This window comes from Apium graveolens, unplaced genomic scaffold (assembly GCF_009905375.1).
Source record: "Apium graveolens cultivar Ventura unplaced genomic scaffold, ASM990537v1 ctg4827, whole genome shotgun sequence".
Lineage (NCBI taxonomy): Eukaryota > Viridiplantae > Streptophyta > Magnoliopsida > Apiales > Apiaceae > Apium > Apium graveolens.
This window is the reverse complement of record NW_027418706.1, coordinates 62950-205594: the sequence shown is the minus strand read 5'-3', so window position 1 is coordinate 205594 and position 142645 is coordinate 62950. Positions and strand designations below refer to the sequence as shown.

Genomic DNA, 142645 nt, shown 5'->3' with positions numbered 1-142645 from the left:
CTGGAGCAAAATTGAGGCGGTGGCCCTTTTTACTATTCTTTTCAATATTGTCCCATATGGATTTATGAAATTGCATTCGCTCCATTCTGGTGTCGTCCGGGAGTGAATCGGGGCTGAATGAATGGAACTCGTTTTTTTCCGTCATAATTCTCGTATGGGTTAGTACACGAGGTCTGAGCAAAAATTGAGGCGCCATTTTTTTGTCGATTTCTTTTCCTATTTGTCCTATGGATTTATGACATTGCATTCGCGTCATTCGGGGTCGTCCGGGAGTGAATCGGGCTAATGAAGGAACTCGTTTCCTAATAATTTCTCGTAGGGGTAGTGTACACAGGTCTGGAGCAACATTGAGGCGGCCCATTTTTTTGATATCTTTTCATAATTTGTCCGTATTGATTTTTGTAATTGCATTCGCGTCCATTCGGGTATTCCGAGAGTGGATCGGGGCTGAAACGAATGGAACTCGGTTTTCGAATAATCCTCGTAGGGGGTAGACAGAGGTCTGAGCAAAAATTGAGGCGGCCCGTTTTTTTCGATTTCTTTTCATAATTTGTCCCTATGGATTTATGAAATTGCATTCGCGTCCATTCGGGGTCGTCCGGGAGTGAATCGGAGCTGAAACGAATGGAACTCGGTTTCCGAATAATCCTCGTAGGGGGTAGTACACGAGGTCTGGAGCAAAAATTGAGGCGGCCCGTTTTTTCGATTTCTTTCATAATTTGTCCCTATGGATTTATGAAATTGCATTCGCGTCCATTCGGGGTCGTCCGGGAGTGAATCGGAGCTGAAACGAATGGAACTCGGTTTCCGAATAATCCTCGTAGGGGGTAGTACACGAGGTCTGGAGCAAAAATTGAGGCGGCCCGTTTTTTCGATTTCTTTTCATAATTTGTCCCTATGGATTTATGAAATTGCATTCGCGTCCATTCGGGGTCGTCCGGGAGTGAATCGGAGCTGAAACGAATGGAACTCGGTTTCCGAATAATCCTCGTAGGGGGTAGTACACGAGGTCTGGAGCAAAAATTGAGGCGGCCCGTTTTTTCGATTTCTTTTCATAATTTGTCCCTATGGATTTATGAAATTGCATTCGCGTCCATTCGGGGTCGTCCGGGAGTGAATCGGAGCTGAAACGAATGGAACTCGGTTTCCGAATAATCCTCGTAGGGGGTAGTACACGAGGTCTGGAGCAAAAATTGAGGCGGCCCGTTTTTTCGATTTCTTTTCATAATTTGTCCCTATGGATTTATGAAATTGCATTCGCGTCCATTCGGGGTCGTCCGGGAGTGAATCGGAGCTGAAACGAATGGAACTCGGTTTCCGAATAATCCTCGTAGGGGGTAGTACACGAGGTCTGGAGCAAAAATTGAGGCGGCCCGTTTTTTCGATTTCTTTTCATAATTTGTCCCTATGGATTTATGAAATTGCATTCGCGTCCATTCGGGGTCGTCCGGGAGTGAATCGGAGCTGAAACGAATGGAACTCGGTTTCCGAATAATCCTCGTAGGGGGTAGTACACGAGGTCTGGAGCAAAAATTGAGGCGGCCCGTTTTTTCGATTTCTTTTCATAATTTGTCCCTATGGATTTATGAAATTGCATTCGCGTCCATTCGGGGTCGTCCGGGAGTGAATCGGAGCTGAAACGAATGGAACTCGGTTTCCGAATAATCCTCGTAGGGGGTAGTACACGAGGTCTGGAGCAAAAATTGAGGCGGCCCGTTTTTTCGATTTCTTTTCATAATTTGTCCCTATGGATTTATGAAATTGCATTCGCGTCCATTCGGGGTCGTCCGGGAGTGAATCGGAGCTGAAACGAATGGAACTCGGTTTCCGAATAATCCTCGTAGGGGGTAGTACACGAGGTCTGGAGCAAAAATTGAGGCGGCCCGTTTTTTCGATTTCTTTTCATAATTTGTCCCTATGGATTTATGAAATTGCATTCGCGTCCATTCGGGGTCGTCCGGGAGTGAATCGGAGCTGAAACGAATGGAACTCGGTTTCCGAATAATCCTCGTAGGGGGTAGTACACGAGGTCTGGAGCAAAAATTGAGGCGGCCCGTTTTTTCGATTTCTTTTCATAATTTGTCCCTATGGATTTATGAAATTGCATTCGCGTCCATTCGGGGTCGTCCGGGAGTGAATCGGAGCTGAAACGAATGGAACTCGGTTTCCGAATAATCCTCGTAGGGGGTAGTACACGAGGTCTGGAGCAAAAATTGAGGCGGCCCGTTTTTTCGATTTCTTTTCATAATTTGTCCCTATGGATTTATGAAATTGCATTCGCGTCCATTCGGGGTCGTCCGGGAGTGAATCGGAGCTGAAACGAATGGAACTCGGTTTCCGAATAATCCTCGTAGGGGGTAGTACACGAGGTCTGGAGCAAAAATTGAGGCGGCCCGTTTTTTCGATTTCTTTTCATAATTTGTCCCTATGGATTTATGAAATTGCATTCGCGTCCATTCGGGGTCGTCCGGGAGTGAATCGGAGCTGAAACGAATGGAACTCGGTTTCCGAATAATCCTCGTAGGGGGTAGTACACGAGGTCTGGAGCAAAAATTGAGGCGGCCCGTTTTTTCGATTTCTTTCATAATTTGTCCCTATGGATTTATGAAATTGCATTCGCGTCCATTCGGGGTCGTCCGGGAGTGAATCGGAGCTGAAACGAATGGAACTCGGTTTCCGAATAATCCTCGTAGGGGGTAGTACACGAGGTCTGGAGCAAAAATTGAGGCGGCCCGTTTTTTCGATTTCTTTTCATAATTTGTCCCTATGGATTTATGAAATTGCATTCGCGTCCATTCGGGGTCGTCCGGGAGTGAATCGGAGCTGAAACGAATGGAACTCGGTTTCCGAATAATCCTCGTAGGGGGTAGTACACGAGGTCTGGAGCAAAAATTGAGGCGGCCCGTTTTTTCGATTTCTTTTCATAATTTGTCCCTATGGATTTATGAAATTGCATTCGCGTCCATTCGGGGTCGTCCGGGAGTGAATCGGAGCTGAAACGAATGGAACTCGGTTTCCGAATAATCCTCGTAGGGGGTAGTACACGAGGTCTGGAGCAAAAATTGAGGCGGCCCGTTTTTTCGATTTCTTTTCATAATTTGTCCCTATGGATTTATGAAATTGCATTCGCGTCCATTCGGGGTCGTCCGGGAGTGAATCGGAGCTGAAACGAATGGAACTCGGTTTCCGAATAATCCTCGTAGGGGGTAGTACACGAGGTCTGGAGCAAAAATTGAGGCGGCCCGTTTTTTCGATTTCTTTTCATAATTTGTCCCTATGGATTTATGAAATTGCATTCGCGTCCATTCGGGGTCGTCCGGGAGTGAATCGGAGCTGAAACGAATGGAACTCGGTTTCCGAATAATCCTCGTAGGGGGTAGTACACGAGGTCTGGAGCAAAAATTGAGGCGGCCCGTTTTTTCGATTTCTTTTCATAATTTGTCCCTATGGATTTATGAAATTGCATTCGCGTCCATTCGGGGTCGTCCGGGAGTGAATCGGAGCTGAAACGAATGGAACTCGGTTTCCGAATAATCCTCGTAGGGGGTAGTACACGAGGTCTGGAGCAAAAATTGAGGCGGCCCGTTTTTTCGATTTCTTTTCATAATTTGTCCCTATGGATTTATGAAATTGCATTCGCGTCCATTCGGGGTCGTCCGGGAGTGAATCGGAGCTGAAACGAATGGAACTCGGTTTCCGAATAATCCTCGTAGGGGGTAGTACACGAGGTCTGGAGCAAAAATTGAGGCGGCCCGTTTTTTCGATTTCTTTTCATAATTTGTCCCTATGGATTTATGAAATTGCATTCGCGTCCATTCGGGGTCGTCCGGGAGTGAATCGGAGCTGAAACGAATGGAACTCGGTTTCCGAATAATCCTCGTAGGGGGTAGTACACGAGGTCTGGAGCAAAAATTGAGGCGGCCCGTTTTTTCGATTTCTTTTCATAATTTGTCCCTATGGATTTATGAAATTGCATTCGCGTCCATTCGGGGTCGTCCGGGAGTGAATCGGAGCTGAAACGAATGGAACTCGGTTTCCGAATAATCCTCGTAGGGGGTAGTACACGAGGTCTGGAGCAAAAATTGAGGCGGCCCGTTTTTTCGATTTCTTTTCATAATTTGTCCCTATGGATTTATGAAATTGCATTCGCGTCCATTCGGGGTCGTCCGGGAGTGAATCGGAGCTGAAACGAATGGAACTCGGTTTCCGAATAATCCTCGTAGGGGGTAGTACACGAGGTCTGGAGCAAAAATTGAGGCGGCCCGTTTTTTCGATTTCTTTTCATAATTTGTCCCTATGGATTTATGAAATTGCATTCGCGTCCATTCGGGGTCGTCCGGGAGTGAATCGGAGCTGAAACGAATGGAACTCGGTTTCCGAATAATCCTCGTAGGGGGTAGTACACGAGGTCTGGAGCAAAAATTGAGGCGGCCCGTTTTTTCGATTTCTTTTCATAATTTGTCCCTATGGATTTATGAAATTGCATTCGCGTCCATTCGGGGTCGTCCGGGAGTGAATCGGAGCTGAAACGAATGGAACTCGGTTTCCGAATAATCCTCGTAGGGGGTAGTACACGAGGTCTGGAGCAAAAATTGAGGCGGCCCGTTTTTTCGATTTCTTTTCATAATTTGTCCCTATGGATTTATGAAATTGCATTCGCGTCCATTCGGGGTCGTCCGGGAGTGAATCGGAGCTGAAACGAATGGAACTCGGTTTCCGAATAATCCTCGTAGGGGGTAGTACACGAGGTCTGGAGCAAAAATTGAGGCGGCCCGTTTTTTCGATTTCTTTTCATAATTTGTCCCTATGGATTTATGAAATTGCATTCGCGTCCATTCGGGGTCGTCCGGGAGTGAATCGGAGCTGAAACGAATGGAACTCGGTTTCCGAATAATCCTCGTAGGGGGTAGTACACGAGGTCTGGAGCAAAAATTGAGGCGGCCCGTTTTTTCGATTTCTTTTCATAATTTGTCCCTATGGATTTATGAAATTGCATTCGCGTCCATTCGGGGTCGTCCGGGAGTGAATCGGAGCTGAAACGAATGGAACTCGGTTTCCGAATAATCCTCGTAGGGGGTAGTACACGAGGTCTGGAGCAAAAATTGAGGCGGCCCGTTTTTTCGATTTCTTTTCATAATTTGTCCCTATGGATTTATGAAATTGCATTCGCGTCCATTCGGGGTCGTCCGGGAGTGAATCGGAGCTGAAACGAATGGAACTCGGTTTCCGAATAATCCTCGTAGGGGGTAGTACACGAGGTCTGGAGCAAAAATTGAGGCGGCCCGTTTTTTCGATTTCTTTTCATAATTTGTCCCTATGGATTTATGAAATTGCATTCGCGTCCATTCGGGGTCGTCCGGGAGTGAATCGGAGCTGAAACGAATGGAACTCGGTTTCCGAATAATCCTCGTAGGGGGTAGTACACGAGGTCTGGAGCAAAAATTGAGGCGGCCCGTTTTTTCGATTTCTTTTCATAATTTGTCCCTATGGATTTATGAAATTGCATTCGCGTCCATTCGGGGTCGTCCGGGAGTGAATCGGAGCTGAAACGAATGGAACTCGGTTTCCGAATAATCCTCGTAGGGGGTAGTACACGAGGTCTGGAGCAAAAATTGAGGCGGCCCGTTTTTTTCGATTTCTTTCATAATTTGTCCCTATGGATTTATGAAATTGCATTCGCGTCCATTCGGGGTCGTCCGGGAGTGAATCGGAGCTGAAACGAATGGAACTCGGTTTCCGAATAATCCTCGTAGGGGGTAGTACACGAGGTCTGGAGCAAAAATTGAGGCGGCCCGTTTTTTCGATTTCTTTTCATAATTTGTCCCTATGGATTTATGAAATTGCATTCGCGTCCATTCGGGGTCGTCCGGGAGTGAATCGGAGCTGAAACGAATGGAACTCGGTTTCCGAATAATCCTCGTAGGGGGTAGTACACGAGGTCTGGAGCAAAAATTGAGGCGGCCCGTTTTTTCGATTTCTTTTCATAATTTGTCCCTATGGATTTATGAAATTGCATTCGCGTCCATTCGGGGTCGTCCGGGAGTGAATCGGAGCTGAAACGAATGGAACTCGGTTTCCGAATAATCCTCGTAGGGGGTAGTACACGAGGTCTGGAGCAAAAATTGAGGCGGCCCGTTTTTTCGATTTCTTTTCATAATTTGTCCCTATGGATTTATGAAATTGCATTCGCGTCCATTCGGGGTCGTCCGGGAGTGAATCGGAGCTGAAACGAATGGAACTCGGTTTCCGAATAATCCTCGTAGGGGGTAGTACACGAGGTCTGGAGCAAAAATTGAGGCGGCCCGTTTTTTCGATTTCTTTTCATAATTTGTCCCTATGGATTTATGAAATTGCATTCGCGTCCATTCGGGGTCGTCCGGGAGTGAATCGGAGCTGAAACGAATGGAACTCGGTTTCCGAATAATCCTCGTAGGGGGTAGTACACGAGGTCTGGAGCAAAAATTGAGGCGGCCCGTTTTTTCGATTTCTTTTCATAATTTGTCCCTATGGATTTATGAAATTGCATTCGCGTCCATTCGGGGTCGTCCGGGAGTGAATCGGAGCTGAAACGAATGGAACTCGGTTTCCGAATAATCCTCGTAGGGGGTAGTACACGAGGTCTGGAGCAAAAATTGAGGCGGCCCGTTTTTTCGATTTCTTTTCATAATTTGTCCCTATGGATTTATGAAATTGCATTCGCGTCCATTCGGGGTCGTCCGGGAGTGAATCGGAGCTGAAACGAATGGAACTCGGTTTCCGAATAATCCTCGTAGGGGGTAGTACACGAGGTCTGGAGCAAAAATTGAGGCGGCCCGTTTTTTCGATTTCTTTTCATAATTTGTCCCTATGGATTTATGAAATTGCATTCGCGTCCATTCGGGGTCGTCCGGGAGTGAATCGGAGCTGAAACGAATGGAACTCGGTTTCCGAATAATCCTCGTAGGGGGTAGTACACGAGGTCTGGAGCAAAAATTGAGGCGGCCCGTTTTTTCGATTTCTTTTCATAATTTGTCCCTATGGATTTATGAAATTGCATTCGCGTCCATTCGGGGTCGTCCGGGAGTGAATCGGAGCTGAAACGAATGGAACTCGGTTTCCGAATAATCCTCGTAGGGGGTAGTACACGAGGTCTGGAGCAAAAATTGAGGCGGCCCGTTTTTTCGATTTCTTTCATAATTTGTCCCTATGGATTTATGAAATTGCATTCGCGTCCATTCGGGGTCGTCCGGGAGTGAATCGGAGCTGAAACGAATGGAACTCGGTTTCCGAATAATCCTCGTAGGGGGTAGTACACGAGGTCTGGAGCAAAAATTGAGGCGGCCCGTTTTTTCGATTTCTTTTCATAATTTGTCCCTATGGATTTATGAAATTGCATTCGCGTCCATTCGGGGTCGTCCGGGAGTGAATCGGAGCTGAAACGAATGGAACTCGGTTTCCGAATAATCCTCGTAGGGGGTAGTACACGAGGTCTGGAGCAAAAATTGAGGCGGCCCGTTTTTTCGATTTCTTTTCATAATTTGTCCCTATGGATTTATGAAATTGCATTCGCGTCCATTCGGGGTCGTCCGGGAGTGAATCGGAGCTGAAACGAATGGAACTCGGTTTCCGAATAATCCTCGTAGGGGGTAGTACACGAGGTCTGGAGCAAAAATTGAGGCGGCCCGTTTTTTCGATTTCTTTTCATAATTTGTCCCTATGGATTTATGAAATTGCATTCGCGTCCATTCGGGGTCGTCCGGGAGTGAATCGGAGCTGAAACGAATGGAACTCGGTTTCCGAATAATCCTCGTAGGGGGTAGTACACGAGGTCTGGAGCAAAAATTGAGGCGGCCCGTTTTTTCGATTTCTTTCATAATTTGTCCCTATGGATTTATGAAATTGCATTCGCGTCCATTCGGGGTCGTCCGGGAGTGAATCGGAGCTGAAACGAATGGAACTCGGTTTCCGAATAATCCTCGTAGGGGGTAGTACACGAGGTCTGGAGCAAAAATTGAGGCGGCCCGTTTTTTCGATTTCTTTTCATAATTTGTCCCTATGGATTTATGAAATTGCATTCGCGTCCATTCGGGGTCGTCCGGGAGTGAATCGGAGCTGAAACGAATGGAACTCGGTTTCCGAATAATCCTCGTAGGGGGTAGTACACGAGGTCTGGAGCAAAAATTGAGGCGGCCCGTTTTTTCGATTTCTTTTCATAATTTGTCCCTATGGATTTATGAAATTGCATTCGCGTCCATTCGGGGTCGTCCGGGAGTGAATCGGAGCTGAAACGAATGGAACTCGGTTTCCGAATAATCCTCGTAGGGGGTAGTACACGAGGTCTGGAGCAAAAATTGAGGCGGCCCGTTTTTTCGATTTCTTTTCATAATTTGTCCCTATGGATTTATGAAATTGCATTCGCGTCCATTCGGGGTCGTCCGGGAGTGAATCGGAGCTGAAACGAATGGAACTCGGTTTCCGAATAATCCTCGTAGGGGGTAGTACACGAGGTCTGGAGCAAAAATTGAGGCGGCCCGTTTTTTCGATTTCTTTTCATAATTTGTCCCTATGGATTTATGAAATTGCATTCGCGTCCATTCGGGGTCGTCCGGGAGTGAATCGGAGCTGAAACGAATGGAACTCGGTTTCCGAATAATCCTCGTAGGGGGTAGTACACGAGGTCTGGAGCAAAAATTGAGGCGGCCCGTTTTTTCGATTTCTTTTCATAATTTGTCCCTATGGATTTATGAAATTGCATTCGCGTCCATTCGGGGTCGTCCGGGAGTGAATCGGAGCTGAAACGAATGGAACTCGGTTTCCGAATAATCCTCGTAGGGGGTAGTACACGAGGTCTGGAGCAAAAATTGAGGCGGCCCGTTTTTTCGATTTCTTTTCATAATTTGTCCCTATGGATTTATGAAATTGCATTCGCGTCCATTCGGGGTCGTCCGGGAGTGAATCGGAGCTGAAACGAATGGAACTCGGTTTCCGAATAATCCTCGTAGGGGGTAGTACACGAGGTCTGGAGCAAAAATTGAGGCGGCCCGTTTTTTCGATTTCTTTTCATAATTTGTCCCTATGGATTTATGAAATTGCATTCGCGTCCATTCGGGGTCGTCCGGGAGTGAATCGGAGCTGAAACGAATGGAACTCGGTTTCCGAATAATCCTCGTAGGGGGTAGTACACGAGGTCTGGAGCAAAAATTGAGGCGGCCCGTTTTTTCGATTTCTTTTCATAATTTGTCCCTATGGATTTATGAAATTGCATTCGCGTCCATTCGGGGTCGTCCGGGAGTGAATCGGAGCTGAAACGAATGGAACTCGGTTTCCGAATAATCCTCGTAGGGGGTAGTACACGAGGTCTGGAGCAAAAATTGAGGCGGCCCGTTTTTTCGATTTCTTTCATAATTTGTCCCTATGGATTTATGAAATTGCATTCGCGTCCATTCGGGGTCGTCCGGGAGTGAATCGGAGCTGAAACGAATGGAACTCGGTTTCCGAATAATCCTCGTAGGGGGTAGTACACGAGGTCTGGAGCAAAAATTGAGGCGGCCCGTTTTTTCGATTTCTTTTCATAATTTGTCCCTATGGATTTATGAAATTGCATTCGCGTCCATTCGGGGTCGTCCGGGAGTGAATCGGAGCTGAAACGAATGGAACTCGGTTTCCGAATAATCCTCGTAGGGGGTAGTACACGAGGTCTGGAGCAAAAATTGAGGCGGCCCGTTTTTTCGATTTCTTTTCATAATTTGTCCCTATGGATTTATGAAATTGCATTCGCGTCCATTCGGGGTCGTCCGGGAGTGAATCGGAGCTGAAACGAATGGAACTCGGTTTCCGAATAATCCTCGTAGGGGGTAGTACACGAGGTCTGGAGCAAAAATTGAGGCGGCCCGTTTTTTCGATTTCTTTTCATAATTTGTCCCTATGGATTTATGAAATTGCATTCGCGTCCATTCGGGGTCGTCCGGGAGTGAATCGGAGCTGAAACGAATGGAACTCGGTTTCCGAATAATCCTCGTAGGGGGTAGTACACGAGGTCTGGAGCAAAAATTGAGGCGGCCCGTTTTTTCGATTTCTTTTCATAATTTGTCCCTATGGATTTATGAAATTGCATTCGCGTCCATTCGGGGTCGTCCGGGAGTGAATCGGAGCTGAAACGAATGGAACTCGGTTTCCGAATAATCCTCGTAGGGGGTAGTACACGAGGTCTGGAGCAAAAATTGAGGCGGCCCGTTTTTTCGATTTCTTTCATAATTTGTCCCTATGGATTTATGAAATTGCATTCGCGTCCATTCGGGGTCGTCCGGGAGTGAATCGGAGCTGAAACGAATGGAACTCGGTTTCCGAATAATCCTCGTAGGGGGTAGTACACGAGGTCTGGAGCAAAAATTGAGGCGGCCCGTTTTTTCGATTTCTTTTCATAATTTGTCCCTATGGATTTATGAAATTGCATTCGCGTCCATTCGGGTCGTCCGGGAGTGAATCGGAGCTGAAACGAATGGAACTCGGTTTCCGAATAATCCTCGTAGGGGGTAGTACACGAGGTCTGGAGCAAAAATTGAGGCGGCCCGTTTTTTCGATTTCTTTTCATAATTTGTCCCTATGGATTTATGAAATTGCATTCGCGTCCATTCGGGGTCGTCCGGGAGTGAATCGGAGCTGAAACGAATGGAACTCGGTTTCCGAATAATCCTCGTAGGGGGTAGTACACGAGGTCTGGAGCAAAAATTGAGGCGGCCCGTTTTTTCGATTTCTTTTCATAATTTGTCCCTATGGATTTATGAAATTGCATTCGCGTCCATTCGGGGTCGTCCGGGAGTGAATCGGAGCTGAAACGAATGGAACTCGGTTTCCGAATAATCCTCGTAGGGGGTAGTACACGAGGTCTGGAGCAAAAATTGAGGCGGCCCGTTTTTTCGATTTCTTTCATAATTTGTCCCTATGGATTTATGAAATTGCATTCGCGTCCATTCGGGGTCGTCCGGGAGTGAATCGGAGCTGAAACGAATGGAACTCGGTTTCCGAATAATCCTCGTAGGGGGTAGTACACGAGGTCTGGAGCAAAAATTGAGGCGGCCCGTTTTTTCGATTTCTTTTCATAATTTGTCCCTATGGATTTATGAAATTGCATTCGCGTCCATTCGGGGTCGTCCGGGAGTGAATCGGAGCTGAAACGAATGGAACTCGGTTTCCGAATAATCCTCGTAGGGGGTAGTACACGAGGTCTGGAGCAAAAATTGAGGCGGCCCGTTTTTTCGATTTCTTTTCATAATTTGTCCCTATGGATTTATGAAATTGCATTCGCGTCCATTCGGGGTCGTCCGGGAGTGAATCGGAGCTGAAACGAATGGAACTCGGTTTCCGAATAATCCTCGTAGGGGGTAGTACACGAGGTCTGGAGCAAAAATTGAGGCGGCCCGTTTTTTCGATTTCTTTTCATAATTTGTCCCTATGGATTTATGAAATTGCATTCGCGTCCATTCGGGGTCGTCCGGGAGTGAATCGGAGCTGAAACGAATGGAACTCGGTTTCCGAATAATCCTCGTAGGGGGTAGTACACGAGGTCTGGAGCAAAAATTGAGGCGGCCCGTTTTTTCGATTTCTTTTCATAATTTGTCCCTATGGATTTATGAAATTGCATTCGCGTCCATTCGGGGTCGTCCGGGAGTGAATCGGAGCTGAAACGAATGGAACTCGGTTTCCGAATAATCCTCGTAGGGGGTAGTACACGAGGTCTGGAGCAAAAATTGAGGCGGCCCATTTTTTCGATTTCTTTTCATAATTTGTCCCTATGGATTTATGAAATTGCATTCGCGTCCATTCGGGGTCGTCCGGGAGTGAATCGGAGCTGAAACGAATGGAACTCGGTTTCCGAATAATCCTCGTAGGGGGTAGTACACGAGGTCTGGAGCAAAAATTGAGGCGGCCCGTTTTTTCGATTTCTTTTCATAATTTGTCCCTATGGATTTATGAAATTGCATTCGCGTCCATTCGGGGTCGTCCGGGAGTGAATCGGAGCTGAAACGAATGGAACTCGGTTTCCGAATAATCCTCGTAGGGGGTAGTACACGAGGTCTGGAGCAAAAATTGAGGCGGCCCGTTTTTTTCGATTTCTTTCATAATTTGTCCCTATGGATTTATGAAATTGCATTCGCGTCCATTCGGGGTCGTCCGGGAGTGAATCGGAGCTGAAACGAATGGAACTCGGTTTCCGAATAATCCTCGTAGGGGGTAGTACACGAGGTCTGGAGCAAAAATTGAGGCGGCCCGTTTTTTCGATTTCTTTTCATAATTTGTCCCTATGGATTTATGAAATTGCATTCGCGTCCATTCGGGGTCGTCCGGGAGTGAATCGGAGCTGAAACGAATGGAACTCGGTTTCCGAATAATCCTCGTAGGGGGTAGTACACGAGGTCTGGAGCAAAAATTGAGGCGGCCCGTTTTTTCGATTTCTTTTCATAATTTGTCCCTATGGATTTATGAAATTGCATTCGCGTCCATTCGGGGTCGTCCGGGAGTGAATCGGAGCTGAAACGAATGGAACTCGGTTTCCGAATAATCCTCGTAGGGGGTAGTACACGAGGTCTGGAGCAAAAATTGAGGCGGCCCGTTTTTTCGATTTCTTTTCATAATTTGTCCCTATGGATTTATGAAATTGCATTCGCGTCCATTCGGGGTCGTCCGGGAGTGAATCGGAGCTGAAACGAATGGAACTCGGTTTCCGAATAATCCTCGTAGGGGGTAGTACACGAGGTCTGGAGCAAAAATTGAGGCGGCCCGTTTTTTCGATTTCTTTTCATAATTTGTCCCTATGGATTTATGAAATTGCATTCGCGTCCATTCGGGGTCGTCCGGGAGTGAATCGGAGCTGAAACGAATGGAACTCGGTTTCCGAATAATCCTCGTAGGGGGTAGTACACGAGGTCTGGAGCAAAAATTGAGGCGGCCCGTTTTTTCGATTTCTTTTCATAATTTGTCCCTATGGATTTATGAAATTGCATTCGCGTCCATTCGGGGTCGTCCGGGAGTGAATCGGAGCTGAAACGAATGGAACTCGGTTTCCGAATAATCCTCGTAGGGGGTAGTACACGAGGTCTGGAGCAAAAATTGAGGCGGCCCGTTTTTTCGATTTCTTTTCATAATTTGTCCCTATGGATTTATGAAATTGCATTCGCGTCCATTCGGGGTCGTCCGGGAGTGAATCGGAGCTGAAACGAATGGAACTCGGTTTCCGAATAATCCTCGTAGGGGGTAGTACACGAGGTCTGGAGCAAAAATTGAGGCGGCCCGTTTTTTCGATTTCTTTTCATAATTTGTCCCTATGGATTTATGAAATTGCATTCGCGTCCATTCGGGGTCGTCCGGGAGTGAATCGGAGCTGAAACGAATGGAACTCGGTTTCCGAATAATCCTCGTAGGGGGTAGTACACGAGGTCTGGAGCAAAAATTGAGGCGGCCCGTTTTTTCGATTTCTTTTCATAATTTGTCCCTATGGATTTATGAAATTGCATTCGCGTCCATTCGGGGTCGTCCGGGAGTGAATCGGAGCTGAAACGAATGGAACTCGGTTTCCGAATAATCCTCGTAGGGGGTAGTACACGAGGTCTGGAGCAAAAATTGAGGCGGCCCGTTTTTTCGATTTCTTTTCATAATTTGTCCCTATGGATTTATGAAATTGCATTCGCGTCCATTCGGGGTCGTCCGGGAGTGAATCGGAGCTGAAACGAATGGAACTCGGTTTCCGAATAATCCTCGTAGGGGGTAGTACACGAGGTCTGGAGCAAAAATTGAGGCGGCCCGTTTTTTCGATTTCTTTTCATAATTTGTCCCTATGGATTTATGAAATTGCATTCGCGTCCATTCGGGGTCGTCCGGGAGTGAATCGGAGCTGAAACGAATGGAACTCGGTTTCCGAATAATCCTCGTAGGGGGTAGTACACGAGGTCTGGAGCAAAAATTGAGGCGGCCCGTTTTTTCGATTTCTTTTCATAATTTGTCCCTATGGATTTATGAAATTGCATTCGCGTCCATTCGGGGTCGTCCGGGAGTGAATCGGAGCTGAAACGAATGGAACTCGGTTTCCGAATAATCCTCGTAGGGGGTAGTACACGAGGTCTGGAGCAAAAATTGAGGCGGCCCGTTTTTTCGATTTCTTTTCATAATTTGTCCCTATGGATTTATGAAATTGCATTCGCGTCCATTCGGGGTCGTCCGGGAGTGAATCGGAGCTGAAACGAATGGAACTCGGTTTCCGAATAATCCTCGTAGGGGGTAGTACACGAGGTCTGGAGCAAAAATTGAGGCGGCCCGTTTTTTCGATTTCTTTTCATAATTTGTCCCTATGGATTTATGAAATTGCATTCGCGTCCATTCGGGGTCGTCCGGGAGTGAATCGGAGCTGAAACGAATGGAACTCGGTTTCCGAATAATCCTCGTAGGGGGTAGTACACGAGGTCTGGAGCAAAAATTGAGGCGGCCCGTTTTTTCGATTTCTTTTCATAATTTGTCCCTATGGATTTATGAAATTGCATTCGCGTCCATTCGGGGTCGTCCGGGAGTGAATCGGAGCTGAAACGAATGGAACTCGGTTTCCGAATAATCCTCGTAGGGGGTAGTACACGAGGTCTGGAGCAAAAATTGAGGCGGCCCGTTTTTTCGATTTCTTTTCATAATTTGTCCCTATGGATTTATGAAATTGCATTCGCGTCCATTCGGGGTCGTCCGGGAGTGAATCGGAGCTGAAACGAATGGAACTCGGTTTCCGAATAATCCTCGTAGGGGGTAGTACACGAGGTCTGGAGCAAAAATTGAGGCGGCCCGTTTTTTCGATTTCTTTTCATAATTTGTCCCTATGGATTTATGAAATTGCATTCGCGTCCATTCGGGGTCGTCCGGGAGTGAATCGGAGCTGAAACGAATGGAACTCGGTTTCCGAATAATCCTCGTAGGGGGTAGTACACGAGGTCTGGAGCAAAAATTGAGGCGGCCCGTTTTTTCGATTTCTTTTCATAATTTGTCCCTATGGATTTATGAAATTGCATTCGCGTCCATTCGGGGTCGTCCGGGAGTGAATCGGAGCTGAAACGAATGGAACTCGGTTTCCGAATAATCCTCGTAGGGGGTAGTACACGAGGTCTGGAGCAAAAATTGAGGCGGCCCTTTTTTCGATTTCTTTTCATAATTTGTCCCTATGGATTTATGAAATTGCATTCGCGTCCATTCGGGGTCGTCCGGGAGTGAATCGGAGCTGAAACGAATGGAACTCGGTTTCCGAATAATCCTCGTAGGGGGTAGTACACGAGGTCTGGAGCAAAAATTGAGGCGGCCCGTTTTTTCGATTTCTTTTCATAATTTGTCCCTATGGATTTATGAAATTGCATTCGCGTCCATTCGGGGTCGTCCGGGAGTGAATCGGAGCTGAAACGAATGGAACTCGGTTTCCGAATAATCCTCGTAGGGGGTAGTACACGAGGTCTGGAGCAAAAATTGAGGCGGCCCGTTTTTTCGATTTCTTTTCATAATTTGTCCCTATGGATTTATGAAATTGCATTCGCGTCCATTCGGGGTCGTCCGGGAGTGAATCGGAGCTGAAACGAATGGAACTCGGTTTCCGAATAATCCTCGTAGGGGGTAGTACACGAGGTCTGGAGCAAAAATTGAGGCGGCCCGTTTTTTCGATTTCTTTTCATAATTTGTCCCTATGGATTTATGAAATTGCATTCGCGTCCATTCGGGGTCGTCCGGGAGTGAATCGGAGCTGAAACGAATGGAACTCGGTTTCCGAATAATCCTCGTAGGGGGTAGTACACGAGGTCTGGAGCAAAAATTGAGGCGGCCCGTTTTTTCGATTTCTTTTCATAATTTGTCCCTATGGATTTATGAAATTGCATTCGCGTCCATTCGGGGTCGTCCGGGAGTGAATCGGAGCTGAAACGAATGGAACTCGGTTTCCGAATAATCCTCGTAGGGGGTAGTACACGAGGTCTGGAGCAAAAATTGAGGCGGCCCGTTTTTTCGATTTCTTTTCATAATTTGTCCCTATGGATTTATGAAATTGCATTCGCGTCCATTCGGGGTCGTCCGGGAGTGAATCGGAGCTGAAACGAATGGAACTCGGTTTCCGAATAATCCTCGTAGGGGGTAGTACACGAGGTCTGGAGCAAAAATTGAGGCGGCCCGTTTTTTCGATTTCTTTTCATAATTTGTCCCTATGGATTTATGAAATTGCATTCGCGTCCATTCGGGGTCGTCCGGGAGTGAATCGGAGCTGAAACGAATGGAACTCGGTTTCCGAATAATCCTCGTAGGGGGTAGTACACGAGGTCTGGAGCAAAAATTGAGGCGGCCCGTTTTTTCGATTTCTTTTCATAATTTGTCCCTATGGATTTATGAAATTGCATTCGCGTCCATTCGGGGTCGTCCGGGAGTGAATCGGAGCTGAAACGAATGGAACTCGGTTTCCGAATAATCCTCGTAGGGGGTAGTACACGAGGTCTGGAGCAAAAATTGAGGCGGCCCGTTTTTTCGATTTCTTTTCATAATTTGTCCCTATGGATTTATGAAATTGCATTCGCGTCCATTCGGGGTCGTCCGGGAGTGAATCGGAGCTGAAACGAATGGAACTCGGTTTCCGAATAATCCTCGTAGGGGGTAGTACACGAGGTCTGGAGCAAAAATTGAGGCGGCCCGTTTTTTCGATTTCTTTTCATAATTTGTCCCTATGGATTTATGAAATTGCATTCGCGTCCATTCGGGGTCGTCCGGGAGTGAATCGGAGCTGAAACGAATGGAACTCGGTTTCCGAATAATCCTCGTAGGGGGTAGTACACGAGGTCTGGAGCAAAAATTGAGGCGGCCCGTTTTTTCGATTTCTTTCATAATTTGTCCCTATGGATTTATGAAATTGCATTCGCGTCCATTCGGGGTCGTCCGGGAGTGAATCGGAGCTGAAACGAATGGAACTCGGTTTCCGAATAATCCTCGTAGGGGGTAGTACACGAGGTCTGGAGCAAAAATTGAGGCGGCCCGTTTTTTCGATTTCTTTTCATAATTTGTCCCTATGGATTTATGAAATTGCATTCGCGTCCATTCGGGGTCGTCCGGGAGTGAATCGGAGCTGAAACGAATGGAACTCGGTTTCCGAATAATCCTCGTAGGGGGTAGTACACGAGGTCTGGAGCAAAAATTGAGGCGGCCCATTTTTTTCGATTTCTTTTCATAATTTGTCCCTATGGATTTATGAAATTGCATTCGCGTCCATTCGGGGTCGTCCGGGAGTGAATCGGAGCTGAAACGAATGGAACTCGGTTTCCGAATAATCCTCGTAGGGGGTAGTACACGAGGTCTGGAGCAAAAATTGAGGCGGCCCGTTTTTTCGATTTCTTTTCATAATTTGTCCCTATGGATTTATGAAATTGCATTCGCGTCCATTCGGGGTCGTCCGGGAGTGAATCGGAGCTGAAACGAATGGAACTCGGTTTCCGAATAATCCTCGTAGGGGGTAGTACACGAGGTCTGGAGCAAAAATTGAGGCGGCCCATTTTTTCGATTTCTTTCATAATTTGTCCCTATGGATTTATGAAATTGCATTCGCGTCCATTCGGGGTCGTCCGGGAGTGAATCGGAGCTGAAACGAATGGAACTCGGTTTCCGAATAATCCTCGTAGGGGGTAGTACACGAGGTCTGGAGCAAAAATTGAGGCGGCCCGTTTTTTCGATTTCTTTTCATAATTTGTCCCTATGGATTTATGAAATTGCATTCGCGTCCATTCGGGGTCGTCCGGGAGTGAATCGGAGCTGAAACGAATGGAACTCGGTTTCCGAATAATCCTCGTAGGGGGTAGTACACGAGGTCTGGAGCAAAAATTGAGGCGGCCCATTTTTTCGATTTCTTTTCATAATTTGTCCCTATGGATTTATGAAATTGCATTCGCGTCCATTCGGGGTCGTCCGGGAGTGAATCGGAGCTGAAACGAATGGAACTCGGTTTCCGAATAATCCTCGTAGGGGGTAGTACACGAGGTCTGGAGCAAAAATTGAGGCGGCCCGTTTTTTCGATTTCTTTTCATAATTTGTCCCTATGGATTTATGAAATTGCATTCGCGTCCATTCGGGGTCGTCCGGGAGTGAATCGGAGCTGAAACGAATGGAACTCGGTTTCCGAATAATCCTCGTAGGGGGTAGTACACGAGGTCTGGAGTAAAAATTGAGGCTGGCCCATTTTTTCTATTTCTTTTCATAATTTGTCCCTATGGATTTATGAAATTGCATTCGCGTCCATTCGGGGTCGTCCGGGAGTGAATCGGAGCTAAAACGAATGAACTCGGTTTCCGAATAATCCTCGTAGGGGATAGTACACGAGGACTGGAGCAAAAATTGAGGCGGCCCATTTTTTCAATTTCTTTTCATAATTTGTCCCTATGGATTTATGAAATTGCAATCGCGTCCATTCGGGGTCGTCCGGGAGTGAATCGGAGCTGAAACGAATGGAACTCGGTTTCCGAATAATCCTCGTAGGGGGTAGTACACGATGTCTGAAGCAAAAATTAAGGCAGCCCATTTTTTCGATTTCTTTTCATAATTTGTCCCTATGGATTTATGAAATTGCATTCGCGTCCATTCGGGGTCGTCCGGGAGTGAATCGAAGCTGAAACGAATGGAACTCAGTTTCTGGATAATCCTCGTAGGGGGTAGTACACGAGGTCTGGAGCAAAAATTGAGGCGGCCCATTTTTTCAATTTCTTTTCATAATTTGTCCCTATGGATTTATGAAATTGCATTCGCGTCCATTCGGGGTCGTCGGGGAGTGAATCGGAGCTGAAACGAATTGAACTCGGTTTCCGAATAATCCTCGTAAGGGGTAGTACACGAGTTCTGGATCAAAAATTGAGGCAGCCCGTTTTTACTATTTCTTTTCATATTTTTTCCCTATGGATTTATGAAATTGCATTCGCGACCATTCGGGGTCGTCCGGGAGTGAATCGGAGCTGAAACGAATAGAACTCGGTTTCCGAATAATCCTCGTAGGGGGTAGTACACGAGGACTGGAGCAAAAATTGAGGCGGCCCGTTATTTTAATTTTTTTCATAATTTGTCCCTATGGATTTATTAAATTCCATTCGCGTCCATTCGGGGTCGTCCGGAATTGAATCGAAGCTAAAACGAATGGAACTCGGTTTCCGAATAATCCTCGTAGGGGGTAGTACACGAGGTCTGGAGCAAAAATTGAGGCGGCCCGTTTTTTCAATTTCTTTTCATAATTTGTCCCTATGGATTTATGAAATTGCATTCGCGTCCATTCGTGGTCGTCCGGGAGTGAATCGGAGCTGAAACGAATGGAACTCGGTTTTCGAATAATCCTCGTAGGGGTAGTACACGAGTTCTGGAGCAAAAATTGAGGCGGCCCGTTTTTTCAATTTTATTTCATAATTTGTCCCTATGGATTTATGAAATTGCATTCGCGTCCATTCGGGGTCATCGGGGAGTGAATCGGAGCTGAAACGAATTGAACTCGTTTTCCGAATAATCCTCGTAAGGGGTAGTACACGAGTTCTGGAGCAAAAATTAAGGCGGTCCATTTTTTCGATTTCTTTTCATATTTTTTTTCTATGGATTTATGAAATTGCATTCGCGTCCATTCGAGGTCGTCCGGGAGTGAATCGGAGCTGAAACGAATTGAACTCGGTTTCCGAATAATCCTCGTAGGGGTAGTACTCGAGGACTGGAGCAAAAATTGAAGTGTCCCATTTTTTCGATTACTTTTTATAATTTGTCCCTATGGATTTATGAAATTGCATCCACGTCCATTCGGCGTCGTCTGGGAGTGAATCGGAGCTGAAACGAATGGAACTCGGTTTCCGAATAATCCTCGTATGGGTAGTACACGAGGTCTGGAGCAAAAATTGAGGCGGCCCGTTTTTTCGATTTCTTTTCATAATTTGTTCCTATGGATTTATGAAACTGTATTCGCGTCCATTCGGGGTCGTCCGGAAGTGTATCGGAGCTGAAACGAATGGAACTCGGTTTCCAAATAATCCTCGTAGGGGGTAGTACACGAGGTCTGGAGCAAAAATTGAGGCGGCCCATTTTTTCAATTTCTTTTCATAATTTGTCCCTATGGATTTATGAAATTGCATTCGCGTCCATTCGGAGTCGTCGGGGAGTGAATCGGAGCTGAAATGAATGGAACTCGGTTTCCGAATAATTCTAGAAGGGGGTAGTACACAAGATATGGAGCAAATATTTAGGCAACCTGATTTTTGGATTTCTTTACATAATTTGTCCCTATGGATTTATAAAATTGCATTCGCATCCATTCGGGGTCGTCCGGAAGTGAATCGGAGCTGAAAGTAATGGAACTCGGTTTCCGAATAATCCTCGAAGGAGGTAGTACACCATGTATGGAGTAAATATTGAGGCAGCCCATTTTTTGGATTTCATTTCATAATTTGTCCCTAGGGATTTATAAAATTGCATTCGCGTCAATTCGGGGTTGTCTGGAAGTGAATCGGAGCTGAAAGTAATGAAACTCGGTTTCCGAATAATCCTCGTACGGGTTAGTACACTAGGTATGTAACAAAAATTGAGGCAGCCCATTTTTTGGATTTCTTTTCATAATTTGTCCCTATAGATTTATGAAATTGCATTCGCGTCCATTCGGGCTCGTCCAGAAGTGAATCGGAGCTGAAAGTAATGGAACTCGGTTTCCGAATAATCCTTGTAGGGGTTAGTACACGAGGTATGGAGCAAAAATTGAGGCGGTCCATTTTTTCAATTTCTTTTCATAATTTGTCCCTATAGATTTATAAAATTGCATTTCCGTCCATTTGGGGTCATCCGGAAGTGAATAGGAGCTGAAAGGAATGAAACTCGATTTCCGAATAATCCTCGAATGGGGTAGTACACGAGGTATGGAGCAAAAATTGAGGCAGCCCGTTTTTTGGATTGATTTTCATAATTTATCCCTATGGATTTATAAAATTACATTCGCGTCCATTCGGGGTCGTCCGGAAATGAATCGGAGCTAAAACTAATAGAACTCGGTTTCCGAATAATCCTCGTAGGTTTAGTACACGAGGTATGAAGCAAAAATTGAGGTGGCCCGTTTTTTGGATATCTTTTATAATTTATCCCTATGGATTTATGAAATTGCATTCACGTCCATTAGGGGTCGTCCGGAAGTGAACCGGATCTGAAATGAATGGAACTTGGTTTCTGAATAATCCTCGTAGGGGGTAGTACACGAGGTCTGGAGCAAACATTGAGGAGGCCCGTTTTTTCAATTTATTTTCATAATTTGTCCCTATGGATTTATGAAATTGCATTCGCATCCATTAGGGGTCGTGCGGGAGTGAATCGGAGCTGAAACGAATGTAACTCGGTTTCCGAATAATCCTCGTAGGGGGTAGTACACGAGTTCTGGAGCAAAAACTGAGGCGGCCCATTTTTTCGATTTCCTTTCATAATTTGTCCCTATGGATTTATAAAATTGCATTCGCGTCCATTCGGGGTCGTCCGGGAGTGAATCGGAGCTGAAACGAATGTAACTCGGTTTCCGAATAATCCTCGTAGGGGGTAGTACACGAGTTCTGGAGCAAAAACTGAGACGGCCCATTTTTTCAATTTCCTTTCATAATTTGTCCCTATGGATTTATGAAATTGCATTCACGTCCATTCGGGGTCGTCCGGGAGTGAATCGGAGCTGAAACGAATGGAACTCGGTTTCCGAATAATCCTCATAGGGGGTAGTACACGAGGTCTGGAGCAAAAATTGTGGTGGCCTGTTTTTTTAATTTCTTTTCATAATTTGTCCCTATGGATTTATTAAATTGCATTCGCGTCCATTCGGGGTGGTTCGGAATTGAATCTGAGCTGAAACGAATGGAACTCGATTTCCGAATAATCCTCGTAGGGGGTAGTACACGAGGTCTGGAGCAAAAATTGAGGCGGCCGATTTTTTCGATTTCTTTTCATAATTTGTCCCTATGGATTTATGAAATTGCATTCGCGTCGATTGGGGGTCGTCCGGAAGTGAATCGGAGCTGAAACGAATGGAACTCAGTTTCCGAATAATCCTCGTAGGGGGTAGTACACGAGGTCTGGACCAAAAATTGAGGTGGCCCTTTTCTTCGATTTCTTTTCATAATTTGTCCCTATGGATTTATGAAATTGCATTCGCGTCCATTCGGGGTCGTCCGGGAGTGAATCAGAGCTGAAATGAATAGAACTCTGTTTCCGAATAATCCTCGTAGGGGGTAGTACACGAGGACTGGAGCAAAAATTGAGGCGGCCCTTTTTTCGATTTCTTTTCATAATTTGTCCCTATGGATTTATGAAATTGCATTCGCATCCATTCGGGGTCGTCCGGGAGTGAATCGAAGCTAAAACGAATAGAACTCTGTTTCCGAATAATCCTCGTAGGGGGTAGTACACGAGGACTGGAGCAAAAATTGAGGAGGCCTTTTTTTTGGATATCTTTTCATATTTTGTCCCTATGGGTTTATGAAATTTCATTCGCATTTATTTGGGGTCGTCCAAAAGTGAATCGGGGATGAAATGAATGAAACTAGGTTTGCAAATATTTCTCGTAGGGAGTAGTACACGAGGTATGGAGCAAAAATTGAGGCGGCCCATTTTTTGGATATCTTTTCATAATTTGTTCCTATAGATTTATGAAATTGCATTCTCTTTTATTTGGGGTCGTCCGAAAGTGAATCGAGGATGAAATGAATGAAACTAGGTTTATAAATATTTCTCGTAGGCAGTAGTACACGATGTATGGAGCAAAAATTAAGGCGGCCTATTTTTTGGATATCTTTTCATAATTTGTCCCTATGGATTTATTAAATTGCATTCACAATTATTTGGGGTAGTCCGAAAGTGAATCGAGGATGAAACGAATGAAACTAGGTCTATAAATATTTCTCGTAGGCAGTAGTATACGAGGTATGGAGCAAAAATAGAGGCGGCCTATTTTCTGGATATCTTTTCATAATTTGTCCCTATGGATTTATGAAATTGCATTCACGTTTATTTGGGGTCGTCTGAAAGTGAATCGAGGATGAAACGAATGAAACTAGGTCTATCAATATTTCTCGTAAGCAGTAGTACACAAGGTATGGAGCAAAATTGAGGCGACCCATTTTTTGGATATCTTTTCATAATTTGTCCCTAGGGTCGTCCGAAAATGATTCGGGGCTGAAACGAATGGAACTAGGTTTCCGAATAATCCTAGTAGGGGGTAGTACACGAGGTATAAATCAAAAACTGAGGCGGCCCATTTTTTTGATATCTTTTCATAATTTGTCCCTATGGATTGATGAAATTTCATTCGCGTTCATTTGGGGTCGTCCGGATGTGAATCGCAGCTGAAACCAATGGATCGGTTTCCGAATAATCCTAGTAGGGGGTAGTACACGAGGTATGGAGCAAATATTGAGGTGGCCCTTTTTTGGATATTTTTTCATAAGTTGTCCCTATAGATTTATGAAATTAAATTTGCGTCCATTCGGGGTCGTCCAGAAGTCAATCGGAAATGAAACAAATGGAACTCGGTTTCCGAATAATCCTCGTAGGGGTAGTATACGAGGTAATGAGAAAAAATTAAGGTGACCCATTTTTTGGATATATTTTTATAATTTGTACCTATGGATTTATGAAATTGCATTCGCGTCCATTCGGGGTCGTCCGGAAGTGAATCAGAGTTGAAAAGAATGGACTCGGTTTCCGAATAATCCTCGTAGGGGTGGTACACGAGATATAGAGCAAATATTGGGGCAGCCCATTTTTTGTATTTCTTTTGACAATTTGTACCTTTGATTTATGAAATTGCATTCACGTTCATTTGGGGTCGTCCGGAAGTGAATTGGAGATTAAATGAATGGAACTCGGGTTTTGAATAATCCTCGAAGGGATAGTACACGAGGTATGGAGCAAAAAATTGAGGCGGCCCGTTTTTTGGATATCTTTTAATAAGTGGTCCCTATGGATTTATGAAATTGCATTCGCGTCCTTTTGGGGTCGTCCAGAAGTGAATCGGAGCTAGAAGGAATGGAATCGTTTTCCGAATAATCCTCGTAGGGGGTTGTAGTACACGAGGTATGGAGCAAAAATTGAGGCGGCCTATTTTTTGGATTTCTTTTCATAATTTGTCCCTATGGATTTATAAAATTGCATTCGCGCCCATTCGGGGTCGTCCGGAAGTTAATCGGAGCTGAAACGAATGGAACTCGGTTTCAGAATAATCCTCGTAGGGGGTAGTACATGATGTACAGAGCAAAAATTGAGTCAGCCCGGTTTTTGGATTTCTTTTCATAATTTGCCCCTGTGGATTTATGAAATTGCATTCGCATCCATTCGGGGTCGTCCGGAAGTGAATCGGAGCTGAAACGAATGGAACTCGGTTTCCAAATAATCCTCGTAGGGGGTAGTACACGAGGTATGGAGAAAAAATTGAGGAAGCCCATTTTTTGGATTTCTTTTAAAAATTTGTCCCCATTGATTTATAAAATTGCATTTGCGTGTATTCGGGATCGTCCGGAAGTGAATCGGAGCTGAAACGAATGGAACTCGGTTTCTGAATAATCCTCGTAGGGGGTAGTACACGAGCTATGGAGCAAAAATTGAGGCAGCCCGTATTTTGGATTTCTTTTCATAATTTGTCTAGATGGATTTACGAAATTGCATTCGCGTACATTCGGGGTCGTTCGGAAGTGAATCGGAGCTGAAATGAATGGAACTCGGATTCCGAAAAATCCTCGTAGGGGGGTAGTACACGAGGTATGGAGAAAACATTGAGGAGGCCCGTTTTTTGGATTTCTTTTCATAATTTGTCCCTATAGATTTATGAAATTGCATTCGCGTCCATTCGGGGTCGTCCGGAAGTAAATCGGAGCTGAAACGAATTGAACTCGGTTTCCGAATAATCCCCGTAGGGGGAAGTACACGAGAGAAAAAATTGAGGTGACCCTTTTTTGGATATATTTTTATAATTTGTCCCTATGGATAAATGAAATTGCATTCGCGTCCATTCGGGGTCGTCCGAAAGTGAATCGTAGTTGAAAAGAATGAACTCGGTTTTTGAATATTCCTAGTAAGGGTAGTACACGAGGTATGGAGAAAAACTTGAGGTGGCCCTTTTTTGGATATATTTTTATAATTAATCCCTATGAATTTAAGAAATTACATTCGCGTCCATTTAGGGTCGTCCAGAAGCGAATCGGAACTGAAAAGAATGGAACTCGATTTCTGAATAATCCTCGTAAAGGGTAGTACACGAGGTATAGAGCAAAAATTAAGGTGGCCCATTTTTTGGATATCTTTTCATAATTTGTCCTTATGTATTTGTGAAAATTCATTCACGTTCATTTGGGGTCGTCCGAAAGTAAATCGGAACTGAAACCAATGGAACTCGATTTTCGAATAATCCTCGTAGGGGGTAGTACACGAGGTATGGAGCAAATATTGAGGCGGCCCTTGTTTGGATATCTTTTCATAAGTTGTCCCTTTTTTATGAAATTGCATTCGCATCCATTTGGGGTCGTCCGGAAGTAAATCGGAGCTGAAACTAATTGAACTCGGTTTCCGAATAATCCTACGTAGGGGGTAGTACACAAGCTATCGAACAAAAATTAAGGCGGACCGTTTTTTGGATTTATTTTCATAATTTGTCCCTATGAATTTATGAAATTACATTCGCGCCCATTCGGGGTCGTCCAGAAGTGAATCAGAGCTGAAACGAATGGAACTCGGTTTCAGAATAATCCTCGTTGGGGGCAGTAAACGAGGTATGGAGAAAAAATTGAGGCGGCCCTTTTTTTAATATATATTTTTATAATTTGTCCCTATGGATTTATGAAATTAAATTCGCGTCCATTCGGGGTCTTCCAGAAGCAAATCGGAGCTGAAACAAATGGAACTCGTTTTCCGAATAATCCTCGCAGGGGGTAGTACACGAGGTACGGAGCAAAAATTGAAGCGGCTCGTTTTTTGGATATCTTTTCATAATTTGTCCCTATGGATTTATGAAATTTCATTCGCGTCCATTCGGGGTCGTCCGGAAGTGAATCGGAGCTGAAACCAATAGAACTCGGTTACCGAATAATTCTCGTAGGGGGTAGTACACGAGATATGGAGCAAAAATTGAGGCGGCATATTTTTTGGATATATTTTCATAATTTGTCCGTATGTTTTTATGAAATTTCATTCGCGTTCATTTGGGGTCGTCTAAAAGTGAATCGGAGATGAAACGAATGGAACTCGGTTTTCGAATAATTCTCTTAAGGGGTAGTACACGAGGTATGGAGCAAATATAGAGGCGGCCCGTTTTTGGATATCTTTTCATAAGTTGTCCCTATGGATTTCTGAAATTTAATTCACTTTCATTTGGGGTCGTCCGGAAATGAATCGGAGCTGAAACGAATGGAACTCGGTTTTTGAAAATCCTCGTAGGGGGTAGTACACGAGGTATGGAGAAAAAATTTAGGCGGCCCTTTTTTGGATATATTTTTATAATTTGTCCCTATGGATTTATGAAATTGCATTCGCGTCCATTCGGGGTCGTCCGAAAGTGAATCGGAGCTGAAAAGAATGGAACTCGGTTTACAAATAATCCTTGTAGGGGGTAGTACACGAGGTATAGAGCAAAAATTGAGGCGGCCCATTTTTTGGATTCCTTTTCACAATTCGTCCCTATGGATTTATGAAATTGCATTCGCGTTCATTTGGGGTCGTCCGGAAGTGAATCGGAGTTGAAACGAATGGAACTTGGTTCCCGAATAATCCTCGTAGGGGGTAGTACACGAGATATGGAGCAAAAATTGAGGCGGCCCATTTTTTAGATATCTTTTAATAAATTGTCCCTATTAATTTATGAAATTGCATTCGCGTCCATCCGGGGTCGTCCAGAAGTGAATCGGAGCTGAAACGAATGGAACTCGGTTTCTGAATAATCCTCGTAGGGGGTAGTACACGAGGTATGGAGAAAAAATTGAGGTGCCCCGTTTTTTGGATATCTATTCATAATTTTTGCCTATGTATTTATGAAATTGCAATCGCGTCCATTCGGGGTCGTCCGGAAGTGAATCAGAACTAAAACGAATGGAACTCGGTTTTCGAATGGAGCAAAAATTTAGGCGGCCCATTTTTTTATATCATTTCATAATTTGTCCCTATGGATTTATGAAATTTCATTCGCGTTCATTTGGGGTCTTCCGGAAGTGAATCGCAGCTGAAACGAATGGAACTCGGTTTCTGAATAATCCTCATAGGGGGTATTACACGAGGTATGAAGAAAATATTGATCCGGCCCTTTTTTTGGATATCTTTTCAGAAGTTGTCCCTGTGGATTTATGAAATTGTATTCGCGTCCATTCGGGGTCGTCTGGATGTGAATCGGAGCTAAAACGAATTGAACTTGGTTTCCGAATAATCCTCGTAGGGGGTACTACACGAGGTATGGAGCAAAAATTGAGTCAGCCCGTTTTTTGGATATCTTTTCATAATTTGTCAGGATCGTGATGTAAATCTTGGATCCCTGTCAAAAACAATAGATATCAGTACCCCGTGTAGTTTTACAATATCATTGACATACCTCTTTGCAAGATGATCAAGTGTACAACTCCGATGAATAGGTAGAAAATGGGCATACTTTGTCAAACGATCAAAAATAACCCATATAGCATCATTTTGAGTCATTACAAAATCCATAGTAGTTTGTTCTCATTTTCTTTCAGTAATTGATAAAGGATACAACTTACTAGCTGAGGTTGATGTTTAGTTTTCACATGTTGACATGTCAAACACTTTGCTCTCAATTCTACTACTTCCATTTTCATTCCATGCCACCAATAATGAGGTTTCAGAATAATTCTCATAGGGGGTAGTACTCGAGGTATGGAGAAAAAATTGAAGCGGCCCATTTTTTTATATCTTTTCATAATTTGTCCCTATAGATTTATGAAATTGCATTCGCGTTTATTTGGGGTCGTCCGAAAATGATTCGGGGCTGAAACAAATGGAACTAGGTTTCCGAATAATCCTCGTAGGGGGTAGTACACGAGGTATAAATCAAAAATTACGGCGGCCCATTTTTTTGATATCTTTTCATAATTTGTTCCTATGGATTGATGAAATTTCATTCGCGTTAATTTGGGGTCGTCCGGATGTGAATCGCAGCTGAAACCAATGGAACTCGGTTTCCGAATAATCCTCGTAGGGGGTAGTATACGAGGTATGGAGTAAATATTGAGGCGGCCCTTTTTTGGATATCTTTTCATAAGTTGTCCCTATAGATTTATGAAATTGCATTCGCATTTATTTGGGGTCGTCCGGAAGTGAATCGTAGTTGAAACAAATGGAACTCGGTTTCCGAATAATCCTCGTAGGGGGTAGTACACGAGGTAATGAGAAAAAATTGAGGTGAGCCATTTTTTGGATATATTTTTATAATTTGTAACTATGGATTTATGAAATTGCATTCGCGTCCATTCGGGGTCGTACCGAAAGTGAATGAGAGTTGAAAAGAATGGAACTCGGCTTCCGAATAATCCTCGTAGGGGGTGGTACATGAGGTATAGAGAAAATATTGGGGCGGCCCATTTTTTGGATTTCCTTTCACAATTTGTACCTATGGATTTATGAAATTGCATTCACGTTCATTTGGGGTCGTCCAGAAGTGAATTGGAGCTGAAACGAATGGAACTCGGTTTTTGAATAATCTACGTAGGGATAGTACACGAGATATGGAACAAAAATGGAGGCGGCCCGTTTTTTGGATATCTTTTAATAAGTTGTCCCTATGGATTTATGAAATTGCATTCGCGTCCTTTCGGGATCGTCCAGAAGTGAATCGGAGCTGAAAGGAATGGAACTCGGTTTCCGAATAATCCTCGTAGGGGGTAGTACACGAGGTATGGTGAAAAAATTGAGGCGGCCCGTATTTTGGATATCTATTCATGATTTTTTCCCTATGGATTTATGAAATTGCTTTCGCGTCCATTCGGGGTCGTCCGGAAGTGAATCGGAGCTGAAACGAATGGAACTCAGTTTTTGAATAATCCTCGTAGGGGGTAGTACACGAGGTATGGAGCAAAAATTGAGGTGACCCTTTTTTTGCATATCTTTTCATAATTTATCCCTATGGATTTATGAAATTTCATTCGCGTTCATTTGGGATCATCCGGAAGTGAATCGGAGCTGAAAAGAATGGAACTCGGTTTCCGAATATTCCTCATAGGGGGTAGTATACGAGGTATAGAGCAAAAATTGAGGCGGCCTGTTTTTTGGATTACTTTTCATAATTTGTCCCTATGGATTTATGAAATTGCATTCGCGTTCATTTAGGGTCGTCCGGAAGTGAATTGAAGCTGAAATGAATGGAACTCGGTTTTTGAATAATCCTCGTAGGGGGTAGTACATGAGGTATGGAGCAAAAACTGAGGCGGCCCATTTTTTGATATCTTTTCATAATTTGTCCCTATGGATTGATGAAATTTCATTCGCGTTCATTTGGGGTCGTCCGGATGTGAATCGCAGCTGAAACCAATGGATCGGTTTCCGAATAATCCTAGTAGGGGGTAGTACACGAGGTATGGAGCAAATATTGAGGTGGCCCTTTTTTGGATATTTTTTCATAAGTTGTCCCTATAGATTTATGAAATTAAATTTGCGTCCATTCGGGGTCGTCCAGAAGTCAATCGGAAATGAAACAAATGGAACTCGGTTTCCGAATAATCCTCGTAGGGGTAGTATACGAGGTAATGAGAAAAAATTAAGGTGACCCATTTTTTGGATATATTTTTATAATTTGTACCTATGGATTTATGAAATTGCATTCGCGTCCATTCGGGGTCGTCCGGAAGTGAATCAGAGTTGAAAAGAATGGAACTCGGTTTCCGAATAATCCTCGTAGGGGTGGTACACGAGATATAGAGCAAATATTGGGGCAGCCCATTTTTTGTATTTCTTTTGACAATTTGTACCTTTGATTTATGAAATTGCATTCACGTTCATTTGGGGTCGTCCGGAAGTGAATTGGAGATGAAATGAATGGAACTCGGGTTTTGAATAATCCTCGAAGGGATAGTACACGAGGTATGGAGCAAAAAATTGAGGCGGCCCGTTTTTTGGATATCTTTTAATAAGTGGTCCCTATGGATTTATGAAATTGCATTCGCGTCCTTTTGGGGTCGTCCAGAAGTGAATCGGAGCTAGAAGGAATGGAATCGTTTTCCGAATAATCCTCGTAGGGGGTTGTAGTACACGAGGTATGGAGCAAAAATTGAGGCGGCCTATTTTTTGGATTTCTTTTCATAATTTGTCCCTATGGATTTATAAAATTGCATTCGCGCCCATTCGGGGTCGTCCGGAAGTTAATCGGAGCTGAAACGAATGGAACTCGGTTTCAGAATAATCCTCGTAGGGGGTAGTACATGATGTACAGAGCAAAAATTGAGTCAGCCCGGTTTTTGGATTTCTTTTCATAATTTGCCCCTGTGGATTTATGAAATTGCATTCGCATCCATTCGGGGTCGTCCGGAAGTGAATCGGAGCTGAAACGAATGGAACTCGGTTTCCAAATAATCCTCGTAGGGGGTAGTACACGAGGTATGGAGAAAAAATTGAGGAAGCCCATTTTTTGGATTTCTTTTAAAAATTTGTCCCCATTGATTTATAAAATTGCATTTGCGTGTATTCGGGATCGTCCGGAAGTGAATCGGAGCTGAAACGAATGGAACTCGGTTTCTGAATAATCCTCGTAGGGGGTAGTACACGAGCTATGGAGCAAAAATTGAGGCAGCCCGTATTTTGGATTTCTTTTCATAATTTGTCTAGATGGATTTACGAAATTGCATTCGCGTACATTCGGGGTCGTTCGGAAGTGAATCGGAGCTGAAATGAATGGAACTCGGATTCCGAAAAATCCTCGTAGGGGGGTAGTACACGAGGTATGGAGAAAACATTGAGGAGGCCCGTTTTTTGGATTTCTTTTCATAATTTGTCCCTATAGATTTATGAAATTGCATTCGCGTCCATTCGGGGTCGTCCGGAAGTAAATCGGAGCTGAAACGAATTGAACTCGGTTTCCGAATAATCCTCGTAGGGGGAAGTACACGAGAGAAAAAATTGAGGTGACCCTTTTTTGGATATATTTTTATAATTTGTCCCTATGGATAAATGAAATTGCATTCGCGTCCATTCGGGGTCGTCCGAAAGTGAATCGTAGTTGAAAAGAATGAACTCGGGTTTTGAATATTCCTAGTAAGGGTAGTACACGAGGTATGGAGAAAAACTTGAGGTGGCCCTTTTTTGGATATATTTTTATAATTAATCCCTATGAATTTAAGAAATTACATTCGCGTCCATTTAGGGTCGTCCAGAAGCGAATCGGAACTGAAAAGAATGGAACTCGATTTCTGAATAATCCTCGTAAAGGGTAGTACACGAGGTATAGAGCAAAAATTAAGGTGGCCCATTTTTTGGATATCTTTTCATAATTTGTCCTTATGTATTTGTGAAAATTCATTCACGTTCATTTGGGGTCGTCCGAAAGTAAATCGGAACTGAAACCAATGGAACTCGATTTTCGAATAATCCTCGTAGGGGGTAGTACACGAGGTATGGAGCAAATATTGAGGCGGCCCTTGTTTGGATATCTTTTCATAAGTTGTCCCTTTTTTATGAAATTGCATTCGCATCCATTTGGGGTCGTCCGGAAGTAAATCGGAGCTGAAACTAATTGAACTCGGTTTCCGAATAATCCTACGTAGGGGGTAGTACACAAGCTATCGAACAAAAATTGAGGCGGACCGTTTTTTGGATTTCTTTTCATAATTTGTCCCTATGAATTTATGAAATTACATTCGCGCCCATTCGGGGTCGTCCAGAAGTGAATCAGAGCTGAAACGAATGGAACTCGGTTTCAGAATAATCCTCGTTGGGGGCAGTAAACGAGGTATGGAGAAAAAATTGAGGCGGCCCTTTTTTTAATATATATTTTTATAATTTGTCCCTATGGATTTATGAAATTAAATTCGCGTCCATTCGGGGTCTTCCAGAAGCAAATCGGAGCTGAAACAAATGGAACTCGTTTTCCGAATAATCCTCGCAGGGGGTAGTACACGAGGTACGGAGCAAAAATTGAGGCGGCTCGTTTTTTGGATATCTTTTCATAATTTGTCCCTATGGATTTATGAAATTTCATTCGCGTCCATTCGGGGTCGTCCGGAAGTGAATCGGAGCTGAAACCAATAGAACTCGGTTACCGAATAATTCTCGTAGGGGGTAGTACACGAGATATGGAGCAAAAATTGAGGCGGCATATTTTTTGGATATATTTTCATAATTTGTCCGTATGTTTTTATGAAATTTCATTCGCGTTCATTTGGGGTCGTCTGAAAGTGAATCGGAGATGAAACGAATGGAACTCGGTTTTCGAATAATTCTCTTAAGGGGTAGTACACGAGGTATGGAGCAAATATAGAGGCGGCCCGTTTTTAGATATCTTTTCATAAGTTGTCCCTATGGATTTCTGAAATTTAATTCGCTTTCATTTGGGGTCGTCCGGAAATGAATCGGAGCTGAAACGAATGGAACTCGGTTTTTGAAAATCCTCGTAGGGGGTAGTACACGAGGTATGGAGAAAAAATTTAGGCGGCCCTTTTTTGGATATATTTTTATAATTTGTCCCTATGGATTTATGAAATTGCATTCGCGTCCATTCGGGGTCGTCCGAAAGTGAATCGGAGCTGAAAAGAATGGAACTCGGTTTACAAATAATCCTTGTAGGGGGTAGTACACGAGGTATAGAGCAAAAATTGAGGCGGCCCATTTTTTGGATTCCTTTTCACAATTCGTCCCTATGGATTTATGAAATTGCATTCGCGTTCATTTGGGGTCGTCCGGAAGTGAATCGGAGTTGAAACGAATGGAACTTGGTTCCCGAATAATCCTCGTAGGGGGTAGTACACGAGATATGGAGCAAAAATTGAGGCGGCCCATTTTTTAGATATCTTTTAATAAATTGTCCCTATTAATTTATGAAATTGCATTCGCGTCCATCCGGGGTCGTCCAGAAGTGAATCGGAGCTGAAACGAATGGAACTCGGTTTCTGAATAATCCTCGTAGGGGGTAGTACACGAGGTATGGAGAAAAAATTGAGGTGCCCCGTTTTTTGGATATCTATTCATAATTTTTGCCTATGTATTTATGAAATTGCAATCGCGTCCATTCGGGGTCGTCCGGAAGTGAATCAGAACTAAAACGAATGGAACTCGGTTTTCGAATGGAGCAAAAATTTAGGCGGCCCATTTTTTTATATCATTTCATAATTTGTCCCTATGGATTTATGAAATTTCATTCGCGTTCATTTGGGGTCTTCCGGAAGTGAATCGCAGCTGAAACGAATGGAACTCGGTTTCTGAATAATCCTCATAGGGGGTATTACACGAGGTATGAAGAAAATATTGATCCGGCCCTTTTTTTGGATATCTTTTCAGAAGTTGTCCCTGTGGATTTATGAAATTGTATTCGCGTCCATTCGGGGTCGTCTGGATGTGAATCGGAGCTAAAACGAATTGAACTTGGTTTCCGAATAATCCTCGTAGGGGGTACTACACGAGGTATGGAGCAAAAATTGAGTCAGCCCGTTTTTTGGATATCTTTTCATAATTTGTCAGGATCGTGATGTAAATCTTGGATCCCTGTCAAAAACAATAGATATCAGTACCCCGTGTAGTTTTACAATATCATTGACATACCTCTTTGCAAGATGATCAAGTGTACAACTCCGATGAATAGGTAGAAAATGGGCATACTTTGTCAAACGATCAAAAATAACCCATATAGCATCATTTTGAGTCATTACAAAATCCATAGTAGTTTGTTCTCATTTTCTTTCAGTAATTGATAAAGGATACAACTTACTAGCTGAGGTTGATGTTTAGTTTTCACATGTTGACATGTCAAACACTTTGCTCTCAATTCTACTACTTCCATTTTCATTCCATGCCACCAATAATGAGGTTTCAGAATAATTCTCATAGGGGGTAGTACTCGAGGTATGGAGAAAAAATTGAAGCGGCCCATTTTTTTATATCTTTTCATAATTTGTCCCTATAGATTTATGAAATTGCATTCGCGTTTATTTGGGGTCGTCCGAAAATGATTCGGGGCTGAAACAAATGGAACTAGGTTTCCGAATAATCCTCGTAGGGGGTAGTACACGAGGTATAAATCAAAAATTACGGCGGCCCATTTTTTTGATATCTTTTCATAATTTGTTCCTATGGATTGATGAAATTTCATTCGCGTTAATTTGGGGTCGTCCGGATGTGAATCGCAGCTGAAACCAATGGAACTCGGTTTCTGAATAATCCTCGTAGGGGGTAGTATACGAGGTATGGAGTAAATATTGAGGCGGCCCTTTTTTGGATATCTTTTCATAAGTTGTCCCTATAGATTTATGAAATTGCATTCGCATTTATTTGGGGTCGTCCGGAAGTGAATCGTAGTTGAAACAAATGGAACTCGGTTTCCGAATAATCCTCGTAGGGGGTAGTACACGAGGTAATGAGAAAAAATTGAGGTGAGCCATTTTTTGGATATATTTTTATAATTTGTAACTATGGATTTATGAAATTGCATTCGCGTCCATTCGGGGTCGTACCGAAAGTGAATGAGAGTTGAAAAGAATGGAACTCGGCTTCCGAATAATCCTCGTAGGGGGTGGTACATGAGGTATAGAGAAAATATTGGGGCGGCCCATTTTTTGGATTTCTTTTCACAATTTGTACCTATGGATTTATGAAATTGCATTCACGTTCATTTGGGGTCGTCCAGAAGTGAATTGGAGCTGAAACGAATGGAACTCGGTTTTTGAATAATCTACGTAGGGATAGTACACGAGATATGGAGCAAAAATGGAGGCGGCCCGTTTTTTGGATATCTTTTAATAAGTTGTCCCTATGGATTTATGAAATTGCATTCGCGTCCTTTCGGGATCGTCCAGAAGTGAATCGGAGCTGAAAGGAATGGAACTCGGTTTCCGAATAATCCTCGTAGGGGGTAGTACACGAGGTATGGTGAAAAAATTGAGGCGGCCCGTATTTTGGATATCTATTCATGATTTTTTCCCTATGGATTTATGAAATTGCTTTCGCGTCCATTCGGGGTCGTCCGGAAGTGAATCGGAGCTGAAACGAATGGAACTCAGTTTTTGAATAATCCTCGTAGGGGGTAGTACACGAGGTATGGAGCAAAAATTGAGGTGACCCTTTTTTTGCATATCTTTTCATAATTTATCCCTATGGATTTATGAAATTTCATTCGCGTTCATTTGGGATCATCCGGAAGTGAATCGGAGCTGAAAAGAATGGAACTCGGTTTCCGAATATTCCTCATAGGGGGTAGTATACGAGGTATAGAGCAAAAATTGAGGCGGCCTGTTTTTTGGATTACTTTTCATAATTTGTCCCTATGGATTTATGAAATTGCATTCGCGTTCATTTAGGGTCGTCCGGAAGTGAATTGAAGCTGAAATGAATGGAACTCGGTTTTTGAATAATCCTCGTAGGGGGTAGTACATGAGGTATGGAGCAAAAACTGAGGCGGCCCATTTTTTGGATATCTTTTCATAATTTGTCAGAATCGTGATGTAAATCTGGGATCCCTGTCAGAAACAATAGATATCAGTACCCCGTGTAGTTTCACAATATCATTGACATACCTCTTTACAAGATGATCAAGTGTACAACCCCAATGAATAGGTAGAAAATTAGCACACTTTGTCAAACGATCAAAAATAACCATATATCATCATTTCCCTTCTGAGTCTTCGCAAAATCCATAGTAATTTGTTCTCATTTCCTTTCAGGAATTGACAACTTACCAGCAAGAGCTTGATGTTCTATTTTCACCTGTTGACATGTCAAACACTTTGTTGTGAATTTTACTACTTCCTTTTTCATTCCATGCCACCAATAATGAGGTTTCAGAATAATTCTCATAGGGGGTAGTACATGTGGTATAGAGCAAAAATTGAGGCGGCCCGTTATCTTGAAGCATATGAAACAACCCTTTCATGTTACATAAGAACACATCATAATCCTAGGTGAGATAACAAAACCTCCTTGACATGTTGAAGTAGCCAAGATAGGAGCTGAGGTTAATCGATGCTTCAATTCCTCAAAACTTTGTTGTGTTGCTCCATTCCATTGAAAAGGCACATTTTTTCAAAGTAATTAGTCATTGGTCCTGAAATCTTCGATAATCCTTCTACAAAACGTCTATAATAACCAGCTATACCCAGAAAACTTGTTACTTCTGTGACACTTTTTGGTGCCTCCCAATTAAGTATCGCATCTAATTTCTTTGGATCCACTTCTATCCCTCTGCTGGAAACAACATGTCCTAGAAATACCACATGGTCTAACCATAATTTACATTTGCTCAACTTTTTTTTATCGTAGGTAACTCGCAGTCGCTACCCTTCGGGTGCGCACTCGGTAAACCCTACGGGCTCACGCAATAGCCTGCAAACCACGTGAACCAAGGTAAACTGCATTAAGCGACAGGCTCTGACTCAGGAGGCATAATCATAAATTCTCCTCCCGTGGGATTCGAACCTGTGACCAAGAGGATAGATATCCCCTCTTTAACCAACTGAGTCAACCTTTGCGGGTTGCTCAACTTAGCATATAACCGTTTCTCTTTTAAGGTTTGCAAAACCGTCCTCAAGTGTTGTTCGTGATTTTGTACTCTTTTGGAGTAAATGAATATGTCATTAATGAATACTATAACAAACCTATCAATAAAAGGTTGGAATACCTTATTTATCAGTGCCATAAACACGGTTGGTGCATTAGTTAGTCCAAAAGGCATAACTAGAAATTCAAAATGACCATATCGTGTGCGAAAAACAGTCTTGGGAATATCTTCCCTTTCAATTTTTAACTGATGATAACCTGATCTCAAGTCAATCTTTGAGAAAACACATGCACCTTGTAATTGGTCAAACGGATCATCCACTCTTGGTAGTGGGTATTTGTTCTTTACTGTAACCTGATTCAGCTTGCGGTAATCTATACATAATCTCATGGTACCATCTTTCTTTTTAACAAACAATATTAGTGCACCCCAAGGTGAAACACTTGGACGAATATAACCTTTCTCCAGCAACTCTATCAATTGTTTCCATAGCTCTTTCAATTCTTCAGGTGCCATTCGATATGGAGAATTGGAAATCGGTGTTGTACCTGGAAGAAGCTCAATAGAAAATTATATATCTCTATCTGGTAGCATTCCTGGCAATACATATGTATTATTACACAAACCCACATTCTTCCTTAAGTAATAAAAACGGAGTTCGACACAAAAATTTTAAACAACTTCCCAGAAGACTTAGCTACATATAGCCATATACAAGTGCTGAAGAGTAGGGAGTCTGGAGCATAAGTTGGTTGACCTGTGCCTTAAGCCGGTATTTATCCCTCCAGACTTGGTATCACGCCAAGGTCTAGTTAGGATAACCGAGAACATGGAATCAGGGGAGGAAGTACGGAAGAACAGCGAGAGATTGATTGACATAGATAGAGAGAGAACGAGATGGAATCGAGAGTGAAAGATCATAGATATTGAGACAGAGAGAGACTAAAAGAAATGGAGGAACAGGGGTGTGCGTGTGTTTTCGCTTTTTTTTCTTTTCTTTTTATAATAACCAACATGTAGAATACCAAGTTACTGGTTGTATGCCACGTATTAGTTAAGTAATAGAAATTTTACACGTGTCTGAAAGGATAGATATGAATCCCCAGCAGCCCACTTTCATACCGCGATTTGTGTTTTAACGAACCAAATTACGGGTGAAAATAACCTGAAAAATTACCGAAATAATTTCAAAATTCCCGAAATATTCAAAACCTAATAAAATATAAATTTCATATTTTTGAAACATTTTTGAATTTAACATCGAACCCGTAATTAAATACAATCAGAAAATCATTTAGGGATAAATAATTGACGAAATGTCATTTTCTAAATTTTATAAATTCCTATAAATACTTATTGAAACTATAAAGTTATAAAAATAATTTCAAAGATAATATCATTATCTATGAAAATAAACCTTCAATACAATCCCTTTTAAATGCAAAAACAAAATAATACGACTCAGCAATTAATAAGATAAATAATTCTGAAACACAACTGAGTCACACACAGTTACTAGTATACACAACACATAGCTGTCAGAATCATAATATATTTTATTTAATATTTAAATTTATAATAATATAAAAATCCGAATCGCTATAGCTTAAATATTAAGCTAACATATAAGCAGCTAATCATCAAGTGCATACACGGGTAAACATACAATATTCTGCACATTTAACAATATATTTTATCCACTAACTATGGACAATAACAAGTAACACGGTTGAAGTCTTTAATTAAATATAAATGACTTATTATTAAATATTATGTGCATGCTAGTGCGTGCTTCTTGGACAAAGATTTGACACTTTTCCACCTGAGTTGAACTGAGTTTTTCTGTTCTAGTTGTTACTATATGAGGTTTGTCCCTTACTTTTAAAGTACTTTGGTTTTTTCACCCTAATATTAGAATATTTAATAGAAAGGTAATCCATGGATTGATCCATCTCATCAAGTTCATCAAGGGTGTAATATTCATCCTCTTCTAGCTCTAATATGACCTATTTCTGGGGCTCCTTATTCTTTTGCTCAACTGCATGAGTGACTGAAGTTTGAGCTTCATGTTCCATCTTCAAGTATTGTACTGTCATTGACCATCAAAGCATTAGATCTATCTACTACATGTCCGTGGTTTGCCTTTAATGACTTTCTCTACAACATTTCAAGCTCATATGTTTTCAGAATCCCATATAGGACCTTCAATGTCATCCTGCTCAAGTATCTTCCTTCTCTAATAGTAGATATCTTCTGTTCAAGATGGTCGGGAAGGGTAAGCAAAAACTTTAGGTTAACCTCCTCAGATTCATGATATTTATCATGAAGTTTCAAGTCATTAATCAATTTGTTGAATCTTTCAAAAACTTCAGTAATTCCTTCTTTAGGTTTGGCCATGAAACCCTCATATGGTGACACCACGATTCTCATTTGGTTAGATATAATATTCTCTATCCCCTCACACAGTATCTAAATCTTTTCCCAAATTTTTTAGCAGAATCATAGTTGATAATTTTATTGTACATCATATTGTCAAGAGACTCAATAATATGAGTTATAAACTGCTATCAAATGCAACCTTTTTCTTTTCAGGCTCTGTGTAGGTTGAGGGGTCTTTAGGTGTGTAATGTGCTGGTATGACCGTATCTTCTTCTGTAGATTCAGAAACCCTCACCATAGGAATGAAAGGTCCATTCTTGAGAATGAACATACATGGGGTTGGCCAACCTTATGAACAGCATCATTTTCTGTTTCCACAGTGTGTTGTTGACCTTGTCAAAGGCGGGTATCTTGATGCTTGTCAATTTCTGAGCACTCATTCTTCCAAGATCTTTATCTATTTACTTTCAGATTCAGTTCTGATACCACTTGTTAGATATTGGATGCTATGAAATATAACACAGAGGGGGGTAAATGTGTTTCTTAGATTTTTCTTGGTTTTAAGCTTTATGGATTATGGTTTAAACAAGGCAGTTTAAGAAATATAGATATTATGTTTAACAGAAAGAACACAAACACAATACATCAAAAATTCACTTAATTGTATTAATTAATCTTATCTTGCTACAAATATGTGTTCTTAAGAAAATAAGAACTCAGCTTATATCTTGAGAGAATACAAGAAAAATCTAGATTTGTTTGTTACTTGTGAACTAAGGACCCGTGCATGCTTTATAGACTAGCAGCATGGGTTTACAAAACTTGAACTAAAATGTACTAAACCAATTTTTAAAGCAACCTTGTCTATTTCCTTTTCTGGTATTATCAAATCTGTGTAGAATCTTGCAGGTCTGTGACCACCTTTTGTCCAATTAATCTTGGCTCTTGATCTTGTATTCTTCAAGCTGCTTTGTAGACTTTCCAATTCAGTGAATAAATTGTTTGTTGACTGATAGTCTTGAATCTTGAACTTGTCTATATTCTGAATTTGAGATAGTATGTCGAGATCTCCAATTTGTTCTATAGAGAAGTGGCATATTGATAAGTATAATGACTTATTGATATCTCTGAGTTCTCTATAGGTATACTTGACTTGTCTATTAAGGATTCGAGGCATAAAACGCAACGGAAAATAAAAAAAAATGAATCCCTACCACGGGATCTATGTATAATGATTGGATAATTATAGAGAATAGGATCATATACCTTATTAAAGCATTCCTTCTGATTGTAATGGAAGTTCTGATCTTTATGAACCACAGCAGCCCTCCTTGCGAAGATCTGCTCTCCAAGGTATCCACACGAGCATCCGATCGTCCAACGATCACCGGAGCCGATACTAGCCGATTTGGTTGCTTCTTCCTCTCTCTCTCACTCTCTAGCCTTTCTAAGATGTAGAGCTGCTAGGGTTATTCTCAAAAACGTAATGTGACAAGTAACCCTAAAAATATACATCTTAATGTATATAGGGGAGAGAGGATTAAGGCATAACCCTAAACCTAATGGGCTTCTGAAAAATGACCCATTCTGATTTTGGGTTTATATTACTATTAAATTCTAATTCTAATATATATGCAATTAGTCAAGTCTCACTTAATTAATTTAATAATTAAATTCAAATTAATAATAATAAAATATTTAAATTTATAATTTAAAAACCCTCCGTTTTAAACGTTCTTTGTGTGTGACCCTTTAGGTTATTATTACGTTGGCAATAATTTTATTTTCTAATAATAAAATTATAAACAATGAGTGGCATCTAGTAATATATCATTGTTACCCAAGTAATAATAATAATTGGTTATTCAATTAAACATTTCGTGAATAATGTACAATGTAATATAATCCCTTTAGCCTTATATTATAGATCAAACTCGAGGCATGTATTGTGTCATCCTCTGATAACGTTTAATCCTTGTTTCCTTGATCAATGAGTAAACTATTAAATAAATCAGTATTTGAGCACGGCCATGCATTTTATAGTCTTACTCAATCAAGAGGCCATTAATATCACTCCTTAATGTAGGAGGGCAAAATCCCATCTAGATCATTCAAATTTCTCATACGATTCATAATATACTCAATGTCTACTTTTATTATTACCTGGTCAAGGATAACTTTCAATAGGACAAAGTATATTAATTCTCGTATAGAAATATAATGACTTCAGGTCTAAGGACCAATACATCATTATCACTGTGAGATTAACTTATGACACTATAAACATGTAGTATCTCACAAGGGTCAATCCAGCACCATGTATCTAATATATGTGTCTGTGTTTTGACTTTAGTATCACCATATCTATGATCAATGATATGTGATCATCAGTAAACAAACACACTAGTCTCAATGTATTTATTATCGTCCCTTAACAAGAATACTTGACTAGGGACCTTTAGGATTATCAATACTATTCTCATAATCTCATTTATAAGTCACGTGCTTAGATATATAGATTTACATATCATATTTCAAGGAAATTTATTAATCTAACATTTTATCACAGAAAATAAAAATATAATAAATTACTAAAGAATAATTCCTAGAATCATAATTAATAATCCAAATGTCTCATAACATAATCATAATAGTGTTGTCTCTAGGGCACGCACACTAAAATTGTCGAGGTCTCTAGTTCCTTGCATGTGAAATGACTTGTCGATATGTCTGAAATCTTTACATGTAGAAATGACTTGTCGATATCTCTGAGATCTCTATATACACATTTTGACTTATCAATATCTCTGAGATCTCTATATGAGAAATTAACTTGTCGATGTCTCTAATTCTTGACATCTTTATTTGACTTATCGATATCTATGAGATCTCTATATGCAGAAATGACTTGTCGATATCTCTAGTTCTCTACATCTTAATTTGACTTGTCGATATCTCTGAGATATCTACATGAGAAATTGACTTGTCGATATCTCCAGTTCTTGACATCTTCATTTGACTTGTCGATATCTATGAGATCTCTACATGCACAATTTGGACTTCTCTACAAGTCATTTTTGACTTCTCGAATGACTTCTCGATATAACTTGATCTGTGACTTGTCGATATATTGACTTGGAGCATTTTCATAGAACATCTTTATTCAACTCCAAGCTTCTACACTTTTTTATGAGGCATGATCATGACTTGATCTTCTTCCAGAGTTTATTCCTTAGCTTGAAATTGTTCATAGAAAAATCCCCCAGTTTAGTCTACTAACTATTTTTATAGACTCAAGAAATACAATACATAATACAGATATAGATTATCATACAACTTAATCTTAGGGTTGTCAATGTGACTTAGTCTTATTATAATATAGGCATGTCTTGCACAACAATATTATCTTTCCTGAAGGCATGGCAGATAGAGAGAAATAGTTGAAATTAGCTGAGTTAGATGCTAAAAACAGCAAAGAGTTTTTTGATGCAGAATGGGATTCTAAATGGAAGGATTCTTCATATCCTATCTATGTTGCTAATGCCTCTAGACATTTGGAGACACCAAAGAAGAACATTACAAATCCTAACATCCTTACACATCTTAAAGCTTCCACATTACTGATCAAATCAGTTCAAAACACTCAATATAATGCCAACGATCAGATTGACAAACTCAAGGAATCTTTCTTAGAAACCTAACTTACCTATGCACATGAGATAACCAAGAAATTGAGGCATGTCCTTGCTAGACAAGACAAACTGAAAGCCAACCAAGCTAAGTTGGAAGCTACTCAACAGAAAATATATGGGCAATGGGATGAGGTACAACAGTCTTTGGAGCTCGTAGTTTCACTCCTGCTTGGTGATGATGCCGAAAAGGGGAAGAAAGTTTTAAAATCTAATTACAAAAAGCTCCAACTGAAAGATGTTGATGACAAAGATGATGGTCCTGATGGAGGGAGTAAAGGAGGTAGAAAGGAGATTCTTGGGAAGAAAGGTGGAGAACTAGTTGGAACTATTGATACTTCTAAAACCACTAGTAGCCAATCTAGAAAAGGTGGAGAGAGGGAGAAGTGGAAGAAGTGGAAGATAACAAAAATTGACTATGACTACAAAGCAAACTCTGAGAGTCACAAATGTTGATGAAGAACATGGTATTCTGGAGATAGAAGTTGTGCTGAAGCAAGTCGGTTTCATAGACATTGAAGTTCAAGGGAAAGAAGGAAACTATGTTCAACAAGGATCCTAAAATACAAGAATTTAATTCTGATGTTAGTAGAAGAATTTTTGAAAGGGAAAATCCAGGAGTTGATCTTGAATAATTAAGGCTTATAGAAGAAAAATTCAAATCTTTGAGACCGGTAAATGTTGATACTGTCTCATAATATGAAGATATTCTTGGACAAAGACCAACCAAAGGTGTAAAAATCAAGGAAACCAACCAAACTGAAGCTGAAAGACCTGTTCAAAGGTCTCATGCAATTTTAAATGCTGATGGGAGTTATAACGGTAAGGAAAAGGTTGGTGAGAAGTCAAAGACTAAAGCTAAGCCCAAGCTCAAGAAGAAATTAGCATCTGTGAAGACTCAAAAAACACAAATACTGATAGGCCCAGTTTATTTAATAAGTCAAGCTCATGATGATGCTGATGAACGGAAGATTTTTGAAGAAGTAGCTAATCAGGTTCACAAAAAGAGAAAGGTTATTCCAGGATCTGATTGGGATGAGAAGTTAAAAATCATTCCAACCACTGACAAAGCTCAAGTTAGAAGAATAACTGTTGAAATTCAACCAGTCACAGCCATTGATACTACTCAAGTTGTTGACATTACAATTTAAGGAGTAAAAGCTAATTTTCAAATCCTGGCAGAAATTTAAACTCTGATTCAGAAGGCTCAAGCTATGATCAGCCAGAGTTAACTCTTGAAGAAAAGAAGAAGCTGTTATGGGGAAACAAGACACCTGCACCTAAAAGAGATTCTTCTGAGACTATCAATAAGATCTACGGTGGTAACTCACAGTCTAGAAGAGCTAGAAGAAGAGGTGGCCTGGAACTTTCGAATTCTGATACTTACACTAGCAATGCTTTGATTCTAAGAGAGCCTGGAAATCTGACAGGAATAGGAGACAATGTACAACTTAAAGATTTATAGAAGATCATATATGTTCAAATAGTTCTTGATTTGTATGACACAAATAAGCCTAAGGAAAAGATGTTGTATTTTCTGTAGTCTGGTAAAAGGTTGAAGATTTCACAGGAACAGATGATAGATAAATCATGGTAAGATTTGGAATATGTTATCGTATTACTTAAGATAATCAATTATACTACTTCCAGATGGTATTCTTATGGGAAGGACCTAGTATACAGAAAGCAGAGAGGAATGACATACAAGTTAAAGTACACTCCAAAATATATTAATGAATCCGGAAACACTGTTGATATGTCTATTGGAGGAGCCAAGGTAATCATGTCTATAGGTGTAAAAGTCCTCACTTTCAATCCTAATGGTAAGAAAGTCGGTTTCTTAGAACTGGATGACTTATCTCTTGGAAGATCTAACCTACATGATCTCAGAGTTGCTATCTTTCAGAATGATGAATCTATTGAAGAGCTCAAGGATATCAAACAGATGATGGAGATGTATTTGAATGTTCTTAATGAAAATCTACTCAAGAAATTCTTTGATGATGCTACTGGATTTACTAGAGTTCAAGACTGAAGTTAAAGTCTGAAAGCACTTACTGTAAGATTGTACATCTATTTTTATTTCTGCATTTAGAAATTTTTTACATCATCAATTATGAACTTGTACATATTTACATAATACACAAATTGGGGGAGATTGTTAGAATAAATTGATGATATCAGTATTTAAACTATCAGAGTTTATTGATCAGTATTTGATATCAGTATTTGACAGAGATGACGTCATCAGTATTTACCATCAGTATTTGTTGATAGCTTTTGTCATCAGGATTTATTCGCATCAGTATATGTCGAGCTGGAAGTCAGGAGATATCAAAAGATGAAATATATGTAGAATATACGTCGGTGTAGGACTTTACTTATTGTAATAATAAATAGATGGATATGTTATAAGATTTCTTATTGATTGCGTGACTGTGCAGTTTATAAACACAGATTAGGTTTACACTTTATGTGTTGTGAATAATTATGAATTGTTATATTATTCATATAACCTAGCAGCTCTCAAGGATATTTGTTCATCCTTTTAGAGAGTATTGTAATCGGTTTTTATACATCAATAATGAAAACTGTTGATTCAGTTGTGTATGTTATTTTCAATTGATTGTTTAACTGTATTCACCCCCTCCCTCTACAGTTGATTAAAGGCCTAACACAAAGGGGTTATTACATAGTTTTTTCTCTAATATTAAGTACGGATGTATTATGGATATATACACATACTTGTATTCATATTGAAATTTTAATTTAAATCAAGTCATATTTCGTGAAATTCGGACAAGAAACATAGCACTTTTGACGAAAATGGACTTTTCGATGATTTCTCAAAGAGGTTAGTACACAATTGTTTCTCTATTATTAAATACGAATGTATTATGGATATTTTCACATACTTGTATTCATATTAATATTTTAATTTGAACTAAGCCATATTTCATGAAATACGGACAAGAAACAAAGTAAATTTGACTGAAAGGAGTATTCGATGAATTCTCAAAGGGGTTAGTATACAGTTTTTTCTCTAATATTCAATACGGATGTATTATGGATATTTTCACATACTTGTATCCATATGGATATTATAATTTAAACCGAGCCATATTTCATAAAATTCGACGGAAATGGAGTTTTCGATGAATTCTCAAAGGGGTTAGTACATACTTTTTTTCTCTAATATTGAGTATGGATGTATTGTGGATATTTTCACATACTTGTATCCATATTGATATTTTAATTTGAACAGAGCCATATTTCATGAAATTCGGGCAAGAAACTGAGTAAATTTTACGGAAAACGGAGTTTTCGACAAATTCTCCTAGGGTGTAGTTTTCTCAAATATTGAGTACAGATGTATTATGGATATTTTCACATATTTGTATCCATATTGATTTTTTAATTTAAACAGAACCATATTTCGTGAAATTCTAACAAAAACGAAGCAAATTTATAGAAACAAATTTTCGACGAACTCTCCTATGGAAATTTGGACAAATTTTTAACGAATTCTCCTAAAGGGTAGTTTTCTCAAATATTGAATATTTTCATATTTGTATCCATATTTAACCGAACCGTATTTCATGAAACTTGGATAATAAACGGAGCAAATTTGACGAAAAAGGCTTTTCGACGAATTCTTCTAAGAGTTAGTGCAAAGTTTTTTCTCAAATATCGAGTACGGATATATTATAGATATTTTCACATATTTGTATCCATTTTAATATTTGAATTTAACTCAAATATATTTGTGTTATAACCCGGAAAAATGTGACAACGCTCCCACCCAATCTTTTAGGTTCCAGTGTTCCCAACCAAGGCGAAGGTACATGCGGGCCTGTGGGTGCCCATGCCCCCTTTGATTTCAATGAAATATATATGTTTTATATGAAATTTACATATCTAACAATATTAATTTATAAAATATTAGTCTTAGTGCCCTACAATGTTAAAAAAATACCCGATTCAGTAATGTATCATGTTTCCGCCACGTTAATCGGAAGTTTTTGGTGTCGCATATAACAGTGAGTTAGCTAGTTTCAGAGCGGTTTGTAATAAAAGGGAAATAGTATGTACAATTTATCTTACTTTTGGTTATTAATAACGCTTCGCATCATAGTTGTTCTAAGCAACTCCAAGAATTACTTAGCCCCTTCATCAAAAATATAATTATAAAATAGGCTCTTAGTCATTTAAGATACTTATTTACATTTTCACTCCAACAATCCTCGTCAAACTTAATCTCCATTACTTTTTGTATTATAATGTTATCTGCATCATAGACACACTGTGCATCTGATTGTCTGTGCTTGAAAGGATGATATACTTGAATACAAGAATTTTCTAAAAATAATTAGAGTATATTTTACATAAACTTGAAACTATTCTGTCACATAATTGAAACACAGAGGAAGTAATGACCGTTTCCGGTAACCTTTAATTTACCGGAAAAATTGTTTCAGTTTAAGATTGCAGGCCAATCTAAATAAGTAAAAGAGTCCAAACTGAAGAATAAAATACTAATTGAGGAGAGAAGGTAACTATTGAGAAAAGTTTTGAAGATCTTAGAGCAACTTCAAGAGTTCCATAGAAGTCTCCTCAAAAAAATTATACTTTATGGGCTCCTAAGTCATAATATCCAACAGACTCCAACAACCTTCATCAAATGCTTCCCTATTTCTTTCTAATCTATTTTTTTTTTGCTAATGTCACCTCCACAACTACAAACTTTAAAGCAACACTGTATTCAAATGCTATATATAATATAGAATTCACTGAGAAGGCAAAACATCCTCCTCAATGATGAGGAAAGATTTAGCATTCTTCAAATTTTAAAGAGGGTTTAAGAGTCTTTTGAAGCTGATTTTTGTCTAAGTTTCATTAAAATTTAACTTAGGGGGATGGATAGGATGGCCATTGGAATTGCTCTTAACATTTTAGGGAGTGATAAGGAGTGTGTTGGAGATGTTTTTCATTTTATTCTCCTCAAATTATAACTTAGGAGGGCAAATGAAGTACCTCTTGGAGTTGCTCTAGTCACGTTGGAATGTGCTGTAATCATAATTTTTTATGTTTTTGTTTCCGGTTTCCGGTTTCTGAACTACTAACTAGTAACTACTACTATGTTACAAGACTAGGTATGCTATTACCCGAATTGTTGATATATGCCGAACCAAATTTCATGTATTTGAGCATTAACATTAACACAGAGAAGTATTGAAACTCCTTTATAAACATTATTATTGCTACAGTTATATAAGCACTGGTTGAAACTGAAGCTCATTGGAATTTGTACACCTCAGACAGTATCTATGCACGAGAGGCCTTCCTTGAACAAACCATTCAGGCTTACAGTTTTGAAACTGGTAAACCTGCAGTTCATAAATATAGTTTTATAAAGAAACTTGTCGAAATATCACTAATCAGACAGAAAGAACAATTTTGAAACAGACAAATAGCAACATCAACAAGATTTAGAAGTAGTACTTAAGGTTTTAGCATTGACAATGCTTGGAGATGCAGCAGGTGGTGGAGAATTTTCATTCAAGAACAGGTCGACCCGATTGGGATCAGACCAAACTGGGTATCCCTTAATCTTTCCCTGTACACACACACATAATGGTTTTAGTAGATCTAGGTGAGTCTAAGCCAAAAAAGGGTTAAATTCTCTGTGTGTGCATATTTCTGAGGATTATAGATAGAATCGTACCAAAACATTTAAAGCAGCTAGTGTTGCCATTCCTTCTCGAGTCCACTGCATAAACAACATATCGAATTTATTAGGTATTTGCATATACCACAATAATAACCGAACTAAACCTACTCACTTAGTCCCACTCCTAAATAACACACAATTCTATAGAGGAAAAATCATTCAGTTAATAGAAGATTACAAACTAACTTTTATAACATATCATAAAGATACTTTTTTGTACTCGAAAAGTACTAGTGAATATTACCTTGGAAGCAGAAGCAATGTGGGGAACAACAATTGCATTCTTCATATCAGCTAGACCAGGTTTCATGTATGGCTCTTCCTGGTGCAACACATAATATAAATGAATGATGCAGTAAATTACAATGAATTAATAACATGTATGTGAACTAAACGATATGGGAAAAAGGGGTTTTTAGTTCTTTAACCTCGAAGACATCTAAGCCTACTCGAAACATAGGATTTTCTTTCAAGTGTTCCACAAGAGCCGCCTCATCCACTACAGGTCCCCTGCTACAGTTCACAAGAATTGCTTCCTACAAATTCAGGTTTCATTAACTTTGAGCAAATTTACGACTTTCAATGAATTAAAAAAGAACAAGTGATTAACTCCCTCTATTTCATTTTAATAGTAGTTTGATTTTTGTGACATATTACGGAGTAATACATGTACATGGTTAAAATTATATTTTTTTGAAAAAAAAATAATTTCAAAGCATTTTAAACTGCGTGCCAAAGATTTAAGTCATTATTAAAACGAACAGACGGAGTAATAATGTTCACCTTCTTCATCTTTGAGAGCCTCTCTTTGTTTATCAGGTGATAAGTTGTCTTATCCAAAATCGGATGCAGACTTATCTACAAAAAAAATCCATTACAAATTGTTTATGTGAAAAGAAAAAAGACTATTAACTAGTATTCTGCCTCTACAATATCTACAAGAAATCGCACCACATCAGCCTCTTGGAGCACTTCGTCCATGGATGATGCTCTTTTCCAAGTAACCGATTGCTCACCATTTGCTTTCAAGAACTGACCATAAGCTGCATCAAAGAAACCAATGTTAGTTGGCATAACTATGAGATTGCACTAGATCCTACTAGAGAATTTATGGATCAAAACATGCCTGTGACAAATTTTTCTAGACGTGTGGCTTGGTATAGATCATAGTAAATCAAGTTCATTTTGAATCCTTCAATCTGCCACATGAAAACAGCCTATTAATCTTGTTAATGATCACAATCCACTTATGAATTCTGGTAAATTAGAATTAGAAGCTCATTAGTAATAAATTGGATAAATGACTAGACTGCAGGATAGAATATGGGATCAATAAATGTTCTGATCGTAGACATTGAATATTACATCTAAAAGACTTAAGAAATTCTAAGGATATTGAAGTATAATTAAGCTCCGACAAACAATTATGTAACCCTGGTCTATATAGATCTGTGCAACAGCATATTCTTTTTCAGTTGCATTATATTTTAGAAAACAACTACTATCCTCTCCCACATTCTGACAATCTTGAGAGAATCAAGATCTAATAACAAGTCAGAATCTGGCACCAAGAATACCAAACATATTACCATCATTCTAGCATAAGCAGATCCGATGCGACCAGCTCCAATCACACCCACTGTCTGTCCCTTGAGCAAATTTCCGACGAACCTAACAATGAACGACATATCAAATCACACAATTAGGTTCGTGAAATAAGTAATAAACACCATGCCAATTATAATAGCCATACAGATGAGGAAGCCATCCATCATATAAACCAGCCCTCATGAACTCATCTGCTTCAACAATTCTTCTGGCTGCAGATACTGAAAGTGATGCTGCTAGCTCTGCTGTTGTCTCGGTAAGTACGCCCTAAACATATAGCCGGGTTAACTTTTCAAAATAAATATTTACTAAAATAGCAAAATAAATACAAGTTAATCTAAATATCTGATAACCCAAAAGTAATGACAATAACTCTTTATGATAAACCACCCTACTAATTTTCAGTTGCATGGATATGACATTTTCATTCAGTAATGTCCTTTGTTCACACAATGAAATCGAGCTAATACAAATGACATTAAGATACATGTACTCGTCATTTGTTCACACAACGAAGACCAGCTAATACAAACAGCTTTGAGATATAGGTGATCTAAAACTGTTAATTTGCCCCATTCACGTAATTTAAAATGTACAAGCAATACCGTTAGAAGCAATAGTGTGTCTAGAATCTTAATTCTACCATTAGTTGATGAAATTTTCTTGTTCAAATTTTATTGCTAAAATAGCGGAGAACAATTGGAAAACATCCTGATAGTAGTCACTTTGCACAACAATCTACTAGCATGAGATAAAGAACTCCTAAAAGACTAAGAAATATATGTTTCTGCTACCTCCTCTAACTACACGATTAAGATAAGAGAAACAAAACATCTATAATACAAACGAGAAACAAACTTACGGGAGTGTTTCCGACAGCAACACCATACTTATTTGCAGCATTGACATCAACATTGTTGTACCCCACAGCCATGTTACTAAAAGCTGTACCGCCTGCTTTACTTAATGCAGAGAAGAGTGTCTCTCCCCAATCTTCAGTCAACTAAAAAAAATTATCCAGATTAACGAGTACATACAAAGATAAAATTCATCTCATCGGGAATGCTCCAAGTTAATTCAATCCCGCAGTTAAACTGAGAAAAACACAAAATACAATCTAGAAAAAAAACCTGTCCAATAACACCATCACACTTATCTCCAATAAGAGCAATGATATCTTCAACAGACAATATAGTTTTCTTGAGTGTGCATATCTGATCATGAAGAAATGGCAACAAGATAATCACAAACCAAGAAACAGAGAAGAATTAGAAAAAAATTATTATTGTTATTATTACTTCAACACGACAATCTTGTTGAGTCAAGAGATTAATCCATCGAGTTCCAGGCATGGGTTTAGTGCTGACAACTCTATATTTTCCATTTGGATTCCAAACCTCAATAGAAACCGGCTTAGCCATTTCTTGTTTAGAATTTCCAAACCAACCAGTCAAGTAGTATGAGGAGGATTCTTTATCAAGAATGAAGAGTGTAGAAGCTCTGCCGCATCACGTAGTGTTGCTAAATATTAATTGGTCTTGGCAAGTTGATAGTTTTAATCAGGTAACATGAGATGGAAAAGGAGCAATTTATTGTGGTGCATGTTCCTTCACTTGAGAATACATTTGGTCCTTCCATTCTGACATAGATAACGTAGCCACGGTGACCAGGACACGTATACATTATGGATAACATTATACCCATTTTTTTCATTTTTTTATAGTTAAATTCATACACATGCCACCGGGTCAACTTCACCTATCAGAGAGATAAGATGAGTGAGCCGATTTTTGATAGAACAGAATTGAGCTTTATTTTTTTTTGACGAGCCGAGCCCAGCCGAGATTTCTTACCGAATAAAAATGTGTTCGAGTTCGAGCTCGAGCTCGTTAACTAACGAGCCTAACACGAGCTTGTTCGCGAACATAAACAAGTCGAGTCGAGTCAAAATAAATCAGGTAAACCACTATTTGACTATGAAAATAACTTATCAAATAAAAAAAATTGAAAATTTGGTTACATTACTAAAATATATATCTTGACATTCATACGGTTGGATCGATAAAAAAATATTTTTAAAAAAATTAAAACACCAATTCATAATTAAACACTAGTTAGCAGTAATAGTAAAACTAATGTTTGACCGTTAAAATAATAAAACAATTAAAAGTATCTTGAAACTTTGGTTATATCATTAAAATATATTTATTTTGACATCTATATCATTGGATCAATTAGAAATAATTTTAAATAAGTGGAGACACCAATACAGGACTAAATACTAGTTACTAGTACTAGTCAAACTAATATTTGACTATTAAAATAACAAAACAATAAATTTATTTTGATCTGTAACTTTGGTTATATCAATAAAATATATATATATATATTATGACATCCATACGGTTGGATCGATATTAAGTATTTTTAAAATAATAAAAATAACAAATCAGGACTAAACACTAGTTAGCGGTATTAGTCAAACTAAAATACTAGTTAGCGGTATTAGTCAAACTAATGATTGACTGTAAAACTAACAAACCAGTTAAAATTATCTTGATTTGAAACTTTGGTGATATCACTAAAATATATATATCTTGACATTCATACGATTATATCGATAAAAAATATTTTTTAAAAAATTGAAATATTAATTAATGACTAAACACTGGTTAGTGATACTAGTCAAACTAATAATTAACTATTAAAATAGAAAATTAAATAAAATTATCTTGATCTGAAATTTCAGTTATATCGCTAAAATGTATCTATTTTGACATTCATACGGTTGGATCAATGATAAATATTTTTTAAATAAATTGAGACACAAATATAGTACTAAACACTAGTTAGTGGTACTAGTCAAAACGAATGCTTGATTGTTAAAATAGTAAACCAGATAAAATTATTTTGATCTGTAACTTTGGTTATATCAATAAATTATATATATTATGACATCTATACGGTTGGATCGATATAAAGTATTTTTAAAATAATAAAAACAACAAATCGTGACTAAACACTAGTTAGCGGTAATAGTCAAACTAATGCTTGACTGTTAAAATAACAAATCAAATAAAATTATCTTGATTTGAAATTTTGGTTTATATCACTAAAATATATATATATATATATATTAACATCGATATGGTTGAATCGATGAAAAATATTTTTAAAAAAGTCGAGATTAAAATTTAGTATTTACCTATATAAAAATACTCGGGATATATTTTAATTTTTTCGAGTTTTAACGAGCGAGCTCGAGCCGAACACCTCAAAACTCGGTTCGAGCTCGTTTTGCTTAACGAACACATTTGTCTGTTTGAGTTCGAACTCGAGTTCGTTAACGAGCCGAGCTGAGCCGAGTTTAAACTTATTCGTGAACAGCTCGATTTGTGAACAGCTATGACAAAAAAAATACTACCACTAATTATCAGTTTTAGGAGCGATAAATTTTTTTCCAACAATTAGGCGTACGCCTAGCTGATTTTACAACATTGCCAAAGATAATTTGATATATTTCTTTTATTAGTTTAATTATCCCTATTTATAGCGGTTGGATATTTTTAATCGGGTGATTATGATCGTTGGATCAAAATACCAAAAAACAAGTTTCTAGGTCGAATACCGCCAACAACAAAATTTTTATATTATTATTTTTTATACTATTCAAACTCTCGGTTTCGAATCCCATTAACAACAAAAATTAAATTATAATTTATAATATTATTAAACTATTATGGATAATTATTAAAATCTCGTCAATTATATACTAGTTAATATTAACTAAAAAAAGTTATTATAAATTTAAATAATATAATATTAATATAATAAAGAAGACTCGTTGCATTGTATGGGCTGTAAAGCTGTATATATAAACGTTCAACTCGCTCTCCCTCGTAAGAATAGGGGGCACATACAACTTTCAGTGTATACATAAAATGACTTGTACGTACGTAGCTATAACTTCTCCAAAGCCATACGTTTACCGCACTTTCTATGGAGTAACAAATAGGTAGTCTATTCCCGACTCATTTTTTTTTTAAAAAAAAAGAAGAAAAAGAAAAAGACTTCCCATGCACCCATGGGGAAGAAAACAACCATACCAGTTATGAGTTACCACCACCCTTTGTTCGTTTTAGTTTAATTTCAGGGATCATGATGCACCATTGTACTAAATTGTTACAAACTCCATTTATTCGTCCCAGGCATAAGTTAATTAATACACTGTAAAATATTTTGTATACATATGAGATGGTCGAAAACATATTGTTGAGGTTAATACCAATTTTATTGTTAACAACGTCTTCTTTAGCAGATCATCATCAGTATCCAAATGTCAGTTACGACAAAAGATCTTTGATCATCAATGGAAGTAGGGAACTACTTTTTTCGGGTTCAATCCATTATCCTCGTACTCAGCCTGAGGTACGAACGTTTTTGGCCTTTACTACACTCCACACAATCCTCCTAACAACAGTTCAAGTTGTAGTTGTACGACATAAAACAATCTAGTGTAATGTATGTGTTTTGTTTTGGGTTGTAGTGTTATATATAGGGCTAGCAGTGTGTTTGATTTATATATGTATATGCATGTCTCTGGTATTTAATTAACTATTGCTTGGATTCATATGTATAGATGTGGCCAGATCTTTTTGCCAAGGCAAAACTTGGAGGCATTAACGTTATTCAGACCTATATTTTCTGGAACATCCATGAACCTATATACAACCAGGTGTTTTTACATATTTATATATACATATATGGTTAAATTACCTAATAATTCTACATGTTGTAACACCTAATTACTTATGCATGATGCGTTCATTTCGCCAGTTCCATTATCAAGGCAATGCAGATATTGTTAAATTTTTAAAAACCATTCACGAGCATGGCCTGTGGGTAAGCTTACGAGTTGGTCCATATATTGCTGCTGAATGGAATCAAGGGTACGATTCTACTACATATATAATTATATCACTGCTTCATGTTTTCTTTGGTTTTCTTGCTACATTATTATTATTTACTACTGCGCGCATTATTATTGAATTGCACAGTGGATTTCCTTATTGGCTTCGAGAAGTTCCAGACATCATGTTCCGTTCTTATAATGATCCCTTCATGGTCAGTCGCAGTCCACATTCCCTGTGCCTTGAAGCTGATTTCTGTGCTTTCCTTTTGTATCTGTAAATTACAAGTTCTCTCAACACTAAAATAATCATCACAACTATTTTTAGCTGTAATTATTCATGCAGTACCACATGAAAAGATTTTGCCAGATGTTCATAAACATAATGAAAAATGAGAAACTATTCTTACCTCAAGGAGGTCCTATTATCCTGCTACAGGTTCGTTATATGTTTGCTCTCTGCTGAATTAACTATAGTTCTAAACTTCCTTATTCTTATGTATTATATACCCTGGGAAATTAATTAATGATTTTGATAAATCTTAATTCAGGCCTTTTGTGAATTGATTTGAAATGCTACAGATAGAGAACGAGTACGGATCAGTCCAGGCTAGTTATAGAGAAAATGGTGTTAAATACGTTCAGTGGGCAGCTCAGATGGCCGTGAGTCTATATAATGGAGTCCCCTGGGTTATGTGCAAACAACCAAATGCCCCGCCTGAAGTGGTATATATAATAATGTACAGAATTTCATTTTTATAATACTTATAAAAAAAGTTTTATCAATGTTCATATGCATATATCGACATGGCTATGTGCATATTTAATAGTTCCGGTCTTTGAGTTTTTTTTTTACTTTCAGATAGAAACATGCAATGGCAGGCACTGCGCAGATACATTTACCGGGCCTAATGGTCCCAACAAGCCTATAATGTGGTCAGAGAATTGGACTGCCCAGTGAGTCTGAAAAACATACATGTACATATATGTGTATTGATTATTTAGAGATTATAATCGATGACAGACATTTGTAATATATGACCCAATTATCAAAGGTATCGAGCATTCGGTGATCCACCATCTCAAAGATCAACAGAAGATATTGCTTTTTCAGTTGCTAACTTCTTTGCTAGGGGCGGATCTTTTGTTAACTACTACATGGTATATGAATACAGATAGCTTTGTGTAAAACTTAAGCCCTAGACCGACGATGCACACACAGTGATCAGAATCAAACTGAAGTCGAGTAGTTTCTTATTAATCGATTTTCTACCAGTCGCATATTGCATCTAATTTGTATATTAATTGCGATTTTGTAGTATTATGGCGGGACTAACTATGGCAGAGTTAGCTCATCATTTGTTACAACTAGATACTACGATGAAGCTCCCCTTGATGAATTTGGTTAGTCTGACAAATTTCTATGTTCAGTTAAATGTGTACATATGATTATGAAACTCCACATTCAGAAAGTGGTTAGTTAAGTAATGCTAAACTGATCGCTTTATTCATCATTGTTAATGTTAGGTTTGTTTAGAGAACCAAAATTTGGTCACCTTCGAGATGTACATAGAGCTTTAAGGTTGTCCAAAAAGGCTCTGCTTTGGGGGGAAAGGAAGATTCAAAAAATTAATCAGTATGTACAGGTATCTGAGTTACAAAAATATGGTTATCTATAATGGATTGATCCCTTCTGTTTTCTTCTTTCGCAAGCAAGAAAACAAATAAATGAAGAACAGGTAATTAAGATTCTATTTCATTTACATTATGTAGACAATTGTATATGAGAAGCCAGGAGATGCAAGCATGTGTGCCGCTTTTATAATAAACAATAAAGTCAAAATTCCGGCCACAGTAAACTTCAGGGGTGTGGATGTTTACCTTCCAGCTAAATCCATTAGCATTTTACCTGATTGCAAGACTGTTGTTTTCAACACTCAAACGGTACATAAGTTTTAATACCTGTGCCCTTATTTTTTCGGTACTTGTTGTGTGAAATGGATTCCTAAAATTGAATTTTACAGGTCGTAGCCCAGCACAGCGCGAGAAATTTTGTTACAGTAAATACAGACAATAATCTAGATTGGGAATTCTATCGAGAGCCAATCCCAACCTTTGACACATTACCTATCAAGAACATCATACCAATTGAGCTATATTTTTTGACCAAAGATGCTTCTGATTATGCATGGTACAGTACCAGGTACAGCCAAGTCTTCATAATGACACATAACTACATAAGTCTTTTCAATGACAAATACATATTTACACAAACTGGTAAATTATTTAAAGATGTTCGATGAATGCAGTGTAAGTTTTGATCGCCGTGATCTACCAATGAGGCCTGATGTGTTGCCTATTTTGCTAGTTGAAAATAATGGTCATGCCATGGTTGCATTTCTCAATGGAGAATTTGTAGGTGAGGTCACACAAAATATATTAATATTTGCACATACAACAAGTACAACACATTTAGTTACAAAATTGGATTGATAGACGCATGAAATTATTTTTAGGATTTGCTCATGGGAAGTTAGACGAGAAGAAATTTACGCTAGAGAAACCAATAAATCTTAGGCCAGGAATCAATCACATATCACTACTGTGCATGACATTAGGTATCCAGGTAACTATTTATCAATTTGCAACTCCATCTTCCAGTTACATAATATGTGTGTGTGTGTGTTGCAGCTAAAACTTGACAACTGAAATGTTGATAGTCAAGAAATTACAAACTGTAAGTCACTTTTACCTGATTAATGTAGAACAGTGGAGCTCACATGGAGAATAGATGGACAGGACCTGATGCTCTTTTTATTAAAGGTTTGAACACTGGAACGCTTGACCTGACCCGCAATAACTGGGGGCACGAGGTGTGTTCATCTATATTTGTTCAATGCATCTGCTCCTAATCATAATTAAATTGATGTCCATGTATTGTCATACTAATTTCACTATCTAATTTCTGTATTACTTTTTAAATTCCGCTTGTTACATCAAGATATATGTCACATAGGTTGGTGTTTCTGGGGAGAAGCTTCAATTGTCTACAGAGGAGGGGATAACAAGAGTAAAATGGACACCAGATGCCGGACTAGGAACTCCAGCAACTTGGTACAAGGTAAATAATGCTTTCAGTTTCACTTTAGTTTGTCCAAAATCAGAGTTTCAGATTTTCTTTAAGATTGTGGTAGCATATACATGGTCTAGCTTCAGTAAACATCAACTTAATGGATGCCAAAATAAGAGCCATGTTTGAAAACATTTTATACCTGAGGTTCATAAATGTTAAAGTATACGTATTTTTATAACTGAATTGTGGATTTGTGAATTCCAGATGGATGGTTCTAACTTATATTAGTTATATATGGATGTGTCAAACCTCATTGCTTCAGATCTTATCTAATATATTAGAATTCATAACCTTTCATTTGGTTGTAGAAGACTCAGCAAAAAAAAATATTTACTTTCTCAACACATATTTGGTATTCATTTGATAATTTTTACGACTTTAGCGATCAAAATGATACCCTGTTAACGAAGTTATATATGACCTTCACTTTAGATATTTAACCCTTTTATTATGGTTTCAATTTGACAAGCCCTTTATTCTTTAACAAATGTTAATATTCACGCTTATGGGATGCAGGCATACTTCGATACACCACCAGGAAACGATCCTCTTGCTATTACCATGGACTCAATGCAGAAAGGTCATTGTTGGATTAATGGCAAAAGCATAGGACGTTACTGGGCATCATTTCTAAGCCCTCTTGGGAAGCCCTCACAATCCGAGTAGGTATTCTGTTACTTGAAGTTTTTATTTCAGTACTGAGGTTCATGAATGCCTCCATAGGTTTTTTATTACTATCATGATAATGTTAATTACACCTAGCTGCACTACTTGCACTTTCTGAATGTCAAAAACCAGTACCTACTGAACATTAGCTTGACATATTCTTATGACATTTGCAAGTTGCGAGATTGATTGATTAAAATTTTTGTCTTAAAAATAATGTAGGTATCATATACCACGATCATTACTGAATGCACAGAAGAACCTAGTGGTGGTGTTCGAGGAAGTAGGAGGAAATCCTCATAATATTACAATCTTAACGGTGAACAGAGACAGAATATGTAGTTTATTGGGTGAGATAACTCCACCTTCAGTTAGATCGTGGGAGAGGAAAGAAAACCAGTTGAGACCTGTGGTAGAGGATTTGAAAGCTGGAGCTAGACTAATATGCCCAGATAGCAAAGTCATAGAGAAAGTAGAGTTTGCAAGCTTTGGTGACCCTGTTGGTGCCTGCGGAATGTACAGTCAAGGGAAATGTCATGCTCCCAATAGCCAGAAAGTTGTTGAAGAGGTAGAAATATATCTGAGATAGATGTGCAGAGTGTGCTCGTACTGTAAATGTGCTAATTTTTTCCTCATCTTTTTCTGTTTACAGCGTTGTTTAGGTAAGATTACATGTACGATTCCATTAGTGAGGGATGCGTTTGTTGATAGGAACAAGGATACTTGCAGTGATACATTTAAGGCATTGGCTGTCCAAGTGAAGTGTGGAGCTGGCGCTGCGAAGCTATAGATTTATAACTGATTTGAGTGTATATTTAAGACAGGGTCTTTTTTTCTTCTTCTTTTTTTCAAAAAAATTGTAAACCAACCACGGAAACAAAAAAAACATGGTGACAGTTCATATATGACTCTCCAAGACGCTATGATTGCATACTAACATCGTTGCCACGAGGCTTGTAGTTAAAGTGTTAAACGCAACAAAGCTAATTAGTTCAGGTGAAAATAAAAATCGTCTCAGTTATAGAGTGTGCTTAATATTGCGTGCATATCTTTTTGACAAAATATTTGATCTTCCGATCTCCCAAAATATACAATATTTTTTGTTTCGATACAATTCTTACAGATCTCCCAAAATATTATATAAATTATTCTAAACCCTTAAAATACACATAAAAACATAACACACTACCACCTCACGACTAACAACCTTTTTAACAAGATACTCGACAAGATTTCATCAAAAAAAGGATTAGATCTCGGTCTTATTGAAAGTACCAGTGAATAGAGGAGGGTGAAGGACTGGAAAGTGAAGTGACAGCTAGAACCCTAGATATGGGAGTCGACTCTCGTATGTACAATTGATAACCCTAGATAGGTATCTCAAATCTTAATTGACATACAGAAGGGGAAAAAACTCTTTATTGATGAACATCACTTTCACAACTCTTTATTGATCAAACATCACTTGTACAAGAGTTGCTCCCTATGGACAGTGCCAACAGGCAGGTTATATACGTCTGACAAAATTAATTACATTGAAACCAAATCAAAACAAAGTTATACAAGTGTAGTTCTAGCAATATGAGATCTATGGTTACGACTGATAGGAAGATTAACGTATACATCATGAACTTCCTGCTTGCAAACGTCTCCAGTGTCCCTGTCTATAGCATAGCAAACATAAACTGTTTCAATTACATTATCCAGGACATGCACAATGAAACCAAGCACAACCAACTGCAGGAGACATGCCATAACAGCAATGAAGTACGAGTCAACTCCAATACCAATGACCCCTCTCAATATCACACATACCTGCATGTCAAGATAGCCAGAAAGAAGTAAAGGAAACCTACCAAAATATATAGACTGACCCAACCTTGTAATAACTCAAAGATAATTTTGTATACACATGAATATATCGACATTGCATGCTGTTTGCTCAAACTCTTAATTTCACCATGAGTTCCTGTGCCGGACACCAGACACTCGGACGTAACTATGGAAACTTGAGACTTCATTTTGGCCACAGTTTAATAACAGTCTTTAAACTAAGAATTTCGAACATCCAGTAAATATTAATTATCCTTCAAGCACTCCTACCATTCAGTATTTGTATTATTTCTCCATCTCAGATCCTTATTCCTTAATGATCAGCTTCCTATGCCAAAAGCAATACTATAGGACCATGAGAATCTAATTATACTTTGTTTTAAAATCACAAAGTAAATTTTTATTACATGTAAGTTTACAAATGACAGCAATAAGAACATATAATATAGCCTATCTATCTAGGCTATTATTAATGGGTGATGGTCCACGGCGGTGATTGTTATAACATACCACACCGCGGTATGTGTAACATGGACCGCCCATGCATTCACATCAAAAATCCTACTTTACACATACTGTGCTAAATTACCACGATACAGTATGGTGCAACAAATACTTTATGTGGACCAGGATGCATTATGAATTAAATTATGTGTGTGATGTTATGATAGAATAAGTTATTAAAATGCCTCTTATATCAGTTTATTAACTTCATACCTATCTATAATACCGACTTAAAAAACAACTTGACATAGCGAAATCTCAAAATGCAAAAATAGTAATATATGAAACATAAATTACTTACCACAATCCCATATATTGCTGCGAAAACAAAACTAATACCACCCAGTATACGAGTGGAAACGGTTTCAACAAAAACAGCTGACAGAAGATTGCGGCTAAGAAGTTCATATGTCATCCTTGAAGAAGTGCAGTAAGCTTCACCAGTTATTGCAGCAAAGTTTATGGCAAACTTATTAAGAAAATCAAATGCGGCCATAAAAGCATTGACACAACATCGAAGAATAAGATTAAAAATTCCAGGAAGATCTTGTTTGGCATTGTCAACAGAAGCACGAACCAAACGAACAACAAAAATTAATAGACCTGAAAAACATATTGTTCCGAAGGAAGGGCCAAATGCATTCCTGCAACATGAAAAGGATATTTGTGTTAAGATGACAGGAAGAAACTGTTCTGCAAACAATATGCAAGACTAGAATATATACACACACACACACACTCTCTCTCCTTCCCAATTTAGTTGAGCCTTTATTAAATTTTACACATCTTTTTTGCCAGGTACACATCATTAGTATAATGAATCTTGAAGATCAATAATGATATCATAAGTCTAAAAAGGTACAACCCTAGGTGAATTGTCACCGGTTTATGCTCAAACAAACAAAATCTGTGTGTATGGATATGTACAACCGTAGGTTAATTGTCACCTCTACAACATCAAACACTTATCTCTAACAAAAATAATCACTGAAATGTTATTCTGAAAAACCTTGTATCTTTTAAAGAGACACAACTATATCATGCACACCTACTCGCCTGTATAGTTACAAATTCATAATGTTACCAAAAGTCATGACTTTTTAAGTAGTGAAAACTTTACATGCCCAAAAAGACATGCATAGTAACAAACCTACACCTATATATTTACAAATTTACACTTACCTTTTAACTATGTAATAGTGAAAACTTTACATGCACAAAAAGACATGCATTGTAACAAACCTATAACTTTTACAATAAATTTTATTTCTACTTACAATTAATAATATAAATAGTTTACAAATTACATCAACAATTTTAAGATAATCTTTTTGGCATTAGATTTTGAATTAAAAGTGATATAATATAATATTAGATTAATTATAAATATATAAAACATAAATGTAACTAAAAGAATTGACTAACTATACATTTTTAAATTTGCAAACCCCAAGCGAACAAGTACTAGGATTAAGAAATTTTAAAAGTTATGTTTATATTCCTTTCGTGCCAATAACAATGCATTAACTCATAAGTGCAGGAAGAAAAATCAACATTGAAAATGACAAATAAGTGAGGGTATTAGTGGAAGAATGGTTACAAATTATTTGTGTTGGATAAAGAGATGTAAAACTAAACCGGGACGATGTTTCTTTTTTGAAAGGGACAACTAAATCCGGACAGAGGGAGTATATATGTATAATGAGATCCTCAATCAGGTTACAGAGATCTGGTTGTGAACAAACAAGCTCAACAAAATATATTTTTTGGAAATAAAAAAAAACAATACGCAAGTGAAATCAATGCAATATAAACCATCTGTCCAGGTGACCTGTTTACATCTTGCATAATCTATGCCTGACCAGATAAAATATCATATTGTATTATATAAACACAAGTTCTTTCAAAATAGAAGCTTCAGCCTGAACCAATAAACAGGATCAACCATCTGAAGGTCATAGTTCTCTTAATCGCCACAAACCCCAGCACATAATTAAAAAAAATATCATGTACAAACATATGGGAACTTGGCATATGCCCCACAAATGCACAGTCTAGCATGATGCAAAAAAAATTATTTAAGTAACAATCATTCCAGATAACATAATCATTAGAGAGTAGAGGATCTACATAAACACAAGGCCGGAGATGTAAAAAATCTAAACACTGTACATAAGATTCTAGTGAGTAAAAGTTTTTCAAAAGAAACATATCACAAAGACATCTTTCTCACTATAAAGGCAACTAGATGGTGGTTCAGAATGATACACACACTTTTAGCTATGAATAATAATAAAGCAGGGTTCCAGGGGAAAACATAACAAGGCCCAATAACAATAACAAAAGCAAGTACCGATTAGCAAAATAATAAAACCTTAAAGTAAGGACACACTAAGAATAGAGCAAGAAGCACTCAATATTCCTTAGCATAGCAGTAACCACTAACCCAAAAAAATAGGATGAGCTGCACACTGGCTTTATAGTTTATGTAGTATATAGATTGTTTAGCAGGGAGTTTATCATATATGTGTTCTCAGTTGGTATCATAAAACTTCCTCTTTTTCCGCATGAATAATGTACTTAAATGTCTCTCCACCGCTTGGTGTTTAGTATTAAATTTGATTACTCACATTTAATAAGGATGGGTACCTATCCTTAACTCTTTCCCCAATGAAAAGGGAGAACAATAACGGAGAACAAGGACCAGGAGACAAAATTTGTACAAACACCAAGTCTACCAATAAATGTGCATCTTATAGAACTTAAAGAAAAATAAAACTTATCACCTACCTAGTTAAAGAATGAAAATGTGTTGGAAAATTTGGTGCAATTAATAAGGCAAGTGTACAAAGAAAAAAGGACTAGTCGTTTGGTTGACAGGAATTTAGATGGGTACTTCAAATACCTGGGAAGTGATAACTGATATAGTTGTTTGGTTACACAAAATATGGGTATTAGAATTACCTAGGAACTCCAAATGCCTACACAATGTGGGAAGTTGTTCACCCACCCCTACCTAAGTTAGTCACACTTCCCATGTCTGGATATAAAATCAATCCATATATTAAATAATTAAAATCCAAAATTTGAAAGATATTTGTTATTAAAGTTATTTAAAAATTAAGAAAACCTAACTCACTATTTTAATAAATTATAGTATATGTGCAAATAATATTTCATAATATTTGTTAGAATAATATAAGATCCTGGAAAGGACCATTCTCTAACACCTTGAGGTTTTAGAGTAACTGGTTCCTTGACATGGTATCAGAGCTTAGACTGGCAGAGGACTCAGGTTCGATCCCTGCCACCCCCAATATTTCTCACAATTTATGAGGGACACGAAAGGCAAATTTATACCCCAAAGATGGGCGCCCGTGATTCATAGTGACATTTGGGGGCCTTCTCAGTCTCATAACATTTACTCAAAACGTTGGTTCATTACCTTTATCGATGATCATACTCGTGTATGTTGGTTGTACTTGCTCAAAGATAAATCTGATGCCAAACAAATTTTCATAAATTTTCACAAAATGGTTGAAACTCAATACTCTACGAATATCCAAGTCTTACACACAGATAATGGTAAAGAGTATTTTAACCAGATTTTAGGAAAATATCTCATTGAAAATGGGATCATTCATCAAAGTTCTTGCACCTACACCCCCCAACAAAATGGCATCGCTGAAAGAAAAAACAAACACCTTTTGGAGGTCGCTAGGTCAATTATGTTTGCATCCAACACTCCTAAACTTTTCTGGGGGATGCTGTTCTCACTGCTTGCTACCTTATAAATAGGATGCCCTCAAAGGTTCTTCAGTTTCAAACTCCACTAAGCGTCTTATCTAAATCTTTTCCAGAAAATAGGACTATCAGTAGTCTTCCTCTAAAAGTGTTCGGGTGTACTGTGTTTGCCCACAACCATGAACTCAATCGAAACAAACTTGACCCAAGATCCTTAAAGTGTATTTTTCTTGGATATGCTGCGAACCAGAAGGGGTATAAATGTTACTATCCTGAAAAGAAAAAATTAATTGTGACCATGGATCTTACCTTCTTTGAAAATACTCCTTTCTTTCCCAAAAATTTTCTTCAGGGGGAGGAGAAACAAAAACGTGGTGAAAGAATTAGCGAAGAAAATATTTGGCAAAACTCTACCTCCTGGCAATATTTTCCAGAAATCCTCGATTTCCCTCTTTATCCCTCTGAGTATTCATCTTTGCCAATGGAAGAGACTGGTGATGAGAATAAAAAACAAGGGGAGAATCTTGATGCTGAAAATAATGAAAAAAAAAACAAGGTGTCTGATTTAGATGAACAGAAAAACACCCATCCTAATAAAGAGCTTCTTGTTTATTCTCGTCGGAAGAATCAACAGCCACCTCCAGCTCTCGAGACTTGCCATGAATCTGACCCGGAATCAGGTAACTTACCCGTTCATTCTCTTGCGGAAAATTCTAATAATTTACCTATTGCTTTAAGGAAAGGTGTTCGCTCTTGTACTCAACATCCTATAGCACAATTTGTACAATATGATCATTTATCACCTTCCATGAAAGCACTGGTATCCAATCTTGAAGGAGAAGAAATTCCCAAAAATATTCAGGAAGCTTTACGACGACCTGAGTGGAAAAGGGCAATTGAAGAGAAAATGAAAGCTCTGGAAAAGAACGGCACTTGGGAAGTGGTAAATAGACCCATAGATGTTGTTCCAGTAGGATGTAAATGGGTATTCACTGTGAAATATAAATCTGATGGGTCTATTGAAAGGCACAAAGCACGTTTGGTTGCCAAGGGCTTCACTCAAACATACGGGATAGATTATCAAGAGACTTTTGCTCCTGTTGCCAAGCTAAATACAATTCGTGTACTTCTCTCTCTTGCAGCAAATCTAGACTGGCCGCTCCATCAACTTGACATCAAGAATGCATTTCTTAACGGAGACTTGAAAGAAGAAATTTATATGGAACTGCCTCCTGGTTTTAAGAGTGTTGGAAAAATAAGACAAGTTTGTAAGCTGAAAAAAACTATTTATGGACTGAAACAATCACCGAGAGGATGGTTTGAAAGGTTCACAAAGGTTGTCCGCCAACAAAGGTATAAACAAGCTCATGCTGATCATACCTTATTCTACAAACACGAAGGCGGCAAGTCAACTATACTAATAGTATACGTTGATGATATTATCATAACAGGTGATAATATTCCTGAGATTAATAGCTTAAAAAGAAAGTTGGCAGACGAATTTGAGATCAAAGATATGGGAATGCTAAGGTATTTTCTTGGTATGGAGATTGCTCGAAATAGATCAAGCATTCTTGTTTCCCAAAGAAAGTATGTCCTTGACCTTTTGAAGGAGACAGGCCTATTTGGATGCAAGCCTGTTGATACTCCGGCTGATCCAAACATAAAACTTGGAGATCAGTATACTAGTGCTCCTGTAGACAAAGGTAGATATCAACGACTTGTTGGGAAACTCATATATTTAGCCCACACAAGACCTGATATAGCTTTTGCCGTTAGCATGGTAAGTCAGTTTATGCACAAGCCATATAAAGAACACATGGACGCGGTTATTCGAATATTAAGGTATTTAAAGGGAAGTCCAGGAAAAGGATTGTTCTTCGAGAAAGGAGAGTCGCGAGAAATTGAAGCCTATACTGATGCAGATTGGGCTGGTTCAGTAGTAGATAGGAGATCTACCTCTGGGTATTGTACTTATGTTTGGGGAAACTTGGTCACGTGGAGGAGCAAGAAACAAAATGTAGTCGCCAGAAGTAGTGCTGAGGCTGAATTTAGGTCTTTGGCAAATGGAGTTAGTGAACTGATTTGGCTGAAGCTATTACTCAAAGAACTTCAAGTTGCAATAAAAAGCCCTATGAAATTGTACAGTGACAACAAGGCTGCCATCAACATAGCTCATAACCCTGTCCATCATGATCGTACGAAACACGTAGAAGTTGATCGACATTTTATTAAAGAGAAGATTGAAGACGGGAGCATCTGCATTCCTTATGTACCTTCAGCAGAGCAAACAGCAGATATTTTAACTAAAGGATTGTCTAGACCCTTATTTGGAAGAATGATCAACAAGCTAGGATTGTTCGATGTGTACAATCTAGCTTGAGGGGGAGTGTTGAAGATCAGATGACCTGGAGAGATTTGTGGGTGGTTAAGAGATGATTTATACAGTCATTTATTATGGGAATAATGTCAGGGATCTGTTTTATTAATTCCAGATTTGGTGCTGATCTGATTTCTAGTTTGTTGGGATTCTTGTCTGTCCAGAATAATCCTATATATTCTGAGACTCCTCTTGTATATGATAAGCAAGAATAATACAATAAAATTGTTTATCAAGCTTCTCTTCTGTGCCATTGTTTCTTTCATGGTATCAGAGCTTAGACTGGCAGAGGACTCAGGTTCGATCCCTGCCACCCCCAATATTTCTCACAATTTATGAGGGACACGAAAGGCAAATTTATGCCCCAAAGATGGGCGCCCGTGATCCACTCTTCGACCCATAAATGGGATTTCGAGTGAGGTGGAGTGTTAGAATAATATAAGATCCTGGAAAGGGCCATTCTCTAACACCTTGAGGTTTTAGAGTAATTGGTTCCTTGACAATATTAATTTTTAAAATCATGTAATACAATTTGATATTTAAAATTTTAGTTAGCATACGAGTTTGTAATTAAAAATATAATTATTACAATTCAATTTTTATTATTATTCAACTAAATTTTATTTTAAAATTTAAAATGTACATTTATAATTTATTGATGATAACAAAAATAATTTCAAGTCATGTGTTAAAATACTAGTAATTATGTTTTTTAATACATTAATACAAAAATATATTGAAAAGATATATAATTTTGTATAATTATTTTTTATTGTATATAATTAAAAAATTAAGATAAACAATAAGATAGATATTATAATGAAATAATAATAATAATAATAACTCAAAATAATTATTAAGAAAAAATAAAATAAGTAAATTAAATTAAACATGATAACAGAGTACCTAGGAATTACATATACCTATAAATGTCAACCAAACAAGTTTATTACACTTCCCAGGAAGTGCAAGTAGAAAGGAAGTATAACTTCCTACGTAAATTAGTTCCCTCGTGGAACCAAACAAGCACTAGGAATAAAACGTTAAAAGAAAATTGTTATATTTTTCTCATAGATGAACAAGAAGTTGGCAGCTGTTCAAAGTATTTTGTGGCAATGTGATTCAACAAATGTTCCTGCAGCATATATATTCCGAACTATTATGGTTCACTAAATCAGAATTGCTCATATCTAAAATAGAAAGTAACCATGTCCAGCTTGGTACTTGAAACAGTTCCCATTTATTACAAGTAGGAAGATATAGCCATATCCAGAATCTAAAACCCAAGAAAGAACACTAAGGATGATGATGACATTAATAACGCCTTCTATCGGTCCAGATATTTTAATAGTGATACTTAGTGGAAAATAATTAAACAATAACTCCCATCAATTAAAATTTAAGACAATTAAACCACAGCCTTGGATTAATACATTAACAGACTGCAAATTATCCGGATACTGACCTCAGGGAACTCCTTAAACTTCTTTTCAAGCTTGACTCATCCTTGGAGAAGTACCACTGAGCAATAGTCCCGCTTATAACATAAGCTTGTGCTTCCACCATCGTGGCTGCAGACCACAACATGGTAAGAATAGCCAACACATAGTAAGCCGGAACCCATCCATCTTGCTTCCAAGCACAATAATACTCTCCATCCTTTTCGCGAGGCACAATTTTCCCATTTAACCGTGCAAACACTAAAAACACCACAATCGGCACAAAATACACAAACAACCCAAGAGTCAAAGCTGGAAGAACCCCCAACAAACCCAAATTATCAGACAATGCATTAGCAGAAACCCCAATTATACTGACAGTCAACTCAATTCTGTGCCAATTGACGACAAAAATCCACACAATAACCGCAATGACCAAGAAAACAAACAAGAAAACCAAAATCCGATAAACTAAAGGAAATGATTGAGTACAGGAAGAAGTGACAGTACAAGCAACAAACCAATAAATATTAAGAGAAATAGGAACTATAACAAAAAAAGGAAGTGAAGCATAAACAATTTGTTTAGTATAATGTTTAAGCAAAGTAAGCAAAAAAGCAGCACAGGGTACACTGAAAACCAAAGTAATAACAAGAGTCCAAAACAAGACTTCAAAAGGATTGGATTTTGTTGGTGGGAAATTGTTTAAAAGAGTAATAGAAGTGGGTTTGATGCAAGAAGAAGTGTTCAAGTCATAAGAAAAAGAAGAAATGTGAGATGAATTGGGATTATGATGAATTGAAGCAAAGATTCCAAAGGCAAAAGTGGAGAGAATAAAGAGAGAGAAGAGGATGAGAAAGGGGAGATCTTTGATGGGTCGGGTGTTATAGTTGTAAGTGATTTGGGTGGGTTCTTCTTCTTCTTCTTCTGGGTCGGATGTTGATGGGATTTGAGATGGGTATGGGTTGGATAGGAGGAGAGGTTGGGTTGGAGAAGAAGAAGAAGATGAAGATGGGTCAGCCATGTTTTAAGATTTGTGAATTTAGTTTAGTGTGTGCTTTCAGCTTTGGAGAAGAAATAGTTGCTTTTGACTCCAACTCATGTGAGCTGGAAGAAGAAGACACGATCATGTTATGTCACTGCCAGTAAGCCAGTAACTCAGTGATCAGGACAAAATGTAGACAACAATGTTGAATTCATTAATCGGTTAAATTTTATATCTTTGTTCCTGCAGCAGACTTCATTTTTATTAATAAATTTTTTATTTATAAATTTTGATAACTCATTATTTTCAGGTTTAAGTTTTTTTTAAGTAATACAAAGGACCGTTTTTTTCATTTCACTATTTTTTAACATTATGCCATAAAGGAGAAACATCCAAAAATATAAGAATAATTTTACAACTTTATGAAAAAACTAGCATAAAAACACGTACGAGTCATAATTTATTTTTTATATTTTTTCCCTACACCACATAATTATATTTTTTATTATTTTCTTATTTGTAAATATTGTGCAACATCTTATTTGATAGAAGTTAATTTTTTTATTAATGAGTATAACTTTTATGAAAGACATTACATAAATGAGGATGAATCTATAAGTCCGTAATTTTCCAAAGCCGAGAGCAAATAATTTATTCGAGTTAACACATGTCAGCCCCTGTGGATGGTCATTGAGGCATAAGCTCAGTTAGAAAACAAGGAGTTACAGGAAAACGAACTAAAAAGACATTCGATGAACAGGCAATAATATAAACTACAGTTTAATGATTTCTTGTTGTCACACATGGCCAAACCACCTAGCCATGACCCATCTGCTATCATTGCTTCAGATCCTATCTTAGCCGAATCCCAACTCATTTTACTGGACTCTGGCCCTGGCCCTGGCATTGACGAGCCATCACCATTTGTTGTTTCTCGTCAAGGTTCACGACTATGTGTATGATCAAGGATGTCAAAATACTATTAGTATTACATAAATTAAAAATAGGAGAGACAAGATCCTAAAATCAAACATAAATATTATATGCAGTAACAATCTCCGCATTTATGGAAATTGGAAAGCATTAGTAGAATGTACATACAACGTACCTTGGATTCGAGGGGCAAAACGTGAGGGTATAAAATTCTTGACCACCGGTGCCGAGTGTCAACTTGTTTAAAGTGGCTGGTGCAGCAGCAGCACCTGCGCCATTGCATTCAACTTGACCCGACCCACAGTCTCTGGTAACAAGGTGTAAGAATAAATAATTGTTAATATTTGACAGTCTAGGCTAAATGGAAAAATTTACCTCTGCAAAGAAAAATTAGAGCAAGAAAGAGCTTGAAGAGTCCATGTGGATAGCAAGGTTTGTTGCTTTTCTCTTGTAGTGTTAATTTTTGAATATACATAGATCCAAGCAAGGTGATCGAGTGACCAAGAAAAAATCTAAACAAATCAGTGGTGGGTTTTTTTAATGCAAGGAACATCGCTGATTTAAGTGCTGACTAGTGAGCTCAGAAGAAGATAAAAATTATATTATATTTTGTATAACACTAGGAAAAACTATATAATACAAAAGAATCTTTAATTATGTTTACCTAAAGTCTTCATTAAAATATATATTACTGTATGCTTCAAGCATTTCCAGACTGGTATTGTAATTATTACTTGTAAACAACTGATCTGAGACAGACGTACGTTGACCTTTAGATATTGATATGGTTTGGAACCAGTATCGTGTATTTATACTGCCTATGGGATTTATCTAGTTCATTTTCTCCGCTATCTTGAGTTTCATGTCAACGATAAGTTTGCGGTCGTTGAAAGAGATTAGGAGTATCTGCAGATGTGTACTAGTTATGTAGTAATCATCTCTAGTAGGCATTATACTCTCTGGCAAGCCCTGGTTTTAAGTTTTAACTCAGGCCACTATATTTTATAGTGGTCATAATTCAGCTAGTGTCTCTGTATTGCTACAGATAGTTCTGTAGTTTTAACAATCCTTTGGAAATTATATATCATTTACAATAGTATACAAAGGTGTTCTCCAAGCCAGTATATGCAAATTTTGGGAGAAAAATGCTATCACAAACCTTTACATAAGATAATAATTAGCATTGATCGATCAAAATGTCAGGAGTTTATGATACATACCTGAACACCCTCTAGTAGACCAGGCAGAAAGAATGTAGACAAGGTTATACCAGCACCTGAACCTTTTATGCAATTAAATATGAAATTCTCGACTATGGGACAGTGTTCTGCCGAGAGTAATAACCCGAAACACCTTTCCGTACAAGCAGTGCTCTGAAGTCCAAAACCCTAATAAATTTGTAACCTAGGATAGAGAAAAGAGACAAGTGACCTTCCAAGTCAAAACAATGGATTAAAAAAAATGGTACTAGTTCTCCTTGGAACTAGAATTCGAATACTCTGGACAATAAAACTTATGACTTGACATTTTTATTGTGCTTGGCAAAAATAACTTACCACACCTTTTTTTCTTGGCAAAAGAAACATATTTTTTCATCAGATGTTATCCATCGTGATACCTGTAAACATATGGATAATCCCTGGCAACTGTATGGGTACACGATCCACATATCTCCTCTCACCTCTGCTCACAGCCTCTCACTAGGGTGCACACACATCTGACATCCTTTCTCGTGTAACAAGAATAAGAAACATTATAAATTTAACACGTAAATAAGAAACAACCAAAAGAGTTCACCTTGACTGGTGCCACACATTGACACATATCAAACCCCGACAAGTTTATACATATATTTATCTTGAACTTTAACCTTATGACCAAAAGAGTTTACAGAACAGGACCTATTAGTTGTCCACTACAACTGAAATATGTAATTTTGATTCAACTCTAGAACTAGAAATAGGACAAGAACAGGAAGAGGTGGCTTGACTAGTTAATATTCATTCAGAATAGACCTCAACCAAATCAGTTGTCGAGGTCCCCTGATCGTCATAAAGGCAATTGCATTTTTGTCATCCTTAAGAGCACAAACAGCCTTTGAAAACTCTGAATCATCCAATTCATCTATCCTCTGCAACTCCTCTAAGCACCTTTGATATATCGCTCTAGCACTGTTCAAGTTCTCCTGTACTCCTTTAAACCTGGCTGCCAATGGGCTTTCTTCAAATGCATTTTCTATGATGTCTTGTGCTTCAAATTGTGGTCTCTTGTAATATCCAGAAGTTGCAACAGAATTTAATTTCTTTTTCTTGTATTGCGATTCAATCACATTCTTCTGCCTTCCTTTGGACGTAGCTGCAGAGGGGTTTTCATCTGATGCATCTTCTAAGCTATCTTCTGCTTCGACTTGTGGACTCTTATCATATCCAGAAGTCGCTAAAAACGCTGATTTCCTTGTTGTGTAGTGAGGTACATTTACATTTTTTTGCATTCTCGTGCACCTGTCAGCAGAAGGCATCTCGTAGAAAGCATTTTCTATGCTGTCTTCCGCTTCAACATGAGCACTTCTTTTACGGCCAGAAGTCTTGGATTTCCCTTTCCTAGGCTGCTTGTTCTTCACATGAAATGAAGAATCAGAATCTTGGGTATCAACATTAAATTGTTCCGGTTCTCTTGCTGGTTCCAGAACCTGTACTGTTTCTGGGTCACTGTTTACTTCCTCAAGTATCTTATTTGCACTGCTTGGCAAATGAAGATTCTTAGCACCAACAGCCCCAACAGAATCTGCCACAGATGAAAAGAAAAATTATAGAAGTAAATTTGTCACATATGGCGAGTAGAATTTTAGAAGAGTATACCACCATATACCACCAAGGGTAAAGGGAAGAGTACCTTCAAAGATAATGGTCATTTTATCATACAACGGAAAGCTCCTCCACCTGTAAGGTCTTGCATCACGTCTTACCTGAAAGAAAATGGTAAGACTTCTATAGAGAAGCAATAATCTTTGAGAAAAACATGATCCTTACTGCAACATAGTTTTCCCAAACTTTGTCATCGGCTACAACCATTTGCTTTTGCCCATCCCAATGAAACCCTGGATGACCGAGAAGGGTTTTTATTACACCATAGTCTTTCTTCATCGCACTGTAACGCAATTTTATCTGGTTCTCCTCCACATTTGTTCCAAATTTCTGATTTAATTTCTGTGTGACAGTTTTGTATACTTCATATTTGAATAAGTTGGAAGTAGTTTTCCCACAATTTTGCTGCTCAATAAGCAGTTCAAGCAAGCATTCATCATGAGAAGAAACCCATGACTTCCGCAAACCAACAAGTCCATAATGTGAGAGAGACATTTCCCACTGCTCAAATTTGAGAAGAAATTAATGATTAAAAAGAGTAGTAATACAAGTAGGAATGTATTAAATTAATTCGTCAAAATTCAAAACATTAAAATCAAGGTAATTACCAAGTTCCAAATACGATATGTACTATAATCCAAAGAGGATTATATAAAAATACAGATACAGAATCAGTTAATTTATTTTATCATTTGCCAGACCAAGGTGCCAGAACAAGAGGATCAATATTATGAAACTTCTACGGGAGAAGAAAATGAGGATACGGAATATGAATTACAGAGAATCATTTACATAATGCAATTCATAATAATATAGAGTAAGCAAGTGAAGATCTATCTTCCAAAATAGCTGGGAATATATCTGATTTCTGAGTAATGCAAGATGTACTTTTTACGTACCACTGTGGCTGTGGCAGATCGAATTTTTTTAAAACTAGATATGCATTTATCTATGTCTCTTCGCCGCATACTTCAACTCTTAACTACATATCAGCATTATCCAGATAATAAGGAAACTTAGCTTGTTTACTCCAGTCACATGACAATACTTAAGTAATTCGAAAACAGATTAAGATATCCTGCATAAGTATAATTTAACATGTCTACTGACTCCAGCCAAATGAAACACATTAACTAGTTACAACTGCATAAAAAGTCTACAGTCCAACATCCCTAGACGTACACTGTACAAAAATTCTAAAAGATAAGTGGTGCGAAATAGAACCTTCTAAAATCAGTTCAGATAAAAACTCGTAACTACCTAACAGAAATGTGATAAGAAGTAATTCATATCCATTAAAAATATCCCTAATCAGCAAACTTTGAGAATAACTAGAAGAATAGATACCCAGAGTTCCGTACGTTTTAGATTGAAAAGTTCAGCAAGTCTTTGTACTGTACTAGTGACGTTTTGATAAATGAAGTAAATCAGCACAAAACTACAAAACTGAACAATGCCACAACCTTCTTGATATTACTTTCTACGATAAAAGTAGGCGGCTAACCCTACAAATATTTAGTCAAACTTCATTTGACAGTGAACAGATACTACACAAAGGACCTTGTTGCTTTAGCAGTAGGCATTTTAGGCAGCAAGCTCACTATTTAATTGCTATTGAAATGCAAACAATACTGAAAATCAGTAACATTACTTGTCAATTACATCCATAATGTAAATAAAAAGATTCACAATTTTCAGCTAAAACGAACAACCTATACTTGACAACTCAAACTTCCAACTAGTTCACAACACGGTCTTAGGATCAAGAATGTTTGGTCCAAAATACCATAATTCAGGAAGAGATGCTAAACGAGCATGAAAGTTAACAACCTTTTAGTACCAATGTGAAGGGCTGTTACACATTCCGGACTTGCATAACTACCCCGAAAATATGTGCAGCCTTTTTCTGACTAAAAATGCTCGAGTAACACTAACAGCTAATATCCCCAAGTCCTAACATACGTAGGAAATCAAGATATTATATTATAAAATTTAAAATTTCAAAATCATAGACACATAAGCAGGGAGAACCTTAATCAAGTAAACTAGCAAACACCATCACTTAAAGATTGTTACATATTTGACTTAATTGTTATTATCATTTTAATCGAAAAATAATTACCGAAAAGGGTCAACATATATACCTATATGTAGGCATATGAACAAATTGAAACAAAATTGAGAATCTTGAAAAAAAACAATATAAATTTAGCAAAATGAATTGCCGAGCAAGTACCTGGAATTTGTGAGACAAAAATTAGGGCTTAATCGTAATGGCAGCCCTTTCTCCAAGATTAGGGGTTAGGGACACTAATTAGACCTTACGTCGTCGATTTGGGACTTCGGGTGTATTTGTACAAAAAAAATTGAAAATACATAAAAGAATGTGGCCCGGCCCGGGTATGAAAATGTGTGTCTACCCGGTAAAAAGTAAAAATTGTTGAAAATTAAAAAACAATATTTTCAATTTTCTAAATTTTTTGAAAACTGTAGTTTTAATTATTTCTATTTTTTTGTATCTCAAAGTTAATGGATCACTATAATGGTTTTTTTAACGTGTGCCCGTTAACACGCAATAAATACGGAAAATTTTAAATTTTGGTCATTTTGATTGTTTTATTTTTTATGTATACAGGTGGTCCACTATATTATAAAAGGGTATCCAATTAAGAAATAATGTCCAAAATTCACTAATTTTAAACTTAAACCTTCCAAAATACTCAGATGCGCGAGAATCGCCCAAAATACCCACGGAATACGAATGCGTAATCAAATTTCTAAAATTTAATAAAGAATACGCATTTTGAACATGTGTATTCACTCTTGTTTTTATAAAGAATGCGCATGTTCAATGTGCATATTCACAAAAAAAAACAAAATGTAAATACGTATGTTCAACATGCATATTCTTTATTAAATTTTGAAAATTCGAATACGCATCTTTCACATGTGTAACACCCCTTTTTGTAATAAAAGGTAGATATTACTTAAAATCCATAAACCTGCAAACAGAGCACTAATATATTTCTAACAATAATTAAACAGTCTAAAATCTCCAAAATAATATTAAATCTCCAAAACGTCTAAATCAAATATATAAATGCTGAAATCTCTAATAAGTAATTAAGTCTAAATAATGATAGAAGTCTGAAATCCTAAGAACGAAATAAAGGGAGCTCTCCATTCACACAGTCCCAGATCCCCCTAAGCACCTGCCAGAAAAAGAATACGGCATGAGCCAAACGCTCAGTACGAATTTGGAATATAATTTATAGAACAATAGATCAGAAATACATAATCAGCAATTTATAATAAAACAACAATTTTTTAAAAAAATAAGTAAGGCTGAAACAATATAGGGTTAGGATATTTCATACCGAGATCAGAACATATACAAATACACACATCATAGGGTACCTAATGTGTGCAACAAAATGGATAACGTGTACGACATATACAACGTCACCATAAATCAAATCACAAATCAAACTCTGGGTGCACCCACGTATCCTGAACAAATATCAAATGCGCAAAAGCTCCTCCCAAGAACTAACAGAAGGATACGCCGTGACCAATCACACTGTCACGGCACTGGTGCCGCAATGACATGGCTGTAGTACCCCTACAGGTGGTTAACTCGGTATACCCTAAATCACTAAGAGTTCAAAATAAAATATTTTCGCAAAATTTAAAATCACCTGAAATAAATAACTCGGATTTCCAAAACAGAGGGTGTCATAAATAATTTTTGAAAACCGCATAAACAGATATCTAAATTTTTTTAAAAACAATTTTCAGAAGTTAAGGCGATCAAAGCAAATATCAACGGAATGAACAGAAAGTATAACAGAATGAATCAAATAAATATAATGAATACGAGGAGTAGCGCTGAATAAAAAGGGGACAGAATCCGTACCTCGAATACTGCAAACTCTAATATTAAAGAAATCCGCGAACGTTCCGCTAAATTCCCGGCCCCCGATCTAAATAACAAAAGAAAATTTATTATTTATATTCGTTTTGTTTACTTACTCCATAACAACAACCTTCACATAACCTTGATTTTACATTAGCTGATATGGCCTATAATCTAAGCTAACTAAAACTTAAATACTAGTAATGTTTCCTGCGACTCTGACTTTACTAATCTACCATATGCTAGTTCACAAATATGGGTCACCTAGTTATTATAACATTAATATAACATACAATATTACATTGACTTAGCATTTTTTTTTTCCGAAAGTTTACAAAATCAAATCAAACTTGAATAACAATCTTACGACGTCATGCTACCCAGAGATGTATCACAAACTTGGTACTCTAAAAAAAAATAGAATAACACCACAAATATATTATAATCAAAATAAAATAGTAAAAAAAAAGATCCATTTAAATGAGTTTATAAAAAAAAGATAAGTAATAAAATATTATTATATATATGCTGATTATAAATTAAATTTGCACAAATTAACATGAATGTCTCTCAGAGTCTTGAATCTGCACATAATAACAATAATATTATGAAATCTATCCATGATTGTTAATTTGAAATAAGTCCCAATACATGTAAAATCAAAGTACAATAAAATAAAAGAATAGAATCTTATTTTAATAATTTGATATCTATACATTACACGTGATCTCCTGCCAAACTTGTGTGCTATGCTAGTTAGCCATACAACCTAGTTGATACTTTAACTATATGATGGACATAACCAATGCATAAAACGTAGAGCAATTAACAATTATTAAATAAGAATATTTACCTACTTCTCTAGTAAGAACATACAACAGACTATCGCCTCACTTTCTCTCCTCTTGAAACAGCTCCGCTTCTTAAATCTCTGTTCCCTTTAAAGAATAGGGTTTTGGTTGCGTACTCTTATAAACACAATAGAACTGAATAATATATAACCTACTAACCTCACCTATTTCGATTAGAATTCTTAAAGCTTTAAAAAAAATAAAATAATAAATCCAATCATAATTATATATATTTTAAGTTCTAGTTCTTTTCTTATTAGTAAATCTAAAATAATATAAACCCATATTATTATTATTATTATTATTATTATTATATGAAAAATATATAAGATTCACGTATATTACAACATGCGTGTTCAGTCATTAATTTGGGCGGAACATCCCGTTAAATGGTATTTTGGGCATTTCTCCTCAAATGGTGGGTATTTTGGTTTTTCACCCTTTCATCAAAATAGTTTAAAATTATAGTTTTCTGTGTTTAGTATGTACTCATGAATACATAATAGAAAAACCGTATAACTAATCTATTAACTTTGAGATACAACAAATTTGAATTTAAATATATGGCTCAGTAGTCTACGTAACTAGGTTCGTATCATGAAATTATATTAATATTCATGTTAACTTTTAAGATATGTGAATATAATTTTAGTCGAAAAAAGATATATGAATATAATTATATATAGAGTAAACTGCACTTTGTGTACTAGTAGTTTGGCTGTCAAATCACTTGAAATATTGACATTTAAAAACCACGTGTTATAACATATTTTGGAAATTTTAATAGTTTGTTATTTTTTGTCAAGTCCATCCAACTCCCGTTATTTCTGGAGAGGGTAATTGTGAAAGTTCATTATTCCTACGGGTCTTTGAGTTATAAGTACATTACACCAACCCCAATTCATTATTGTACATTTTTGGAAGCTCTAATTACCAAATTGTCTCACCCACGAACAGAGAATGGCTCGCACAGATGAGGAAATCGATGTAATCTTGGATCTTAATTGTTTATGTGACCACTCAATGATTTGGGCCAAATGCTGGGAGGCGATTTAGGGTTTGTCACAATAATAAGATCGGTTACGGTGGACAAAGAACCACCTGGATCTCATACATTGGAGATAATCAGAGAGATTCAAGAGTGTTTGTCACAATAATAAGTGTGGTTACGGTGGACAAAGAACCACCTGGATCTCATACATTGGAGATAATCAGAGAGATTCAAGAGTAAGCACTGGACGTGGAGGGAAAGTTAAGACAGAAGATTGGTCGTTATGTGAAAAGGCGTGAAGTTGAGATGCTGAAAATGAAGAAGAAGCAACAGGAATTGGTTGCGGAAATTTTCGTGCTCGGTGGTCTGATGATGAACATGGATGTCAACACTATGAATGATGTGACCGTTGCTGATATTGAGGACTATGAATGATGTGACCGTTGTTGATATTTGTAATTACTAATCAAATTAGATATTTTCAAATAGATATATAACTAAATATTTAGTCAAAACAAATAAAAATTATCTAACAAAATTATAGGAAGTGTAACCGGGAGTGCATGATTTGAAGTAAAATGAAATGAGAAAGTAGCATCTCTCCGACTTTCAAATTTTCACCATTTAAGTTGTTATTTTCCTAGTTGGCTGAATCACCCAAACACCTCTTAAAAACATGAATGAACGTTTTCATGCTGTAATGGGCCTTAAATGATGTGCCAAACAGGCACTTAGAGCTCGCTGATCAATTGCAGCTCTTTGTCAAGTCGGTTTTACAACATGTTAGAAAATAGACAAAACAGTCAAGTTAGAACTGCTGTCTTGCAGCATTTCAATAGCCTCCTAGGAGCGAAATAATATGATTTGTAACAATGAAATGATATATATGAATACAGTTTACTCACTTAAAAGAAAAGAACATTGCGTTGAATATGTATTGACAGGGGGATTTAAAGATCAATTCAGATACCATATTGATGGTTGATCTCCTCCATCCACCGTCAATTCATATTCGGACTTGTATTTTGATGACTTTTGTGTTCACTACTCTCTTGTTGGTCGACTGGAATCTGTTCTCTTTCAAGGGTGGGGTTCAATGGAGTTGCCACTAAAATAACAACAAGAATCCGATTCTATACTATATTCTCAGTTTTCACCAACTGATCTATAGTTCGACAAAGAGAATGACGACCAGACTATTTTTCTGATAGTTGATAAATACCAAGAGGCAAAATCAGAATCAAATAAGATCTACCTTTGCGACTTACAAATTCCGATGGAAATGAAACCGGATCATATTTTAGGCATTAGCTCCTAATCACTACTGCACATAACAGACCACCTGAATACGATGATCTAACACATGATAATGCACCAACAAATCGCATTTAGTATTAGCAAGAACAACGCCCACAATACAATTGCAAAGGGATCCTATGAACAAGACTAATATTACATTTCAGAATGAACTGATCTTTCCCCTTGTACTTTAGCTTGTTGACACCAAATTAACCAGTTCAATAGAATACTAAAGAAAACGATGCAATGAGGATCTTAACAAATTACTTGGAACAAGTTTCACCTCAGAACTGGCTAATGCAAAGATGTTAAAACATAATCAATCTAAAAGAAAACATATGATGGCTACAGCTGAAACAAAAATAGTACACAGCAAATTAGGGTATGAGAAATCAAACTGTAGCTTATACAGAGAAGCAAAATCTGAAAATGTATAAAAATATACAGAAGAAACTGCTGCAGCACTAAATTCAACAGGATGTGTTTGAAACCCAACATATGAAGATTTATGAAATTCACTAACAAACAGTCCCAATTCATTAACATTAATAATAAAAATAAGTATCAAAATTGATCAAACTAAAAAACAAAACCATCCATTTGCCATTAACGATCAAACCATCATATCATTAAAACCAAAAAACATCGTCCTCGCAGCATTGAGAATCATAAAAGGTTCACATCAAACATCCATAGTCTATTTCAAGCCAAATTAAAAAAACTAGAAAAAAACAAAAATTAAAACTAAATAATAGATAATAATGAGGGCGAGTAAATGGGAGCAAAATGTGGAACAAGCACACAAATCACACTCCCTTGACCACCCCATAACAACCAGCTTAACAACCTCTAACGACCACCTCCAGAGCTGCTGCAATCTCTCGCGAAATGCCCCTCTTCACCACACTTGTAGCAACCACTTCCACCGCCGCCACCGCCGCCACTTCCATACCTTCCACCACCTCCACCGCCATAGCCGCCGCCACCGCCACCATAACCGCCGCCGCCGCCGCCACTCTCACAGTCCCTAGCCATATGACCATTCTCCCCACACTTATAACACCCACCACCACCGCCTCCACCCCGACCACCTCCACGTCCTCCACCACGACCACCATAGCCTCCACCACCGCCACCATACCCACCATCACCATAGCCGCCGCCGCCATATCCGCCTCCTCCACCGCCGCCACCGCCACGATTACCGCGCGTGCTACCCTGAACAGGAGCACCATCAGGGCCAGTAACGTCAACAGCTTTTGTCCTACCATCACTACCATTCTCAATAACATACTCAACATTCTCACCATCACCCAAGCTACGAAACCCATCAGATCTAATACTCGACTGATGAACAAACAGATCTTCACTCCCATCATCTGGTGTTATGAACCCAAACCCCTTTGTATCATTAAACCACTTCACACTCCCCTTCAATCGACTTCCATTCTCTTCCTCCATCACCACACCCCCAAACAATTTATATGGTATCTTCCTTCTCTCTAAGTATAATTTGGAGTGTGCGAGTGTTTAGTAGTACAGGGCTCCTCAATTTATACACCCAGCTTGGGTGAAATTATTATTTTTACCCATTTCCGAGCGGTGAAAATGTCTTCTCACGCTTCACATTCTGTTGACTGGAATCTTGAAATATTTTTTCACAGTTAAAATTTGATTTTTGACAGGGATTAAAATGACATAGGGATTAAAATGACACGTGTTACTTTTTAATTTAATATTAGTATGGCGGATTATAATTTTTACGTAAGTGTATTCAATAATACAATGACATCTCAGCCAAGATATGTATTTAAAAGTTGAAATTAGGAGATATTTTTTATTAATATTATTTTGGGACGGACTTAAATTATACATGTTATATTTTAATTGGAATATAAACTTGTCATACTATCATATTTACATCATTATATCTAATGATTAAAAAAATATTAAAATTTATTAAATGACACGTATTACGTTTTGATTTATTACCTATTATAATTATTACGTAAGTGTATCCAATAATATTATGAAATCTCATCAATTACATGTATTACAAGTTATATAAAAACTGTGTTATAGCGTATTTAATTTATTTGTTATATAATATATTTTTCTCTATTAGTTCATTTTGTTTTTCAATTGATATACTAGCATGATATATATTAAAGTACTAACATCATTATATTTAATGATAATGCAAATAAGTGATTATCCATATTTCTGAATATCTATATTGAATATTTATTTTGGTAATCAATTAAAATTTTAAATTTAATATGACGCAAATAAGTAGGGTGAGTATTCACTCGATTCGGTCCAAACTTGGATATAACCAAATAGACTAAAAATCGAAATGTTAAATTTTTATCGTACCGAATTAAACCAATTTTTATTATGGACCGAATAAAACCGAAACAATTCGATTCTGTCCAAAATAGGACTAAACCGAATAGACTGAAAATCGGAATGTTAAATTTTTTCAGACCAAATTAAACCAAATTTATATTATGAACCGAACAAAACAGAAACAATTTGTTTCTTCCGGTTTGAATCGAACGAACTAAATATTTCTCAAAATAATTCTATTAAAAATTAAATCAAAGATTATAAACTTTAAAACACAATAAAAATAATATGATATAAAAAATTCTAAAAATATATTAATATAATTATAAAATAAAAAATATGATTATGATTTATAAAATTTATGTAAAATTTAAATAATATACAAATTAAATTATTTATAAGTTTGTCTATTCAGTCCATTGAATCTGCATCGAAATATTATTTAAAAAGAACCAGACTAATCAATATTTTTTTTGGGCTACTCGGTCCTGACAACTAAATTTCAGAAAATATAGGATTAAACTGAACTGAAATAGCACGGTTAAATTCGCCTTTTCGGTTTTAATTTGGCTCAACACTACAAAATAATGATGATCCATATTTCTAAATATTTATACGGGTAATTAATTCAATTTTTAAATTTATTATATATCAATTGATTTATTAATGCAAATTAACAAATTAAAATTTTGTTCGTTTCAATATACCAAACTTATAATTTAAAATTTTTTGGATTCAATAACCAGTTACAACTTTAATTTAATATATTTTAAATTAAGTAAGAGAACTTTAAGTTTCAAGATTTTATAATTAACACAAAATAAGATCCACCATAATCACTATTCACTACATGTTACGTATCCCTTCAATATAAAAATATTAATTAACTCCTAAAACTAATTGGTAAAAAACCAAAATATCCACCATTTGGGAAAAAATGTTCAAAATGCCAATTAGCGGTACTGTGCGACCAAAATACCCGTTGAATATGCATGTGAGAGATGCGTACCCACCATTTCAAATTTTTACAAACAATACGCATGTTCAACATTCGTATCCACTTTTTGCATTTTAGTGACATGCGTATTCTTTATAAATCAAAAAATAATACGCATGCGTATTCTTTATTAAAATTTGAAAGGTTGACTATGCATCCCCAAAATGCGTATTTCGTGAATATTTTGGACGGTCCGCGCGCATTTGGACATTTTGGACAGTTGAAGGTGAAAAATAGTGTATTTTGGGCATTTTTTCAAAACTAATTACATAATCTATAGTTAAATATCACTAAATTAAATATAACAATTTTTTTATGTAACAACAAAATTGACAAACAAATGAGGCGTGGCATTACTACTTTCCCTGCACCACTCATTTCTTTATGGATTCCATTTTTTGACATATCTCTCATTCATTTCAAAAAAAATTATAAAATGGTCAAATTTATAATTTTAAAATTAACTACCCTGTTTTTTACTCTACTTTATATATTAAATATTGATTGATCTCAATTTTTTATGCTGTTTTTTAAGTTTTTCTCATTGATTTATTTTTTTCTTAACATTCATACCAAGTTATAATATAAAGAATTGAGTTAGATCAGAAGAGTAACATTTTACTACATTAGACCGTGTTATTTTTCATCTTGGAAGAATATATTTAAATTAAATGTACAAACTGAAGGCCAAGTAAAATGACGATTGATATTCTACTGGCCGGCAGGTAAATTAGTATTTTGACCGTTTGATTGTGGGAATACTGAGGGAGCAGCAGCAGGAGCAGTTAATTGGAACGAGAAAGGGTAAAGGTGAATTACGATTAATTTTTTTTACCTGTTTTAACATCGGTACTTGTAACGTATTCAATACCGCTGTCACTTTGCAGCAGAAGAATGGACATATATTTCCTCGAAAGAGTAAAAAGGAGTACTACTATTAGGGAGCCCCATTCGGTTCGGGCAGTTTTTGCCGAATTTGAAATGAAATTACATGTACTTGATTTTTAAAATTGAATTATAATCGAAATTATCAGTTCGATTTTGATTTAAAAAATTTTGGTTCAATTTTATTCACATCAATTTTGATTTTAAAATTGTATCAAATAAAATTAAATAAATAAATATAAATATTAAAATTTTTAAATATAGAAATTATAAGATAAAATTGTTCCCAATAAAAAATGCAAAGTTTTTAATAAATTATACGCGAATAACCACAAGCTACCAAACCATAAGTCCATTAACATGACCAAATGGAAAAAATAGAAGGCTCAACTATCTGCATCTTGTTTTGTTAACTGATTCGTTTATAAAAGAATTAAAACACAATTGTACCTGCGAATCATCACTAATTAAGTATATTAAGAAAAGAATAGGTTGATAATGTTTTTTTACTCTTCTCTCTCTCTTTACTCCCTCCGTCCTATATAATTTTTTTTTAAAAATAAGCATATTAAGAAAAATGATTAGGTTGATAAAAATTTTCCCCAAATATCCTTATTTAATTTATTAAAAAATGAGAGTATAGTTAAGTTTTAAAAATTCAAATATCTTTATTTCCCGATTTTCAATTAATCCTAAATCGGTAGTTCTACCGATCTTCCCTAATTTCCGATTTTTACAACTGACACGAATGTGAATAATAATTTTGGAAATTACTCCCCCGTCCCAACTATTTGTTTACGTTTGAGTTGGACACGGAGATTAGGAAAAATGATAAGGTTGTAGTGGAAAGTTAAAAAAGCGAGTATTGTGATGGGACCGATTACTATTTTAGGTATAAAGTGTGTATAGTGGAGGTAAGTAGTGGATGAGTTTATTTTTTATATTATAACATTTTATTATTTTTGAAAATTTTTGAAAGAGAAAGAAGGGTGGTGCTAAATGCGGTAAATTTTTACTTCACAGAATAAGCAGGAGTTAGTTACTGTATTACCCTCTTCGTATAATAAATGTAGGTTTGAATAGTCGCTACTTGCTGATTACATGAAAGTGTACAGTTGTACACCATGACTCGTGAGGAGTGTTCTTGTTTTAATTTAGTTCTAAAAAGCGAGGATGTTTTAATTTTTAAATTGATTTTTATAGAGAAATTATCAAAATTACTTAAATTTTTGTAAACGTTTATTACTTTACTGTGTTATAAAATTAAATGTAAAAATGCAGTTTAACCAAAATCAAGTAATTGTAATTAAATAATTGAATTTGTGTTTTTATTGCATTAAAGGTTGTAATTGGTTTAATTAGTTTAATTTGTTAAGCAAAATATTTTTTGTAAAACAAAAAAGTTCACCTTTAAATATTTTTTTAAAATCCCAATATTATTTTAAAAAATCACCTTTAAATATTTCGAATTTGGAATCAGAATTTGACGTGATTTCAAAAAAAAATTCGAAATTTGATCCCGGTTATCACAAGTTACCTTGCATATTAAAGTTGTAATCTATATTAATAATGAAATAATTAAATAATTTGATTTTTATACAAATAAAATTTCATTATTGTATTGAAAATAATTAAATAAACTAAAGCGGAAAAAAAGCACAAACAAAAGAGAAAACAAGTATAAGATTTAATAAAAAATTAAAGTAAATTTAAGATGAAACGTGCAATTACATAACTAAAAATCAATTAAGAGTCTATAAAGGAGTTCACTATTTTCGGTGCTCATCAATAAATGGACAGAGGATATGCAGAAACTATAATTTCTTGTTACTGTACGGAGCAAAATATTATTGCATTTGATAGGAATATTTTAAAAAATAAAATGAAAATAAATTGTTAGGACGAGGGAGGTAATAAAAGATTGTCAAAAAGAAACTCTCAAACAGTCAAAGTATGTAGCTGCTGAGAGACAGGACCGGACGATGGAGATGGTTGTGTGTTGTCCTTCTGAGTTTCTGACTTGCAGATATAGATCCTTTTGTTCACGCTAGCAAAATAATACTACTACTGTACTTGTATTAGGGTTTGTCCACCGCATGGGCCAGCATCAAATGAATCCGAGTCGAGTTCTATAGGTGAACCAAGTCGAATTTAATAATTCGGTAAAAAATGATTTTCAAGTTCGGCTCGTTTAATTGAATACGAGTTTGCTCAGGATTAATCGAGTTGAGCTGAGTTAAGCTATCCGTTTATATTCACATATATGTTTTACTCAACCAACTTTAAAGTATAACTAAGTTTTATAGTTTTACGAATTATACCGAGATCAGATAAAAGTCTTTATCCCTAAATTTCAATTTTACAAAGGTGTCGTATAATGATATACACTCATACTCTACACTTGTTTCATAATACTCCCCCCGTCCCTAAAAACGTTTCCTTTTTGTGTTGGAAACGTTTGCCAATGCACACTTTTAATCGTTAATATCTTTAAATTCGTATTAGTATTAAATATAAAAATTTCACTGTATTAAAGTACTGATAAATACGAATCCAACGAGATCACTCATGACTATGTTTGATATTATAGATTAGACGTAAATTAGTAGTTAATCGCTTACCGTGAACAGTACCGAAAGTCAAAAGAGGAAACGTAAATTGGGACGGAGGGAGTATATAACAATTTATTTTTTAAATCCGGTTTTAATAACATATTCAAATTTATTTGAAATAATTGAGAGATTCATAATTTTAGATCTGATACGTTACTTTTAAAATTGTCAATGTCAAAAGTTTATTATATTTTAATATTTTACTTAAATTTGATTTTTGTAAATTACAAGTTATTTAATAGTTTTATGAATGTGTAAACTACCGGAGATGAATAGATCATGATAACAATGTTTAACGGTTAACTTACGAAAAACTATGTGTTTAATTTAGAAATATAAACAAAAAAAAATAAATAATTAAATTATTAATAAACGATAAGAAAAATGCACTAATAAAACTTTTAGGTAGCGCCTAATATTTATTATTTGTAATACTTATAAACTTTATTCAAGCTCATTTGAGTTAGGCAAGTTCGAGTCGAGTCTGAGCTGATTCCGATCTAAACGAGTCGGGTCGAAGAAACAAAAATATGAGATAGGCTCGTTTACTCATCCGAGCTCATTGATCGACTCATTTAACGAAACGCACCGAGTCGGGTTCATTTAAATGATCTGATCTCGAATTTTGTTTACGAACGATTCTGTTTATTTGCAGTCATATGAGCCCGAATTTTCAAACTATTTTTAGAAGATGGATTCTTGTTATTGGTGGAGCTTTTGTGATATAGATGGTCGATAGTCAATAGGGGGCCACCTCAGGCGAAAATGTTGAAAAATGTTGAAAAGACCCCTTATTCAAAAAATTGATTAAAATGCTAAAAAATTTGGGATTAAAAATTGAATAATCAACACACAACTGACCAATAATAGCACCAAAAAAGAAATTATGTTAACAAACATATAAGCTAGTAACATTATTCTTGTTCTAGCGAGTACTTACGATAGTTTTAAAAGCAGAGGCTCTTATAAATATACTAACTATAATCTTATTTTCATCGGCATTTATAAACTTTTTATCACAAAACTAGTTCAAACAATTAACATGTTATGAGATTATTTTGAAATATGTAATCTATTTTAAGCGACGAGTTCTGCAAGATGAATCGTGGGGATGTAAGATGTTGATAAATAATCGTTGGTATAAGATCATGAAATTTGTGGTTCTTGATTTGAGGTAAGATGTTGATAAATAATCGTTGGTATAAGATCATGAAATTTGTGGTTCTTGATTTGAGGGGGATGATTGTTGGGTAGTGTCAGCCCAAGAGTAAATAATAGAAAATTATCTGGTATACGAGACCTTCTGCGAGTTACCAAAAATAAATCTGTGCGGGTTTGGACCAAAGTGGACAATATCATACTAACGTGGAGTTAAGGCCTGCTCAACAAGCCTATTAAATGGTATCATAACCCATAATTCAGTCTTGGATCTTGGGGGTATAATGGGTTGCGGGTTGTACGATATGGTGGGGTTCCCCTTGGTATTCAAGTGGCGGGTTCTGCGAAGTGAATCGTGACGGTGCAAGATGTAGAGAGATAATTGCGGTGTAACATCACAAAATTTTTGATTTTTGATTTAAGAATAAAATTATTGGGTAGTGTCAACCCAAGTACCAAATCGAGTAGATAATAGAAAATTATCTGGTATATATATAGAGCAACCAGTTAACTATATTAGTATGAGCCATTTTGAGATGTGCCAAAAAATAAATTCCTGCGTGCACGATCCAAAACGGTCTATATTATACTAATGTGGAGTTAAAATTTGTTTAGCAAGCCTAACAAATCGAACTTAACTTATTACTCGAGTTCTTCATTGAACACATTCATGCAACTTTTTCATTCAAAATTTTGTAATTCAAAATTATAACAGTGAATCATTAAGATCGGGTACACAATGTCCCCGTAATTTTTACCCTTCATAATTTATTAAGATTTTTCGTATTACCAATTTCTTGTGTTCATTTAATTGTATCTTTACGTCATTGTTGATATAACTTTATACATCACCTAAATTCTGTCCGAGTCAATTTTCTACTTTGCAGGCTTCTGTGTGAAGGAATTATATAATGCACAGATGCAAAATAAGCATTTTTTGTTATTTATAGACTATTTTTTTTGCTAAGCTGATATATATATATAGAAATGAAGAAAAGAATATACAGGGATTGACCCTTGCACTAAGGCATACCTTACCGAGAACTATCTATAATCAATCTAACATGCTAGATTGAAGATAGAAAGCAAAAGAGGGGCCAAAAGACTAGGCTAAACTATTACAAAAAGCGCCTATACAATCTATATTCATAAATTTAGAAGAGCAAATCCTGGCTCTAATATCTGCTAAAATTCCCGTGAGCAACATGCATGGGCTGAAACTTCCTTTGTTATGAGCTCTAGCATTCCTTTCTCGCCAAATATGATAAGTAACCACCTGGACAGCTAGCAAAAAGATAGCCCTGACATAAGATCCCTGAATATTGTCACACTGAGAGAGCAAATCAAACCATGTTCCAGAAATCCAGTTAACCCCGAGGCATTTAGCAATGCCACGCAGAATAAAAGCTGTATAGGGGCAAGAAACAAACATGTGATCATGCGACTCAACACCTCTAACACAGAGAAAAAAATGAGGTAGCACCTGAAGACCAAACCCAAGTAATCTGTCCTGAGTAGGAAGTCTCTTCCAACAAACCAATCACTGAACATGAGCATACCTGAGCACACGCAATTTATGCCAAACAAGATGGTGCCAAGGGGCTTCCAAGCTCCTATACCGAATAATATCCCATATATGCCACACTTTAAGCTTCCTGATGCTAGTGTCAGAGCAAGAAATAGGGTCATTTTTTGAGATGTCAAAATGAGGAAAATCAAAGGTGCGAAGCCACATAGAGATAACCGGAGAAATGTGTCTCAACCGAGGATTAGCAGTTGGGAGCACCCAAGAACCAGTCTCAAAAAGTTTACCCACTTTAAAATCCCAGGGAAGCCCAAGTTGAGACAAGGCAATGTCGTGCTTGTGAGAAGTTAAGGGGGTGTGATGCCACCAAGGATCAAACCAGAATGAAGTATTGAGGCCATTACCAAGCACAAAGATCAAGTCGACATTCCTTAATTTGAGAACTTTACGCCATATCCAGGAGCAGTCAGAGGGAATCTTCATGGTCCAGAAAAACTTATTTTTAAGAGCTGTGCAATTGATCCAAGTCGCCCACAAAGAGGGATGCCTGTCAACAACTCGACAGAGATGCAGTAAGAGCTGGGCCCTGTTCCAATCTGTAGAATCTTTCAACCCCAAGCCCCCTTCACTAAGAGGCACACAAATATTTTTCCAACTTACCCTAACACGTCCTTTGCCAACTGTGCCACCCTTCCAAATTATTTAAAAATATTCATTTTTTCAATTGAATTTGACCTTTATTTTTGTAAGTTTCTCTAATTATTGTTTGATCTTTTATATTTTATCATCATATTATCATGTCTACATGTTCCCGTTAAGTTTTAATCAAGTTCATGTCACATAATTTAACGAAAAATATTTATTTTGACCCAACTTGTAAAATATATAGTTAAATGTAACTCAATTTGAAATGAGTGGTGCAAATAAGATAAAAAATTTGTCAATATTCACCTTGATACATCGTGATGAATCAAGTGATCTAACCGATAATTAACCCTCAAACGTGCGTATGTAAACTTGAGGTTGCATCATTCCACTACGCTAAAAAAATCTACTTACAGTTTAAAATTTGATTAAAAAAATAATATTTTATACCTGTATTTTAAAATAATATTAAAAAAATAATATCTCGGTAGCATAGAAAACAATAATACTTTGTTGATATGATCTCCTACTTGGAAAATATGTATCTCTTTTTAGTTACTCATCTTTGTTCTTCGGGTCTTTCAGCAATTATCAGACACACTTTTGGTTAGAGGATATTTGCATCAGAAAGAAAACAAGTTACTTGATCAAAGATTTGGACAAGCAATTGAGTTACAATAGTATATAGACTAGAGTTGATCAGATGTTACTAAATATGGATGTTGGAGTTTGTAGTTACACATAAATTTAGGTAAAGTTGATGAAATACTGTTAGATTTTGATTGATTATTACTCTATCTTCTCTCCCTGTATCATCAAAAATATAATGCAGGGAAGAAAGCTTACCTGTTGAATCAAGTGTATAAGTATAATAAAATCATAAGAGAACTTCAGATAATAATCTCATGATAAAATAACACTGAAGTTGGATACCAAAGCCATGGCCACCTCTTTGCCTTTTAGAAAATCAAATGTTGTATAATTAATTAGAATCTGGATTGAAGAAAAGCTGGCTTAATGTGCCACCATATGACTTTTATCTGGAATTACATTACCTGAGGATATATCTGATCCACTACTTGACCACAAGGATTCCCTGATAAAACATAAGATTCTGCATTTGATAAGTTTCTTAGGTTTTTTATGAACAATATTTACAAGTTTTTTATTCTCTCGTTTAAATATGCAAAATGATTTTGAGAGATGGAACACAGATATTAATTTCTAGAATTAGCATTCTATAATATATAGTTCAGGTCTCAAATGCAGTGTTGAATACTTACCCCTTGATCACCTCGGAAATTTAAATCACTAGGTGCCACAAATAAATGAGAATTTTCCTCTAATCTGATAGCACCTGCCATAATTTCAGCACCACTGCAGCATCACAAGGCATCCCACTGACCCCAACAAGGTGGATGTTCCTGCTGTTGTGTTTAGCCTTAAATAGAGCATCAAGGTTCACCTCAATTATCCCTCTAAGATTTTTGGTTGAGTTCACGAATTTCTCCCAGGTAGTACTCGGATAGTTCTCGAGAAATGACTAGGCTTTCCTTGAAATCAATTTGAAAGTCAGACGCCGAGGCTTTCTGACTTTCAAATTGAACACATACTCAAGCTTGCTAGAACAGGATTGGTGGCATCAAAAGCAATGCAGGAAAAGAAGGCATCCTAAAATTTGAAGGAGTTTTTGTTGGTGGTGGTTGTCTAATAGTTATAGGTTTAAAATTGTTGACAAAGGTGTTGCAGGCGTTATCTGTGGTGGATTAGTGGCTGCTCAGGCAAAAGGCGCTGTGCAGGGTGAGAAACCAAAGTAACAAATGTGTGCATTCCAATATCAGACAGCGTAAAATCTCATAGTATAGCTTGGCACCATGCCACCATATTCATGTTGAGCAGATTGTGCATCATCTCTAGGGCACTAAACATGTGATCTCTATCCCTGGTAGAACTTTTTTGTTGGCATTATTTATGTTTGTTGCCCCCATCTCAAACTACCACAATATTTACGGAACCATTACAAAGAAGAAAGCCTCAAGCCATCAGGTGATTCAGAACTATTTGGATTGTTTTTCCAATATCAGATCCTCCCAAACTGACTCCCTTATTGGTTTCTTACCTCTGATAATCGAAAAACATCTTAAGGTTTTTACTCAAATAACTAGTTTCAGTCAGTCCAGTGCCTCTTTTGTTTGTATACAGTTGAAAAATACAATGTGCATACTATCATTTGAGGTCAATTATAAAACAACATAAATAGAACAATACATCCAGAATAATCCCTAACCAATAAGGAAAAACTGCAGCTTTGCAAAAGAAGAAATCCTTGCTTTATTTGCACACAGCAAACAATGGATACATAACAATAACCATATATAAGTCTATAACCATCTATACATCCAGTTTGACAAACCAATTGAGTGAAACATGATATATGAGTCACAGATGAACCCATATCAACATTAGGCACACTATACAGTAACAGAAATTTAATCGCAAAAGATAAATAAGAAATATGAACCATTAAGGATCTCAAAATAAAATTTATGTGTTTCCTTCAACCCTTGCATATGTAAGTCCAACACATGCATCAACAAAATCCTCTTCGATAAAATCAGTAGAAAAGATTTGCAACCGATCAGCAATACCCCGAGAGAAGCACTGAGCAATGAAAAGTCTATGATAGTTATGGATTCGGTTGGTCACAGGTTTAACACACAAGATTGGATTGTCAGCTTGTGGTGTAACTGTGTTCTCCACCCTGTAAAAGAATTTCCTAGATGTCACAGGCTGTTGCTCACCCAAATGTTTAATATTACTCTCAAACTTTGTTGATGGCAAATCAGTGTCGATCCAGTTATCCTTCAAATACCCACTACTCCAGAATGGACTGCCTGCCTTAGCTTGAGGAGATTTCCTTGGTTTCCACACACAAATAATCCTCTTTGGCAACAATTCCGAGATTGTCTTTCCGAAGACATGATCATCCTGATGTATTAAAAACTCACCAAGTTCTCCTTCCAAGTACTTCTCAAACTCAGGAGGATCGTCATGCCCAAACTCAGTGCGGATCTCTAGAATTATAATCTCTGACTCCGTCTCAGACAAAAATTTCTTGACATCTTTGATGACTACATCTATGCCATATGTTAAAAGTACCCCATGACATACCTTGCGATCCTCCTGAACACGAACGTCTATAACTCGTGTTCCTCTTACAAGCTGTTGATAGATGGACAAGGATTGGCATTGAGCAAATGGCCTTGTGATTCCTGGAATACCAATCTTGTTGGTTGCAGAATCATGCGTGCCTGGCCATACGATCTTGTTAATGTGCATTTTCTCTGGACCAAGACCTGCCATCCATTTTTTCCTATCAGCAGGACTATAAGTGCTTCCAGGGAAATCAGTTCCACTGCTTTCATGAAGACTATACAAGGTCTTCTTCTCGACGGAGATGGCTTTGCGTCGATCAACCTGTTTGGTCACTTGGGCACCCATTGATAAAACCACACAAGTAGAAGAATTGGAAATGTTACCAGTTGTTTTCCTTGTTTGTTATACAGTCTGTACACAATGATAGAGTTGTTGGTGGACTTGATGAAATGCATATTAACAAATTTAAAAAAACAATTTAATATTGATGATCAGATGATTACAATCAAGGAAGCAATTTCTAATCTTCTTTCCAAATAATTTGATGTTGGTTTTACAATAATTAATCTTTAAGTTTGTCTTTTTGATTGCTGGCCAATTGATTGGCGGAGTTTTTGATTAATGATTAACCTTGGTTGGTCCAACTGTGCGGTTGTCCCAAGCTGTCCAGATTAGATGGATTGGCTTTCATTTTCTTGTTAAGTATGTAGGGTTTGTCACTTGCCAACAATGAACTAGAGGATGATATTACACATCTAACTCTAACCTACACCACAAATAAATGTCTATGAATTATTATCATAGCTTTTGAAATTTGGTTCAACCACCTCATGTCAACAATATTATATAGCTATGAAAAGTAGTTTATTTTTCAAGAAAAACAGCGCGTCTTTTATCTGCAGGACAGACTGGGCAATTATAAGAAGAATTTAACCTTTTTATTCTTTTCACCTTTTCATTTTGAAGCCTAAACTCATGTCTACAGTGATATATGGCCTTACGTTGGCCAAATTGTCGGTTTAAATATATGACACGTAATAAAATTGGTGTCCTGGTATCCGATACGGGTTCATTGCTTGATGCAAGAGTAACACAGATCTGTTATGTGGTATTTGATGCACAGACAAGAGAATTATTAGCTGGAACATCTGACATTTATATTTATACTCAGAAACACAGATAAATAGAACCAATAGCAGCAACTGAGGAAGTGTTACTGGAGAATGCAATTTTTACTGGTCTAATGTTTCTTTTTATTCTTTCATCTGTGAAGACAAAGTTGATGAATACAAAGCAGAGTACTTGGTTCCTTCAGAGCAGAGGAGGAAAACAAACCTTGGGCTCGGCCCACAGGTTTTGACATGAACTCTGGCCCTGCTGTTAATGGGTCATCCATGATTCTGGTCATGCCCAAGAAAATTGGTGACTTGTTATGACAACATTCTACAACTAAACATGCAAGACATGCAACGGGCTGAGTACCTGGTCCATTTCTCATATATTAAAGACAAGCAGCTGGATATATAACTTTAAAAAAAGGACAAAGATACAATGTTCTCTATGCAGTTGAGCAATGTTACATTCTCGGACGCTCTTGAAATGACCTACTGGAAGTAGATTATAGGGACAAAATACATCGAAAATTAAACAAAAACACTATCATGTCTGTAGAGAAATGTAAGATGTACTAGATACGTTGATTTAACAATCGTAGAATCTTTTTAAAAAGATGTGGTAACCCTGTGATTTTTTTCATACAAATGTTGGATAGCATTACAAATACATAGAGAAAGAAACAAGTCCTGATTCAAATGTATGTACTGATAGTAACATTATACCCTACAACTGCATCACCAGTGGCAAGATCGAGTGAATAAGTTTGTGCAATGGCATATCCACGAGCCAACCGAAAAAGTCCTGTTCCACCCACAATGGCCATCTCTCGAACCTGGTTTGCAGCCTGATTGATACTCAACAAGCTAAAAGAACTACCATCATATACACCATCTGTGAACACATAGCTCATGACCATGATTAACCCAAAATCAGTTTGTCCAGCCGAGCCATATAAACCCCTGGCCCTGCCTACTTCTTTAGAAGTAGATTCAGGGCCGACGGTCAGCGGGTCATCGACCATGGTCATTGACCCGAAGCCGGTAAGAGAAGTAGTTCTATTTCGGGGTGGTTGCACCACAGGTATTGCGGAAGGGTTATTTCCACTGAGAATATCATGGAAATAAAATTGAAGATTGGTGACAACTTCTTTTCCGGAATCATCTCTTTTGGCCCAGCTTGTGTCTTGGCTTTGTGTTTCTTGAATGGTGAGTAGTATCAATAGGATTAGCACTGCAGGTAGAGTAAATAATCTAGCCATAACTGTGAAGTATGTTGTGTTTCTCCAGGACTTGGACAGAGTATATAGTACTAGTAGTTGTACTAATTGTGCGTGGGTGGGTGGCTGAATGTTCACACAGATTTCAATCGTTGGGTCATCTACTCCATATTCCATGCGAAGCTACATATACAAAGCAAACACGTTGCATTCACGTTTGTCGGTTTAGCAGCATTGAGATTTTTAATTTACGGCGACTTTTGACTAAAATTAGTGGCGAAAAGTATCATGCTGAAGAACTTTTTCTTTTTTTTTGCTTTTATGTGCATGTGGAGTTGTTCTATTTATTCTATATTTCACATGTTGGTCGTGCCAACAACCATTTCCATTCCAAAGTTCTAAACTGGTAGTTAGATAACCAAATACCAACTTTAATTAGCATTACTGTTAAATCTAACAGTAATCTAACAGTGATAACCAAAGAACAGTCTTGTTCTGACTTTGGTTAAATTAGCCAAATTTTGAAATCATTTATAATTTAAAATGACATGAAATTGAAATAATTTAAATGTTAGTGTGAAATAGAGCTGAGTATAAATTTTGGTTATGAGTAATAAAGTACTGGTACAATGTGTCTTTGACGAAAAACTGAGATTTTTATTTAGGCACTAAAATCCAAAGAAATACAATTTTGAAGACGCTAGGACAATGTTTATAAATTAGTGAGAACAATTCAAGTAGTTGACTCACCGTTCTTCTAAGCAGACCATTCACATCACCCAGGCGGAGGGACTTCTAGTAGGTCTCCAAGTTAATATTAAACGCAAGGAAATTACAAGGAATTTAACATGAATTTGTCATCTTTAACTCGTTAAATATTCTCAGTAATTTTTTACTTTAATGATGTTGGACTATAAGTAAATGGTTTTTCAAGTGTACTCGGAATACAAAGTTCATGACAAGGCCTGTCAAAAAAAAAAAATCATGACACGTGTCACGGGGGTATTAAACTAGGTTCCTTCAGAGAAGAGTGAGTGTCAAACCTTGGGCTTCGTCCCTCAGCCCATGGGCTTTGATGTGTGATGTGACCCAGCTGTTAATGGGTTATTAAGTATATAGGCCCTGCAAAAGAAAGTTGGTGACTAATAGCAGTTTGCCCCAACCGCAATAACTAACAACTCCAGAAGACCTTTTTTAACCACTTAAAATCATGACATGACATGACAATTAACAAGGCCTGTTCGTATATCCTATACTGACAGAGTGCCAGCTTAAGTGCTAGTGGTCTGGGATTGGGAGAGCAATCTATGGATCACAACTGCTATGGTCCAGTAATCAGACCTTGCTATGGTCCAGGCAATCACAAGGTTTGGACAGACATTGCATCCATTAAGCAACAACTCAGGCACCATTAGCAGCTACCACTTCATAAACATGTTTTAAACTCCAAGACTCAACAGGATCCTCATGGAGCATTACTAGCCCTCCACCAAACAGATGTAGATTCTCCCAATTCATCTCTTTTTGTCTAAAATTCTCTCCTGCCCAATCTCCTCTTGCATTTGAGCTCTTCAGTTTCCAATGCTCTTTGCTACTCAAGTTCTATCCTTTCCAGTCCCTCTTTCTTTAAAATTATATTTTATTTCCAGTTTCTGTGATTGTTTTACCTAAGTTTCAAATTGCTTTCTGCACACTTCTGCCAAAAGGGTGCTGCTTCAGTTAATTCTTCTTGGAAAATGCAGATATGGCTTCGATCTGAGGATGTGATCACTAGTGAAGACGATAAGTATTGCCCGGAGAATTTTATTGAAAGAACCAGTTCCGCGCTATCCCTCATTCCACTTGTCTAGCCTGCAGAGACAATAGAATTGTTATTAACACCATCTAAATTGTCATAGATGCATCCTTAATCATGTGGTACAACTGTAGACCCCAAGACACTGCTTTTTAAGAATACGTTGAAAGCATCATCAATGCAGGATGTGAGATTTTTCTGGTCCTGAGTACTATACTTATTACATAATTTTGACAAATAAAATCTAAATATTATAACTTTTACACATTTCCCTCCATGGTGGTATTAAATATAAAGCACAAAGCAACAGATTTGCTAGTTACTACATTGCAGGTGCACTCAATTAAGCTCATAAAATATAAATTCCAAACAAAAGTAGATCTTCAATATCTTAACATTAAAAATTTGGACTGGAAAAAATACTGTTATGCAAAGATTATGGAACATCATCAGCTAAAACAAAATCTCCGTAGTCACAGATAATATACATAGACTAATTAAGTCTGAAAAAATAGGAGTACAAATTTTGATAACCTGTAACAAGTGCATCTTCAGGAGACTTTGCAGTTGACAGTGCAAGATTAGTCCAACTGAAGTGAATAACTTTGAAATGCCATACACAACACGAGCATGAAAAATTTAAAGTAGAAATGTAGGAGGCTTTCTAATTTTGGTTGCTTGCTCAAACCCATAGGCGATTTCTATCAGTTTAGGTTCTGAGCCTTTTAATCCACCAAAGCATATGCCCCGAGGAACCCCAGTAGTATCATATGCAGCAGGGACAGTAATTCCTGGATACCCTCCAATTGCAAGAATAGGAGCACAAAATGGACTTGGAGTCACCAATGCATCAAGCTTATGGTCTCGCATTATCTTTTCAAATCCATCCCTACTCAGTTTTTCTAAATTCAGTGTAGCTTTTTTCTCCTCACTGCCTATACCGTTTGTGGCTTCAGCAGACAATAATATTATCTGTCCGAGTTTGTCTAGCATTTCCTGTAAAACCAATTAGCATGAAAATTATATGCACATCGTTTAACTTGGATATGTACACTTAGTACTTACCAAATCAGAGAATTTCTGGTTGAATGCTATAATATCTGTCAAGGAACGAACTGGGGAAATCACAAGGTCCTCCAAATAAGCATTTATAGATAGCTTGAATTCAGATAACAAGGCTGTTGCTTCGCCACTTGAAGTAGAGTTGAGGATGACACTGATGTTGGGTACTTCAAGATTATCCACCAAAACTGCACCTTTTTGCCTTCAAGAAAACTGAATGTGGTATTGTCATGTAGATTCCGAATTTTAAAAAGGCTTCCGTAATATATACCACTACATAATTTTTCGGGGACTACGTTACCTGAGTGTCCTGAAATGTTGCTCAAAAGCTAGTGTTAACTCAGAATCAGTTATAAAGCTAAAAAATGGATTTCTGACTATCCCCAATCTTTTTCCAGCAAGGCCATTAATCTTTAAGAATTGAATGTATCCATCTGTTGGAATGTACTTTGATGCCTCTCTTGTTGCATTAGCATCATTTGAATCATAACCTGCTATTGTCTCAAGAACATAGACTGCATCTGCTACACTTCTGCAGATAGGCCTGTTCCCACAGGAATGTATATGATTAGCTTGCAAATATTTAATCTGTTATACCGTAAATTTTCAGAGATTACTCTATTATCTACCCGACTGTGTCTTGTCTAGGAGAGATTGGAATGACACCAGATCTGCTAGTGAGGCCAACAGTCGGTTTAATTCCCACTACAGCATTGAAGCTGGCAGGACATAAGATGGAACCATCAGTCTCCGTGCCCAGTGATAGCGCTGCCATATTTGCAGCTACGGATATGGCTGATCCACTACTTGACCCACAAGGATTTGCTGATAAAACATAGGGATTCTGCATGTGATAACTTGTGTCAGTTTTCCTATAAAGTTTTATACAATTTTTATCCTCTTATCTAGTATGCCACATAATTCTGAGGATGGAACTTACATATTTGTTTCAAGATTTACCAATACTATAGTATGTGGTTTTTCAAACTTCTATGTATAGCGTTGAATCTTACCTTCCCTCGACCGCCCCGGCCACTCCAACCACTAGGAGCAGTAAGTGAACGAAAATTTGCCCATTCACTCAAGCTAGCCTTCCCTAATATGATAGCACCTGCCTGCCTTAATTTCAGCACCACTGCAGCATCACGAGGCACCACTGATCCCAACAAGGCGAATGATCCTGCTGTTGTGTTAAGTTTGTCTTTTGTAGCAATTAAATCCTTGAGTAAAACAGGAATGCCATGTAGATAGGGCAATGGCACATATGAATTCACTTGCCTTTCTTTGTCAGCTTTTTCAGCCTCAAATAGAGCATCAGGGTTCACCTCAATGATCCCTTTAAGATTCGGGTTGAGTTCACGAATTTTTGCCAGGTAGAACTTAACAAGTTCCCGAGAAGTGAGTAGATTTTGCTTGAAAGCAATTTGAATATCATACACTGAAGCCTCCTGGATTGAGAATGCATCACAAGTTCCTGAGCTTGCTACAAAAAATGAGGCTAAAAAAAGCAGTAATAGCGAACAAATGTCCATTTTGTTTCTTTGCATTTCAGAAAAAAACGAGCATTATTCCAACATCTTGCACATTAAACTTGCTTTAGAAGTGTTTATGTAGTTAAAATAGGAGTGACGTAAGCACATACATAATAAGGTATCTTCTAATTTATTTATATATCTCCTGTGATTGAAAATGCTTAACTAGTGTTTGGTGTATTGCAATAGCATTTGTCAACTTCTGCCGGCCATGGATACCGGGCTAATTCAAATCACTCCTGCTAATGTGCTGACAGCAATTTAATTGGCATAATTACAGTGGAGACTTGGCATTGAAAGGTTCAATGCCAGGTCTCCAAGGCCAAGGGGCAGCGCAATGTAGTTGGAATATGAAACATAATGAAGTGTAAATATATTTGTGTTTACAGTGGTGTAGAGTACTGACAGATTAAACGTACTTGTAATCTGTCCAAACGTGCGTTCTTGAGTTGTAGACTCATTCATGGGACATAGATAACAAGAATATGCCACTTTTTGGAATTGAAATAGTAGCATCTTCTAGTTCAAACCATAAAAACTGGAGAATTTAACTATTAGCACCTAGATTGATGAAAATAGCACAAGCCATCTTACTGCAGGTCTACATAATAGTATCCTTCAACCACACACAATGCACATATACTCACACATTTCGATTCCATATTAGTTTGTTACTTCTATTATTTTTTTTAGAATACGTCTGGCCGGCAGATAATTGCTGCATTGTTGCGGTGTACCTTACCAGACATATTATCTGCAATAAGGACTGATGATACATGTTCCATATGTGAGCACAGGGGGCGGGACCGAGCTCAAGGTAAAATCGAGTCATACAATTCTGTGAGTAACAACATTTCAATATACGTAGATTGTAGACATGTTTCAGTTGCAAGGAGTGGAAGGAATTGCAGTTGGCATACCTGGAATTAGCCTGCATGAAGCATAGTCATGATACTCCTAGTTAACACCTTTAGAGCCATTTTTGTATGTGTGATCTGCGGAGGATGAAGCGGAAACTGAATATCTGAGTAGTCTGGATTGCAGTATATGAATATTTAAGAGCAGCTCACAAGTTCCGTTCACCAAACCCAGTGTCATATCTCCCCGATTTCCTGGCAGCTACTTCACCCAAAGGCGAAAACAGAAGGGTACATCCAAATCAGGTCTTAGTACGCTCCAGTAACATCTGTTATCTGGCATTTTTAACACCTGCAATGACATTTTGTTGATTTTTAGTAAAATTATGGAATATACAGAACACTAAATTTTGGTATTAACCAAAATTTCCCAGAAAGATTTCTTGCAAGAACAGGGATTGGTAGGCATCAAAAGCAATGCAGGGATATTAAAGCATCATAGGAGTTGAAGAGTATTCAAAATGGTGATTGACCAATGGTTGTCGTACATTCAATAGTCAGTGAATGAAGAAGACGCCGACGCAGGCATCATCTGAGGTGGGGATAGCAGGTAGCTGCAGGCAAAGGAGCTGAGCTAGGAGTCACATAACCAATGTACTAACAATGTGCAATTTCAAACATCCCTAAGCTTCACACTAAATTCATACCCTATAAGCTTTCCCTAACCATTGTTTATTTAGCTTAAGCATTAAAAAGAATACAACCTGCATTTTATCAAATTGACTTTTAAGTTTTAAGTAGTATTAGGCCTGTCAATTTACAGGAGTTTTAAGAGAATGCATGAATATGATTCACATTCAAAAGGCCAGTCATTATACTCCATTAATTTCTTTCAGTAAATTACAATTAATCAAACACTTAACAAAAACAACATAACAATAATAAATCAATGACACAAGATAACAAATATTGAAAAACCTAAATTTATTTCATCAATTCAGATAGTTCTGATACATCACCAACACCGATCGATAACATAAAACCCTCGCTACTGCTAATAATAATAATACTAATAAGGATAGATAGATAGGATAATAAGATACGATTGACTCGGGATAATCTGATATCCGATCTAACACTGTCCGCAATCAGCAATGGTAACAGGCTTGGAAGTCTTGCCACTGTCAGATCCAAACTTCTCAATCTCCTTAACAACGTCCATTCCTTCAACAACTTTTCCAAACACAACATGCTTTCCATCCAGCCAATCAGTCTTCGCCGTACATATGAAAAACTGTGATCCATTCGTCCCAGGTCCTGCGTTCGCCATCGACAATATTCCAGGTCCAGTGTGCTTCTTCTCAAAATTCTCGTCCGCAAACTTCGTGCCATAGATCGACTCGCCTCCAGTGCCGTTTCCGGCTGTGAAGTCGCCGCCCTGGCACATGAATCCCGGAATCACACGGTGAAAGCTTGAGCCTTTGTAGTGTAACGGTTTTCCGGCTTTTCCGACGCCTTTCTCGCCGGTGCAGAGTGCTCGGAAATTCTCTGCCGTCTTGGGAGTGGTGTTAGCGTACAGCTCCATCACGATCTTCCCAGCCGGAGTACCACCGATCGCCATGTCAAAAAATACCTTAGGGTTCGCCATTGCTGCTCAAAAAAGTATAGATACAGAAATTTATATGTATAGACTGGTTGCTGTGATGAAGCGCATCGGAAGAGTGAGGAAGATGAGAGTTTATATAGCGGGTTGGTGCAGGGTTTATCCGGGGAAAGCGAATCTGAGCCGTTGAATTAGGACACGTGTTGACTGATATGGACACAGATTTACCAGGGTTTGGTTAAGAGTTAACTATGGTTGGGTGATAGCACTTTCGATTAGATAAGGCCAAATTAGCAGAAGCTGAATGACATGACACGTAGCTTCTAGATTGTTCCTACAATTGTTTCATGTTTATCACGTGATGTACTCTATTTTTAATTTAGAACAGCTAAAATGTATTAATATATCTTACTTAAAATATACTAACTTTATACCAGGATAATTTATAAATATTTTTAAAAAATTGTTTTTTTTTTAAATTTTTGTTTGTTAATTTAGTCTTATAATTTAATTTTACTTACTTTTAACGGTAACATATTCTTAAACATGTAAAATAATATATAATATATTTTTAAGTTTTTCTATATTTGTTAACTTATTTACACTTATATTTTTGTAAAATATTAATTTTAATAAATCTAAATATCTACTTTTTGTATAATTTTATATTACATTTGTTAATTTTTTTTAGCATAAACACTGAAAATACATGTGTAAATGAAATTTTTAACTAAAAATTTTAAAATCATCTTAAATGTTATTTTTGATAACATGTCTATGTGGTCATTCTTATTTTACCAAAAAATAGTGTAGTAAATTTTACTTTTACATATTTGTTATTAGTATTTTTTCTAATTTACATATTTTTAAATTATATTGTATATAATACATTTTTAAACATTTCAAGTAATATATAATATATTTTTAAGTTTTTGTATTCTTTTTGTAGTTGTTATATTATAGTTATTATATTTTATATATAAACTTGTTACATTTTTCCGTTGTAACTTGATTGTCTACGATCTACATCTTAGTATTTTCTTTGGAATTTATATTTATTTATGTATTATATATATTTTTAATTATCTTAAAATTTTATATATTATAATATTTTAACTTTAATTAATTTCTCTTTATTGTCAATAATTACGTATTATAAGAGTTTATTGTGAAAATTACCTTTTTCATAGGGGTCGGGGAGTTTTATATATAATTTTAACTGCTGAAATGACATTGTTAGCCATGACTAGAGATGCACAAAAGGGACACCGGGCCGGGTTTTGATCGGGCCTTAAAAATCCCGGGTTTTGACTTTGACCGGGCCGGGTCGGGCTTTCCGGAAATGTCAAAGCCCGTTTGGACCCTCGAGGCGGGCCTAATCGGGCTTTTTTTCGGGCCGGATCGGGCCGGGCTTTTTTCTAATTTAAATCGGATCTTGTATTATTAAAGATTCCGAAGAATACATGTGTTACCGACTAGATCATTGTAAAAATGTATTAGTTTACATGGAATATTTTAGGAAAACATTACTTCGTTGAAAACATTTAAGTTCGGCAAAAAATAAACATGTTTATATAATATATTTTATCATTGTTATGATAACATTGATAACAATGATATCATTGTTATGATAACAATGATATCCAAATATTCGTGACAATGATATCCAAATATATATATTATACTTATTATATATTCTTTCATTATTTATGCAACGAAGTATATAAATAATATTATTAATCACAAATATGTAAATATATATGTGTTTAAAGTATTATTTATATTTATAGTAAATATGAATTTATAAATATATAAGAAAATATATTAGAATAATCAGATTATAACCGGGCTTTTTTCTGGCTCTTAATCGGGCTGGGCCGGGCCGAAGCCCGGGCTTTTAACCGAACTGAGCCGAGCCGGGCCGGGCTTTGCCTAAAAATATAGGGCCCGTCGAGGCCCGAAGCCCGGGCCGGGACCGGGCCGGGCTTTAACCGAGCTGGGCTTGACCGCGCTTTGACCGGATCGGGCCGGGGCAGATTTTCGGGCCCGGGCTTTTTGTGCATCTCTAGCCATGACGAACAACCCACACAATCGTGCCATATTAACTCCCTTACACAATTATATATATAATATAACATATTTACGTTTAAAAATACTTAAAAGTATTATTATTTTATTCCTAAATTATTTAATTATTTAGGAATGTATTGAATATTTACATATTATATTTTTACCTTCTTTAATATTAGTTTTAGGTTTATTAATATAGGTATCGTGTTACACGCCTTATCAACTTTATTTTTTTTCAAAATAAATTACTGCTTTATCCGTAACGACTAAATCATACCATCCTTTACTCTAATTATATATCTATGTTATACTATTATAAGCAGAACACCCTTTATTTGGTAATGGTTTGTTTGGTACAGTTATTTGGTACGACAAATAACAACCGTCAGATCTAAAGTCAGAAAGATTAGAACCGTTAGATGCAATAATAAAATATTATTATATTAATATTTAAACTGTTTTTTATGGATTTAGGGTTCGAACCCCGTCAACAGCTTATAATATTTAAACTTTTATATTCTTTATTTTAACAATTTCTACAAGTTCAGGGCTCGAGTCCCGTGAACAACATATTATATTATATTATTTATTTTCAGTCAAGTCTCAAATTATTATAAAACATATATTGTCATAACTTATAATGTTCTTCAATTTATTTTTCAACTATTAAAAATTATATTATTAAAAATTATCGAATGTTAAAAACAATCCGTGCATTGCACGGGTTATAGGCTAGTACTCCCTCCGTCCTTTTGATTTGTTATCAAAATTAAAAGGATTGGGCACCGAGATTAAGAAATATGTATAAAGTAGTGAAAAAGAGAAAGAAAAGTGAGTGAAGTGGTGAGTCCCATTAATTTTTAATGTATAAAAGAGAGATAGTGGAGATAAAAGTAGTGTGAAAGAGAAAAAAAAGTGGAAAAATGGAGGGACCCATTGACTATTTTTGATAAGTTTTGAAATGTAAAGGAATGGATGAGACATCCAAAAAGGAAAGTGTAAAGAAATGAAAAATACAGAGGGAAGTAGGATATAATATAAGGTACCAGTGTATACATTGCTGGACTATTATTTGATGGGTTTTCTAAGACAAATGGGACCAAAATGTTCCAAAAATTTTATTGGGCTTTCCTTGACATATTCACCTGCCTGGCCGAAGCCTAGCCTTATAAATTCACCTTAACTTACACATGACTTCTAGGCAGCTTTTGTATCATAAAAGTTTGACCTTTGACTTGGTAAATAAAATATAAATGTAATATTAATTACAAATTATTTTTCCGTTCTCAATAATCGGTTATAATTCCAGTGATAGGCTATTTCCTCTCATTTCCTTCCAGAGAAAAAGTATTAAACTTATTCTCACGCAGGTGCTGATATGCATTGTACTCATTTTCCGGAGAAGAATGATTTGTTGCTAGAAAATTTCTAATATATAGGTCATGTTTGTTTAATGGTATTAAGCACGGGATAATATTATAATCTTTTAAATTTTTCAATTCAATGTTTGTTTTATAAAAAATTAGTGAAGAGTTATCAAACGATTACAATCCTTTAAATTATCCTATCCCATGTTTCTTTTGTTGGAGAAGAGGATAAAAATATAATCTCAGCACTAATGCTGGGTGAGAGGAGGTATTATATTATATCCTCCGTCATTTTTTAAAAGATTATAATCCCGCTCATTACAAGTCATTTTTTAAAAGATTATAATCCCCCTCATTATTATCCCATATGAAACAAACATAAGATTAAAAAATTTAAAAGACTATATTCCAATCTCAAGTACTATCCCACAAAACAAACATATGATAAAATTTTAAAGAATTATATTTCAATCCTACATTTAATCCTTCAAAACAAACTTATGATAAGATTATTTAATCCATAGGACTAATTTTGATGGGATTATTATCCCTGATTATAATCCCACGAAACAAATACGACCATAGTGTATAAAACTAAACATCACATAAATCATTTACAGAGCTTGAAACAATGAACTAAAGGTTTCATGTGAGCGACGATGCCTTTCTGTTCGTGTTCAACAGGATAATTATATTTACAGTGGTTTGAGCATGGATTTTTTTGGTACATAGTAGTACTAAATAGTAAATACTAATGTGTTTTAAATAATACTTTCAGTAAGACTATGATGTTGTGTTTTGCACTCTACTTTTGATTCATTTACCTATCATTTCCTATGTTAAGAGCATCTCCGATGGGGGTGGCAAGAGGGGTGTCAACGCCACCACGTGTCATGACAAGTTACATGACGAGTTATGTTCATGCTTTTCGCTATATGTACATAAAAGACCACATAAAAGTCTCTACTAAGAATTATTTCTATTGCTGATCATTGTTTTAAAATTTGAACAGCCTTCAGTTTTCATTGTTTTGCTTTGATGAGAACTCTTCCTACAATGCTTTTGGCATATAATTCGTAGGGATTCTGTGAGACCCTTTACTGATCTACTTCCGACTTCATTTAATTTAGTTTCAGATTCAGAAGAAAAACTATGTATTCTTCAAAAGAAAATCATGTATTGATTCAAACAGAAATGAAATGCTCAATAAATTACAAATGAAATTGAAACTACCATAAACATATAAGCACGTCACACGCAGGAACTTTGTTTAGACTGCCACAGTCCACAAGCACTCAGCAGCACTTCCAAGTCTTCAACTACATATCTATCTCCACAAAGGTTTTTATTATATGTTGCAATAAGGAATTTAAACGAGAGGTTATGCAGCAGACTAAACATCTTATGTAAATGTCACTCATGCACAGCAACAACATGCATGGAAGCTTCAATTTAAGGACGGTGAGGGAAGTGAGGTGGAAGGGGTGGGAAGTACTTCATCTTAGGGTGGTGGAAAAACTTGGGAGGTAGAACAATGGGTGGGCAAGGCTTCTTATAAATAGGTATAGGCGGATGTGTATAAACCGGTTTTGGTGTATAAACTGGCTTTGGCGTATAAACTGGAGTTGGGGGATGTGTATAAACTGGTTTTGGAGTATAAACCGGCTTTGGCGTATAAACGGGAGTTGGGGGATGTGTATAAACTGGCTTTGGAGTATAAACTGGTTTTGGCGTATAAACGGGAGTTGGGGGATGTGTATAAACCGGCTTTGGTGTATAAACGGGCTTTGGGGTATAAACGGGAGCTGGGGGATGTGTATAAACGGGCTTTGGTGTATAAACGGGCTTTGGGGTATAAACGGGAGCTGGGGGATGTGTATAAACCGGCTTTGGTGTATAGACTGGTGACTTGTGAAAGTACTTCTTCCATTTCTTTTTCCAAGGGTGATCAGCCAAAGGTGGAAGGTACTTTTTCCATGGGTGTGGAGTCAAGGGGGGTAGTGATGGCTTAGGAGAGTACTTGTACTTGTATTTCCACAAGAAGGCTGAAGTGCACACAGGTGTTGAGAATTTTAGTTTTCCAGCAGTACTAAAGGTGTGCTTTTCATTAACTTTCGACTGGAAGACAATCTTTGATGACTCTATGCCATTGTGAGCAGGGCATGGAGCTAATGATGCACCGTGAAGTTGTGCATAGCATTCTTCCTTGAGTTTTCCATCTTCCAAAATTTCCTTTGGAAGACTCACCGTGAATTTTCCTTCTTTGTCAAGCTCTCCAACTCCCCTTGTTTGGAAATGTCCTTCATTGGATTTGCAGTCCACTGTCACCCGAAGCCCTGCATGCACATTTCAATTGAGTATATCATCCAATTATCATGGTTCACTACTAAACTACATATTGTGCATATATGAAGCCATAAGACCAATTTGGTTGATAATAGCTTTGAAATAGAATAAATGCATGAAGTGCTTAAAGAACAACAAAAAAGAACAATTTGTATAAATACCAGAAAAGGCTTGGCTAGTCTTGATGTTACTTTCTGCACAGTCTGCACATTCTCCTAGTCCAACAACCTCAACTGTCTTATCATCCCCATAACAGAAGCTCACAGAGACCAATAATGAAACCAAAGCACCAATCAGTACGCATCTGGAAACAGAAAGAATCCGCATTGAAAACCCCTCAGACCCTGGAAAAAACCCTTAAAAAGGTTCAAGATTACAACAAATTGTATCCCTGAAACTGATCTGAAGCTACAAGCTTCTTTAAATGAGTGTGTATTAGAGTCCAAAGGAGCAATCTTATATATAGTGATCTTAAGGAGGTGGCTTAATTAAAGACCGACAAATTTATCAAGCCCACTTGAAGCTAGGGACCCATGGTGCTTAATTTCTGCTTAAGGTTCACCAGCAAATTTGGTCATTGAAACCTGGCATTATCAATGACTTAATGACCCTCAACTGTATACACTACACATTAGTTACCCTATGGCATACCAATTCTAAGTATAAAGCTTTGTTCTTATTAGAAACTTGTACAAATTTAAAACATCTTAGTTTCTTAGGAATTTCAAGAGCATTGAACAATGCTTATTTACTCCTAGGACACTGTCCCTTTGGCATACAATAAATCATCTAATAAATATAAAATTTTAAACTGGAGATAGTAATATGCTGATATTTATATACATTGCTACACTGCAAGTGCATTGACATAGTGACATTGTACTTTTCAGTTCATCTCTAGATTTTACATTTTTACCTTTAAGAAATTAAGTTTCTACTAGATATTATTTGTTCTGATTTGATGAATCTAATACATGTATATAATGATAAATTATGGCAGCATACAGATAATTTCTTCGAGTCTGGTTCTGAATTTTGTCCCTTAACAGATGTGGTGCCCTTTCTTTCAGAAAAATCTGTAATTTACTGTAAAAAAACTTTCACAAGTTATCTGGAAGTCATCCGTAAAATTTTAATCTCGACAAGAATAATATAGCAGTAAACATGAGTCTAAAATAGCTTCCTGTAAACCTCTGTTTCTACTCAACTTACAACTTTAATAATTTACTTGTTAAATGTTAATCAACTTTTTTTTAAATATCTTCTTGCAGAGAGAGTAGTAGGTTCTGCTGGTTAACAATGTCATATCTTTCATCAAGCAAATTTTTTGTGTTACCACTCACAGTAAATTAAGTTGGACTTCTATCTCTAGAAAGAGGGTTGATGTCTGCACCAAAAAGTTTCTACAAAAATACAAATGAGTAGGTATTAATCAGATCATTAGTTTAGGATTTTCTACAAAAATACAAATTAGTAGGTATTAATCTGATTTTGTACTCTGGCATCAACCTTGTATAATTAATTTGGGCAAGGTTCAGTTTGTCAAACTAAATGACAGCATGATAGCATTAATTAGCATATGAACAGATCTTCAACCCCCAACAATGTGATTGCCATTTAGTTAGAGTAGAATCTCTTGTTAAGAGTTAGATTTGTGATGCCGTCAATGCCATAATGCAGCAACATTAGTTGGTGATAGATTGGGGAGGCTGTTTAATATTTCTCCAACCGTAAACTACATAATTATGTTCTAGTTTTGGTTAGTTTCATATACTGTACTAGAAAGGCCAGGTCCTACTTGGTTTGATACGATGGTCAATTATCGGTCAGGTCACATTATCAGAGTATCGCCATGTTATCATGTTAAAAACGTAAAATGCTAAAAATTCTGCAGTAGAGTCCTGTCGATTGTAGTCGTGTAAAAACTACTTCAAATTCTGTTGCAGAAAGTTTATGCCCACCTGCACAGGTTCTCTCTTCTTACCACTGAATTTGGCCATTCATTATTTTCTAAATTTTCCTTAATCCTTCTTGGTGCAAACTTATTTATCTCAGCTAATAGAGTGTGGGAAGAAACTGTGATCTTTTATGCATCGACAAGAGCTTGCCTCGTCCACTATATCATATATCACAGTCTAACTCGTGACTTCACAGTGGGTTCTATATCGCAATAAGTCTGCAAATACTAGTTTTATCATTATATTACGGTCTACTTAATTGCAGACCCCCCCCCTGTTTAACTGCAACTCCACAAGGTTGCATAATGTGTTGGTTGGAACTTACAAACAGCTGGGTAATACTGTGGCATCACTATTATCACCAGTCCCATATTTAAGATTTCTTCATTTTCCCCGTCTTACAGATTATAATCATATACCGAAATAGTTTGTGATTAGTGTGGTCTGTCTAGACTTCATGATTAACCCAAAATCATGTATACTCTGCCTACCAGCTAGTTGGTTGCTCTTTTTTGTTACAGAAAAGCAATTTTTTACACCATCAACAAAGTATATAAACTTAACATATAGTTAGTTTTCTCAGATTAACAACTGAATAGAGTGGACTGGCAAAATTCATGCTGCAAGTAGTAAGGGTAAAAATGTTAATTACACTTGTCGCGATAATTACATGCATCAAGTTAGTTTTTTTTTTTTTTGATCTGACTTCATCCAACAGTCGAATAGGTTGCCAGAAAAGTACAAAATGGCAATTTAGCAGTAAACATGATGCAGCAAAATCCCGAAACAAAAGCTTCAATCCAGCAAAATTGCTCAACGGCATAGACTACAATCAGCAAATGATCATCACAACAAAAAAAGTTGAATCAATCAAATGATGATGCTACTGTATTAACTATTAAGTAAATTCAATTGCACAAATGAACAACATATCAAAAACAAAAAACAATAAACTAAGATGCACAATAGTATGCTAAAGACCTTAATCAGTGAAAACAAATTCATACACAGACTAGTGAACTAGCAAACTTGAATTAATCAACAGATCACTGGATATAACTAAGAAGTAAAATTAAAAAGCCAAAAAGAAGAAATAAATCTAGATCTGAAATTAAGATATAAAGAGACCTGGGAGAAAAGGAGCAGAGAACAGAAACAGCGCCTAATGACAGCATGACTGTGTTGTGTTGCTGCTGAGATGTGATGGAGAATCTCGCAAATCATCTAGTTTTGTTTCATCTAAGCTCATTCGCGGCACTTAACCTGCCCTTTCCGATGTTAAAGGTAAAACAAGTTAACAGGAGTTTTAAACTTTGGATCTGTTTCGTTACATGAGTTATGTTCACGCTTCTTGTTATTTGTAAAATTGATGAATAAACACACAGAACAAAAGCCTGCAAGTCTCTACTGAGAATTATTTCCAGTTGTGTTCAATTTTTTGAACTTGTACCTTCAGTTTTCATTTTGTTGCTCTAAGAATTCTTCCTACAATGCCTTGGCATATAATTTATAGGGATTCGGGGAGACCCTTTACTGATCTACATCCGACTTTATTTAAATTAGTTTCAGATTGATAAGCAAAACTATATATTCTCGAAAAGAAAATCATGTACTGATCACTGTAACAATACTAAATTTCAACAGGACTGAAATGCTCAAAAACTTACAAATGCAATATTGAAATAACCATAAATATGAAAGTACATCACACGCATCCACTTCGTTTTAACTGCCAGCACTCTCAAGCCTTCAACTATATATCTATTTTCACAAAGGTTTTTATTATTGTCGCAATAAGGAATTTAAACGAGATGTTATTCAGCAGACTAAACATCTTATGTAAACGTCACTCATGAAGAGCAACAACATGCATGGAAGCTTCAATTTAAGGACGGTGAGGGAAGTGAGGTGGAAGGGGTGGGAAGTACTTCATCTTAGGGTGGTGGAAAAACTTGGGAGGTAGAACAATGGGTGGGCAAGGCTTCTTATAAATAGGTATAGGCGGATGTGTATAAACCGGTTTTGGTGTATAAACTGGCTTTGGCGTATAAACTGGAGTTGGGGGATGTGTATAAACTGGTTTTGGAGTATAAACTGGCTTTGGCGTATAAACGGGAGTTGGGGGATGTGTATAAACTGGCTTTGGTGTATAAACTGGCTTTGGCGTATAAACTGGCTTTGGCGTATAAACGGGAGTCGGGGGATGTGTATAAACTGACTTTGGTGTATAAACTGGCTTTGGGGTATAAACGGGAGCTGGGGGATGTGTATAAACCGGCTTTGGGGTATAAACCGGCTTTGGTGTGTAGACTGGTGTCTTGTTAAAGTACTTCTTCCATTTCTTTTTCCAAGGGTGATCAGCCAAAGGTGGAAGGTACTTTTTCCATGGGTGTGGAGTCAAGGGGGGTAGTGATGGCTTAGGAGAGTACTTGTACTTGTATTTCCACAAGAAGGCTGAAGTGCACACAGGTGTTGAGAATTTCAGTTTTCCAGCGGTACTAAAGGTGTGCTTCTCATTAACTTTCGACTGGAAGACAATCTTTGATGACTCTAGGCCATTGTGAGCAGGGCATGGAGCTAATGATGCACCGTGAAGTTGTGCATAGCATTCTTCCTTGAGTTTTCCATCTTCCAAGATTTCCTTTGGAAGACTCACCGTGAATTTTCCTTCTTTGTCAAGCTCTCCAACTCCCCTTGTTTGGAAATGTCCTTCATTGGATTTGCAGTCGACTGTCACCCGAAGCCCTGCATGCACATTTCAAGTGAGTATATCAACCAATCATCATGATTCACTGCCAAACTACATAAAGTGAATATTTGAAGGCATGATACCATTTTTTTTCATAATAACTTCCAAACAGAATAAATGCATAAATAAAGTACTTAAAGAACAACAAAAAGAACAATTTTTATATGTACCAGAGAAGGCTTGGCTAGTCTTAATGTTACTTTCTTTACAGTCTGCACATTCTCCTAGTCCAACAACCTCAACTGTCTTATCATCCCCATAACAGAAGCTCACAGAGACCAATAATGAAACCAAAGCACCAATTAGTACGCATCGGGAAACAGAAAGAATCCGCATTGGAAACCCCTCCTCAGACCCTGGAAAAAACCCTTACAAAGATTCAAGATTACAACAAATTGTAGCCCTGAAACTGATCTGAAGCTACAAGCTTCTTTAAGTGAGTGAGTATTAGAGTCCTAAGGAGTAGTCTTATATATAATGACCTTAAGGAGGTGGCTTAATTAAAGACCGACAATTTTATCAAGCCCACTTGAAGCTAGGGACCCATGGTGCTTAATTTCAGCTTAAGGTTCACCAGCAAATTTGGTCATTAAAACCTGGCATTATCAATGACTAAATGACCCTCACCTGTATGCACTACACATTACTTACCACTTCTCATAAAAAATCCTATGTATAAACCTTTGTTCTTACTGGATATTTGTATAAATGTAAAACATTTAATTTCCTAGGAATTTTAAGAGAATTGAACTGTGCTTCTTTACTCCTAGGACACTGTCTTTTCAGCATACAATAAATTATCTAATAAATGTAAAAAAATCAGTGAAGTTAGTAATGTGCTGTTATTTAAATACATTTCTGCACTGCAAGTATATTATTATGCTGACATAATGTACTTTTCAGCTCCATCTCTTGATATAAGATTTTTACCTTTCAGAAATGAAAGTTTCTACTAATTTACTTTCAAACCTGAAATAAGAATAAGAGTGCCTACGTAGAGAGCCTTCCCTAGACCATGCTGTTTCCGAATCAAGAGTGCTTATCAGAAATCTGGTTTATGTATCTCCCTTTCACACGAATGCAGAAGACTTAAGCTGATCTTGTAGTTAAACATCTTAATCTGTGTCCCAGGTCTTGGTTGATGCTGTTTTGTTAGAAAGAAACGCATGATTATGAAAGCTTGTTTTTGGTTTTAAAGGGTCAACAAGACATTAACATACACTTTAGATATAATTTGTTGTGATTTGATGAATCTTATACGTGTGTATATAAATATAAATCATGGTAGCAAAGAATAAATCCAAACAATCTGAAAGCTACATTTAAACTTGTCGAAACCATGCAGCATACAGATATTTTGTTAGAATTAGGTTCTGAATTTGATCCATTAACAAATGTGGTATGGTGGCCCTTTCTTTCAGAAGTTATCTGGAAGTTCATCATAAAAATTTATCTCCACAAAATATAAATGTAGGTTCTGTTTCATCATTTATCTTCTACAGTTCTAGGGAGAGTAGGTTGTGTTGGTTACAGCCTTACAGGTTACCACTAACAGTAAACTGTTAACTTGGACTTGGATCTCTAGAAAAATAGTTGATGTCTGCATCTGCACCAAAAAGTTTCTACAAAAATACAAATTAGTAGGTATTAATCAGATTTTGTACTCTGGCTGGCATCAACCTTGTATAATTAATTTGGGCAAGCTACATTTTGTCAAACTAAATGACAGCATGATAGCATTAATAAGCATGTGAACCTATCTCCAACCCCCAACCCAACAATGTGTGATTGCCATTTAGTTAGAGTAAAATCTATTGCTAAGAGTTAGATTTGTGATGTTGTCAATGCCATAATGCAGCAACCCTTAGTTGGTGATGGATTGGGGAGGCTGTTTAATGGTTCTCCAACCGTAAACTACATAATTTTGTTTGTCAATTTTTGGTTAGTTTCATACACTGCGTTGTAAAGTTTAGGTCCTACTTAGTTTTATATGATGGTCAAGTAGTCACATTATCGACATGTTATCGTATTATTTATTTTACACAAGGTAAAACTTCTTTAAATTATGCTGAGAGTCCGGTCAATGGTAGTCGTGTTAAAACAACTTCAAATTCTGTTGCAGAAAGTTACCTGCATAGGGTCTCTTCTAACCATTGGATTTGGCCATTCTGTTGCAGAAAGTAACCTGCATAGGGTCTCGTCTAACCATTGGATTCGGCCATTTGCTTGATTTTATACATCAAGGAGGGTTTGCCTCTGTCCAATATATCATAGTCTTGTGGCGCCTTCAAATTCTGGTGCAGAAAGTTTATGCCCACCTGCACAGGGTCTCTATTAAGTTCTAACCATTGGATTTGGCCATTTGCTTAATTTTATGCATCGACAAGAGCTTGACTTGCCCTATACATCAGTCTTACTCGCGACTTCACAAAACAACCCCTCAATCGATCCACTCATTTGTGTAAATGTTTTAGGACATTCTCAGTGGGTTCTATATCCCAATACATTGGAAAACACTAATTTTGTGCATCAAGTGGGAAAAAGTTCTACATTAAAACAAAAGTTCACGGTACAGTGCAAAAGTTTACGTCGCTTGTAATAACAAATATACTAAAGGAAAGCCAAAACTAAAAGAGGCACACTTAGTAGAAGAAAAAAGTTTTTACAAAATTGTGTTCTAACATAAATATACGGCAACTCCGCATTGAAAGAAAAAGCCTCAACTTTTACAAGGTCCAAATTGATGGAACATAAAAGATTCTAGAACATGCTACAACAGCAAGGCAGGTCTTTTCAAGTTTCACTCTTCCTGTAAAAACTGTTTACCTTCTTAGCCCTTAATGTATCTAGGTGTGCCTAACTTGGGTTACAGGAATCTAGCTTCAATGTAATAATTCATTCAGCCGAACTAGGTGAGAAAGCTGATTTACTTCTTCTTCTTTAATTTGCTAGACTGGGTATATGCAGTTCCCTGATAAAAAAAATATTAACCGGTAAGAAGTCTGAATGTTTTCAATTTATATTCAAGTTAAAAAGGGCCACCTCGCCCTTCTGGTGGTGTAAATATTTATCGTAATATCACTGAAGCATTGAAAACAAGTTTTGAATGTTAAACTGCATAAGTACAAACCTCGAGCCATTCATCCATAGAGGCATCAGTGGTTGCTGTGCCAACTTCCACCTTTTGTGTCCTCTTGGTTTTCTGAGCATTAAAAAAAGCATTAGGCTATAAGAACAATGAAACTATAACAGATTTTTACATAAGAATTAAAAAATTACTATATGTAATGAAGAGACCGCTTTTCAAAAAAAAAGACCATTCTTCTAAGCAGTAGTCAAGGAAATAAAATCAACTCTAATGCACTTGAAAGGGTAGACCGAAGACAAATGGAATGCACAATGTACATTGCAAAGAAGTACATAAATTAATAGTTCCGCAATTTTCAATTTCCATTAAGAAAAACTGTTTTCATTAATGTGACTGAAAATGGAAGGAAGATACCACAATTATTTATTAGTTTAACAAAATTCAAATCAAGCATATTAGACAAAGATAAGAAAAAGTGGGCAAGTCAGTGTGACCTACTAAAATTAGTGAAGAAATATATGTTGTCTTAGGTCATGTTAACAATTGGATGAGACATCCCAGTTCCCTTTTCTTTTCTTAACAATCTGTTGGAACGGAGGGAGTACATAAAAAAAATTAAACTATTTTCACGAAAGGAAATAAATTCAACCATTTTCTCTGGGACAAAATTGTGCAAGAAGATTATAATAACTCTCCCCCAAAAAAATCTTGACAAGGATGAATATAACTATAAGAAAAAAAAGGCGAACTACACTATACAAAACTAAATTTAAAAACACACACCACAATCAGCACATAAAAAGATAAAACTAAAAAATATGAGAAATACATGCACAACTTCACAGGAAATACCTTTGAGAATTGAGAGATCTGAGTACGGACCCACAGTCCAAAAAGGACAAGCAGTGCTACGGCAAGGGAAAACAGGAATACAGATTCAACACTTAGAGGACCACCCGCCTCAGCAACTTCAATAGTACCATTGTAAAATGTACTTTGGTATGCGGTCTGATCTATCTCATAAACAATGATTCCCACGAGATCAAATGTCCCAGCCTGCAATAGAAAGAAAATAAAGTAAGCGCTTTGACTAAAAAAAGTTGTTGGTGTCATTCAGAAATAAGCAAAAGATATTAGAGCGCTCAGTTCAAAAAAATGTCATGCAAGATACGAGTTAAAAAAACCACCTGCAAGAATTTGCTGACTGCAAAAGTGTATGGGAAAGTTGCCTGGGCTGAAGGAGGAACTGTAGCACTGTTAAAGGTCTATGATGGGAAAAAAATAAAATGTGAGCATCAATAATTAGAAAGTAATGGTAACATAAAAGTCGCAAATAACATAATTATCACTATTTGAAAATCATTGTAATTACAAGATACAGAGCTTAAAATCAGCCACTGTATGCAGCATTTTTAGGAATATGCAGAAGCATATATAGCTGCAATACATAAGCCTCAAACCGGATATCAGAGCTTATGGTGGATGTATAATTAGACTTTGGAAGATTTCGATATTACTCAAGCTCAAGTGATAAGTATATGTTATGTTGGCAGCTTACAATAATCCTGAACTGATCACTTGCATGAAGTAAGCAAAAGTTCAAAGCCTATTTGTCGTACATCTTATTGGTGGAAGTGATTGGAAAAATGAATTGCTAAATTTATTCACAAAAAGAGCAAGTAATTGCAAAAAGGCACCACTGACTTAAATTACCTGTGTAGTAAGATTCTGAACGAGCAGATTATGATCATAAGGAAGATGAACACTAGCATGAACAGCAATAACTTTTAGATTTGATTCCCCTGTTTCAGGCATCAAATAGTCAAGAGAAATCACAAGTCCAAAGGCAAGAAACAAGAAATTGCAACAAAGATTAGCCAATAGATAATAATAGGTTGTGCTTTATTGTGACAACTGCAGGAAGAGGGAACATTTATAGAGACGGAAGACAAAAAAGATTGAGTACTAAAACAAAATGGGAACACCATGACACAAACATCAACCATAAGAACACAACCCAAGATGAACAATAATTACCCTCATATTGCAATCCAATTAAGAGATCAGCCGCTTCCCCTGCAACAACAGCTGCATAGATATAAAAAAAGATTTCAATTAGTCTTGGATCCACCAATTTTGTTCCATGAAGTAGTGTAAAATTAAAATGGAACACCCAAAAAGAAGAAAGATACTAACATTTAGATGGATTTTTGGGGAAGACACAAACTGTTTCCACACCAGGAGCTGGACTAAAACTTCCGTCGCTGAAATCTTGGACATCATCGCCCACAATCCCAAGTTCTCCATCTTCCGTGGTTTCTACTTCTGCTTCAGACTCTGATTGACATCTAGCAACTGTGGTGCCACAAGAGCTTAGTTAGCCATTTATTTACATGATCCAAATAATGCAGAATGTTAAATAAATCAACCGGCGTGGATGAAATCCTAAAATTTAGACACTATCAAGAAAAGTCAACCTTAATGAATAATACTGCAGCATCTATTACAAATAAGGAAGGAGTACAATAAATCAATCTTCTCGACCTGAGTAGCTATTATAAATGCAGTAAACATGATGGCAAAATTTTGATTATCAACAGAAATAAGTCAAAACTAAAAAAACTCCAAATTCCGAAACAAAAGCTTCAATCCCGCGAAATTGCTTAACGGATCAACATATCATTGCATAAATTAAAAATTACCAAATGATCAACACACCAAATTAGAAAAACTGAAGTTGAATCAATCAAATGATGATGCTACAAAGTAAAAATTCAATTGCACAAATGAACAACATATCGAAAAACAAAAAAACAATAAATTAAGATGCAGAATAGTATACTAAAGGCCTTAATCAGTGGAAAATAAATTCTTAAACAAACTAGTGAAGTAGCAAACTTGAATTAATGAGCAGATCATTACATAAAAAACAACAAACTGAATATACAAAACTAAATAAATCAACAGATCAGTGGATATAAGTAAGAAGTAAAATTAAAAAGAAAAAACGAACAAATGAATCTAGATCTGAAATTAAGGTGAAAAAGAGACCTTGGAGAAAAGGAGCAGAGAAGAGAAGCAGCGCGAGGACCAATAGAAACCTAATCGACGGCATGATTGTGTTGCTGCTGAGATGTGACGGAGAATCTCGCCGAGATGTAAATACCCTATTAACTTGACAGAGAGATATAGCAAAGTAAATGAAGCCTTTCTTTATTTTTATTTTTTTTCCCTTTTCATTTTACGTTTCAGAGTTTGGCAGTGACAAATCAAGTTGACGTGGCTTCATGTAATTCGCTAATATACTCTGAGCTTTCTCTTATCATCCCATGGAGTAATACCGGCTTAATTTAATAATAATAATAATAATAATAATAATAATAATTCATTATTTTTCTTTTGCAACTCAGAACAATAAAATTGAAATAATTGAGAGGCGATTGAATTTATTTTCTCAATATGCAATCGAATTTGTAATTTACTTTACATTATTTGTCCTTTCTTTTCTTCTTTTTTCCCGGGGAGTATAATTTAACTACATATTTTACGATTCAAATGAATAAATATAGCCATTATACTAAAATTGAACTGGAAACAATTATTAATTTTTCAGTATTTAAATAATTTTTATAGTTACAAGAAAGCCTATAAAACAATCTCGATAAGAGTGTTGTTGTAGATATTGTTCTGGTAATCAATGGGACAGAAAAAAACAATCTCCCTAATATTGAATAGGTTACTCCCGAATGCCTGTATCATGGAAGCCAGAATATGTAACAAATTTCATTCAATCCTAATCTCATCGAAGCCGATCAAACCGAAAAAACAATTAATTGAGCTTTATGATAAGTCGAAATTAAAATCAGTTGAAGATAAAATGATAAATCCCGTACAGCATTCACAAAATCTTTACAAGCGCTACTGTTCCTTTAAATTCTATTGTAACTTGTACAACTACTGCTTGATAAGAAAACATGTGGAAATGCAGAGACGGCTTCAGCAATATCACAATACTGTTTAATCTGTCAGTTGAGTAAATCAGTCACCGTGGATGGTATATCTCTCCCATTTCTTCGTTGGATCATAAATCTGTAACAAATTGCAGAAAAGTAAAGAAGAATTACTAATGAAGGAAAGCAAAAGGTGTGTGGATGTAAGCATCATGAAATATATAGCTGGACTTTAGGAAATCAGAAAAAGTAAAAGATTAGATCTAAAATTCACTCCCTACAACACATGACCAATTTGCAGGAAAGTTGTGTTGTAACCTGCAGTGTTTCCAGTTACCAATAAGAAATGCCCAAAAGGGGTTTCTTTTCCTATTTAGGCTCTATTTGCTTAACGGGAAACTTTTCCAGCTATGCTTATTTTCCAAAACTCAAACCAACACAGTTACTATCAGAAATTCTGGAAAATATTTTTCAACCATCGTTTGGTCTCAATAAAATAAAATATTTTCCAAAGGAGGAAATTCCCTGTAAAAAATTTCTTCCCTTCAATAGAAAAGGAAAACAAATTCCAAATTGAATATTTTCTTAAAAATTTCCATAATTTTCTTCATGATAGTCAAACGATAGAAAATATTTTCCCGTAAAAAGATTTCCGTCAAATTTTTTTTACTGAATTTCATTTTCCAAGAAAATATTTTCCAAAATCAAGTTATTTTCCGACAGACAAACGGAGTTTTTTTTCATTTGCTCTCTCATCTCTTTACGTACAGAAAATGAGCAACCTACTACTCGTCTACAAAACCCAACTCCACCGGAGTGGATATCCAAAAAATGAATATGTAGAAATGCGGGCATCTTTAGCCTACAACCACGTTATTAGGAAGCTATTTAACCCACCCCACAAAGTTGCAAAGTATTAATCACACTGATGCAGTAAATATATGAGTAACTAAAGGCGGTACAACACCAAACTACCTCTGGTACTTGTTCTATAAGATTGTTTAGCACCATCTTATTAGGTACCAGACATTTAATAAGATTCCCTAGTTAAACACAACCAGAAGTATGTGTGTGTGTGTGTGAATGTGTGTGAGGGCGAGAGGGAGAGAGGGAGAGAGAGAGAGAGAGAGAGATTACCTCCCATCTTGAGGCAGGGAATATATGCTTGTTCTTTTCGTACCAGTGCCTTTCGACAACTTTGCCAGCATGTGACTGCCAATCGAAAAAAAATAGGCAGTTAATATTTGCAACTCCTTGTAAAACATGGGAACACATACTAACTGCTAAGACAAACAAATAACATCCTCACTCTTGGGAACTGTAACATGGATTATTTTGAAACACAAGCTCGTCTGAGTAGTGCCATTCATTCTTTAAATATAACATTGTGGCATAGATTGGCTTTATATAATTCCAGGAACTTACTAGTCCAATTAAAAAAATTACACATCAAACGAACTTTGGCTGAAACAAATTTTTCCTTGTCAGCTTAATCTCTCTCAATCTCTCAGTTTCTCTGGGAATTCTCTACGTACCTAGTTACTTATCTGCATCTGAACACTAAACACCAAATATACTTGCAATTCTACATTTATAAAGCCTAATTCTTGACAGGGTAACGGTCATCGCCAAACTTTGCTTTCCTATCCCCCTTTCTCCCAGAAAAAAAAAGAAAGAAAAGAAAGAGTTTAGTCTTATCGACCATGTGATTCGATTTGCTTCTTGACTTTATTATGAGATATAAAATCTCAGGTGTAAAAACATATATCAAATAAAAAATTAGCTGCAAGCCAGTTGGTAATTATGGCACAATATCAAATTAGTACTAGATATTCACTTCACTTGTTACTTGATGCAGATCTCCAGAAGACGAATATTACAATACATGTGTCATACCTCATCCTTCTCTATGGTTGCATCAGCAATCGTCCTGACATCCTCGTGTACATCAAAGTGGAAAAGCTGTGCAGGATAAAATGTGAAAAACATTTAAGAGATGCAAAAGAAAATAATACAGCTTAATGAATTCATAATAGATCAACATTTATGCGTCAAAGTGTATTCTTATGTGTGTGTGTGTGGAACACTTGGAATAATTTATGTCCATCTCACACAAGAAATTACAAGAAACTGAACATACCGGTCCACTTTTTCCCCTCGCCTTGTTAACAATCAGCTCATAGAAACTGTGTTGCTGAACGTCCAAGATCAAGGAAACAGTTGTTACTTTATAGATGGTCCCATGAAATATAATGTCGAAAATCAAGATGCTGACATAATAATTTTGAGACATAATTTAGCTAAAAGCTGCTTACATGAGGGATAATAAGGTCTTCTTTCACATAAAGCAAATTCTCCACTGAAGTAGTTCGGATCTCTCGAAACTCTGGTGCAAGTTGCTGTTGCACAGCCCGAAGGAACTCACCAATGGAATCGCCTTTCCGAACCTGATTACAGCAAAAATCATGAGGGAAAGAGAGAGAGGGGGAGGGAGGGAGAGGGAGAGGGAGAGAGAGAGAGAGAGAGAGAGAGAGAGAGAGAGAGAGAGAGAGAGAGAGAGAGAGAGAGGCCACTAATAACCTGGAGCACCCGCCTGTGACCAGCTCCATCATAGTAGCTGTAAGTGATTTGAAGAGGTTCATCTAGAAATCATGAGAAAACAAGTTAAGCAACTGTAAGTCAAGATGAAGAAAATGTTACAAGGTTGGAAAATTACTTTTAATATGCTCTTGTTCACGAAGCCATTGTTTCCTTAGTCTTTCACGTTCTGCTTGTTCCTCTGCCTCTCTCTCACTGTAGTATGCTTCACGCATCAAAGGTAAAGCATGAATATATGCTAAAAGAACAAGCCAAATCCAGATACTATTTTTAAAACTTGATAAAGAACACACACAACTAAAACTCAGAGTTGAAGAGAAAGAGACCTGTCTGGCAAAAAACTAGTTTCTACTGTGGGATCTTTGCCAAAACCCCTGTGTCCAAAGTTGTTTAGTTCTTTATTTTCTGCAGGGACTTGATATTAATTGGTTTGTTAGCACGGGATGAGATAATACTAACAAATGATACAAGTATACATAACAAGCCTCTTCTATAATAAATAAAAGCCTAGTTACCGTTTTCAGTCTTCGTTCTTTTTTTGAGATAACAATTAGTTAATTACCACATACCAAAGATTAACAAAAAATTTGTTGATAGGAGGCCCCAATCAAGCAATGTACAGAAACTTATCCCCTTAAGGTTAAGCATCCAAATGTTGATTGTGATCTATATCAAGCACTACAAGGATAAATAGTGACCCTCTTAGCACTTCCAAAAAAAATCTAGCTACAAAACTCAACCTCGTATATTTCTGAATACAGCAGAAATTACTGGTATACGAACACATTAAGGGAGTTAAACTAGAGAACTAGTAATACCAGATGTAATGACTAGAACTATCAGTTAATATAATTTACTTACTGTTGTCCCCGTCTTCTTCTTCACATCCATTCTCAAGGTCATCAGAGAAAGATAATCGAGGATTGGCCCTTATTTTTCGCTTTTTCAATTTCTGCATTTGAAGCTCTTCCTCCCTGCATTTGAGTACAAGAAAATATATAATAAATATAAAAACAGAACAGCTATGTAAAAGTCACAAATTACCATTATTTCACCAAAATAACACTCACTCTTGTTGAATCTTTTGAAGTTTCTCCTTCTCTTCTTCTTCAATTTTAGTTCGGATATTAACTCTCTACATAGCATCAAATAATTGTCAGCAAGAATTTTTTTACTGAAATTCAAGAATTAAATCAATAACTAACTAGCAATAGAGATATACCTTCTCAACATACTGCTCCCTGGTAACCAGGCCCACTGTTTCCTTCTTAAATGCAGTCTCAAGAATCTGATGAATCGATAAACCAGAGTTTAAGTTACAAAAATTTGAATATACAAGTACGGGGAACGAACAAGTACATCATTAAAATTCTACTAGTTCCATCTAACTCACTCACTCTGTATAAATATGTATATAGATGTCCATTGACTACAAAGTACAAAAGGATCAGACAAGGTAATTTGCAGTATTGTTTGTTACTTGAACTACCTTAACTGGTGATTTGTTTATAAAACGTGTCCGCTAAAATAGTTTGCAACATGACCTTATGTATACATAACCCCCGATCCTCATACACAGGAAGATCACATATAAATTTGTTCATATATATGATTCATTTGTTCTATATTTACCCCCAACAGCCAACAGTATGAATATAATACGACATGCGAGCTACCATACCGCAATTTTATAACATAACATATTGAAGTGACCCGTTACCACTTACCGCCAACAAGAGCGGTCTCTTTCAATCAAACAAGAATTACAATTACAATTCACCCAATACATGAAGATTAAGCAAAACAAACACATTATAATACAGTCACACTTAACCTATTCCGCTATCGTCACGTATTATAAATGAAAATAATACAATACAAACCCTCAAGGATTAGATACAAAAAAATCATGAAAACATAGCATTTCACTAACAAAACCCAGACCACCAAGTCAATCCAAATGATTGATATAGAAAGTAGAAGAAACGGACCTCAGAAGTACCCGACCCGAATTGAAGAAGACCCGATTGACCCTTAGTAGAAGCGGATTTATTTTTGAGGTCTTGAATCTTCTTTCTCTCAGCTTCTCTTTGTTTTTCAAGCCGTCGGATCCTAACAGCGTCTTGGGCCGTGCCCACGTAGCCATCTCCCATACCCGACATCCCTTCAACCTCTCCGCGGTGGTGCTGTTTGATGTTTTTCTTTTATTCCTAAGTTTTAGCCTATTCGGATTTCTTCATTTTATATACACTTTTTTGTCAAAAAAAAATATAAATATACTAGAAAACTTTTTTTATTAGTACAAATTTTTTTATTAGTGCGGTCTAAAATATATTTATTGAATATTTTTAACGATCCTACTGTACACATGCAAAAAATAATTAAGTCAACATATTTTAAAAAAAATACTAGAAAACTTACGTATATTTACATGGTATTCATATTGGTACAGTTAAATTTTTAATTTCATTTTTAAATATTATTAAATAAAGGTGGATTGGCATAATAGTTTTCTATTTTGGCCTTTAAATTCCATTTTTCCCTATATTTATATATTATTTTGAGGATATTTATTATATATGTTCTCAAAAGCACAAACTAAAAATTGTTTTAAAGAAAACGGTACATGTCCGGTTAATTGGTAAAAAACAAGTTTCAATAATAACCTAATTTTACAATTCAAACCACTTTATTAAAACTTATGTTTTTCATTTTATATAGTATATAATGGATATAATGGATTTTAAATTATATTATTTTTAGCGGAATTCGAACTTTAAAAAATTTGACAGTGTATATTTAATAACATAATTTTTTGTTAATGCCGGAATTCAAACCTGAAAAGTTAGATTTTGTATGAATAATAATATAAATATTTGTTATTGTTGGGATTCGAATATCAAAATTTGGGTAATGTATAAATAACAATATAAATATTTATTCACGGGATTGGAACCAAAAAAATTTGATGGTATATTCTTTAATTATTTTGATTATTTTTTTATTAACCAAATAAATTAAATAGATAATTGGCTATGTCTCAAAACTATAACTTTAAACCAACTTAAATCTCAAAAAGGCAAAACAACAAAGATATGATATCAACAACAAAAAGGGCAAAATAACCCTTGAGAGACTGTGATTCACTCCAAAAACCCCTTTATTCACTTAATCACTCGTGCACTTATGCAACCCAGATCAACAAACTTTTAAATACATGTGTTGTCATTCTTTCCCTCGTCCACGTTATCATCAATGTAACATATCTTAAGAAATCTGAGAGATTGCCTCTAACTGTCTTATCTAAAATGTCCTTAAAAAAATTCCCTCAAACAATACATGTTCCGTATTGATAACTGATTTGCGAAAGGCTTCAACAATAGACTTCAAAACACCTTCGTCAAGAATCAAAATAACTGATTGACTAACCACCCCTCATCATCAAAAGCGTAACCTTCATATATTCTTTATTTACTTTTATCCTTGATTGGAGTGCAGGACTAGGTGGAACACACGGAACAATGGCCAATGGATTTTTTCTCAACCTCATTATGAGCTTGTAGAGCTAAAATCAGGACAACACGCTAAACTTTTTCCATTTGAAAACCCTTTTGTTAAGTTTACATCATCTTCTTCATATATGATTTTCATGTCACCGCAAATTCATGAGAAATATGGGGGAGAAACATCGATGACCTCCCCGAGCCCAAAATTATTCTCAACTTTATCAAGGATTCCTAATGGTGCGCTAAGGGAAATGTCAGTGAAATGACCACCTCAAACCAACTGTGATTGGCAGAGATCATGAAAAATTACAATAAGGATCCTGAAGCCTGGCAGATTATCACTGGCATTGCTATCCAAGATGAAAAGTATGAGGAGTACCGATTCACAAAGGGTTTGATCAAATGTGATGGTAAACTCTATGTGGGAACCCAAGGAAATTGAAAGCAAAAATCGATATGGGAGCGCCATGATAGTTCTTATGGAGGATATTTAGGATCGGATGTGACTTTTAAAAAGTTTACACTGCTTTTTTATATCCTGATATGAGAAAATAGGTAAATGAATATAGAGCTTTATGTGACATATGCCAATGGTGAAAAGTGGAACTTAATTTCCTGGTGGACTTTTTCAGCCTCTTCCCATTCCAGGACAGACGTGGGAAGATATATCTTGTGACTTCATTTAGGGACTTCCCATATCACACGACAAATATTATATAATGGTTGTTGTAAATAGATTATCCAATGATAGGGTACTTTATTCCTCAGACTGATCCCTACATTGCCACTCAGGGAGCGGAAGCCTTCTTTGACACTGTCTATAGATTGTATGAAATGCCTAAATCAGCGGTGTCTAAAAGGAACAAAACATTTACAAGTTCTTTTTAGAAGTCACTATCTGATGCTGCAGGCACAAAAATTGCACCTTAATATTGCCTATCACCGCCAGTCAGATGGTCAAACTGAGAGGTTGAACAGGTGTCTAGAACAATATCTCAGAGTAATGGCTAGTTGCAGATCTAAGAGCTGGAATAAGTGGTTAACACTAGTTGAATGGTAGTACAACTTTTACCTTATAAAGATGAGCCCATTTGAAACTTTATATGGAGTTAAACCTATGTATTTTTGCATTCTCATCGACCATGGAGCTGCTAATGTAATAATGGAAGATTTTCAAGTAAAAGGGAATCAACGAATGCTCTATTACAAGAGGCTATCAAGCAAGCTCAACAAAAATGTAAATTCTATGTTAACAATAACATGAAGGAAAGTGGAATGCGGGAAGGTGATTTGGTCTTTTAAAAACTGCAACCCTATAAACAAGTTTCAGTAGCAGTCATGAGACATCTCAAATTGGCACACAGATACTATGGTCCTTATCAGATTCTGAAAAGGGTTGAACATGTAGCCTACAAACTGCATTTAACGGTTGGCAGCCTAGTGCACCCAGTCTTCTACATTAATTTACTGAAGAAGAAAATGTGTTTCAAATACATAGTCTCTTATACATTTCCCAAGTTGGGACCAGAGGGGCGGTTCTTAGTTTATTCATATAAATTATTGGAGTTCAGGTTCATTAAAAAAAACAGGGTGATAGTACAGTGGTTGTTTCATTGGACTTATTCGATTCCTGAAGATGTAATATGGGAGGATGCTTCTACCATCACTGAGCAATCTCAAACTTTCATCTGTGAGGTCAACGATGATTTTAAGAGGGCGGCAATGTAACTATTTTGACTAGATAAATAGTCAAAATGGTTATATTTTCTATTTATTGATTAATGTAATAATTAGATGATAATGTTGAAATAAAATGAGTCGTTTGGTGTGTTATTATTAGCATCAGGTTGGGATCATGTGCCATAACGGTACAAGAATTTAACCACTATTATATTGACATATGTCTAAAAAGAGATAATTTATAGCTTCGGGATAAAGAGATTGGGTAGGTTAGAAGTTGTTATTTCCCGTTGCTTGTGATTTTCCTTTTAAGTAACGTTGTATTCTTCTTTTCTGCATTTTTTATTCATCAGTTCCATTTCCACTCAATATTGTTTTGAATTTTTTGTTAGCTTGATTTTGTCGTTCCCTAAGTCCTGTTACTAACTAATTGGTTACACAATCTTATCCTCCAATTAAAATATATATTGATATAAACATCTTACTTGTTCTAATTTTTGACATATAGTGCGGGGTTTACCGATAGTATTTCAATTTATTTTTAGATCTGAATAACTCATTTCTTTCAAGGCTAACTTTTGTAATGTTATACCTTTACTAAATACTAATTGTAATTTTAAATTATTCATTATAACATGTTATTATATTTTTTTTCGAGGGGAATAAATATTTCAATGTTTATTTTATATGTAACATTTTATATCATTCACTCATAATTGTTCATTGAGTTTATAAATTTTCTTAGAATTTTTTTTACATTTTTCTTTTGTATATTTTTATGTAAATAACACTTTTTAAGTATTCTTACTCGCATTCCTAATTTAACATTATTTAGACTTGCCCGTTTGTTATAAACGTACTCAAACGAAACGTATATTAAAGAAGGTGAAGACTGTAGTGTAACATCCTCAAAGGGTCAAAGGATTTGGTCGTCACGATGAAAACTAAATATAAAACAACATGTTTAATCAATAAATAAATTTCAGCAAGTATATTTAACATCTCCGACCTCAACTATACCAAGATCTTTTAGGTTATAGTTTTAGAAACAAGATATTCAAATTCCAAAAATAATAATTTTTTGATCTTTTTAAAACTCTTTTTAATAATTTTCAAACTCATCAAACAAGAATAAAATATCCATAATTTTATTCCTTTAATATAGGAAATCACATAAAATACTCAAATAATAATAAATAATAATTTCTGAAAAATTTGGGATATTACAATCTACCCCCTTATAAGGATTTCGTCCTCAGTATCAGCAGAATAACACACTAGGGATCTTCTTGCCAACTTTTCAATCTTACATACGCAACTTTTCTGAAAATCTTAAATAAAAACTCGGGTTCTCTGTTTAACACAATTATTACGGGAGCTTCACTCCGCACTATAGTTTTTTTCGCATAAAATTTGGCTAACTTTTTAACATGATAACCTTCATTAATAGAGAGAGAGAGAGAGAGAGAGAGAGAGAGAGAGAGAGAGAGAGAGAGAGAGAGAGAGAGAGAGAGAGAGAGAGAGAGAGAGAGAGAGAGAGAGAGAGAGAGAGAGGTTGATTTCGTTATACATTACTGATATTACAATCGCATTACAATCCACCATTGTTCGTGGCAATCTGTCACAATATCTTATTTTACCTTGACAACATTAACTCATCTCAACTTGATTGACATACCTTTAAATATTATAGATAATAAAATCATGGAACTCTGGAAAGAAAAAAAAATCCACATCATAACAAATATTACAAAATTTGCGAATATGGGATTATAAATATTGAAGTAACACATTTGAAATATAAAAAATAACTAAGAGATCATTACGATCAAGAGAACTTATGTTGCGTGCCTTAGTTAAGACATTTACAAGTGAAGGTGGTTAGCCTTTTTGCGATGCACAACACACCAGTGATGGCGTCCCTACATCACACAGACAGAGAGTCCTGGAGTCCCCTATAAACAAGGGTGTTCATCTCAGTCAGGGTAGAAAAAATATGAAAGGAATTCAAAATCAAACGAATAATCAAGTGTTTCTAATAAATGATTCTATAATGCAACCCTTGTATCGAAACTGAATAGATTTTAAAGCCGCTATTTCTGGAAAAAATGCAATCCAGAAAATAAAAAATTGCTACAAAATGAGCAAGTGGTGCTACATCACCAATAAACCTGTCCACCGTATAAGAAAAGTGAAAGTTCAAATATCATAACCTGTATGGGCTTTCAAAACCTGAAAATAGGCTTCATGACATCCTCTAGCACATTTAGAACACAGACATGATTTGAAAATGAGTGTTAGAAAATATATACTCTAACATATACTCCCTCTGTCCCATTGATTTCTATACGTTACTTTTCGACACGCTTTTCAATGCTCATTTAAAACATAATTCCAAAATATTTTTTAAATTTTTGTTCTGAATAAAAGTTTCATGTTTAAACTTTTATTCAAAAAAAAAATTTGAAAAAAACATTACGGAACTATATTTTATAAAGGTCTCGAAATGTGTGCAAATAGTAAACGTATAATAATCAATGGGACGGAGGGAGTATCTCTTTTCGAGTGATGTCGAAATAATGTATAGATATAGAAGGTAATGCCAAGGTCTTTAAAATGCTTTCTTTATCGACTCTTCCGATGACTCGCCATCTGATTCTATACACTTCTTCATGTCCCTAAGGTTACCAATATTCTACACCGTCGTCGATTCGCAATAGCCTCATAAGTTCACACAATAGACGTCTATAACTGCCAAAAGTTTCATCCAGCTCAGCACAACCATCTCAAACGAGCACACATAATCTTAAGTTACTCGTTGGTACTATATCAATAGTCCAACACGAAATCTATAGGAGTTGTGGCGTCCTTACATAACTATGCACACTCCTACACACTCTCATTTCTAGTTTACTTTAACCTCGACCCTGATACTAACCTGTAACACCCCCCAAATCCCGGGTCAGAGGATTTGGTCTTTACGATTAAACCTCAATATAAAAAAAGTTTGTTTAATCAATAAATAAATGCTAGCAATGATATTTAATATCTGCAACCCTAACTATACCAAGATCTTTTAGGTTCTAGTTCCAGAAACAAGATATCCAAATTACATAAATAATAACTTTCTGATCTTTTATAAAACTCCTTTTAACAATTTCCAAACTCATAGAACAGGAATAAAATATCCACAATTTTATTCATTTAATATTGGAAATCACATAAAACACTCAAAAAATAATAAATAATAATTTTTGAAAAATTCGGGATATTATAATGTTATATGTAGGGTGAAAATTAGAATTATCGGATCTCTAATAATCATAAATGAAAATAACAATTTTTTGAAGGGTCAACTAAAAACATCCGATTGATTACACATTTTAAGGGGGTAAGTTATAATATGTCTTATTAATTTGGGTTACGAAGTAATACATAATTATATTCAATGTATTAACTAATATTAAAATTTTAAAAAGATTAGATGCATTTGGTAACATGGTAACATAATAATCGTTACACATATTACATATTACATGTATAATGTATAATAATAGAATAGTTACACATATTACATATATACAATCACTATACAACCAATGAACTATACATACATTCAACCAAATCTCACGTATATCTAATTATTATTTTTAGATTTATACTTTTGGTGGTCATTTGGAGTATTCCAAATTTTATACATAATAGTGAGATTCTAACCAAAAGATTTTTCCTTTGGTTATATTTTATATTTTAACATTTTTGCTATGATTTTATTATTTGTTATCTTAAGATCTTTTATTTTTTATTTTTTACTTTTATTTTAAATCAATACCTAACTAATTTTATTGTTAGTTTGTATGATATTCTATTTTCCAGACATGAATATTTTATTATTTAAATTTCCGGAACATATTACATGTTCTTCTGTTATAAAAGAATTCTTTTCGCGATGGACATTAGACTTCAACTAGTAATATAGCCCGTGCTTTGCACACAGGAATTTCTTGCAATATACAAAATTTATTTTAAAAAAATTTTAGTGCAATATCGCAAAATTCATCATACATTTGTATTGTTAAAAAAATGCAAAGATTAGCATAGGTGTCTGATACTTGAATTAGTATGTTGAAACACATAATTATATTTAATTATTTACGATTATAAAAATGTACATGGAGTAAATTTTAAATTTGTTAAAAATATTTTTAAATTAATTATGTTAGTGAAATTACATCACTAAAACAAATTGCGCGTGCATTACTGTATAATAATTGAAAGATATAAAATTGATAAATTGCTAATAAATATAAATAAAATTTATAATGCTTTATAAATTCCCATCACAAATATTCAATGAACCGATTAAAAAATCCAATATCTAATACCACTACGCATTTAAAAATACTACGGTCTTAATATTTTATCGAATATATTGGAAATTTTAAATTCTTAAGATCTTTGATGATGACTAATAATTTCACTCTGCAAAAAGTGGTCCATTAAATACTTTAAATTCAAGAATGAAATAAAAAACATGATAAGATATTAACAAAAAAAATGTATAAACAATATAATTGTAATTTAAAAGTAAAAATAAATAAATTAAGTTAATATATTTAATATTTAATATTAATATAACATAACTTATAATAAAAACACATTTCTCTCATTATAATTACCACCTCCAAATAAGGATTAAGATATATCTTTGATGCAGAGAAATTGGTTATTGCTATTGAGACTTTTAAAAATATAAAAGTTCAATAATTGTTAATAAGTTATAAATTATTATGTGAAAAATATGAACCTAAAAGTAATAATATTAACATTATGTCTCTTAATGATGACCTTGTACAAAATCACAACTACATGAGTTTCTAATGCTTGGTCAAAAACTTGATTCATAATCTTTAATTATTTTTTCACTACATTAATTGATTGATATGAAAAGATGAAATTATAATGATTTATGATTGATAGATATGGATAGAAAAGGAAGGAAAAGTTGATAAGCGATACCTAGGTAATTTTAAACTTTCCTTTAGTTAGTTTGTAGAAAGAAGCTAAAACAATTATTTCTTTATTTTATATTGCTGATAAATTATACAAATGATTATTGAGAATCCGAGTAAAAATATTTTAAAAATAAAAGCGTATCCGGAAAATCAGTTTATCAGTTTTAATTTTTTTAATTTAACTTTGGAAACAAACACATATTTTCAAGGAAGCATGTAAATTACAAATTTCGTTATTCTAGATCTTATTTTTTTTTAAAATTTGAAAAGATATCGATTGATTCATTACAAATCTTCATGAAGTTTTTCCAGTGATTCTACAAAATCATATAAAGATTTAAGTAAACTAAATATATGAAAAATGTATTGTTCATAAATATATTAGTTGTCTTGTTTTACCTAAAACTGTCCAATATGTTAAAAACCTATATATATATATATATATATATATATATATATATATATATATATATATATCGATCTTGGTCAAATCTTCATAAAGATATTCATTTAATTATATTGAAAATTATTGCAACAACTAAGTAAGCTGCATAAATTCAAGAATTACAATGTAAAAAAATCCTACAAAAACCAAGATGCATTGTAAAATGATCTTAGATTATAAGTTCTATTAATATAAAATATCATCGTATCGGCTCTTGTTGCAAGTCACAGTTTGGCACTGTACCATCTCTCTCGTGCAAAAATGATGAAGGTTAGTTTGTACTTAGTTTGAAAGTACAAAAACACATATATTCTACATCACCACTTTTGGATAATTATAGTATAATGTGTTGTGTATTATTATTTGTAATTTAATATGATTTACATAACAATCTCTTGCTAAGTAATGTCAAATTATTTTATTATTTATAATTTATACATTGCTTCTGATATTTAACCTCTACATTATACTCCAAGTTGATGTTTGGATGAATAAAAAGTTAGCCTAGGTAGCCTAGTTCTGACATACTTTTTGAAAATTACGTAATGATTTCAATATTATCAAATTTTGCAAGGTCGCTTATCAAGCACATAAAAAGGCCTTAAAGCTAAGAGGAAAAACTTCTTAGTCGGAATTTGTGAACATAATTCTTTTGGTTCATTGGTATATAATACAATACTCAATATAGAGTCGTTGACAATTAATATAAATGTGAAATTGATCGTTTGCGTATATATTGATGACAAAGAGTACCAAAACCATTCGCCATGGAATTTTGTGCCAAACTTCCTCGACAAATCTTTTTTATTTGCAGAGGAGGAATTAATTGTGAAGGATTTTATGATAGTGATAATAAAAAATTACCTGGATTTAAAAATTTTATGAAAAGCTATAATGTCCGACAAATGTATACGGTATTGTTGAATTATATTGGAGGTGGAAATTTATTTATTGAGATATATAATTCATCTGGTCTGGCAATAGATTATTCTGGTTGTGATTCACAAAATTTTGTGAATATACCTAATAATATAAAAGAAGAAGAGTTCATTCTCGGTTTGGATGATTTGGAAGATGAAAAGGCGAGGATGCAGTATTTTATAAGGGTTCTTGGAAGGGAATTAAGTTTTTACGAACATACCATCCGCCTATCTAATATTGGCCCATGGATAAGTAAAATGGTTGGTTGATACATAAATGTTTTCTTATATCTTTTTTGTGTTATAAATGTTTAACTTTTTGATTATTTTATTGATACAACTACTTCCGAAAAAAATGTCAGAATTATATGGACAATGGAAAGACGGGGACACTATACAATTGTGTTTTCTGTATAAAACCTGGGAAGTTAAAATTGAAAAATCCCACAATGATTGTTAGTTTGGTAATGGATGGAAACAATTCGTGAGGTATAATAGAGTGAAATATTTGACATTCTTGTGTTCGATTCACTTATTTCATTGGACGAACACCTGGTTCATATTTGTCTGTTCAAAAGTGATGATATTCGACCACATGAAATGTCATTAGGTAATGTTTGGCATTTTGTGCTTTATTAGTAATAATAATATTCATTATATGAGAATAGATGATTAATGCTACATCTATGATTTTTTTTAAATATATATTTTTTGAACAAGAACTGAGATAGGACTGCATCTTTTTTACATGTAATGCACTTGCATACGTGGCATTACAAAGAAATTGTAAGCTGACTTGGTATATACATTAATTTTTTAGTTTACTATTTCAAAAATATGTACTACAATGTCTTCTAAACTATTGTTACCTGACAGATTCCACCAATGTTGGTTCGTCTATTTTATGATCATATGCTTTCCAACGCGAATACAGTACGTTACGGAGATACTATTTTTCCAGTATCGTATAAAAAAGACACAGGGTATTGGAAAAGTGGGAAAATCTTCAAGCAATATAGTCTACAGAGACGTGATACCTTTTTAATCACGATTGATGAAAATCATGAAGCCAGGATGAGAATTTACAGGAGCGATGGGATGGATGTGGAATATGATTTCATATCTTCGAGACCTAATATTACACCTGGGCATTGGTTTATGAAAGATATGTGGAAAAAAGAATATTCAAGTACTTTTTAAGTTTTTACACAATTTAATATATCATTATAATAATATAATGAAGCATAATGTATCTTATTACTATATTTTCAAACGTGGATGACATAGATTACACAAAAATAATATCAGAAGAAGGAAAAGAACTAAATAATGATATAATTGTCCAAATTAGTGATTATAAAGATGGTCATGACAGTGAGACCGAAACAATCACATAGATAATCTTGATATTATTGATAATAGTGATGGATACGACAATATCGAAGATGGACTTGAGGAAATGGGCGAAAACATTATTGAAGAAGTTGCATTTACTCTTATGAAATCTCATGTGGGTACACACTGTAACGAATTGGTAAGTTTTCAATTTATTGTTTTTAGTGTGGACAATAGTGGAAGATTCTTAAATACCCAGAATTATGAATTGGAAACAATAATTTTGTAGTAAATTGATGGGACCCTGCATCCTATCGTAGAAGATTTGGGCAAATTTGGAACACTGGAATTAACATGACTAATGGAAAGAGAAGGTTCTCGGCCGGCTGGAACAAATTTGTGCGGGAAAACGGACTAAAAGTTAACGATGTAGTTTTTCTTAGTTTGCTGGCAGATGAAGTAACTTTTGATATAGTAGTTGTTGAGTAGTATTTAAAGGTTATAAACTCAAACATATAAATATTGTTTGGCAATACTTCGGCTAATATCACCCCGAATAATAATATTTACAGTTAGGTTTTCACGGTGCTCGTATGAAGATGCTCCCTGTTAGTGCATGTTTCCACTGATAATCTTTCATCGAAGAAGCTCCAACTGATGAGGGTGATACTCTAGAAAAATGGGGGTTGTATGAGCATTGAAATCTCACCATAGATTCCTCAGATTATTTGTGGTACCTTACAGAGTAAGTATTATCGTCTACTGATATTAATCATTATCGTGTCTTTTGAAATATCTGTTTTAAACTAATTTTATAATCTTACGCTGTTCTCTCCATCATGAATATAATATCGAATGAATGGTTCCTCAAGCATGGAAAATATCATATTCTTACTATTATGTCAGCAGACCATACTTTGCAAGTGTTCGTCAACGGACAACCATCAGGTAAATAGACTAATGTTGAGCTAATGATTTTTCCGAAGAATCTTCTTGCAAGATGTCAGATTATAGGATAACTTTCTTATTTCGACTATCATAATTTTATTTGAAGTGTATTAAGTGCTCCATAAATTCTGTAAATGAAAGAGATCCTAATATTCTTAAAAAAGAAAAGAAAAAGAGTTTACTCCTGTGTAGAAATCACTTGTTGTTAGTTCTTAACTTATTTGTAGCATTTCAGTGTTCGTTAACTTACATAAACGTACCAACCATGAGCACTTGTTTTAATTTGATCTTTAAATTTTTGGATTTTGTAGAATATGGTTGATGCACAAAATTGTACAATCTTTTGTTTTGGTTAAGTTGGTGTTGGAATAAATTAGCTCCTTCTGGTTGTTGTCTCCTTTGCTTTTATTGTAGCAGAGTTTTGTTTTTATCAATTTTTAGTAATTTAATAGTACAATATCTGTTCCAGTAGAATATCCAACATCTATTCTTTGGTGTTGATTGCACATATTTCCAGTAGTGTCTAAGTAGACACTTACTTGATCATCATGGTTGTATTAAGATAATCAAATATATAGGTTAAAACTATTACTTGATCATCATATTAGATCATTAATTTATATCAAATTTGATAATTACGTTGATAGATGAGTGAACTCGTATGACTAATCTTCCCAAAGTGAGACATCCAAAGTTAAAGTACATATGGTTATAACTTATAAGAGCCTGTCCAATGGGAGAAATCCTTAGTTAAAAAATTTTACGCGGCAATCATTAAATATAATATGTATAAACTTTGACACTCCGACCATACAAAACCCCTGAAACAAAAGAGTCATTACACTAATAGTCATTAAATTTGTCGAATCTCTTGATTTTGTTTTAAAGCAAAAATGCAAAATATGGAAACATTACACTTAAAAGTGTCTGGCCAATAATAATAAAAATGGATCGGTACGACTAAAATGACAAAAAACTGGAAATGTCATGATCACCCTATGCATTCAGAACAAAGATCCAGGCGAAAATGGACATTTACCTCTCCCAAAAAAGAAACAAATGGGTGTAATTAGAATTCAGGTTTATCACTGAACTATATATCAGAAAAGTGTCAAGGTTATCACTTTTATATGTGGTAAAATAATAACAAACTGCTTACCAGTTTTATTTTCTTGCTGGTAGACCTAGCGGATCCTGGAGTTTGTCCATGGTCCGTAATTTCTACCACATCAGACTGTAAAAAATATAGTCACTGAATCATCAATTGTGAATGATATGAGATACAAAAAATAAATAGTTTAAGAATTATATGATGAAATCTGAGCATTACAATAAGACTTATATTTACTGAGTTTGAAATTTCAGAGGCCACCGTATTTGCAGACATGGAAGATGTGGAGCTATTAGTATCATAAGCATCAATTGCATAGTAAATTGAACTATTGAGGATGATGTTATCATCATTGAGCTGAATTCAGAGTGTAATCTATTTCCCTGCAATAGCCTTAATATGCGGAGGATATGTCCTGAATCCTAAAAAATAATTAATTCTAACAAATAAATTTATTACAAATAGAAATGAAAAGTTGAATTTAAAATAAAGATACCATAATAACAAATTGGCACACCTCGAAACCCTCGGCAATAAGTTTTGTTATTATTTTACCCACCAGTCGTTTTACAGCACAGTCATAGAGGACGAAATTAAACGCTTCTTTAGAGTCTTCTGCAAGTAGAAAAATCTTGAACCTAAACATTAAAAAAAATGATTAAGAACTTATGTGATTTTTTGAAGTTTCATATAATTGTAAATTGGTTTAGTTTACAATTATACAACTTTTTTTTAGGAACATGATTGTTTTGATTGCATGTGGAGCATTTATAGTTTCTTTCCAGTTTTGTGACTTCTACAGAGCAATCCATCTTGCTGCAGCTAAGGTACCATCAGCCAACACTGTAACGGCCCTAAATCCGGGGTCGGAGGATTTGGTCGTCACTATGAAACCTCGATCTAAATCAACCTATTTAATCAAGAATTAAATGCCAGCGGAAGATATTTATCATTTATGACCCCAAACTAATCCAAGATCTTTTAAGGTTACAGTTCTAGAAACAAGATATCCAAATTCCACAAATAAATTTTTCACTTTCTTTTAAAACTCTTTTCAATAAATTCCAACTCACAATTAAACCCACTAGTATAACTTCGAAATGAAGTATACTAGGCCCAAATAAAATACACAACTATAATATAATATAATATAATATAAACAACTTTACACAATAAAACTTACACTAGCCCGCAAACCCTGGATCAACCATCTTCCAAAAGCTTTTTCTTTGCTTCCTCGAATTACGCAGCTAAACAGCGCAAGCTAATCCTCACTGGAGGTTAAATTTAAAAACAGGCAAGTATGAGCGGAAGAAATGCTCAGCAAGATCATTATAGTAAATATAGGGTCGTTTGATATAAAACCGACATCTGCATCAGCGCAGAACATTTAAAAATCATAATTGTTGAATCATAAAATTCTAGTGGAGGAGCCTCAGAATTGATTCCTTAATTGTATTCAAGACCATTTTGATATTCTTGAGCGACATGCTTCAGCAATACTTTGAATCTTGACGAGAATAAAACTCGTAAAAACAGTGTTTACGGAAATATCGTAAACCACAATAACATGAAACAATGATCATGGAATGAATCATAAACTTTACCCAAAACTCAACTCTTGAGATTAATACTTATTTTGTTGTCATATCAAATTAGATATCAATACGAACTTTGATGCTCACAACATTACATACTGAAGTCAACATCAATCATCTATACTAATACCACCTTTAATATTAACAACAACGTAAGTATCAGCATAAATCAGAAACTGAATCAAAGCCACAATTCACTTTTAATCCAAAACAGAATCAGTACTTTTAATCCAAAACAGAATCGGTTGATAAATCATTTATTCTATGAATATCAAAACAATAAAGAATTTTAGATATCTATTTAGATTGGAACCAATTATGCACTATGCTGTTCCTGATGATCAGTCACGAAACAACACCGGTATCCCGCAGCCATACCGTAAATATAGGTACTACCCGTATCCCGCAGTCATACGGTACCTATAGGGCGCCAAGAAAAGGCATAACAAGCCTTGTAAGATATTACACTTCCGTATTACACTTCTGTATAATAACTCACGCTGGACCGGTGTCTCGGCCTCTTACGCAACCAGTAACCATCCAATCTTAAAACATTTTATTGAAAAAGGGGTCATAATATTCGACACCCGAAATAATTTTATTCCCCCAATTCTTGGGTAGGAATATTCGCAACCAAATCACTTTTCTCAAAATCCAAAACATTTATAAATCCGATAATTGGATAAGTAAAATCACTTAGTTATTCTGATCATAGAATAGCAGAAGAATACTTGCATAAACAGAATCATTTAATTCAGCGAGATGTAAAACATTTATCTATTACGAACTGAATAGGGAAAGCAATACTTGCATGATAAGATTTAAAATAAATATCACTTGAACAATATGTGATGATAGGAATACTTGCATAAAATGATTCGAAATAAACATCACTTGAACGATAAGTGAAGTCAGGGGTACTTGCCTTTGGGTTTTAGCAGTTAGTCACACTCGCAAACACGCATATATTATGACATTCTGTCTTAAAGTATCACCGTCTTTCTTTTCAACACTTCACCGATATGCTGCTCCTGCGATTGCTAGAAGCCAGATACCAAATACCATTCCATCTCATTCTTTATCCAACGTCTTGTCCCGCTCAACTCGAGAGATCCGCATCTATAATTAAAATATAGAACTTTAATCGTCTAAATGATAACCACTCGACGAACTACGCGTCAAAAGCCTATCGTCTACCCATACGATAACCCGCACATAAAAGAAACAGTCCAACACAAGATTCTTATGACCCTCACATAAATATAACAGACAAACATAGGACTCTTAATCCACACACACCTAATTCACATAACACATAAGCACATAACTCATATATCACATAATTCATATCACATAAGACTCGGTTCGTCAAAAGGTTCGACTAGATACGTTTAAAACTGAAATCGGGTCAAAATATGATTTATCGATCAATAATCGACTTGGAATGATTCGTAAAACAAACGACCTTTCAAAACAAAAGGATTTGGGTCTCGAAAGTATTTTTAATGAAAGCGGAATATTTTTCTAAGTCTGTACGCGTTCGTTTCGTATTAAACGGACGAACGGTTGATTTATTATGAATTTTTGAATATTTTTCAGAATTAAAACAATCTCTGAATCATTTAATAATAAAATAATAGGGTTCAAACATCCTAAAATAATTTTATAAGAATTATCGAACTTGGAAAATAATTTAAAATAATATTTTAAAACTCAAAACTATTTTTCAGAAATTTTTAAATCAAAAATAAATAATTAAATCTAATTAAATAATCAATTAAAATTAAATAATAACTAATTAAATTAATTAATCAATTAAATTTTAAATTAATTGATTAATTAAATAATTAATTATCAACTAAAATTATTTAATTAAATAATTTGGATTTATTTTTGAATTAAAATAAAATTTCAGAATTAAAATAATGATTTTTAAAATAAAATAAAAAATGAATTTTGGAATAAACATAAAAGAAAACAGTAAGAACATGTTTGTGGAACAGGGGAAAGATTGTTTAGATTAAACGATGGGGAAGGATGGCGGACAGACGAAGAACGTGACCGGAAAACGTGATGAACACCGCCAGAAATCTGGAAAATTGCAAAATCCGGCCGGCGGACTCCGTTTCCGGTAGCACGTCCGACAGCCATTAAAACAAACCAAAACACACGTTTTTGAGTACCAATCAACTCTAAATCTGCCCAGGAACTCAATTCGCAATATACTCATAATAATCAGTCACTAAAACGCAAAAACCGATCAAAACTCAATCATCCTCGAGCATTATCCGGCCAAAAACCGGCGAACTTCGAACTTACTGAAACCTCAACCAAAAACATCGACTTATATCTTAAATTAAAGCTCCTGCCATCTATAATTAATACTCATGATCAAAATCAATCAGGCTATCACGATAAATTCACAAATCGAAAAAAATAAAAACTCAAAAACCACGAACTCGGTTTAACACTACCGGAACTAAAACGATTCAAATAAGTGCATAAATCGATCCCCCTAATCATGGAAAAGCTGTTAACATCATTAAAAACATTCAAAACAATCCATAAATCAAACCCCCAATTCGACTTATAAACCCTAGAAATTCAAATTTAAAAATTACCAATTGTTAGATGATTTTGATAAGGGATTATGAAAGAACAGATCAAGGGCTTCGTTTTGGTTACTAGAACATCGAAATCTGAAGTCGGCATTACCTTCAAATTCGAGTTTGATTCACAGAACTCTTCAAGAACACCAAGAACACATATTCAAATAATTTCCAGAAAATTCAAACCTTAATTTCTATATGATATTGAACTCTATTTTCGAAGTATAATATATGAAATCGACCAGAAAAACATACTCTACAACATGGAAGCATCAAATCACATCAACAACATCAAGAACAAAAATTCG

General features: G+C 36.2%; 14 protein-coding genes and 1 long non-coding RNA gene across 25 annotated transcripts; 1 reads left to right on the top strand and 14 right to left on the bottom strand.

Moving 5' to 3' along the window:
• Positions 1 to 47906: 47906 nt before the first annotated feature.
• LOC141702252 (glycerate dehydrogenase HPR, peroxisomal) lies at positions 47907 to 51656 on the bottom strand. The gene is made up of 13 exons (XM_074505941.1): positions 51388 to 51656; positions 51220 to 51303; positions 50952 to 51092; positions 50235 to 50356; positions 50071 to 50152; positions 49608 to 49680; positions 49433 to 49524; positions 49265 to 49339; positions 48910 to 49017; positions 48726 to 48803; positions 48476 to 48520; positions 48253 to 48367; positions 47907 to 48137 (listed from the first exon to the last, which is right to left on the bottom strand). Exons 1-13 carry the CDS (start codon positions 51508 to 51510, stop codon positions 48115 to 48117), a joined length of 1161 nt encoding a protein of 386 aa, XP_074362042.1. The 5' UTR covers positions 51511 to 51656; the 3' UTR covers positions 47907 to 48114.
• Positions 51657 to 54103: 2447 nt separating this feature from the next.
• On the top strand, positions 54104 to 59702 carry LOC141702263 (beta-galactosidase 14-like). 2 transcript variants are annotated; one of them, XM_074505959.1, is made up of 19 exons: positions 54110 to 54517; positions 54729 to 54824; positions 54926 to 55038; positions 55147 to 55213; positions 55345 to 55437; positions 55581 to 55724; positions 55861 to 55955; positions 56054 to 56159; positions 56318 to 56402; positions 56526 to 56644; positions 56772 to 56942; positions 57023 to 57201; positions 57308 to 57417; positions 57515 to 57624; positions 57764 to 57871; positions 58015 to 58119; positions 58648 to 58793; positions 59020 to 59365; positions 59450 to 59702. In XM_074505959.1, the coding sequence occupies exons 1-19, from the start codon at positions 54344 to 54346 to the stop codon at positions 59585 to 59587; spliced, it is 2505 nt and encodes an 834-aa protein (XP_074362060.1). In that variant the 5' UTR covers positions 54110 to 54343; the 3' UTR covers positions 59588 to 59702. The 2 variants fall into 2 exon arrangements, with proteins under 2 accessions (XP_074362061.1, XP_074362060.1); XM_074505960.1 differs by lacking the exon at positions 59450 to 59702 and having other exon boundaries at positions 54104 to 54517; positions 58648 to 58797; positions 59020 to 59152.
• A 496-nt stretch (positions 59703 to 60198) lies between these two features.
• On the bottom strand, positions 60199 to 69858 carry LOC141702258 (uncharacterized). The gene is made up of 3 exons (XM_074505951.1): positions 68724 to 69858; positions 61436 to 61778; positions 60199 to 60612 (listed from the first exon to the last, which is right to left on the bottom strand). The coding sequence occupies exons 1-3, from the start codon at positions 69719 to 69721 to the stop codon at positions 60355 to 60357; spliced, it is 1599 nt and encodes a 532-aa protein (XP_074362052.1). The 5' UTR covers positions 69722 to 69858; the 3' UTR covers positions 60199 to 60354.
• Positions 69859 to 70404: 546 nt separating this feature from the next.
• LOC141702259 (uncharacterized) lies at positions 70405 to 75842 on the bottom strand. Of its 4 annotated transcripts, none has more exons than XM_074505952.1 (7): positions 75716 to 75842; positions 73645 to 73980; positions 73508 to 73580; positions 72172 to 73399; positions 71836 to 72019; positions 70791 to 70922; positions 70405 to 70632 (listed from the first exon to the last, which is right to left on the bottom strand). In XM_074505952.1, exons 2-4 carry the CDS (start codon positions 73972 to 73974, stop codon positions 72609 to 72611), a joined length of 1194 nt encoding a protein of 397 aa, XP_074362053.1. In that variant the 5' UTR covers positions 73975 to 73980; positions 75716 to 75842; the 3' UTR covers positions 70405 to 70632; positions 70791 to 70922; positions 71836 to 72019; positions 72172 to 72608. The 4 variants fall into 4 exon arrangements, with proteins under 4 accessions (XP_074362053.1, XP_074362054.1, XP_074362055.1 ...); XM_074505953.1 differs by having other exon boundaries at positions 72177 to 73399; XM_074505954.1 differs by having other exon boundaries at positions 72234 to 73399.
• A 689-nt stretch (positions 75843 to 76531) lies between these two features.
• LOC141702250 (uncharacterized) lies at positions 76532 to 78333 on the bottom strand. The gene is made up of 3 exons (XR_012567063.1): positions 78249 to 78333; positions 77396 to 77462; positions 76532 to 76691 (listed from the first exon to the last, which is right to left on the bottom strand). It is a non-coding gene; the product is annotated as an uncharacterized LOC141702250 (long non-coding RNA).
• Positions 78334 to 81116: 2783 nt separating this feature from the next.
• On the bottom strand, positions 81117 to 82075 carry LOC141702268 (cold shock domain-containing protein 4-like). Its single transcript, XM_074505966.1, has one exon. The coding sequence runs from the start codon at positions 81995 to 81997 to the stop codon at positions 81386 to 81388; it is 612 nt and encodes a 203-aa protein (XP_074362067.1). The 5' UTR covers positions 81998 to 82075; the 3' UTR covers positions 81117 to 81385.
• A 7567-nt stretch (positions 82076 to 89642) lies between these two features.
• On the bottom strand, positions 89643 to 92071 carry LOC141702266 (uncharacterized). Its single transcript, XM_074505963.1, has 3 exons — positions 91991 to 92071; positions 90097 to 90752; positions 89643 to 89991 (listed from the first exon to the last, which is right to left on the bottom strand). Exons 1-3 carry the CDS (start codon positions 92069 to 92071, stop codon positions 89643 to 89645), a joined length of 1086 nt encoding a protein of 361 aa, XP_074362064.1.
• Positions 92072 to 93014: 943 nt separating this feature from the next.
• On the bottom strand, positions 93015 to 94371 carry LOC141702261 (uncharacterized). Its single transcript, XM_074505956.1, has one exon. The coding sequence runs from the start codon at positions 94206 to 94208 to the stop codon at positions 93252 to 93254; it is 957 nt and encodes a 318-aa protein (XP_074362057.1). The 5' UTR covers positions 94209 to 94371; the 3' UTR covers positions 93015 to 93251.
• Positions 94372 to 95529: 1158 nt separating this feature from the next.
• On the bottom strand, positions 95530 to 96429 carry LOC141702249 (dirigent protein 23-like). Its single transcript, XM_074505939.1, has one exon. It carries the CDS (start codon positions 96370 to 96372, stop codon positions 95671 to 95673), a length of 702 nt encoding a protein of 233 aa, XP_074362040.1. The 5' UTR covers positions 96373 to 96429; the 3' UTR covers positions 95530 to 95670.
• A 419-nt stretch (positions 96430 to 96848) lies between these two features.
• LOC141702254 (putative amidase At4g34880) lies at positions 96849 to 102259 on the bottom strand. 5 transcript variants are annotated; one of them, XM_074505947.1, is made up of 8 exons: positions 101505 to 102259; positions 101327 to 101422; positions 100066 to 100500; positions 99682 to 99896; positions 99354 to 99596; positions 99056 to 99254; positions 98525 to 98986; positions 96849 to 98046 (listed from the first exon to the last, which is right to left on the bottom strand). In XM_074505947.1, the coding sequence occupies exons 2-7, from the start codon at positions 101414 to 101416 to the stop codon at positions 98630 to 98632; spliced, it is 1539 nt and encodes a 512-aa protein (XP_074362048.1). In that variant the 5' UTR covers positions 101417 to 101422; positions 101505 to 102259; the 3' UTR covers positions 96849 to 98046; positions 98525 to 98629. The 5 variants fall into 5 exon arrangements, with proteins under 5 accessions (XP_074362048.1, XP_074362045.1, XP_074362044.1 ...); XM_074505944.1 differs by having other exon boundaries at positions 101327 to 101579; positions 101655 to 102259; XM_074505943.1 differs by having other exon boundaries at positions 101327 to 101793; positions 101990 to 102259.
• A 149-nt stretch (positions 102260 to 102408) lies between these two features.
• On the bottom strand, positions 102409 to 103174 carry LOC141702257 (peptidyl-prolyl cis-trans isomerase 2). The gene has a single exon (XM_074505950.1). It carries the CDS (start codon positions 103087 to 103089, stop codon positions 102574 to 102576), a length of 516 nt encoding a protein of 171 aa, XP_074362051.1. The 5' UTR covers positions 103090 to 103174; the 3' UTR covers positions 102409 to 102573.
• Positions 103175 to 107636: 4462 nt separating this feature from the next.
• LOC141702255 (uncharacterized) lies at positions 107637 to 109261 on the bottom strand. The gene is made up of 2 exons (XM_074505948.1): positions 108989 to 109261; positions 107637 to 108817 (listed from the first exon to the last, which is right to left on the bottom strand). Exons 1-2 carry the CDS (start codon positions 109152 to 109154, stop codon positions 107934 to 107936), a joined length of 1050 nt encoding a protein of 349 aa, XP_074362049.1. The 5' UTR covers positions 109155 to 109261; the 3' UTR covers positions 107637 to 107933.
• Positions 109262 to 112398: 3137 nt separating this feature from the next.
• On the bottom strand, positions 112399 to 113982 carry LOC141702256 (uncharacterized). The gene is made up of 2 exons (XM_074505949.1): positions 113705 to 113982; positions 112399 to 113530 (listed from the first exon to the last, which is right to left on the bottom strand). The coding sequence occupies exons 1-2, from the start codon at positions 113868 to 113870 to the stop codon at positions 112671 to 112673; spliced, it is 1026 nt and encodes a 341-aa protein (XP_074362050.1). The 5' UTR covers positions 113871 to 113982; the 3' UTR covers positions 112399 to 112670.
• Positions 113983 to 116145: 2163 nt separating this feature from the next.
• LOC141702262 (translocon-associated protein subunit alpha) lies at positions 116146 to 119844 on the bottom strand. The gene is made up of 8 exons (XM_074505957.1): positions 119674 to 119844; positions 118819 to 118977; positions 118660 to 118710; positions 118336 to 118424; positions 117810 to 117887; positions 117475 to 117678; positions 116665 to 116736; positions 116146 to 116505 (listed from the first exon to the last, which is right to left on the bottom strand). The coding sequence occupies exons 1-8, from the start codon at positions 119735 to 119737 to the stop codon at positions 116461 to 116463; spliced, it is 762 nt and encodes a 253-aa protein (XP_074362058.1). The 5' UTR covers positions 119738 to 119844; the 3' UTR covers positions 116146 to 116460.
• A 592-nt stretch (positions 119845 to 120436) lies between these two features.
• On the bottom strand, positions 120437 to 125399 carry LOC141702271 (protein XAP5 CIRCADIAN TIMEKEEPER). 3 transcript variants are annotated; one of them, XM_074505968.1, is made up of 12 exons: positions 125162 to 125399; positions 124393 to 124458; positions 124241 to 124305; positions 124032 to 124144; positions 123497 to 123584; positions 123289 to 123365; positions 123153 to 123214; positions 122888 to 123019; positions 122713 to 122766; positions 122469 to 122534; positions 121710 to 121784; positions 120437 to 120711 (listed from the first exon to the last, which is right to left on the bottom strand). In XM_074505968.1, the coding sequence occupies exons 1-12, from the start codon at positions 125330 to 125332 to the stop codon at positions 120661 to 120663; spliced, it is 1020 nt and encodes a 339-aa protein (XP_074362069.1). In that variant the 5' UTR covers positions 125333 to 125399; the 3' UTR covers positions 120437 to 120660. The 3 variants fall into 3 exon arrangements, with proteins under 3 accessions (XP_074362069.1, XP_074362070.1, XP_074362071.1); XM_074505969.1 differs by having other exon boundaries at positions 123497 to 123575; XM_074505970.1 differs by lacking the exon at positions 123497 to 123584 and having other exon boundaries at positions 123289 to 123375.
• Positions 125400 to 142645: the final 17246 nt, after the last annotated feature.

Excerpts from the sequence above, each read along its gene's own strand:
- LOC141702258 (XM_074505951.1), bottom strand. The coding sequence starts at position 69,721 with ATGGCTGACCCATCTTCATCTTCTTCTTCTTCTCCAACCCAACCTCTC. Across the intron at positions 61,779-68,723 it reads AGTTTAAGGAGTTCCCTGAG|GAATGCATTTGGCCCTTCCT; the intron begins GTCAGTATCCGG and ends TTCATGTTGCAG. Across the intron at positions 60,613-61,435 it reads CAGCAATATATGGGATTGTG|GTATGTGTGATATTGAGAGG; the intron begins GTAAGTAATTTA and ends CTTGACATGCAG.
- LOC141702259 (XM_074505952.1), bottom strand. The coding sequence starts at position 73,974 with ATGTCTCTCTCACATTATGGACTTGTTGGTTTGCGGAAGTCATGGGTT. Across the intron at positions 73,581-73,644 it reads TTTGGGAAAACTATGTTGCA|GTAAGACGTGATGCAAGACC; the intron begins GTAAGGATCATG and ends ATTTTCTTTCAG. Across the intron at positions 73,400-73,507 it reads AATGACCATTATCTTTGAAG|ATTCTGTTGGGGCTGTTGGT; the intron begins GTACTCTTCCCT and ends CATCTGTGGCAG.
- LOC141702249 (XM_074505939.1), bottom strand. The coding sequence starts at position 96,372 with ATGGAATATGGAGTAGATGACCCAACGATTGAAATCTGTGTGAACATT.
- LOC141702256 (XM_074505949.1), bottom strand. The coding sequence starts at position 113,870 with ATGCGGATTCTTTCTGTTTCCCGATGCGTACTAATTGGTGCTTTGGTT. Across the intron at positions 113,531-113,704 it reads GACTAGCCAAGCCTTCTCTG|GGCTTCGGGTGACAGTCGAC; the intron begins GTACATATAAAA and ends ATGTGCATGCAG.
- LOC141702255 (XM_074505948.1), bottom strand. The coding sequence starts at position 109,154 with ATGCGGATTCTTTCTGTTTCCAGATGCGTACTGATTGGTGCTTTGGTT. Across the intron at positions 108,818-108,988 it reads GACTAGCCAAGCCTTTTCTG|GGCTTCGGGTGACAGTGGAC; the intron begins GTATTTATACAA and ends ATGTGCATGCAG.
- LOC141702262 (XM_074505957.1), bottom strand. The coding sequence starts at position 119,737 with ATGCCGTCGATTAGGTTTCTATTGGTCCTCGCGCTGCTTCTCTTCTCT. Across the intron at positions 118,978-119,673 it reads CTCTGCTCCTTTTCTCCAAG|TTGCTAGATGTCAATCAGAG; the intron begins GTCTCTTTTTCA and ends GTGGCACCACAG. Across the intron at positions 116,737-117,474 it reads AGATCTCTCAATTCTCAAAG|AAAACCAAGAGGACACAAAA; the intron begins GTATTTCCTGTG and ends TTTAATGCTCAG.
- LOC141702271 (XM_074505968.1), bottom strand. The coding sequence starts at position 125,332 with ATGTCGGGTATGGGAGATGGCTACGTGGGCACGGCCCAAGACGCTGTT. Across the intron at positions 124,306-124,392 it reads GGGAGCAGTATGTTGAGAAG|AGAGTTAATATCCGAACTAA; the intron begins GTATATCTCTAT and ends GATGCTATGTAG. Across the intron at positions 123,366-123,496 it reads ACTAGTTTTTTGCCAGACAG|TGAGAGAGAGGCAGAGGAAC; the intron begins GTCTCTTTCTCT and ends AGCATACTACAG.
- LOC141702261 (XM_074505956.1), bottom strand. The coding sequence starts at position 94,208 with ATGGGTGCCCAAGTGACCAAACAGGTTGATCGACGCAAAGCCATCTCC.
- LOC141702263 (XM_074505959.1), top strand. The coding sequence starts at position 54,344 with ATGGTCGAAAACATATTGTTGAGGTTAATACCAATTTTATTGTTAACA. Across the intron at positions 54,518-54,728 it reads ATCCTCGTACTCAGCCTGAG|ATGTGGCCAGATCTTTTTGC; the intron begins GTACGAACGTTT and ends TCATATGTATAG. Across the intron at positions 54,825-54,925 it reads ATGAACCTATATACAACCAG|TTCCATTATCAAGGCAATGC; the intron begins GTGTTTTTACAT and ends TCATTTCGCCAG.
- LOC141702254 (XM_074505944.1), bottom strand. The coding sequence starts at position 101,521 with ATGCAGGCTAATTCCAGGTATGCCAACTGCAATTCCTTCCACTCCTTG. Across the intron at positions 100,501-101,326 it reads TATTGCAGATAATATGTCTG|GAGGCTTCAGTGTATGATAT; the intron begins GTAAGGTACACC and ends TTCTCAATCCAG. Across the intron at positions 99,597-99,681 it reads CCTAGACAAGACACAGTCGG|GCCTATCTGCAGAAGTGTAG; the intron begins GTAGATAATAGA and ends CTGTGGGAACAG.
- LOC141702252 (XM_074505941.1), bottom strand. The coding sequence starts at position 51,510 with ATGGCTAAGCCGGTTTCTATTGAGGTTTGGAATCCAAATGGAAAATAT. Across the intron at positions 50,153-50,234 it reads GATGGATGGCTTCCTCATCT|GTTCGTCGGAAATTTGCTCA; the intron begins GTATGGCTATTA and ends GTTCATTGTTAG. Across the intron at positions 48,804-48,909 it reads TAGGCTTAGATGTCTTCGAG|GAAGAGCCATACATGAAACC; the intron begins GTTAAAGAACTA and ends GTGTTGCACCAG.
- LOC141702268 (XM_074505966.1), bottom strand. The coding sequence starts at position 81,997 with ATGGAGGAAGAGAATGGAAGTCGATTGAAGGGGAGTGTGAAGTGGTTT.
- LOC141702266 (XM_074505963.1), bottom strand. The coding sequence starts at position 92,071 with ATGGCAGGTGCTATCAGATTAGAGGAAAATTCTCATTTATTTGTGGCA. Across the intron at positions 90,753-91,990 it reads ATTTCCGAGGTGATCAAGGG|GGTGGCACAGTTGGCAAAGG; the intron begins GTAAGTATTCAA and ends ATAATTTGGAAG. Across the intron at positions 89,992-90,096 it reads CATAAATTGCGTGTGCTCAG|AGGTGTTGAGTCGCATGATC; the intron begins GTATGCTCATGT and ends TCTCTGTGTTAG.
- LOC141702257 (XM_074505950.1), bottom strand. The coding sequence starts at position 103,089 with ATGGCGAACCCTAAGGTATTTTTTGACATGGCGATCGGTGGTACTCCG.